The 144,179-nt window shown below is 35.2% G+C and overlaps 3 protein-coding genes and 1 non-coding gene across 4 annotated transcripts in view; 2 read left to right on the forward strand and 2 right to left on the reverse strand.

Annotated features, from left to right (window-relative positions):
* The first annotated feature begins 14,041 nt into the window (after nt 1-14,041).
* LOC138704286 (uncharacterized) lies at nt 14,042-26,456 on the forward strand. Its single transcript, XM_069832151.1, has 2 exons — nt 14,042-14,197; nt 24,404-26,456. Exon 2 carries the CDS (start codon nt 24,631-24,633, stop codon nt 25,459-25,461), a length of 831 nt encoding a protein of 276 aa, XP_069688252.1. The 5' UTR covers nt 14,042-14,197; nt 24,404-24,630; the 3' UTR covers nt 25,462-26,456.
* A 5,923-nt stretch (nt 26,457-32,379) lies between these two features.
* Nucleotides 32,380-114,058, reverse strand: LOC138704606 (aminopeptidase N-like). Its single transcript, XM_069832681.1, has 15 exons — nt 113,958-114,058; nt 101,813-102,269; nt 97,518-97,679; nt 94,775-95,077; nt 88,634-88,817; nt 86,567-86,723; nt 81,404-81,485; nt 79,089-79,260; nt 76,710-76,923; nt 71,645-71,919; nt 67,163-67,353; nt 62,889-63,056; nt 57,473-57,616; nt 50,084-50,162; nt 32,380-35,548 (listed from the first exon to the last, which is right to left on the reverse strand). The coding sequence occupies exons 2-15, from the start codon at nt 102,265-102,267 to the stop codon at nt 34,949-34,951; spliced, it is 3,186 nt and encodes a 1,061-aa protein (XP_069688782.1). The 5' UTR covers nt 102,268-102,269; nt 113,958-114,058; the 3' UTR covers nt 32,380-34,948.
* A 27,640-nt stretch (nt 114,059-141,698) lies between these two features.
* Dhpr (dihydropteridine reductase) overlaps nt 141,699-144,179 on the reverse strand; it is a 34,689-nt gene continuing 32,208 nt past the window's right edge. The window contains exon 6 of the mRNA XM_069832686.1: nt 141,699-142,630. Within this exon, the coding sequence (XP_069688787.1) occupies nt 142,531-142,630 (100 nt within the window). The 3' untranslated portion in view covers nt 141,699-142,530. The remainder of the gene's footprint in view (nt 142,631-144,179) is intronic.
* On the forward strand, nt 143,411-143,482 carry TRNAN-AUU (transfer RNA asparagine (anticodon AUU)). Its single transcript has one exon. It is a non-coding gene; the product is annotated as a tRNA-Asn (tRNA).

Here is a 144,179-nt window from a genome sequence, read left to right on the forward strand (position 1 = left end):
GAGTTCGAGTACAGTGAACTGTCTCTGAAGGTCTGTGGTTCGAGATACTGTGAACTCGAGTGACTGAGCTAGAAGAACTGTGAACTGAGAACTGATAGTTCTGATTTGTAAATAGTGCTTTGTAAATATTAGTTAAGATTAACAGTTCATTGTTGTTCGTAATAGTCCAAGTAAATTGTCATTGTCGTCGGTGGAGTGCTATAACGAATACTGTGTTAAGTGAAAATCCAATTGTTGACGAGAGCGTTTAAGGCGAATTGTAGAAAGGAATTATTGTAGTGACGAATAAATTACATTTTTGTTACTAATAAAATTCACAATATTTTAAAAAAGGCAGTAAAGGGCAACATAAAACTATGACGTTTAATCACAAAGGTATAATTTGTACAGATTTACTTTCAACATGAAGATAGATTTAACATATCTAAAAAGATATTCTGCCAAAGTTCCGGTCTCTGATTATTATTATTATTTTCCCTTTATATCTTGATTGATTATATGCGATATACCGTATCTATACAAATATTTGTAATGGAATTACTGTGTTTAATATCAATTGGTTTGTTGGAGAGCCTATAGTATGGGACCACATATCTTCGCAGAGGTGGCCGATTATCCACTAGAACGGAGGCATCGTGAGGTTAGCCGTTATAGCCGGTTTCTGCAACCGGATTTCGCTACCTATCGTAGCTCCAAAAATTCATCACGATGCTGGGTCGGCACCGGTCACATACACCGGCCGAAATTTCATGAAAAAATTCCTTCTCCATGAGGACTCGAGCCAGCGCGCATTATGTAACCCGAGCACTAAAATACCAGGGGACAAATTCTATAGGAACTCCCAAGCACACAATTTTCGGAATTAAAGAGACATCTGTCAAAACTGTAGCAAAATGAAAACGGTAACATAAGGTGAACCATGAATGAAAAACTTGAACCCTCAAAATATTATTATTTTTTTTTGTAAGTTGTTTCTATTTATTTTTCCAATTCTACGTTTATATACATACATTATGTACATAATATGTAATACATACCTTCTTGTCAGAAGTAACTTTTTTGACTTAATGTGCTTTGATTGTAAGCCGAAGGGTACTTACAAATCTATATGAATATATTATAGTGCATGAGTTGCTAGAATTGGAAATGAGATTATGTTATTGTATCACATAGAGACTCTATTAAAGCTGCAGTTTGCCATTTGATTTATTATTATTATTATTATATCTAAGGATTCTTTTACTGTGGTAAGATTTAGGCGAGTTTCCCTAAATTTCAATTTTAACATGTGGATGTGAACACGTGCCAATGCTATTAATAACTGGATAAGATTATTTATATGAATTTAATATATGTATAAAATATTGCGTCATCATACATTTTTAGGAAAAAAAAAAGATGTCATAGAGCAAATCGTATATTACGTGTATTGTACTACAATAGACGTATTGAAGAAAGAGGAATGATATGATATGATATGATATGATAGTTCTCTTTTAAGACGGACTAAATACACTGACCCTGATTACCCTTCACAAGAAACCCGCTTTTTTTTTATAAATAAAAAAAAAACAGACAGAGAACACTTCTCCATCCGCTAATACCTTGTTAGATATTTCTACATATATAGGTAAAGGAACGAAGATCACTACAGGGCCCCAGAGAATAAATAATTATAGAAATAGTCTAGACATAGGAATTTAAGAAAGAAGATAGATTTCAAAAATGGGAGGATAATATTGTTAGATAAAACGCCAATGTATATCGGCATTTAAAGTAAGAGGAATTAAGTAATTTATTTTAAAATGTATGTAAAATGTATATAGGACGATTGCTGCTATCTACCGTTCTGAAAGGGAATCTAGAAAACGGAAGGAATACGCAATCAGTGGAGAAGTATTTGGAGACACTAATTGGTATTCTTGACCTAAAAGTTTGTTCTACATGCCTAGAATTGGTATCGATTATAAGGAACCTAGACTGAGAAAAGATGTATTTGAAGATAGTTCGTGAGCTTTCGATTACAAAGTATGTAGAATCTAAGTTAGTGTCTCCTATCGGAAATACACAATAACTGAGGTTGTATTTGTAGGCAACTGGTGTACTCGACCTAACCGTGTGTTCTACAAGCCTAGAAATGCTATCGATTGCAATCTATGTAGAATTTAATTTTTGGTTCCGTTAAGAGACTAAATTCTAATAGCTCCCGTCTCATTATACTATACTCCTAATACCAGGAGACAAATTCTATAGGAACTCCCAAGCACATAATTTTCAGAATTACAGAGACGTATGTCTGAGCAATAGCAAAATGAAAACGGTAATATAAGGTGAACCAGGAATGAAAACCTTGAAGCCTCAAAATATATTATTAATATATAGTGTTAATATTATATTATATAATTCCATTGCCGCTGTAATTATATTTTAGTTCCTATTTTATTTTACTTATTTATTTATATTATTATTTTTTATTTTAATATTATATCTGAACTGCGACCGAGCACGAGCGCTGCTCATTCGGTCTCAAATTTTGTTAATACTACTGTATCTTCTTTTTATATTGCTTGTATTATTTTATTTGTATTTCTCTTTGTTTGTTTTGTAATTATATTTCTTTATTCTGTATATTTGAAATAAATAAAATTGAAAATTGAAAATTGAAAATATACATTTTTTTTTGTAAGTTGTTTCTATATATTTTTCCAATTCTACGTTTATACACGTACATTATTTACATAATAAAACACGTCCTCTTCTCAGAAGTAACATTTTTTACTTAATGTGCTTTGATTGTAAGCCGAAGTGTACTTACAAATCTATATGTATGTATGTATGTATATATATATATATATATATATATATATATATATAAAATGCATGAGTTACTAGAAATGCAAATGAGATTGTTATTTTATCACATGCGGACTCTATTAAAGCTGCAGTTTGCCATTTGATTTATTCGTTAACATTTTATCTAAGGACTGATTTACTATGGTAAGATTTAAGCGAGTTGCCCTAAATTTCAATTTTAACATGTGGATGTGAACACGTGTCAATGCTATTAACTTCTAAAATAGTGGGAATAACTGCGTAAGGTCATTTATATGAATTTAATATATGTATAAAGTATTGCGTCATCATACATTATTAGGAAAAAAATGATGTCATACGGCGAATCGTATATTACGTGTATGTATGTATGTATGTATTTATTTACACTGCAAGTGGGCAAGCACCCGGTGGCAGTGGTATATACAATATTAACAATACACAGTTAAAATGATAAGCAATACACAATAAAATTTACAATACATAATAAAATTTACAACACATATACAATTTTATACACAATACAATAAGAATACACAATACAATTTAACACAATAATAATAAAACATAAAATAAAACACCTAATTTTACAACACAACCTACATGATTATGTATAGGTCCTACATAATTTTCAATAGTCTTTCACTTTACTCTCATCTCATTCCCTGTAGTGGCACTATGACGCATTTCACTGACACTTTAGCACACATTTCACTGACACTCTGTAACACATTTCGCTGACACTATAGAACACATTTCATTGACGCTATAAATTATCACTGATCGGAACTGTTCACTGCACTGTAAAACCATAACTTCACTGACTCACCTCGCTTCACTGATACAACAGTTCAAATAAGTCAAATAATTGCATTCTTATGCATACTGTACTTATAAACAGAACTACATTTAAACTAAACATTTCTAGTCTAAGGCCCTCTTACACGCTATTTTTAAATAATTTACAATTCAAACCAAGGAAGTAAACTCGTCAGGCTAGATAAATACATGCCACCTTAAAAAATTAAATGTTGAATGTACCTTAATTTTAATTTTCACTTTATATACAACTCTTTAAATTATTCTTGAATCTCCTTAAGGAAGGACAGCCCTCAAAGACCGCTGCAGGTAGGTCATTCCAATCATTTATAGTTCTATTTAAAAATGAGAATTTACCTACATCCGTTTTCTGTTTCCTACATTTGATTTTAAAATCATGATCGTTCCTACCATAGTACGTTGGCTTTTCTAACCGAGCCGTTATGTCTACCCATGCTTTCTGACCTAGATGTGCTCTATATAATGATGTTATTCTAGTTTTCCTACGTCTGTTTTCCAAAGTTTCCCATTTAAGTTCTTTTATCGTATCGTTCCCATCTTCTCTTTTACCTTTAACAAATTTAGCTGCCCTATACTGGATTCTTTCTAAGGAATTTATCTGATATATTCTATAGGGATCCCAACATGTAGTTCCGTATTCCATTAACGGTCGCACTAATGTTAGATATGCTATTTCCCTCGATTTGGGGCTAGCCTTTCTCAAGATTCTCATAATAAAGTGAAGTGCCCTCCATGCTTTGCCTGTAACATTATCAACATGCTCTCCCCAAGAAAGTTTGGAGTTTAAATACACTCCTAGGTATTTACAACATTGTTCTTGCGGAATTACAACACCACTGAATTCGTAATTAAGAGTAGTTTCCTCTCGGGTTTTACAAAATGTTATAGATTTACTTTTAGAACCATTTATTTTCATCCTATGCTTTAACGCCCAGTTGTAAATTTTATTCAAGTCTGTTTGAATAGCATCTACATCTGAATTATTTCTAATCTTTCTATAGATAATGCAGTCGTCTGCAAATAGCCTCACATTTGATGTAATATCCTGGCATAGGTCATTTACGTATATTATAAAGAGTAATGGACCCAGAACGCTGCCCTGTGGCACCCCTGAACTTATATTTCCAATTTCCGATATTTCATGACCTACTCTAACTCTCTGGGTTCTACCTTTTAAGAATTCTTGGATCCATAGCACCACTCTTTTATCTATTCCTAGCCTACTTAACTTATCTATTAATATGTCATGTGGCACCAAATCAAATGCTTTCGAAAAGTCAATCACAACTGCATCGATTCTTCCGCCTCTATCTACCTCTTCAGCTAGATCCTGAACCAGCGACGTAATTTGACTATCACATGAGAAGCCTTCCCTAAAACCATGCTGGCGGTTGTAAAACCAGTCTTTCGCATTTAGAACATGACGAATATAATCCGATATCAAATGCTCCATGACTTTACATACGACAGATGTAAGGCTAATCGGTCTGTAGTTTCCGACATCTAATTTATTTCCACCTTTATGTATGGGTACCACTATAGCTGATTTCCAGTCACATGGAATAGCTGCATTGTTTATGGAAACATGAAATATACGCATTAAGTATGGAATTATGGCCTCGGAACCTAATTTAAGAATCTCTGTAGCAATACTATCTGGTCCTCGAGACTTCCGATTTTTTAATTTCGTTATTCTCTCTCTAACCCCTTTGGAAGTTATTTTGAAAGTCGAATTTGATTCACATTCACGGTCTGTGACGCAACCACTCCTATCAGCGGGATTATTATTATTATTATTATTATTATTATTATTATTATTATTATTATTATTATTATTATTATTATTATTATTATTGAAAACCGAAATGAAATAGGAATTTAATAAGTCGGCCTTTTCTTTGTCATCAGTTATACTTTCTCCGTTCTGATTTCGTAAAAGCACTACTCCTTCATTTTTCCCTTTTCTCCTGCGTACATAATTATAAAACTGTCTCCAATTGTTACTTTCATCTTCTTTTAAAATAGTTTTTAGAAAATTTTCCTGAGCTAACCTTTTTTCACACTCAAGTTTCTTAATTAATTCAACATATTTTTCCCAATGCTCATGGCTCCGTTTACGTTTGCTAAATGCGCGCCTTGTCTTTTTCTTTAAGTAGCGAATATAATTAGTGTAATATTCTGGGTCCGGATTTTTCTTAATTATTTTAGAAGGTACACATTTTACTAATGCCTCGAAAATTATACACTTAAATTTATGCCATACGTTTTCCATATTTCCTTCAGTCCTTAGAAAGTCATCATGCTTTTGTCGTAGAAACGTTTGTAATTCATGGACATCGGTTTTGTTAAAATTCCAGACAGACACTGGACTTGACCTCGGATTTACTGTGTTTTCCCATAAGATTTCTAATAAGACGCTATTGTGATCACTTATTTTATGAAGACTTTCAGAGTTGACAAAGAGAGAGACAGGTCTTAGTAGGTAAACATCTAAGAGGGCATTGTCACGCGTCGGACCATTTACTACCTGCGTGAAATCTTTACGCCAGATCAATTCATTAACAAGGGTCTGTGCATCTGAATTTGTACCTGAAATCCCGTTCCAGTTAATTTTCGGGAGGTTTAGATCCCCAGCAATTACTACGTTTCGGTCTTCTGATACTGTATTAAGATATTCATTTAGTTTGTGCAAAGTTAAATTGTTTAATTCACTGGGTGGTCTGTAACATGCTATTACATCTAAGGTTTCCAGCCCATTTCTTATCTGAACATTCAATATTTCAACTTCCTCATGTATCCACAGAAGATTGCTACTTATTTCTATCTTAGTACAAACGAAAACTCCCCCTCCCTTTTCACTTCTATCCTTTCTGAAGACTCTATAATCCGATCTAAAAATTTCCGAGTCATTTATGTCTTCCCTAAGCCATGATTCCGTCCCAATTATTACATCTGGATTATAAACATCGACCAAGTTCCAAAACGGAATAAGTTTATTTCTAATACTTCGGCAATTAACCTGCAGTAGTCTTAGTAGGCCTGTCCTTACTTGAACATTCTGAATCCCCGTGGCACCTCGCCGTCACTGCAGGTCTACGCCGCCCGCGGATAGGTCTTCGACCGCACCCCCGCTGACCGCCGGTAGTCCCACGCCCCCGCCGTCGGCTGATGGTCCTTCGGTGCCGCTGCCAGCTGATGGATCCTCGATCCCGCCGCGCCATGTTGTAGTAACTACCCGCGCGAAGAGGGATCCCATGTCTGCAGCCCCCCTCCGATTTAGGTGGATTCCGTCTCTTCCGAAGCATCTGTCGTCTATCCAGGAATTTGGATCGACGAAACGCGCACCAAGACACTCCGCTACCCACTCGAAAGCTTTATTCACACGACCCACTTTTCTCCAGTTCACATCCCTCCGTCTGACGATTCCACTGATGACAATCCCAGCTGCCGGATATTTCTTCTTCGTTTCCATCACCAAGTCATATACATCTGCCATGATATAATCAACACCTCTTCGCAAATCGTTTGTTCCTACGTGAAGGACGATGTTTTTCGGGTCCCCTCGTTCCTGATTCTCGATCACGCTTTTCATTTCATTCACTCTAATCCCAATCTAATACGTATAGTAGACGTATTGCGAATAGAAGAATGATTCATTTTCTTTTAAGACAGACTAAATACATTGCCTCCTGGTTACTATTCACAACCGCAAGACAGGAGGCCTTCACAATAAACCAATTCTTTTCACTAATTAATATAAAAGAAACCCCCTCTTCACCAGCCACCAATAGTTTTTTAGCTATTTCTACATATACAGGTAAAGGAACGAAGATCACTAGAGGGCCCTAGAGAATAAATAATTATAGGAATAGTCTAAACATATGAATTTAAGAATGAAGATAGGTTTCAAAAATGGAAGGATAATATTGTTAGATAATACGTCAATGTATATCAGCATTTAAAGTAAGAGGAATTGAGTAATTTATTTTAAAATGTGTGTAATAGGTATATAGGACGATTGCTGCTATCTACCATTCTGACAGGGAATGTAGAAAACGGAAGAATACGCAATCAGTGAAGAGGTATTTGGAGACATTAATTGGTATTCTTGACCTAAACTTTTGTTCTACATGCCTAGAAATGGTATCGATTGCAAGGAACCTAGACTGAGAAAAGATGTATTTGAAGATAGTTCGTGAGCTTTCGATTACAAAATATGTAGAATCTAAGTTAGTGTCTCCTATCGGGAATATACGATAACTGAGCCTAGAAATGTTATCGATTGCAAAATATGTAGAATTTAACGATCTTCGCACAAAATAATGTACGATACACGAGCGGTATGTTTTCTTTCAATTCTCGGAAATTAAAAAAGCTCAACTACGTTTCGCTTTTTCAAACTTTTCGTCGAACATGAAAACTTCAACATACCGCTCTTGTAACGCATATTACTATTAAGGAACAGTGGAATGGCAGCTTATTACAAAAACTCCAAAGATTTTCTTCTTTCAGTTGAATATTTTTATTCTTTGAGCGTCCGACTGCCAGTCTCAAGATATTCGCTGTTTTTCCTAATGCTTGTTCTCGTGGAGGGAACCATATTTTGTATCACCTAGTGGAAAGACGTAGTATGCTATAAATTTCAGACTTTATCCGTATGCTATCATAGCCGGAGACACATTCCAACAGGTGAAGAGGGTATCCTAAATATTACATCCCTCTCTGGGTTTTATGCGACCATTTTCAGAATGACCTACTTGTGGGAAACCAGCTACGAAAATCTACATCACATACTCATCACAACTTTCATATAAGATTATATATGTTGGTAGTAAATATTTTTGAATGTGTAAGTACATACATCTCTTTCCTCATAATTCATGAATTTGAACTTATTTAGTTCGTTATTCGCATACTTGTTTATTTTTATTGAGATTTATTTATGGTTTTCGGTGCTATTGCATCGTTACTAAATTTACATTTTATGCATTTATATTTACATTCATAACAATATAAATGTATTTATTTACTTATATATATATATATTTTTTTATTTATTTACCTACTATTTACTTAACGTACTCATTTATTTATTTATTTATTTTTATGTATTTATTACGAACTTACGTATTTATTTATTTATTTATTTATTTATTTATTTATTTATTTATTTATTTATTTATTTATTTATTTATTTATTTATTTATTTATTTATTTATTTATTTATTTATTCATTCATTTATTCATTTATGTATTTGTCTGTGTTTTGTTAGCATGTTTTAAATTATACAGAGTGTCCTAAATTGATGTATACACATTTTGAAACACTATTTCTAGCAACGAGATAAGACAGAAATACGATTTTTGCGGTTTTGTATTCCTTAAGCCCGTACATGTTCAAAATGGCTCCCTTCCGCCACAGTACACTCCCAACAACGACGTACAACAGAGCGACATACCAACTGAATTTTTGCTAATGGAATATCATTACAGGCATATTCAATCTGAACTCTCAGTTCCTCCTATGTTTGTGGTTTTGTGGCGTACACTGTGTCCTTTAGAGCTCCCCTAGCTAGAAGTCTGGAGGGGTTAAATCCGGAGATCGAGGCGGGAACTCCTCAGCACTTCCTCTTCGTCCTATCCATCTCTGGGTCGTCCTCATTTAGTGCGTGGACAAGTCTCGGAATGTAAAGTTTCCATTTCTGAGCTCGCAAAATTCGATGAACACTGGATTTGCTGATACCAATCTCACCAGTTCATTACCTCATTGACTTCTTCGGAGATTGTGTAAAACCCTGCATGACTGCATCAACACTCTCGTTATCGGTGGAACTTCTCTTTCTTCCGCACCGCCCTTTCAACACATCTTGCACAGTTCCGTCGACTTCAAACTTGTCTCGGATTCTTGTGATAGTTAACCTTGTTGATGGTTGTGATCCAGATTCAACCCTACAACGTCGTTGAACCTCAATAACATTCTCAACTTTCCAATAACATTTCAGTATCCACTTACGTTCAACAAACTATAATCAAACACCTTTACCAGATAGCTAGCAATTTTACGTGCGAACGACGCTGGTGCTGCTACCTAGGCGGCCGGTATGGTGATACTCGTGAAACAAGCTGTAATCAACTGCAATATATATTGTTGGTGGGCTAGTTAATAGTTTTATTAATTAGTGCTGTGTTAAAATGTCAGGATGTATATGTGCTGTTTATAATTGCTACAAAATTACAGCATTACAAATTGCTCCAAATCGTACTTTCGATTTCCGAGGGGTCATAAAGCGTGAGTCAACAACATTCTTTAGTAGGCCTTTGTGTCTTTGTGTTGATAGAAAAATACAAATTGGCTTTTTTTATCTAGATTGAATGGAGTTAAAATGTATCGAAAATTTTAAGGTTTTATCAAATTAAGTTTTTTTGTTGTCCACATGCCTATACTAATTATCACAAGCATCAGATTACTATCAATTTTATCTTTGCAGTTGTCAGCAATGCGTACATAAAGCATTATTGTAAATTCATTCCTAATATCAGAATTGATTTTGTCTCACTAAACCGAAGAAAAAATATATAACAATTAATTACGGAAAGTAATATGAAGTATGCAATATTTCTCATAATATGCAGCTTTGATAATATAAGATAATAATATTACATTAAATATTAATCAACATTTCTTAAGTGTTTCATATATTATTCCACATTAGTAACTCACGTTTTAAACAATAGTCAGAATCCCACTATGTTAATATTTGTATATGTAGACGTAATTCCAACCCGCTCCGCTAGATGTCAGATCCGCGATATTTCGCACTCACGCCAATGCTGCTAGCATACGCTGTCCGGTATTATTATAGTAAGGTATTATTGCTATAATTGCACGTCATGTTTGTTTATAAACAGATGAACGTGTTTCCATGCTTTCCACTGCCTTCTGAATCATAAACCGAAAGAATCGTATTTCTATCTAATTTCTTTGCTGTGAAATAGTATTTCAAAGACTGTATATATCAATTTGGGTCACTCTCTTCAATAAGTTTCGCATTTATATAGCCTAGGCTAATATTTATATTGATTTATATAATATTTATTATTCCTGCATGCACCTATTTATCTGTTTATCTACACACTTATTCAGGAATTCATGTACTTATTAAATTAATCCTCCCAAAAATATTTTCCTAAACGATGTACTCATTCGTCTCTGAGTTGCTAAGTAACGGAGGATTTACGATGAAAGAGTAATGGAACGGGGAAAAATTCTCTCCGGCACCGGAATTTAAACCCGGGTTTTCAGCTCTACGTGCTGATGCTTTATCCACTAAGCCACACCGGATACCCATCCCGGTGTCGGACAGAATCGTCTCAGTTAAGTTCCTACTCTTGGGTTCCCTCTAGTGGCCGCCCTCTGTACTACGTCATAGATGTCTATGAACGTAGGACTTTTTTATGTTTAATATTGGTCGACCAGCAAACTTGCTATACAGACCACTGTTAAATGATGGAATATCATATGCAGAATATCATGCTGAGGTTGGCTCTAAAGGCTCCTCTAATTAATTTAAATGAATTAATTAAACATTTTTGTGAATTATGTGAACAAAAATATGATGATTTTCTGTGTTAAATTATGAAGAGTCGTCAGTATCACTAAGAAGGATGTCTTGAGGGAGTTTCCTTTTAAGTCGAGATGGCTGACAAGATCTTGCTCCAATGTTATATGTCACAGCTCCAGGAACACCAGGAAGTTTGTTGAAGAAAGATTTTGACATTGAATGGATGTACTGTTCTAGTGGAAGAATTCCCAATTCTTGATGCAGTTGTTGATTTCTTACAAACCAGGGGGCATTTGTTGCAGTACGCAGGAACTTGTTCTGGAGAACTTGTAGGCGATGCATGTGTGTCTTATTTGCAGTCCCCCACACTGGCGCTGCATAAGTTAAAAGAGGTCGTACAAGCGAGGTGTAGAGTAGCATTGAACAGTCCAATCCAATTTGTGAACGTCTATTAACCAAAGGGTATAATTTTCGAATTCTAGAAGAGGTTAGTGTAACAATGCGAGTTATATGGGCATTCCATGCAAGTTTCGTGTCTAATAATATTCCCAAATATTTGACAGCTTCTTGACTGGAGAGCCATGTAACTTGTTCATTTAGAAGAACCAAAGGAGGTGGATTATGAATAGGCCTTAAAGAGAGGATTTTAGCTTCTGTCTTGGTAATGTTGAGTAGTAATCTCCAGTCAGAGAACCTTTGGACAGCTCCTGTAAGGATGTCTGAAGAGTGCTGATTGCAGTATTTAGGTCACTATGAGAATAAAAGAGAACTGTATCGTCAGCATACATAGCTATGTGTGACGGTTGTAAACATGGAATGTCATATGTGAAGATATTGAAGAGAAGTGGTGACAGTATGGATCCTTGTGGTACTCCGGCTAAAACTGGACGAAGCGTTGATTTAATGCCATCTATACGTACTGAGAACTGACGCTCAGATAAAAAACTTTTCACGATGCGTGTGAGATAGTCAGGAAAACCAATTCTATATAATTTTAGCATTAGACCATCATGCCAAACAGTATCAAATGCTTGGGCAATATCCAGAAACACAGTGGCAGTATACTGTTTTTCTTCAAAGCCTTTTATAATGGATTCAGTGACTCTTTGCAGTTGGTGTGTTGTAGAATGTTTTGGACGAAAGCCAAACTGAAAGTCTGGTATTATCTTGTTTTGGAACGTAAATTTACAAATGCGATGATGAATAACCTTCTCAAACAATTTCGATAGCGTGCGCAGTAAGCTAATAGGTCGGTAACTTGATGGCAAGTGCTTAGGTTTGTTAGGCTTATGAAAAACAATGATTTCAGCAAGCTTACAGGCTCGAGGAAAGTACCCAATTAAAAGGGCAGCATTGAAAACTATCGTCAAGTAAGTAAGAGCTTTGTTGGTGAGCTTCTTTAGTACAATGTTGGGTATAAGATCATGGCCTGGAGATTTTTTATTTGGAAGCCTTTGAATGAAGTGAGACAATTCTTGTGGAGTAGTATAGGACATTTTCTCTGGGACAGTCGGTTCATTAATATTTTCTATAAGTTCTTTTTCTAATTCAGAGGTAGTCTGTTCATTTTTATTCTCGTTTGGGGTGAATACATGTTGATAATGAGATGCAAGCAAGTTACATTTCGACTCTGTGTCTGTGGCTATTTGAGAGTCTAACTGAAGTGTCGGGATGACTGTTGGCTCGCGTAGAATACGCTTTGTAGCGTACCAAAGAGTATTATCAGCTTCAGATAGAGATGATTAGTAAGACTGATATGACTGCAGGCGATGTTGTTCAAGATTTGTCTTGACTAATCGTATGAGATAATTCAGCTTCTTCCGCTGCCATGGTTGCCTCCCTCGTTGCCATTGTCTCCGAATACGATGTTTTTCCTTAATTGGAGTATGGAAGATGGTAAGTTGAACGTAGGACTGAAGTCCAAACATGTGCTGAGGTGCACTCGTTATGAGTGACTAGTTAGCCGGGATCCGACGGAATAAGCGCCGTCTTAAATCACGAAGTGATTTCGCATATCATATATATTATTGTAATGTACCGAAGTACATATGATATTTCCATGCAGATATTCTGCGTCATCATACGATGAAATAGTAATGGAACGGAGAAAAATTCTCTCCGGCACCGGGATTTGAACCCGGGTTTTCAGCTCTACGTGCTGATGCTTTATCCACTAAGCCACACCGGATACCCATCCCGGTGTCGGACAGAATCGTCTCAGTTTAAGTTGGAACTTAGTAGTGCAGAGGGCGGCCACTAGAGGGAACCCAAGAGTTGGAACTTAAACTGAGACGATTCTGTCCGACACCGGGATGGGTATCCGGTGTGGCTTAGTGGATAAAGTATCAGCACGTAGAGCTGAAAACCCGGGTTCAAATCCCGGTGCCACAGAGAATTTTTCTCCGTTCCATTACTCTTTCATCGTATGATGACGCAGAATATCTGCATGGAAATATCGTATGTACTTCGGTACATTACAATAATATATGCAATAATATAATAACAGAGGATTTGTTTATGTCTGTTGTTGGTATTTTGAAACACATTTCAATAAGCATTTAACTGCATATCTGTTTATAGTATACAGAGTGTGCCGTAAGTAATGTCCTTAATTTCAGGGACTTACTCTTTGAGATGTTTCGAACAAAAAAGTTCGTTTGTAAGAAAGAGGAGCGTTGAAAAAATATCACCCCTGACTGGAATGAACAGAGCTTTTATATTGGGGGATTCCCCCTCACCCACATTCAAATCGCACTCCGCATATCTGACACTCAGATCGACGCCTGTTATTGGCATTCCAGTGGTTATTTGCTCCGAACGTTCGCTTGGGACTGGTAACCTGGGATGAAGCGAGATGGGCTCCTGTTGAAGTAGGCATCGCTGGCAGGAATTATTCTGAACAGTGGAGAACGAATGCCTGCGAGAAAACATACCCAACATCGTCTTCATCCACCACAAATTAAGTAAGGAATTCAGGAGGTGATCCGAAGTGGAAATTTCTTCCCAGAACTAAAGATATGCGCTACTGACTTCTGGAGAAACATTTCAATTTATATATATATATATGACTTCGTTTACATGAGAGGAGAAATCTGCACTCACTTTCTCTCTTATATCGAATTATGCACACTTCATCCCTCTCTTATGTAATAATAATAATAATAATAATAATAATAATAATAATAATAATAATAATAATAATAATAATTTATTTAACCTGGCAGAGTTAAGGCCATACGGCCTTCTCTAACACTCAACCAGAAGTAAAACTGCATTACAAAAAACACTACAAATTTAAAAAGTACACTACAATTTTACACACAAAACTGAATAAGATAATAATAATAAAATGTAAACAACAAGTAAGTAGAAATCAGACATAATATGTAACATACAGAAAGAAAGAAAAAAGCATAATAAAATGTGAAGAGCAGGTCAAAATAAATGAGACATACAAAGTAAAAAGTATAAAAAAATAAGACAATTAATAATAATAATAATAATAATAATAATAATAATAATAATAATAATAATAATAATAATAAAAATAAGAATAGTAATAATAATAATAATAATAATAATAATAATAATAAAATAGTGCAGTACAAAGCATACAATGAATACAATATTTTTAATTACACACAGCAAGGAAAATTATGATTATATATAGCTCAATTTATCACATTATAGATATATACCATTATCGGAAAATATGAAAACAAAAATATAAAGTAAGTTAAATATCACTAGAACATAAAAAAATGTGAATACGTGGAAAGATGCAATACAACACTTGTCATAAGATAATTTTCTAACTTGGATTTGAAAGATTTCAATGTTCGGCAGCCCTTGACTTCAGGCGGCAGAGAGTTCCAGTGACGAGAGGTAGCAACAGTGAAAGATGAGGAATACAGAGATGATTTATTCGCTCGTTTTCATACTCTCTCTCGCTATCACAATATTAATACTCGATCACAACGCGATCACACGCTAGAAATTCCACTTCACACATCGTCTCTGTATTCCTCATCTTTCACTGTTGCTACCTCTCGTCACTGGAACTCTCTGCCGCCTGAAGTCAAGGGCTGCCGAACTTTGAAATCTTTCAAATCCAAGTTAGAAAATTATCTTATGACAAGTGTTGTATTGCATCTTTCCACGTATTCACATTTTTTTATGTTCTAGTGATATTTAACTTATTTTATCTTTTTGTTTTCATATTTCCCGATAATGGTATATCTATAATGTGATAACTCGAGCTATATATAATTTTCCTTACTGTGTGTACCTAAAAATATTGTATTCATTGTATGCTTTGTACTGCACTATTTTATTACTATTATTATTATTATTATTATTATTATTATTATTATTATTATTATTATCAATTATTGTCTTATTTTTTATACTTTGTCTCATTTATTTTGACCTGCTGTTCATATTTTATTATGCTCTTTCCTTTCTTTCTGTATGTCATATATAACGTCTGATTTTTACTTACTTCTTGTTTACATTATATTATTATTATCTTATTCAGTTTTGTGTGAAAAATTGTATTGTACTTTGTAAATTTGTAGTATCTTTGTAACGCAGTTTTACTCCTGGTTGAGTGTTAAAGAATGCCGTATGGCCTTAACTCTGCCAGGTTAAATAAATTATTATTATTATTATTATTATTATTATTATATTATATTATATTATATTATATTATATTATATCATATTATATTATATTATATTTTCAATTTTCCCACCAAAAAAAATGTCACATCTTGATTACACAACTTTTAACACTATATCACTTCGGAAAAGGTATTATGTGTCTTTTACGTGTTAAATTTTATTAACTTGTTAACATGTTTCGGTTTGCTATTGGTCATCTTCGGAACTGATTGTTGCTTGTGTTGGCGCCTTTTGTTTTATTTCCTGTGGGGGAGTGTTTGTGTAGTGTAATGTGGAGTCAAAGAGTGTGTGTGTTCTGAAATTGAGTTGTGTGTTGAGAATTTCATTTTGATGTGTTTTTATGTGTCTGTATATTTCGTATTGTTCTAGTGTGTTTAGTTTCTGGCTTTTTAGTTGGATGTGTAGAATTTACATGTCTGTGTTGATGTCTCTGTAGGTGTGGTTAGCATTTGTGATGTGTTCTGCATATCTGCATACGTTACAAAGAACACATCACAGCCATAACAAAATTACAAAACACTTCCACATATGCAGAACACTTCACAAATGCTAACCACAGCTACAGAGACATCAACACAGACATGGAAATTCTACACATCCAACCAAAAAGCCAGAAACTAAACACACTAGAACAATACGAAATATACAGACACATAAAAACACATCCAAATGAAATTCTCAACACACAACTCAATTTCAGAACACACACACACTTTGACTCCACATTACACTACACAAACACACCCCCACAGGAAACAAAACAAAAGGCGCCAAGACCAGCAACAACCAGTTCTGAAGATGGGCAGTAGCAGGCCGTAACATGTAAAGAAGGTAATAAAATTTAACACGTGAAAGACACATAATACTTTTTCCGAAAAAAATCATGTGTAAAATTTCATTTAATTATTCGAATGGTAGGTGACCTAATACATACATAGTGTTTGGGAAATTGCAGGTCTTTGACTGCAAACTCAGTATTCTCCAATCTTTCCTATTTTCTGCCGTTCTCTTAGTCTCCGCATATGATCCATATATCTCAATGTCGTCTATCATATGATATCTTCTTCCTCCTCGAACACTTCTCCTGATCACCATTCCTTCAAGTGCATCTTTCAGTAGGCAGTTTTTTTCCCAATCATTGACCCAACCAATTCATTTTTCTCTTCCTTATCATTTTCACCATAATTCATTCTTTACCCAATCTTTCCAGCATAACTTAATTTCTTATTCTGTCTGTCCACTTCACACGCTCCATTCGTCGTAATGTCCATGTTTCTGGCCCATACAATGCCACACTCCACATAAAGCACTTCACTAGTCTCTTCCATAGTTCTTTTTCCAGAGGTCAGCAGGAGATCCTACTTTTTCTATTAAAATCTTCCTTTGCCATTGCTATCCTACTTTTGATTTACTGGCAACAGCTCATGTTACTGCTTACAGTATAGTACAACCAAAGTATTTTAAACTGTCTACATGCTCTTCTGCCTCATTTAGAATTCGCACGTTTACCTTCATTATTTTCCTTCCAATAACCATGGTCTTCGTCTTGCTGGCATTTATCTTTATGCCATACTGCTCACAGCTGTCATTTAGCTCCAGTAGCATATCCCTTAATATCGTCTCCTGTTCTGCTAACAACGCCATATCATCAGCAAATCTGATACACTTTATTCTTCTTCCTCCTACTATTTGAAAACAGTCCTTCACTAAATCTTCCAAATAAATGTTGAACAGGGTAGGTGATAAAGGCAACCTTGTCATACTCCTCTCCCTATTTCGCTTCCTTCTGACATTTCTTCTCCGATCTGACTTTGACTCGTTGTTTCGTATAAAGATTAGTGAACACATAGAATATACGAACAATTTTTCGGTATTCGGAATACTAAAATTGTGTTTCTTGTCGAATATCAAAACCATATTTTGCAACATTACAATAATTTCTTAATATTTACTTACTTACTGGCTTTTAAGGAACCCGAGGTTCATTGCCGCCCTCACATAAGCCCGCCATTGGTCCCTATCCTGAGCAAGATTAATCCAGTCTCTACCATCACATCCCACCTCCCTCAAATCCATTTTAATGTTATCTACCCACCTACGTCTCGGCCTCCCTAAAGGTCTTTTTCCCTCCGGCCCCCCAACTAACACTCTATATGCATTTCTGGATTCGCCCATACGTGCTACATGTCCTGCCCATCTCAAACGTCTGGATTTTTTGTTCATAATTATGTCAGGTGAAGAATATAATGCGTGCAGCTCTGCGTTGTGTAACTTTCTCCATTCTCCTGTAACTTCATCCCTCTTAGCCCCAAATATTTTCCTAAGAACCATATTCTCAAACACCCTTCATCTCTGTTCCTCTCTCAAAGTGAGAATCCAAGTTTCACAACCATGCAGAACAACCGGTAATATAACTGTGGTCGTGCCGGAGAATCGGTCCCATTCCGAGGCTTACTGTTAGGTTTCGTAACAAGCTGTTTTTTACGGTGATGGGTTGTTAGCCCTTCGCCCAACCCCCAAGCTGGAGGACCTTTCTTAATATTTATTATAGTGAAATTGCTATGGGATTATTAATACAAAATTTTATGAATTTAATGTAAATACAGTACAATAAATAGAATTGAAGGGTTCAGAACCATAGCGGGCCAAGCGCCATTTACTAAAACCGTAGAAAACATGGTTAAAATGAAGTTAATGTCATAATTCAATGGAAACATATAGCAAGTAATATAAAGTATACACATTAAAACTATGGTATTCACTTAACTTTAACCATTGCTTTCTCCGTTTTTAATAAATGGCGCTTGGCCCACAATGGATCTGAACCCTTCAATTAACATTTACTCTCCGAACTATTATCTTAAAAATAAACTGGCAGTTATTGTAACGTTCCCCAACACTCTAAACTGAAATGTTGCCTTTATCTGTCAGGAAACCTACATCATTCGAAAATCTTCTCTTCCGATTCAATGAAGTTGCATTAGATCTGCAGGCCATGGCTGCCTTGATTCCAGCCAACTGTGAATTCTAAATTCTCCAATATCCAACGTTGACAGGGACATTTTTATCTCCCAAACTTGAGATCCCTCGCAGTGCCTAGTCTTCTTAATGTTCTACATTTCTCTCGTAACTGTGAATGGACAAAAGACTAATATCAGTGGCGGCTCGTGAACTTGTGGATTGGGAGAGCTGCAGTAGATTTTGGTACATACAAATTTCACTTCTTGATACCATTACTAATAAGTATAGAACAAAAATAAATGCACTACATATCGAAAAACCAATACTTTCTCACTTAGTTGGGAGATGTCTGTGGCATCATTTTCTAATCACTAAAAAAAAACTAATACCATCGATTTCAGTCTGAATTTCAGATCGGCAGACACTCATCATGCAATCTACCAGTTCATTCTGAATTGTCTTAGAATAACCTTAAACAGTGGCATGTTCCAAATGATTTTTGAGAGGCTCGTTTAGATTACTCACGGACTGTAGCAACCCACGAAATACAGTACACCAGAGTCCTTCGAATCGTTTTTTCATCATGTCCCCTAAGGGGAAGTTCATATTGGCCGCAAAATTTGATACAATCAATATTTTTTAAAATAATTTTACGAATTTTTCTCACTTCTTGATTATGTTTGAGAATGTTTGTTCTATTCGTTTCACTTAATTGCGCAGCAATAATAGTTTTGCCTAACATAGCAAATGAAACAACATTTTTCAGGTGAGATTGCGAAGATTCGTGCTTTTTAATATCTAGAGGAAAATGTCCTAAATCTGTCACACCACTCCTAGTCTACGCAGTATCACCACCGAAGAGGAGGCAACCAGAAATGCTCAGCGTAAATGTCATTATTATACTTCCTTACATATATGCACTATTTCGGCTGGAAGAAGCTCGAGTAAGATTTAAGTTGGGTAACGAACGACCCTTTAATTTCACTTCATTACATTAATTTTCTCCGCAAGGGAAAGTTGAGAAAAATAAAATTAATATTCTGTAATTCACACACACTCATGCTTGCACACTTGCACTGGTTAAGTTACGGTACTAAGACGTCACACCAAAGCAACACTCAGATAATAATATGCTGATGGTCAACAATTTTCTAAAACTGGAAAAGAAGTCTCTTTCGTATTTTATGTGCTATATCAAAAGGATTATACTCATGCAATCATTTTGAGTTAAAGCAAATATTAGGTTCTGCTGGAAGCTGGTTAGATGCGTAATAATAAGATAAAAGTTATATTAACTCGATAAGATTACACAACAATAAGTATGTGAAGAGAAAATAAAAATTTTGTCATTAAGTTTCAAGGGAATAGAGAATCCATTTGACGTAGCATTACAATAGCGGTGTGGGAGGGGAGGAAAGATCTTCCCTTGTCGCCTGGCTCTGCAAGCCACTGCAGTGAAATATGGGTTTTAAACAGCGGCAGTTTCCCTCTGCTTCCCTTCACCCCTCTACCCCCTTCCAAGCAAGACACACTCTTCATGATCTGTCCCACCCTGCAGATCCCAGGACGACTTTGAATGCAGTGTCAATTCCAGTACAGTCGACACGCAAAAAGATAATGCATAAGATAATAGTACATATTCCCGGCCAGATGAAATATAAAGCAATTTACCAATAAAAGCTGTAACAATTCTTCTTCAAATTAAAATAAATATTATTTTTATTTTCCTGTCAAAGCAGGGAGTGCTGCAGCTCTGCAGCTCTTATGGACGAGCCGCCCCTGACTAATAATACTCAAGTTCACCACAATAAAAGTCAGCCCACTCAATAAGTAACAAGTTTTCTTATTATGCGAAAGGAAATCTCGCATCGAGTTCTTCTTTTGTTATACGGTAATTTAGTACGTGAAATAATAACAAAGCGGCATCCGCAGAGAACATGTACAGCAGTATTGTTTCCCGACTTATTTTCTTCTTCAGTTAATTAGGAGCTGTATTCTAAAAATTACAATCTTGAAATTTCATCATTTAATTCCAGTGAGAGATTATATTTTGAAATTATTAATAAAGAAACTTCATCCAGCGTTATTCAGTGCCATTCATTTCTGGTATTATTGAAAGAAAACTTCGCATCGAGTTCTTCTTTTGTTATAATATAGTACTGCAAAAGCAACTAGATGGCAGCTGTAGAGAACATTTATAGCATTACTGTTTCCAGACTTTTCTTCTTTTTTCCAAGAGTTCTTATGCTTTTCCTGAAACTTAAGAGCCTAACAATACGTATTTAATCATTCAATTGAAGACATTAATTTATTTCCACTGTTGTTATTCAGTACGATTAATTTCTTCGCGGCATCTACCTTTGATGTAAATGAAATTTTATTTATTTATTTATTTGTTAATTAATTAATTAATTTATTTATTTATTTATTCAATCACTCACTCACTCACTCATTCAATCATTCACTCATTAATTAATTAATTAATTAATTAGTTCGTTCGTTCGTTCGTTGGTCTATCTATCTATCTATCTATCTATCTATCTATCTATCTATCTATCTATCTATCTATCTATCTATCTATCTATCTATCTATCTATCTATCTATCTATCTATCTATCTATCTATCTATCTATCTATCTATCTATCTATCTATCTATCTATCTATCTATCTATCTATCTATCTATCTATCTATCTATCTATCTATCTATCTATCTATCTATCTATCTATCTATCTATCTATCTATCTATCTATCTATCTATCTATCTATCTATCTATCTATCTATCTATCTATCTATCTATCTATCTATCTATCTATCTATCTATCTATCTATCTATCTATCTATCTATCTATCTATCTATCTATCTATCTATCTATCTATCTATCTATCTATCTATCTATCTATCTATCTATCTATCTATCTATCTATCTATCTATCTATCTATCTATCTATCTATCTATCTATCTATCTATCTATCTATCTATCTATCTATCTATCTATCTATCTATCTATCTATCTATCTATCTATCTATCTATCTATCTATCTATCTATCTATCTATCTATCTATCTATCTATCTATCTATCTATCTATCTATCTATCTATCTATCTATCTATCTATCTATCTATCTATCTATCTATCTATCTATCTATCTATCTATTTATTTATTTTTTCACATCTCGATGTAGGCGTAAGCAAAAACATATCCAATGTAATTGTAAACGGAAATGTATATACAGTTGAAAATAAGGATAAACTTAATTTTCTTTTCGTAAGGCTGGACTGAGCAAAGGAATTAAAACATAAAAGAAACTGAAATCAAATAACAGTTCCGGTACTACAATATGATGAAACAAGATGAGTCAAAGGTAACTCCATGCAAGTTATTTTATTGCTTTGGAAATCGCAAAATCATTGAAGTGCTATAATGAAGGACAGTTCATTAAAACATGTCTGAATAAAGTTGCTAACATTATTTGTCCCGGATAATCTGATGTTTTAACAGTATAAAATTATCCACATACAATTAAATCCAATTTCATAACAGAATGTCAAATAATAATCCAATAATAAATATAAACGTAATCGAACAATACAAAGGGGTATAAGGGATATTGAAACACCAGCTGAACGAGAAATAAAATCAAAGATGAATAAACAGTGGTCTAATCTCTCTCTTTAGATGGAAACACAGATATTGATAGAGAAGAATTGAGACAGGGAGATCAAAAACCCACTAACCCTAATTTTTGACAAAATTGAGTTATGGACTGGATGGTGCTTTTTAGTTCGTCCCGCATGCGTGGAAGGTAAGAATACACTAATATCGACATTCATCTGCATTCTGGGGGCTGTTTTAAAACTCGTGGAAGTCAGAACTCCACTTACTCCATGGAATAAGAGAGTTTTTGCATTCCAAGCTTAATTTCCCGGTAGGTGGCAACGCTATCGCTCAACCAGCTGAGTAAAGTGATATGATACGGTATTCAGAATGTCACAAAAATATATGAAATGCATGTAAGTATTAAAGGCACAATATCGAGTCGATTAACTTCCAGAAACCCAATACAGATGCATCATTCCCCAGCCAACTAATAGTACATTATGCAACGAGCCTATAATGATAGTAATTAAGAAGCGAGTTTGGATGTTTATGAAACTTCATACGAGCTACGAGCTTCTTAATTACCATTATAGGCGAGTTTCATACGACTTTTTATGCTCGACCATATTTCTAACTTGAAATTATTCAGATGTATACATTTTATTTGTATCTGACAAGATCGGAAGTGACCTTGTTCTAGGTCGTGAATTGTGAGATGTGCGCAGATGCGAGAGTATTGATTTTTTCCGAGGAACAATAATGTCATTGACCTTGATGTAATCCCGTTAAACTTGATATAACCTTGATTATTGAATTCGACATTGAAAAACGAGATGACAAATTGAATTTATTTGAATATTATTTACAATTAACGCTAATTATTATAGTAACAGAACATAACCTTCTGCGACAGTATTGGATTTCCAGCCCCCGTGACTTTTCACTAATTCTCTTTCGATTGCATATCCGAGAATAATCGATACTTGCGGTTTTATAACGGTACAAAGCTGACTTGCCATTGGCTGAACACCTGTAAGCTGAGTTGTCATTGACTGAACACCTGTACTTTAATGAGTAGGTGTACTTTAATGACATGCATTAAAGGACTGCTACCAGGTGTATAATTACTACATTTGGGCATGGTCGAGCATAAAGTACAATTCAGCATTGCCTTTGAAAGAAGAGAGCAAAAGGACTTGCAAAATTTAATGCAGTTTATTTCTGAGGAAAGTAGGATGAATTACCAAACTCTATTTGCGGACAGTAATAATCTAGAATCTAGATGCACAGGAAGAACATGAGAGTGAGAGAAAAAAACAGAATCTGTAACATGAATAAGACTGTGTTAACATTTTAATATTGTTTGTGGTTTTATTTGTGTATTTTGATGTGGTTTATGGTAATTTGTGTTTTTCTGTCTGATATACTTGAAATTTTAAAAAATGTAGCAATGTTAAACTTAATAATAAACTTCCATTTTCTCGTATATTCCAATGTTTCATAAGGAAATTATGATATATACTTATCTTTTATTTTCACATGGCTCATATTTATTCACTTTTCTTAATTCATACACTGTGGAAGTCAGAAAACAACTAACTCCAGCAGTGTTTATTTCAAATTGTAGCGTAAGATGATTTAAAAATTTAGGTTTTGAAGTATTTAATTGATAAAGAATATAATTTTACACAATATTCATATATAAATGTATAATATTTGAAGTTAATAAGGGAAATAATAATTTTTTTCTCTCTCCTGTAAAATTTGGTTTATTGGAGTTGGAGAGTTTTTGATTTCCCTGTCTCATTGGTAATGTTCACTCGCGGAGTTACGAAGGATCTCTCTGTATAAGAATACAGTGTGTCTATAAAGTCCCAGTACATTTTAAAGAACTCGCTTACATATCATATTTCTGTTATAGGCATTGGAAAGATACACACCGTGTACACCAGTGAAGAGCGGATAGAGATTGTTGCTGCTCGTTTAAGAGGCCAGTCTTACGAAGAAGTTCGAAACCGTTTCGAAAGAAAGTTCAGGAAATCGGCTCCAACACGAGGTAACATCCAGATTCTGGTGAATAAGTTCATGCGAACCGGATCTGTCAGGGATGAGCCACGTACAGGACGACCATAAATATCCGTCGAAAGCATGGAGGCTATCCAGAACGCGATTGAGCGTAGTCCACAGGCGCCCACTCGCCGTGTGAGTCGAGAGCTGGGGATACCACGATCATCAGTCTGGAAGGTGCTTCGTTTTACTCTGAAAAAACGAGCATATCATCTCCAAGTGGTGCAGAAACTGGAAGCCGAAGATTATGCAGCACGACGAGCAATGTGTTGTGACCTCTGTGAAGCTGCAGACCGGGGAAACTTAATGGGTCACATCTTATTCACCGACGAAGCCACGTTTCATGTTTGTGGACGTGTTCATCGACACAATTGTCGCATCTTGGCGGACGAGATGCCACATGATACCATGGAATGGGAAAGGCATTCACCGAAAGTGAATGTTTGGCTTGGCTTGACTAAACGAAAAGTTTACGGTCCATACATGTTCGCCGAGCAAACAATCACGGGAGACATGTATCTTGATATGTTGCAACTTTTCTTACACCCACAGTTACTGCAAGATGGTGTCATTGATACAGTGGTGTTGCAGCAAGATGGAGCACCACCACACTTTGCTCTGACAGTACGTGCGTATCTCAATAACATGTTTCCCAACAGGTGGATTGGAAGAGCATCTCCTCGTATGTGGGCACCGCGTTCACCAGACCTCACACCTCTGGACTTTTTCGCTTGGGGGTTCATCAAGCAACGGGTGTACCGAACCAAGGTTCCTAATCTGCAAGTGCTGAAAGAACGAATACGCCAGGCCAGTGCAATGATTACAGAGGATATGTTGGTGAATGTTTTCCAGGCAACGGTGCTTCGTTGGGAAACGTGTTTTGAGATTGATGGAGGTCACGTGGAACACTGACTTTGTAGTAGATACTACATATAAAATTTCGTTGTAATTGGACTACGTTATCCCCAAAATGTACTGGGACTTTATGAGCACACTGTACTTGCTCGAAGTCATTGTATTTAAAGGAAATACGACAGGATAGAAGTTATTCAAGCATGAAGAAAATATATACAGTACAAGAAATGAATGTGAACATAAAGCAACTTATATCTGTAGTAACATATGGGACTCGAACTACGACTTTAAAAGGTCTACTAGGTGGAGTAACGTGTTATTAAGAGAGCTGGAAATAAGTGAGGACATAAAACTTGTCATTGTATAACTCACCAACTGGCTTAGATTTAATCCTTTTTTATTTTATTGGGTTATTTTACGACGCTGTATCAACATGTAGGTTATTATGCGTCTGAATGAAATGAAGGTGATAATGCCGGTGAAATGAGTCCGGAGTCCAGCACCGATAGTTACCCAGCATTTGCTCGTATTGAGTTGAGGGAAAACCCCGGAAAAAACCTCAACCAGGTAACTTGCCCCGACCAGGATTCGAAACCGGGCCACCTGGCTTAGATTTACTTAAAATGCTCTCCTGTCACAGGTCACCTGCCGCTACCCTCCATAGCTGCTATGTTTGGCTCTATATTCAATATGTTTCGGAACACTTGTTTTCTGAACGAAAACTTGTAATAACCTAACATAGATCGTCACTAACAGACGAAAGTTTACGAGTTGTATTAAAGTGGCAATTTGTGACGTATTTTCCTAGGTTGTTGTAGCACAGTAGAAATAAAGGCGAAACAACATATAATCTGTATATCTATAAATCAATATTGTGTAGTCTACGTCACATGCTTATGTTGAGAGTCCGCCACTGGAATCCGAACGGAGTGCTCTATACTCCTCGATTGATAGCCTATTACATCTTATGTATTGCTGGTTGCGTCCAGTGATGTCATAGTGAGTACAAATTTGCCGACGACTGGTATATAGACCCTTCGCTTAATTACTTACTTACTTACTTACTTACTTACTTACTTACTTACTTACTTACTTACTTACTTACTGGCTTTTAAGGAACCCGGCAGTTCATTGCCGCCCTTATATAAGCCCCCATTGGTCCCTATCCTGTGCAAGATTAATCCAGTCTCTATCAACATATCCCACCTCCCTCAAATTCATTTTAATATTATCTTCCCATCTACGTCTCGGCCTCCCCAAAGGTATTTTCCCCTCCGGCCTCCCAACTAACACTCTATATGCATTTCTGGATTCGCTCATACGTGCTACATGCCATGCCCATCTCAAACGTCTGGATTTAATGTTCCTAATTATGTCAGGTGAAGAATACAATGCGTGCAGTTCTGCGTTGTGTAACTTTCTCCATTCTCCTGTAAGTTCATCCTTCTTAGCCCCAAATATTTTCCTAAGCACCTTATTCTCAAACACCATTAACCTATGTTCCTCTCTCAAAGTGAGAGTCCAAGTTTTACAAGCTTACAGAACAACCGGTAATATAACTGTTTTATAAATTCTAACTTTAAGATTTTTTGACAAAAGAATGGATGATAAAAGCGTCTCTACAGAATAATAACAGGCATTTCCCATATTTATTCTGTATTTAATTTCCTCCCGAGTATCATTTATATTTCTTACTGTTGCTCCTAGGTATTTGAATTTTTCCACCTCTTCAAAACATAAATTTCCAATTTTTATATTTCTATTTCGTACAATAGTTTGGTCACGAGACATAATCATATACTTTGTCTTTTCGAGATTTACTTCCAAACCTATTTCTTTACTTGCTTCAAATAAATTCCCGTATTTTCCCTAATCGTTTGTGGATTTTATTCTAACATATTCAGTCATCCGCATAGACAAGCAGCTGATGTAACCCGTTCAATTCCAAACCCTCTCTGTTATTATTCCTTTGTTGTGGTCGTGCCAGAGAATCAATCCCATTTCGAGGCTCATTTGAAGGTTTCGTAACAAGCTGTTTTTTTTACGGTGATGGGTTGTTAGCCCTTCTCCCAACCCCCAAGCTGGAGGACCACCCCTCATCGGCTGTCCGCGACTGCTTATTCAATATATTCACAGCTATCCTTCGCTACCTAAAAAATATCTCATGAACGGTTAATTTGCGGACCAATAGCCTATTTATTGGAGATTTTTTGCTTCTTTCAGTTTGTACTTTTCATCTGTAAATTATTGATCATCACTTTTGAAACACCCTGTATAATCACGCCTATATCTCACTGTAACGAAGGAGGGACATCATTAATAACTACAATAATGCTGGAGCAAAGCATGTGGCGAAGATCCTCAATTCTATATCTAGGCGTTCTAAATCGTATAATCTTTTTTTAAATTCTTGCAAAATATACTGGGTGTTCAGTTCAAAATGTGTCTTGGCTCGCTGTATGCCGTCATGTGGCTAGTTGATGAGCCTAGAGAATTAAATCTTCCTACACTTCTGCAGCTCAGGTGTATAACCTAAGAGGCAGAGAAGATGGCTAGCAAGTACGGCGTTCATTCTGAAGAGTGCGTACCGATACGTACGGTAACGCCGGTAGTGGCAGGAATGTGAACTGTTTGGAAATACGTACTGTCGGGATATGGGGAGAGGGTTAAGACGATTACTTACGTATTTGTTGACATTAACTTCGACGGTCAATATGTACACGGAGCATTTGATTTGTGTTGTGGAATGTTACCGTACGCAACCGATGATAACAAATACCCTGCGTACGACTTGCCGGCGCAAAACACAGTTCGAAAGAGGTTATGGTAGCACACAGACCGTACAGACCGCCATCTGTTGCTACGACGTTCAAGTTATACCGTACACGTTCTCAAGTTCAGATTGAAGAACGCCTTAAATAATAGGCAACTTCTCTAACATATAAGCTGAAACTCGCTTCAAATCGGTGACCCAACAACAGTGACGTCATGACACACTTTGAAATGAACACCCAGTATATCAGACGCAAAGATAATGACAGCGGAAGAAGAAAGTCAAGAGCGCCTAGAGGTTAGGCAATCTTCAGAACTGAAGGCATACGGTTCAAATGAACACGAGCGCCCAGTTCTGATTTAAACCTAAGCCTCGTGACCTGGACATCACGTTGCTGTTGTAGGAAATAAGACCAATCTAACGTCAATATCTGTATTATCAAGTCACCCACACACCATGCCTCCTGTTATTTAAATAGCGCAAGTTCATCTATTCGGAAAGGCATTCACCGAATCCAAAATCTATGTCAGCTTGGTTGACGGCAAACATGTGAAGAATTTCATTAATTAATATCATGCTGAATTTAATATCATAATCATCATATTTATCTGAAGTCTGATTAGTGTAATGTGTGACTATTACCTATGCATTTCGAACTGACGGATCTAGGTAACGTACAAACTTTTTTCTTTATCCGTGGCGCTACAGCCCGTGAAGGGCCTACACCGACCAGCTGGCTGCTATTTAAACATAAGACCTTTTTCATGTCAAAATAAATGAGAAATGTAAATTATTAGGAATGCAAAATGGGTCTTAAACAATTAGGACTGTTTACCCTGGTACTTAAAGTTTTAAAAGGAAAGGACATCAGTATGTGATAAAATGGCTAAAATACAATTTAGACATTTTTATCTAGGGAAGCATGGGAAGTAAACATGTGATGGTTTGTAAGGAATAAAGTAAAATATTCTTAAGTCCTTTATTCTGTGTGTGCTCGATTCAAAAAGTACTTAGGACATTTGGTAACGCTCCATAAATCCAGTCAGGAATCTTATTTGACTTTAGCCGTTTTACCAGATTGTAGAGAATTGTTTTCGCTTTCAGAATATATAAAAATCACATTTTCACAAAAAATTGACTTAAGATCTTTTTCCTCCCGACCACAGAATTGTATGTTCACCCGATATTTCCAAACTTTTTAATTTAGGCCTATATCGATTCCTATTTTCAATTTTATGTCATATTAGGTAGCCTAACATAATTTTATTACAGTTCAATAATAAAAAAGATGAAAAGCAACGTTTCTTCGGCATCATGAAGGAAATCTTTTTTTTTTTTAATTGGTGGCATTTTATATGCCTGTTTCAATAAGTTCCAGGTCTCTTATGGACCCTTGCCTTTCACAGTCGTGTAGAGAAATATGATTATGTTACATTGACTATGAAGGAAAACTTTCCGGTTCAGTTAGTTCGTAAGGTTCTTCAAAGATGGCACAATTTCAAAGAGTTCGCGTAATGGCCACAGATGGCAGGCGATGCAAGAGCAAGACACTGCTCTGGAGCAAGAATGGAGCAAGACAGAGTCCGTGGATAGAGCCTGCTTCTGCCCATTAGCCACGTGCATGTTTCATACCAAGTAGATCTATAAGGTATATATTATTTAATACACTTATCCGAATATATTGTTGCATTGGAATCACAATCCAACAATCAGAAATTATGCATTATTAATATTGAAACCGGATTACTAATAATTAATAATTATTTATTTACAAGGATAAATATTTCATTGAAATAATCAATGAAAGACGGGAAGCAAGTCGTACACTTAGGAATAAAAAGAGAGGTTACTTGAAGGAAAAACTTAATGAGGTAGAAACAAATAGTAAGTATAAAAACATTCGAAATTTATATAAGGGTATAAAGGAATTTAAGAACGAATATCAGCCAAGGGTAAACGTGATGAAGGATGAGAATGGTGACTTGCTTGCAGACTCTCCATCAATCCTAAACAGATGGAAAAACTATTTTGAGCAACTACTAAATGTACATAGGCCAAATAGAAATGATCGGTACAAAATTGAAATACAAACTGCTGAGCCATTTATACCCGAACCCACGCTTTCGGAACTCGAAATTGCGATAAGAAAATCTGAAAAAGTGCAAGTCTCCAGGTATCGATCAAATTCCAGCAGAATTAATACAAGAGGGTGGAAGTGCATTATATAGCGAAATTTATAAACTTGTATTTGCTATTTGGGAAAGGGAAATTGTACCAGAACAATGGAAGGAGTCCATAATTGTACCTATTTTTAAGAAGGGGGACAAAACCAACTGTGGTAACTTTCGAGGAATATCACTTTTGTTGACGTCGTACAAAATTTTGTCCAATATTCTTTTGAGAAGATTAACTCCGTACGTAGATGAAATTATTGGGGATCATCAGTGCGGTTTTCGGCGTAATAGATCGACTATTGATCAGATCGACAGATAATGGAGAAAAAATGGGAGTATAAGGGTAGAGCACATCAGTTATTCACAGATTTCAAAAAGGCATATGACTCGGTTGAGAGGGAAGTATTATATGATATTCTTATTGAATTTGGTATTCCCAAGAAACTAGTTCGATTAATTAAAATGTGTCTCAGTGAAACATACAGCAGAGTCCGTATAGGTCAGTTACTATCTGATGCTATTCCAATTCACTGCGGGCTAAAGTAGGGAGATGCTCTATCACCTTTACTTTTTAACTTCGCTTTAGAATATGCCATTAGGAAAGTTCGGGATAACAGGCAGGGTTTGGAATTGAACGGGTTACATTAGCTTCTTGTCTATGCGGATGACGTGAATATGTTAGGAGAAAATACACAAACGATTAGGGAAAACACGGAAATTTTACTTGAAGCAAGTAAAGCGATCGGTTTGGAAGTAAATCCCGAAAAGACAAAGTATATCATTATGTCTCGTGACCAGAATATTGTACGAAATGGAAATAAAAAAATTGGAGATTTATCCTTCGAAGGGGTGGAAAAATTCAAATATCTTGGAGCAACAGTAACGAATATAAATGACACTCGGGAGGAAATTAAACGCAGAATAAATATGGGAAATGGTGTTATTATTCGGTTGAGAAGCTTTTATCATCTAGTCTGCTGTCAAAAAATCTTAAAGTTAGAATTTATAAAACAGTTATATTACCGGTTGTTTTGTATGGTTGTGAAACTTGGACTCTCACTTTGAGAGAGGAACATAGGTTAAGGTGTTTGAGAATAAGGTGCTTAGGAAAATATTTGGGGCTAAGAGGTATGAAGTTACAGGAGAATGGAGAAAGTTACACAACGCAGAACTGCACGCATTGTATTCTTCACCTGACATAATTAGGAACATTAAATCCAGACGTTTGCGATGGGCAGGGCATGTAGCACGTATGGGCGAATCCAGAAATGCATATAGAGTGTTAGTTGGGAGACCGGAGGGAAAAAGACCTTTGGGGAGGCCGAGACTTAGATGGAAGGATAATATTAAAATGGATTTGAGGGAGGTGGGATATGATGATAGAGACTGGATTAATCTTGCACAGGATAGGGACCGATGGCGGGCTTATGTGAGGGCGGTAATGAACCTTCGGGCTCCTTAAAAGCTATTTGTAAGTAAGATACTTTCATTTCATCAGTTTCCTTCTACTTCACACCGAAATTATTGCTGCCAACATAATAGTTAGAAAATAACTGACATGTTTACTATTTGTAAGTACCCGAAATTCGAAACGAAGTTGGTGAAAGAAAATTCAACATGACAACTCTAGAAAATCACTATAATCCACTAGGATCTGTAGCAATAGGAGGAAAATGGTTAGGTTTCACCCTTAGGGTATTAAGTAAGCTGATCCAGACTATACAAGAAGAAGTTTGGAATGGACAGGACAAGTGTAAGAATGAAGCAACAACAGCACGAAACGTTTTGGAAGGGGAACCTGAGAAAAGGAGAAAGGTTGGAAGACTAAAGCTGATGTAGTTCGACAAGGTCGAAGACGGTCTAAGATAAATGGATACTAAAAGATGACGACAGAAGACTTTGGATAGAACAGAATGGGCGTTGCAATAAAGGAGGTCAAAGTTCTTATAGGACTCTAGAGTCAGTGAGAAAGGAAGGAAGGGTATTTTTGAAAAGAAAATCACCCCATTTACAATGATATTGTAAGACTTAAATTATAATAATTATTTATTAAAACATATTGTTAAAATAAAGCCATAAATTAACAAATTTTTACATTTCATTTCCAGTTGGGAAGGGAATAAAAATACATAAATCATCTGTAATCAGTTCATTTTCTTTGTTATAAACAACATAAAAATTAAAGAATTTTCTTCATTTAGCTACCTGTGTATCTCTTTGCTCTCTCCACCATTTCGAAACTCATAAAAGAAAGTTATATGCATTTTTAATAAGAATAAATTTCTATGACACTTGAGCACCGGTATCTATTACTTACAACACATTAAAATGTTTCTTGCAGTTTTTCAAGTGAGTTTCAAACAAAATAGTATGAATTTAATCCCTTCAGGTCTGATGTACATTATAGTGTACATTTTTTCTTTCTTTTTCTTTCTTTTTTGGAATGTCTTCGATACTTTTAAATATTTTGAATAATTCAATGTGATAGAAACGGAGAATATTATTTTTGAAACATTTCTATACCTGAATTAAAAATAAAATTTAAAATTTTGGGGCCCCAGGGATCAAAATTGTCTCTTTCTTTTATTTTCTGTGAAGACTTGATTTGGGAATTTTGGATCCCCAGAATGATTATGTCACCAGTTTTTTTTTATTTTGTTTAATATAAATTCAGGTCTGAAGGGGTGAAATAACTAAATTACGCGTTATCTTGTGTATCTGTGATCTGGATCTTCGATCATTAAAAGTGTCTTGTATCTGAAACACTGAATATCCCAACGGCCCAATGTTCTTTGGTTGACTATACATTGTAGGTAGTTTTCAAATTAAAAATAATCATCAGTGAGGCTAAGATAAGTGAAGAATAGTCGATGACTTAGTTGTTGAGTGGAAACAAAGCGACCGATACACGGAGACATTATTATGACGTGGGGCGAGAAAACGGCGGATTACTAGCAGCCCGCTCCCTGCGCGGTCTGCGATGCGCAGGCTGTTAGAAGTGCGGTGTAGTAGATCCTCAGTCGCCGTATGGCATTCCCTGTAGTCACAAGTCGTGTTACAGAAGTCTTGATTCTTCAAGTGTACAAAGTTAGTGTATAAAGTTTATTTACGAACTTACGTATGCGGAACAATTGCCAGTCTATTTCCAACAAGATTGGGTCATTGCTCATACAGCTGCCGTATCAGTGAGGGAATTACGGTGTATTTTGTGTACGAGACTAATAAGGAGGCCAAATAATTTTTGGGCTCCACGAAGCCCAGATCTAACACCCTGTGATTTTTATTTATGGGGTAGACTAAAAGGTAAGATTTACAGGAAAAAATCCTCATACTATAGACTATATATGAGAAGAAATCGAGGCTATCAATGATGCGAAATTTCAGAGTGTTGTTCGTTCGTTTATCAGAAGATGTCAGTTGCATGTGGCGGAAAATATGGGCCATTTTCAGCAACGACTGTGAGCATGGTAAGTCCAAATTATTGAATATTTATTCTTAGTACTGTTATGTATTGTAGAAGTGCCGGAGAAATGGTTACGGGCTCGCCGGAAACCACGCTAGTAGTGGGCCACAAGTCACTCGCCGTTTTCTCGTCTTACGTCACAGTAATGTTTCTGTACATGCAGCATAAAGTAGCCTAACTGAGAATAGGTAGAGATCATCAGGTAAACTCAAAAAATTACAATTTCATTAAAGCTGATCGTAAAATTGGTAATTAATACAATATTTTATATTTATTCAAATTATATTTTCACGTGCCAAAATAATTACAGTACAGTTATGGATAAATATATAATAGGATGCAAAACTACGGTCAGCACCATCTTACGGCGGAGGGACAAAATAACACGACACTGGCTCGACGTCGTACGTGGTGAACATTAGAACTGCGTGTTGGGTAGATTACCTAGAGTTCTCTATTTATCTGTTCGAGACGTTGCTCGAGAAGACAAGATGGCAGCTAGAAACTTGATAATAAGTGGACATAAAGTGATACGTGTGTGTATAAGCAGTGTATGTTAAACAGCGATGTTCATGGGCGTTGTAAAAATAGTGTTGTTGAATGTATTGTAAAGTAATAGTAATATAATAAATTTAACTATCGAAGTAGTTTTTACAGACTCTTCCATTGACCTGTACGCTAAATTCCAAAGAATAAAACCCCAATTATCTAACCTTTTGTTTTCTGTCTCTGTTTGGTTTTATTTTAATTGGGTAGTGTAAAATAGATCGTCTCTTTTATCTTCCTGTTGGCTCCAGTAAGAATTTGCAGTGGAAGACGGTGTGGGGAACAAAAATGTAGGCTAAATGTTTTAATTTAAATTGGGTTGGTTTCAGGATGGAGGGACGGGAGGGAGGGAATACTTTCTGCATAATTCAAATTTTTCGGCACAAGGTGCGCTGCTAAATTCAAGGAGTAATTAATTTTTTTCTTTTCGTCACTTGGTGTGCTGCTGGATGTAATAACTTCACCCCCGGATAAGAGATGGCAGCAAGATCAATTTCTACATTAGCGCCTCTAGCGTGTGCGAAGGGATACTCAGTAAGTTACGCATCCTATTATATACTTATCCATGGTACAGTGATGTCTTAATGATTAGACTAATTTCATTAATAATGTCACAACAAAGGCACAAATTATCACTGTTGTATTTATGGTAAGAGTGCTACTTCTTCCAGGTGTAGTTGAGGGTTCGGGTGTAGTGGTAGGAGTAGTAATAGTGGTGGGATTAATAGTAGTGCTAGGAATGGTAGTAGGGCCAGCATCAGAAGTAGGGCTAGCACCAGAAGTAGGGCTAGCACCAGAAGTAGGGCTAGCACCAGAAGTAGTGCTAGAAATAGTAGTAGTGGTAGGATCAGTAGTAGTGGTAGTGGTAGAATCAGTAGTAGTGGTAGGATCTGTAGTAGTGGTAGTGGTAGAATCAGTAGTAGTGGTAGGATCTGTAGTAGTGGTAGTGGTAGAATCAGTAGTAGTGGTAGGATCAGTAGTAGTGGTAGTGGTAGAATCAGTAGTAGTGGTAGGATCAGTGGTGGTGGTGGTAGTAGTAGGAGCAGCTTTGTCTCTGAACCAATTTGTAATTACTTCTTTGTGAGTATCGGTCCAAAATGAATCTGCCTTAGCAGCCTCCACTGCATTTCTTCCAGATTCTGCTGCAGACCCGAGCTTATCAGAATTCTCGTTGATGAACTTCTCAAGCTGAAATAATAATAAACATAAAATAAGTCTCCCTAAGTTCGCCACCTTAAGCAAATTTAGTTTTAAATTGATGAAGCAGTTATATTTCGAAAATATAAAAAATTGAGATAATGCATAGAAGAGGCTATCCAGAACACTTGACAAGAGCAATCCATAGTCTATACTTACTTACTGGCTTTTAAGGAACCCGGAGGTTCATTGCCGCCCTCACATAAGCCCGCCATTGGTCCCTATCCTGAGCAAAATGAATCCATTCTCTATCATCATATCCCACCTCCCTCAAATCCATTTTAATATTATTTTCCCATCTACGTCTCGGCCTCCCTAAAGGTCTTTTTCCCTCCGGCCTCCCAACTAACACTCTATATGCATTTCTGGATTCGCCCATACGCGCTACATGCCCTGCCCATCTCAAACGTCTGGATTTAATGTTCATAATTATGTCAGGTGAAGAATACAATGCGTGCAGTTCTGTGTTGTGTAACTTTCTCCATTCTCCTGTAACTTCATCCCTCTTAGCCCCAAATATTTTCCTAAGCACCTTATTCTCAAACACCCGTAGTCTCTGTTCCTCTCTCAAAGTGAGAGTCCAAGTTTCACAACAATACAGAACAACCGGTAATATAACTGTTTTATAAATTCTAACTTTCAGATTTTTGGACAGCAGACTGGATGATAAACGTTTCTCAACCGAATAATAACAGGCATTTCCCATATTTATTCTGTGTTTAATTTCCTCCCGAGTATCATTTATATTTGTTACTGTTGCTCCCAGATATTTGAACTTCTCCACCTCTTCGAAAGATAAATTTCCAATTTTTATATTTCCATTTCGTACAATATTCTGGTCACGAGACATAATCATATACTTTGTCTTTTCGGGATTTACTTCCAAACCCATCTCTTTACTTGCTTCCTGTAAAATTTCCGTGTTTTCCCTAATTGTTTGTGGATTTTCTCCTAACATATTCACGTCATCCGCATAGACAAGCAGCTGATGTAACCCGTTCAATTCCAAACCCTCTCTGTTATCCTGGATTTTCCTAATGTCATACTCTAGAGCAAAGTTAAAAAGTAAAGGTGATAGTGCATCTCCTTGCTTTAGCCCACAGTGAATTGGAAACGCATCTGACAGAAACTGACCTATACGAACTCTGCTGTATGTTTCACTGAGACACATTTTAAATAATCGAACTAGTTTCTTGGGAATACCAAATTCAATAAGAATATCATATAAAACTTCTCTCTTAATCGAGTCATATGCCTTTTTGAAATCCATGAATAACTGATGCACTGTACCCTTATACTCCCAGTTTTTCTCCATTATCTGTCGAATACAAAATATCTGGTCAATAGTTAATCTATTACGCCTAAAACCACATTGATGATCCCCAATAATTTCATCTACATATGGAGTTAATCTTCTCAAAAGACCATAGTCTATACTACGCTACAAATGTATCAATCAATGATAGTAATAAATTATTAAAACAAATCAAGGTGTCAAACAAGGCTGCCCAATGTCCCCAGCATTGTTTAGTATATATATTGACGATGTCGTTAAACAATGGCAGAAACAATTAAGTAATAATTTTAAAATAAATGACAAAGCCTTAAACACTATACTGTTTGCGGACGACCAAGTAATATTAAGCAACACAGAAGATGATTTACAAATTGATATATTTAAATTAACTCAAATAGCTAACGAGTATGATATGAGAATTTCGGAACAAAAAACAAAAGTTATGGCTTTTGAAGGGACAAACCACTTGAGATGCAAAATAGTGAATAACGGAAAAATAATAGAACAAGTAAATAACTTTATGCTCGACCATGCCGAAATGTAGTAATTATACACTAGGGGCCTGTTTCACAATGTTTACAATCTTTGTAAATTGTAAACTTTGCTTGTAAATTGTAAACTTCTGTTTCACAATCTTTGTTTGTAATGTTGAACTTTACAAAGGAAATCAAATCTTTACAAATTAAATTTTGCTCACTTTACAAGTATTCTGTTTCACAATGAAGAGTAATTTTACAAACGTGTAAATTTTACTTGTAAAATCAGCACATTTTCTACAATACTTCTGAGATGTGTAAAGTTTGATATTGCAACAAATTATGAATACATACAATAAATAAATACATATTAAATTAATTTTTGAGTAACTGGATAATATTAAGAATTAAACTAAAGCAGTTTTGATGTTATTAAGGAGTTCTAATGACTCAGACGAAGATATGAATTTAGGCCTAATCAAACGAACACGTATACGTAAAATTATCCGGCCAAGAATTAATAGCACGTTCGTATCATTGTATAAATTTAATGAAAGATTTCGAATGAGTCCCGCGCTATACTTCAGAATACCGCGTAAGTATTTATATAGGCCTACGAAGACTGTATTTAATAAATACTCTCACTTAATAAAGATGTTCCCTACACCAAAAATAAATAATTCAATAATGCAATAGCGACACTACTTACGCGGTATTCTGAAGTCGTTTCGTGTCCCGTTTCGCTGGAATCTCTCCTACAAGACATGGGACATCATATCCAACATCCAAAAGGGAAAAGTGATGTCCTAACCTCAAAGCGAGAACCGTATTGTTTTGCATTGGATGCATACTAGCTGTCAGTTCCGTGCGTTAGCAGATAAGCACGGAATTTCCAAAATATCAGTGTGCAAAAGTACCTACAGGGTAAAAGGTAAAGGTATCCCCGTAGCATGCCATGAAGGCACTTGGGGGGCATGGAGGTAGAGCCCCATGCTTTCCATGACCTCGGCACTAGAATGAGGTGGTGTGGTCGGCACCACGCTCTGACCGCCTTTTACCCCCGGGAAGGACCCGGTACTCAATTTTATAGGAGGCTGAGTGAACCTCGGGGCCGTTCTGAAAGTTTGGCAACGAGAAAAAATCCTGTCACCACCTGGGATCGAACCCCGGACCTTCCAGTCCGTAACCAGCTGGAAGGTCCGGGGTTCGATCCCAGGTGGTGACAGGATAGTGGATGTTAAAAGAGTTAAATTCGGGGCAAGTTTTTGATCACCAAAATGTTATTTACTATAGCACAGAATTTTTATGCTGCTGATGGGATCACTAATGTTTGTGAGGTTATGGATGCAACATTAATAAATACTGATGGATCAACACTAAAAATTAACCTGATTTTGTGGTTAGGCATCGTAATTATTTTATCAATTGCATATTTGTACGTGGAGCAAATCTGTTATTTACTTATTTGACTGAATTTGGGGTTAACTTTAGTCATTTAAGTAAAAGACGTATTGGTATACTCGACCAATCACATCACATGAAACTCCATTGTCGCCAATATATGAAAATCTAAATATTTTTAATTTTTTTAACAATACTTTGTATTTTCTGTTGGTGAAATATGAATCAGCAAGCTTAGAATAATCTATTTTAGTATAAAATATAAATATATGTATCCATAATAGTAAAAATATAGCGAATTTAGCTCTGCTCCTTAGCGATTTTTGTAAACTGTCGTTGGCGATATTATGTAACCAATAATGCGTATTTGTAAATTTCTTTAGCTGATTTTGTAAAGTTCGTCAAACTTTACAAACTAATAAAATAGCATTGTGAAACATAATTTACAAGCATTTGTAATCTTTTACTTGTTATTTGTAAATTTTTAATTTGTAATTTGTAAGGATTGTGAAACGGGCCCCTGGTAGCAGTCCTTTAATGCATGTCATTAAAGTACACCTATTCATTAAAGTTCAGGTTTTCGATTATTCTCGGATATGCAATCAAAAGACAACGAGGGAAACGTCACGGAGGCTGGAAATCCAATACTGTCGCAGAAGGTTATGTTCTGTTACTATAATAATTAGCGTTAATTGTAAATAATATTCAAATAAATTCAATTTGTCATCTCGTATTTCAATTCTAAATCAATTTCCAGATTATATCAAAATTAGTTCATGTTATTCTCTAAATTATATCAAGGTCAATGACATTATTGTTCCTCGGAAAAACCAATACTTTCGCGTCTGCGCACATCTCACAATTTATGAGCTATGCACAAGGTCACTTCCGATCTCAGTCAGATGCGAATAAAATAAATACTTATGATAATTTCAAGTTAGAAATATGGTCGAGCATAAAAAGTCGTATGAAACTTGCCTATAATGGTAATTAAGACGCTCGTATGAAAATTATGAAACTCGCTTGCGCTCGTTTCATAAACATACTCGCGTCTTAATTACTACCATTATAGGCTCGTTGCATAATGTACTATTAACTATTTGGGATGTAATGTATCCTACTGCCAAAAAATGATATCAATATAAAAATAAATAGATTCTATAATATGTGTGGAACAATAAGAAGAACATTAAAAAATAAAACATTAAGAACCACTCAACTAAAATTTTACAAAACAATGGCAATACCTATGTTAGCGTACGCCTGTGAGAACTGGACACTTAATAGATCAGACAGAAGAAAAATAGAGACAGCTGAAATGAAGTTCTTGCGTTCCGTAGCGGGTTATACACGTTTAGACAAAAAACATAATGAAGACATAAGAACACAATTAAATATATTCAACGTAAATGACAGAATAAACCAAATAAGAACATATTGAAAGGATGCCACATAATAGATTTCCACAGCAGACACTTCAATATCAACCTAAAGGCAAAAGGAAAGTAGGACGTCCAATTACAAGATGGAAAGTTACAATCTCTTGATGTGGAAACAGGTCAAAGGCCTAATTCCATGAGGAAGAAGAAGATGAAGAAAAAATTGATTTGCGATATTGGTACTAATATTTAAATAATAAACTGAAAAGCGCACAAATGTGCATTGTTTCAACCTTAGTTAGTTTGCATTTGCGTAGTCGCGTATTGATCTTAGACTTTTTGTACATAGTTTTATGTGGTAGCGTTCACAGACTTTACTACACAATTCACACATGCATGCTTGGGTTGGGTCGTGATACGTCTTGTTGGTACAGATTGGGTGATGGAAACCATGGATTGCCAGTCTAGTCACGACGGGCAGCAGTTCGAAATTTGGGCTCGTCCAAGTTCGGTCTGTCATGGCTCCGGTGCCGTAGAACTCAGGCCATACTTCTTCTCTTTTCCCCTCCATGATCTTCATTTGGTTTCCAAAAGCCTTGGTGTATTGCAACAAATACCGAAGTTTGAGGTCTTCTATTAGGAAAGGTTCTCTTGCTAGGATATATACCAATCGTGATCTAGTTGTTTTTGATAGTCCAAGTGCTCTTTTAGATAGGTTGATTTTACCTTTTCTAATGCATTTAGGTTACTTTCTGTCAGATGATTCCATGTAACCTCAATTCCGTAGCATAGTATCGGCATAATTTTGGCCTTGAATATGTATAGGGCTGTTTCTAGGCTGAGTAGTCGTATAAAAAAAGTACGTCCGCTCAAATGAGAGCCACTTTGAACGTGCGATTGGACACACTTACCGCAGGGAGCAAGTAAGCACGCGACTCCGAGCAGGTTCCATGTAAACAACGCTGTGTTGCCATTTCTCCTTTCTGAAGACTGGAGTGAACCTTCGTGTGCGTCTTGTAAATACAGAAATAAAACACGGAGGCCTCCTATTCAGAGTCTGTTGAGTCACTATTTAAATCAATTACACAGGATTCCAAGCTAGCTTCTAAGGAGCGATAATCACTTTCTTTTGTCTTTACATGTTCGAATACTTAACTCAATGCTTTTATTATTAATGTCGTCCATCACATTTACTGTTAAATCGCGTACTTCTTGAACAGTTTTATTTCCCAATGCATTTTCTGACCGGACATTCCTCTTCAGTTCCGACTAAACGAATTCTATGGCAATGGTAGGGGGGCAGTCGTAGTACAACATGGCCGTATTTTGACGATAGTTCGTCGATTACATACATATTTTTTCTGTAATGGCTACGTTTTATCTCTTGTAGCAGATGTAACTTTGTTGTTGGGACTGGCGTGGGCAAAGGGATGTTATTTTCACGTTTATTGACATCTATTGTTGATCTAGTGGTAAGTACAGGATTCACAATACGAAAATGGTATGGGGCATTCCATAATGATGACAGACCGTTCTTCCAGTCGTTTTAGGAAACATTCCTCAAACCATTCTTCAAAGATTTTAGAATTCATAGTCCCACGGTAATCAGCTGGGACATCACACATACTTTGGTGGGTAACGAATAATGTTCCTGGATTGAAACCATTTCTTCCCCTCGCATGTAAAATTATTATTCGTTGACTTTTACTTGAAGAAAAATTATTATCACAATAACTTGACCCATCTCACCAACGACACTTTATTCCGTCATGGGTATCATACCATGTTTCGTCTAAGTAGGTATACTTCTTCATAGCCCAGTTGTCGATAATACTATATATTCCGTAAATACAAGAACGCCACATCCGTATTCGTAATGATTCCATTGCTCCTGGTTGAGATCCATGAATTTTATATTTAAACCCCATTGAATGTAATAGTTCCATTAAAGTATTTCTTTTATACGGAAACTCATGTTGGGTAGCTTGTGTTTTATTGAGCATTGGATTATGAAGTTTTGACGTTGGAGCTATTTTATTTTCGATTTATATTATATGGAATACAAAAGCCACAATATACATTGACTGTCCTCTGCCTCGTTCTGATCTAACTGTATTATACTTCCGGGCTCGTCTGAAACCAAATACTAAGTTATATGAACTTGTTCTCGGAGCACCGACTTAGACCTGCCAACAGCGCTGACGTACCAACAACCAGCCGCGTGCTTCAAGACTGAAACACCTGACGCCTCCCGATCAAGGTAGGTGCAAGTGGCTCTCATTTGAGCGGACGTACTATATAGGTATTCTTTATGTCGTGAAATGCCATTACTGCTTGGGCTGTCCTCTCTGTCACGTGTTTTGTGAAACATTTGGCAGTTGGCTGCATTGTCATTCCGAGATATTTAAAGTCTGGTGAGATTTTGATTTTTTGCCCTCTGATGCTAATTTCAGCTGCTGCGGGTGTTTTGCTCTCATTTCTAAATATCATCATTTCCGTCTTTGGTATGTTTATGTGCAACTCGTGTTTAGTGCACCATTCGTCTATTTTCCCTATTGTTTCTTGGAGTTTCTGTATGTCAGTTGATCCGACGACTATATCATCTGCATATGCATAAATGTGTACGTCTTCTTCTTTCTCTGGGATACGTAGGACTTCTTCAGTGGCGAGGATATACAGCATAGGACTCATTGGGTCTCCCTGGAGAACTCCGTTCGATTGCGTTATAGGGTTTGAGACGGACAGATTGTCTGATATTGTTATTACTTTGTATTTGAGGATTGGTACTAAAGAGCATCTTAAATAAAAATTTCATAAAGAACAAGTTAATCCTTCCCGTACAAAAACAAAAGATACAGGGGGATGCAACTGGTGAAGTTAGAACGCATGTGTTCCCTGTTGTAAATTCAAATAATATTTTAATATCATCAGAGTACAGATTTAACATATATATATATATATATATATATATATATATATGTATATATATATATATATATTTAATACAGAAAAAATTGGAATTAAATAAAGTTTTATCATTAATAAATTATCACAGGATTAATAATTTTAAAATTCTTTCGCCTATAAAATATCTAAAATATCACTCATTTAAGGGGTTAGGTACGGCTTACAGCAGTAAAATTTTGGAAATATTGAACATTTTTTCCTCCATTACTGTATCTTGTACAGTAATGAAAATTAGTATATGTAAAACACTGTCCTTCTGATATATGAAAGCAATACTTTTACGTTCTAAAAAATTATTTACATTTTTTTCTCAAAATTCAGTTCACTGTGCAGTGATGAAGCGTTTCTCACATAACTCAAAAACTATCCAAAATTCTGTGATGATATTTGTTGTGTGTATTTATGTAAGCCATATCTACAATATGATGCAAGATTACTTCTCTACCTTTGATAGATTGTCTAATAAAAAATTAATTCTTTAAAAAATATCAGTATTTTCTTCTAACACAAAATAAAAAAAAACATAATTTATTAAGGAATGTAGTTGAAAGAGCATGATAAAATAAAAGAGAGACAACATGAAAAAGTTAACAGGTTTATGAGTTATGAGGGAAACGCTTCATCACTGCACAGTGAACTGCCAACATTTTGAATTTTGAAAAAAATATATACAAATGTATTTTTTTTATATCATAAAAATATTTTTTTAATATAGCAGAAGGACAGTGTTTTACACATACCAATTTTCATTATTGTATAAGGTACAGTAATGGAGGAAAAACATGTTGAGTATTTCCAAAAATTTTACTGTTGTAAACTGTACTGTTGTAAAATACTAAGATTAAAATGTAATCAATTGTAGTTGTTGTTGTTATCTAATGCCGGGCTTTGGCAACGAAGCCATTAGCGTTCTTGCTCTCCAATATTTCTCTGTGGTGGATCCATCAGATAGTACTTCACAGGTTTGTAGATGATCTTCAGTCATTTCTTCTTCTTTGTTGCATAGAGGGCAATTTGGATTTGTGTAAATTCCTATTTTATTCAAGTGTTTGGCCAAATAATCGTGTTCTGTAAGCAGTCCGAATTTTGCTACTGCAGATTTACGTGGTATTTCTGGAATAATTTCTGTTTTTTTTTATTAAAATGCTCCATTTTTATCTTTGGCTTTGGTACATAGTGCTTGGTTTTGCTTGATTTTATATTTATTTTTAATTAGTCTTTTGATGGATGTAAAAGGTAAGCTTGTATTTGTATTCTGAATTAAATTGGATCCTTTTTTGGCAAGAAAGTCAGCAGTTTCATTTCCAGCAATTCCGCAATGTGCAGGTATCCATTGCAATTGAATTCTTTTCTGTAGTTTTTGAAGTTGTTGGATCATTTTGTTTAAACCGCCAACTGTTTAAAACGATCTCAGAGAAGCAGCAACGAATTATTCTAAGTTGGCCATGGAAGAAGTTGCAATGGCGAACTTAAGAACAGTTCCAACATTTATTAATAATGTCATAAAGTAGAACATCACTATAGTAGACTAAGTGTAATTCTCAAAATACAACCAGAAAGTACACAAAACAGGCTTTAAAATGATATATTACACTCTGTAAATGCATTACTTGTTCCGTTGGATGAAACGAATATTTACGGAGCAAATCTTATACCGGCAATCACAGTTAACACAATATAGCGACTACCTCATAGCAAGAGATACTGGTAATGCATCTTGCGTATTCAACGAAGTTCTACTGCGTCATACATCAAGTTACTGCTGCCAACCTTTGTCCAAAAATTGTATCTTAACGAAAATGACGAGTAGCGAACTTTGGGACCTGGCGAACTTAGAGATAAGCTTACCTACCTTATTTAAATTTTTAACAGAAAATGGAACCTTAAAGTGTTTTTTATTAAACTGATGGTCCTTATACTCTTAAGAGAGTGATCCCTAAACGCGTTAAGTCCATTTTTTATGAAAGGACTCGGCTACTTTTGTTATTGGTCTACGCCAGGGATGCGATGCTTACTAATAGTTCTGAGCTCGAGCTTTTTTAAGCTCTCTCCATAAGCTCGGAGCTTTTCTGACTGAAGCACAAGGGTGTACAGCACATACAACGTTGCAGACCATGACAGATCGCAAGTGAGATTACAATAATGATTTTAATGATAAGTAGAAGGTTCAGATTTTATATAATGAACATGGCGGTGAAGTACAGTGTTTAATAAGTGAAAAATATATACTATATTATTTGTAAAACAAAAATGTTAAACGTCAGTACGAAACACAACACAGCACAGATATAGACATTATTCTGGAGAAGAAAGAAATTGATTTTAGACAAAAAAATAATGCTGAAAAATTAAGAAACCCCACGATTTTTTTGTTTTTATAATCGTAATTATATTTGAGACTGATTTAACCATATAATCATATAACCATATAATCATATAAACCATACATGCGGTGCGTGAGTTGAGAGGATTTTTTTTTTGTTTTTTGTTTTTTTTTATTCTGTTTTCTCGACTTTAAAATTTTAAGCTGTTTACTGAATGTAAAGCTCTTGCACAACAGTTATTGTCATATTGGTCTGAAACTTCTCACAAAGACCAATTAAATGTTGATAAATAAAATTTAACTAGCATTTGTATGAAATATTAGTATTACGTTTCTTCGGGGAATATTCGTATCGCACTTAGATTAAATATGCTGTAATGATAAATTCATAATGTTTAAAAATTTATTGTGTCTCTCTATTTAGAATGATCTCCAAAGCTAATTAATTTTTATTTCCATAACTATTTTCAAGATCTGGAGCAAATATGAACTAAATATTTTGAAAACTTTTTAATGCAAGGAGCCTTTTTAGTGATTTCAATATAAAATACAGTATATTTAAAAATATACGTGGTACAGTCATTAAGTTCTGACACTGACGCCTGAAGGGTAGGCACCCACAAGAATCTGGATGTCTCAGAAGATGCCGCGTGATACGGCGTACACGTAAACAGATCGACATCCTCCCTCAATATAGTCGCCGTTGGCCGCTATGCACGTCTGCCAACGTTGGTGTAGCTGCTGGAAGCACCGCTGAAAGATGTTGGCAGGAAGATGCCGTACGGCTTCTCTTGTGGCAGTCATGACCTTTTCGGCCCCATAAAAATTACGCCCTCGTAGGATTGATTTCATGAGGGGAAAGAGAAAAAAAATCGCATAGTGCGAGATCAGGTGAGTACGGAGGGTGTGGCAAAACAGCGACCTGTTGCCTTGCAAGTTCCTCTTGGACAAGGATGGAGCGATGTGCAGGGGCGTTGTCGTGTAGCAACAGCCAATTCTTCCTATGCCAAAGCTCAGAACTCTTACGACGAATTGAATTGCTTAAACGGCCAAGAATCTCTTTGTAGAGGATCTTGTCTACAGTTGCACCTTGTGGGATGAATTCTATGTGAACAATTCCATTTGAATAAAAAAAACTGTTAAAGCATCACCTTGCCTTTTGACCTGTCTTGTTGCGGATTTTTCTGTCGTGGAAATAATGGCGTTTTCCAGGTGGCGGATTGTCGCTTCAGTTGCGGATCGTAAAGGAAACACCATGTTTCGTCTCCAGTTATGATCGGTTATAGCAGTTTCGCCTAATTTCTGACAGAACGTGACGTTTGCCCGTTGCTCAAACTGCAACATACTCGAGTTCCGACGCGCGCATTCAAATCACCGTCACAACAAAGACCGTAGTTCTGCTTACAGTGCATGCACTCAACTGTCTCTTGTTGGGTCGAGAGACTAACTGACAAGGTATCATACCATGGCGCCATCTATGCGCTATAGTGCACCACAACGCCACTATGCGCTCAATATTAGAACTTAATGACTGTACCACGTATATAATTTCAAAACTGTTAGACTTAATGACACCAAATTGTGTACAGATTATATAGTATTGTAGATCTGTTTATATAGTTTAAATTTCATAAATTTTGGCCGAAAATTGTGGAAGTTTTAAAAATCTTACGTATCTCCTTAAATGATTGACCCCAAAAATTACGATGGCTCTTCAATAGCATCATTTAATGAATTTGTTTTTTCGTGTTACGTGCATCTTACAAATCACTCCATGAAAACTCATTACATAATCATGACTGGAGAGCAAGGACTACATTTTTACATTCATTCAATCATTGTACTCTATTTCAATCAATATTGTCGTTATTATGTTTTCAACAAATGCTCAAAAGTACTCAAAGATCACACACGTCGAGCAGGTAGACCCTATTATTTTCTTCTAACCAATGAAGTGAAGTATTTACATAATAAATAATTGCTCTTAACAAGAAAATGGTTTACATACAATTAACTTTTTCTATTTCTCTTTTTGTTCTTAAACCCCTTTCTTTTGCGATTTGTTTATATATGTACATGTATGTTAAATTGAATAATTAGCCAGAAAATTAGTAACGCAAGTTATTCTAATAATTGCTGCCTTTATTCGATGTATATGCATGTACACCCTGATATCTACGTTAAGACGCTATGTAGTAGATGGGCTATGCGCTCGTGATCAAGTCGAGCTCTTCTACCGTGATTGGGAGCTAATATCGTCTCATCCCTGATCTACGCACTGACTGACATGCACAATAACACAAATTATAGACAATGATTGGCGTTGTTTAGGAAGAAAATAAGCTTCAAATATAATATTATACAAGTCTCAAACATAATCATATAGGTTACATGTACAAATCAGTCCATACAAAATGGACTGACCGAGTTTTGGCATCACACTCTTCAATTTATCTTCTTTTTTGGAATTCAATTTTCTATTAACCTTGATAAAAATATAGAAGACAAGACTGCAGTTACATCCTCACCTTCAGTTTTGATTTTGGCATAATGAAAAATCGGTAAAATTTCATTAGCAAAATTCATCCACAGCAATATGCAAGGATGATTGATAGTACATTATGCAACGAGCCTATAATGGTAGTAATTAAGACGCGAGTATGTTTATGAAACTCGCTTGCGCTCGTTTCATAATTTTCATACGAGCGTCTTAATTACCATTATAGGCAAGTTTCATACGACTTTTTATGCTCGACCATATTTCTAACTTGAAATTATTCATAAGTATTCATGTTATTCTTATCTGACTGGGGAGCGGAACTGACCTTGTGCAATATCTTGTAAATTTTTAGATGTACCCAGACGCGAAAGTATTGATTTTTTCCGAGAAACAAATGTCATTGACCTTGATATAATCTAGAGAGTAAAATAAACATTAATCTTGATTAACCTTGAAATTGATTTAGACATTGAAAAACGAGATGACAAATTGAATTTATTTGAATCCAATTAACGCTAATTATTATAGTAATAGAACATAACCTTCTGCGACAGTATTGGATTTCCAGCCTCCGTGACGTTTCGCTAGTTGTCTTTCGATTGCATATCCGAGAATAATGGATACTTGCGCTTTCATCTTGCTACAATAGTGTTTTCTGATTGGTGGAACACCTGAACTTTAATGAATAGGTGTACATTAATGAGGTCCATTAAATGGCTGCTACCAGGTGTATAATTACTACATTTCGGCATGGTCGAGCATAAACCATTATTAATAATTAATATCCCCTGGTTTTCCCCAACTATAAGGCAAATGTCAAGTAATCTCTGGCGAATCCTCGGCCTCATCTCGCCAGAAATCATCTCGCTATCACCAATTCCATCGACACTAAATAACCTCTTAGTTGATACAGCGTCGTTAAAGAACCAAGTAAGAAATAATAATTGATACTAAAATCCGGGAATGTCTAAACACTAATTATGTTGTTGTTGTTTTCTAATGCCAGGCGTTTGACAATAAAGTCATTTGACCTCTTGCACTCCAATATTTTTCAAAGATATTATCATGGACAGCCACTGAAGCACAGATTTTGAGATGTTCCGAATCCATTTCTTGGTTTGAGTTGCGCAATGGGCAGTTAGGGGACTGATATATTCCAATTCTATGCAGGTGTTTGGCCAAACAATCATGGCCTGTTGCCAATCTAAATGCAGCTACAGACGATTTTCGTGGTAAATCGGGAATTAACTGTGGATTTTGATGCAGAGAGTTCCATTTTTTCCCTTGGAATTGTTATCAAATTTTGTTTGTTGAAGTCTAAGTATGTACATAGATTTAATAAATCTTTTCACAGAGTAATACGTAGATTTAGTAACAGGTCTGTAAGTAGCAGTGTTGCCCTTCTTTGCTAAAGAATCCGCATTCTCGTTTCCCAGGATTCCACAATGGGATGGTATCCATTGGAATACAATTCTTTTATTGAGTGATATTAATTGAGGGAGCATTTTAGTTATTTCTGCTGTTTGAGATGAAAACGCGTGTGTAGAGACTATTGATAGAATAGCTGCTTTGGAGTCTGACAATATAACTGCATTTTTAAATTTATTGATGTGGCATAGAAGATTCCTGAGACTTTCACTTATTGCAATGATTTCTCCATCAAAACTTGTTGTTCCATACGCAAGAGATCTATAAAGTGAGAAGAGACAGCACGTAACACCTGCACCGGCACCTTGTTCTCTGGAGATCAAGGATCCGTCAGTGTATAAATGAAGCCAGTTTTGTGGAGGGTACCTAATATTAATTGTCTTTAAAGACAATTGTTTTAGTATTTCAGTGTTTACTTCTGATTTTAGTATTTCTTCTGTTAAATTTAGATTATATTCTATATTTAATAGAGTTAAAGGGTTTGGTTTAATTTGTAGGTTTTCTTTTAAATTCGGGATATTGATTTTCTGTTTCAATTCTTGAACCATGGATATGAAACTTTTTTGAGTTTTCAATGTACAGAGAGGACTGTATGAATGCCAATTAAACACTAATTATTAAGTCCGAGGACGTTCAGGGGACGAATTTCATCCGGAGACGAATTTTTTCCGGGGACAAAAAGCAACATTCGGAGACTGTCCCCGGAAAACGGGGACGTCTGGTAATCTTACTGTATATGGAATTCAATTACATACCTCTTCAACTTGTGCTCCTGTGGTCAGTCTGCCCGCAATACCTGTTATGCTGTTAGCGACTGCATTCAGTCCGCCATAACTGAAACAAAAGAATGCCAACGTATAATTGCAAGGCCTAGGATAGTAAATGTAATAACAAGTTTTTTTCTGTTTCCTTGAAACATATGCAGATCGTAATATTCAGTACTAATCAAGAAATTCATCATTTTAATACAAGACGTAAATCAGATCTTCATCTATCCTCTGTTAGTCTAAGCTGTTTTAAAAAAGGAGTTAGCTATTCATGTATAACAGTCTTCAATCCACTGCCTAATTATTTTAAAGATTTAAAGAACCATGAGAAAAGGTTTAGTAAAGAATTAACCAAATTTCTACATACTCATACCTTCTACACAACTGATGAATTGTTTATGCTTGTGAATTGAATTATTCTAGTTAAAATGACATGTACAATTTTATATAGCTCAACTAAAATTTATGTCTTTATATTGACTTAATCTGTTGTTTAGCATAACTGATGAATTGTATGTGCTGTAAATTGAATAGTATACTGTATAGGTCGACTGATGAATTTTTTAAGCTTATAAATTGAATTAATCTACTTCATATTAATTGTACTGTTTTGCATAGCTTTACGAAAATAAGTTTGTAAAATGAACTAATTTGATTGTATATGTTTGTATAGTTTGGCTGATGAATTGTATATGCTTTTAAAATGAATACTAATCTGTATAGCTCTACTGATGAATTGAATATGCTGTAAATTGAATGGTAGTCTGTATAGCTCAATTGATGAATTGTATATGCTGTAAATTGTATAGTAGTCTGTATAGCTGAACTGATGAATTGTTTATGATTATAAATTGAATTAATCTACTTGATATTAATTGTACAAATTTGTATAGCTTAATGAAAGTATGTTTGTAAATTGAATTAATCAGCTTACTTTGTATTGTATATGTTTGTATAGTTTTGCCCGATGAATTCTATATCCTTTAAATTGAATAGTAATCTATATAGCTCTACTGATAAATTGTTTGTGTTTGTAATTTGAAGTAGTTTGCATGATATGTATTATCAATTTCTGTATATCACAACTGATTGAATTGTTTATGCCTTAAATTTAATTAACTTATTTGTTTTGTATTATACATATAGCTCAACTGATGAATGATCGTTTGCGTTTGTAAATTTAATAATCTGATTGGCTATGTATTGTATATTTTTAGTAGAGCCATCGATGTAGCTCAGTCCGCAGACTCGCTGGGCTGCTGATCCGCAGCTGTGTTCGGGCTTGGGTTGGATCCCCCTTTGATCTCAATGAATGGTTTCTTCCAAGGTTTTCCCCAGCCGTGGTACTGAAGCCGGATGGTCTATGGCGAGTCCTCGGCATCACTTCATTTCCCTCTTTGATTTGATTACTTGATTGGGTTTTTCCGAGGTTTTCCCCAACCAAAATGCAAATGCCGGGAATCCTCGGACCTCACCTTATCATTGTAGAAAATTACTACATTGTAAAACTGTAAAACTTGTAAAATATTGTGACAGCCACATCGAGACTCGATCACGCGTCCCGCAAGAGGGCAGGTCGCGCGGGAGTCGACACGGGCTCCACGGAGCACTGGGGGGCTGCGCGCGGCGTGGAGAGGAGAGGAGAGGAGAGGAGAGGAGAGGAGAGGAGAGGAGAGGAGAGGAGAGGAGAGGAGAGGAGAGGAGAGGAGACGCTGTTCCGCGGCAGAGTGGGGGAAGTAATGCGCCTGCAACTGAGGGAAGAAATCTAGAGAAATCGAGAGGCGCCATCTTCTCGGCATCTTTAGATTGATCGCGAAATCGTACTCTCCAGAAACTATGGTTTAGTTATAAATACGACACGCGAGTGAACTTGAGCAGATAGTTGCAGTCGTTGCTAGTTTTGTACAGCAAGGCAGTCTTGTGTAGCAGTGAAGCCAGCTTCGAGACCGGAGTTCGACTTGAGTTGTGTCCGTAACTGTGGGAGCCGGAAGTCCTGAGTTTGAGTGCAGTGGACTGCAGTTGGGGGACCTGAGTTGGAAGTTCAGTGGACTGTCTCTGAAGGTCTGGGGTTCGAGATGCTGTGAACTTGAGTGACTGAGCTAGAAGAACTAGCCAAGGCAAACGAACTGTGAACTGAGAACTGACAGTTCTGTTTTGTAAATAGTGCTTTGTGAACATTAGTTAAGATTAACAATTCATTGTTGTTCTCAATAATCCAAGTAAATTGTCATTGTCGTCTGTGGAGTGCACTAACGAATACTGTGTTACTGTGTGGAGTGGAAATCCCATTGTTGACGGGAGTATTTAAATTAATTTATAGAAAGTAATTATTGTCGTAACAATAAAAGTTACATTCTTGTTTTGTATTAAAAGTTACAATATTGTAAAAATTTGTAAAAATTGTAATTGGAATATTGTAAAATTTTGACTTGTTCCACATCTTAAAGTTTCATTGCTCATGTAAGATCTATGGAAGATAATGAATGAATGAATGAATGAATGAATGAATGAATAAATGAATGAATGAAATATATTATACACTCAACAATATTTCCCCGTTCAGTAAAATTTACATTTTATAAAATATATGCATTATAGTGGACACTGGCTGTAAAATTCCCCTAAGAAATCTCTTCAGTGTCATTTTCAGCAAACTAGAATTTTCTGAATCGACCCTAGGAACATGGTGCAGTTAGAAGGATTAGGTCAAGTGAAAAAAAAATTCATGACTCCATCGGGAATCAAATCCATGATATTAGGATTTGTGATTAGTAGACTTCGTTGAATTCCCACACGCAGCATGCAATCAGGTTGCCGATGTACGGTAGTATAGAAGAGGTGGGCGACCTCCTGGCCTCGTAGTATAAGCAGTTCATGTTAAGAGTTGTGACCGGTCCAAATAGATAGAGCAGCTACAGCTAATGTATACCTATGTAAGCACTTGTTTTTGCATTACTGTGGTTGGAATAGTCAAAGCTTAACATTTATTCATTGCAGACAAGAATTCAATCATACTACAATGAGAGTGTTGCTGTTCCAAACAATTGCCCCTGGAATACCCTTACCCCCGCAGCCAGTCTTGACCCGTTGGAAAACGTGGTTGGATGCTGTTAATTGTGAGTTGAGAAACATTATTGCTAAAAATTCTGCCTATTCACAAATTCGTATTATAAATTATGTACTATCAGGTCACGACAAGACGTCTGAAGGTGGTGTACTAAAAAGTAGTGACTTTCCGTTCTTCAAATATGCACCTATTACATCGTTTGATGTTGAACGTACATTTTCCTAATATAAAAACTGTTTGAGTGACCATCAGAGGAGATTCACTTTGCAGTCGCTCAAAATGTACGTAACTCTTCACTGCAATGCACATATTCAAGGATGATGTGAGTATATTACATTAAATTTTAAGAGTTAATATATCTTACTACAAAATAATTGTGTATTTACATGTTTAGACATTTCCTACTTCAATGATCATTCATTATATTTCTTGAATGCAGGATACAGGTTTTATTGTAACCGCAGTATACTGCTCAGTGTTTACATCACAGGCATACTCCATCCGTTGCACGCCCACTTCTCATAAAGTCTATACCGCGTGCGTAGTAAACCTTACGATTCTCGTGGCAATTCCACGAAGTCTAGTGATTAGTAGTAATGTACGAGACATTTTTAATGGTCAGCATCAGGGTTGTTCGAAAGGCGATGCCATGTATTTTTTTAGTACCTACATAAGCAAAATAATTGTTCATCAAAATTTCGCCAACAAAATACTGAGTGCGTTCGTCTATCTTGTTGGTAAATAAATTTATGACTCGCAGGCTACATGTGATATGACACCAGAGGTGTAAATCGTAGTTCAAAAGATGTTTTGCAAACTAAGCCGTAATTGAAGACCTCCTCGGAAGAAGGATGTAACATCAGATTCTTAAAATATGTGAAGTAGATGAGAAAAGTAATTTTAAAATATCTATATACAGGGTGGGCAAAATAAAACTGGCCCGCAGAAAATATATATAAAATATATGAATTTATATGTATAATTCAGTGATGATGATTCAGTTCCAAACGCAATTATAAGAACAATTTACGAATTATATAACCACAATATTATCAAAATTACTATTGGATCAGAACATACCGAATGGAGACCGATAAACTGTGGAGTTCGTCACCACTTTTATTCAATATATACATCAACTCAATCATTAGACATTGGCGACTAACAATTCATGGAAACATCCCGCTCTTCCAAAATTTCAATATGAAAATTTCCGCAAACAAAACAAAAATTATGGCGTTCCAAGGTAAACAACCAGTTAGGAGTAAAATTTGCATTGGAACCCATACGTTAGAACAGGTAAACTCATTTAAATATTTAGGTTATAATTTGACATATTTAGGCCTACCTGTTACTGATATATCTGAAAATATTCAACATTTTAATGGAGCCTTAAGAACCATCAACCAGGTTTTCACAACCACGAAAACCCGAAAACATACCAGGTTAAAAGCGTATAAAGTTCTAGCAAGACCTGTCCTCATGTATGGTAGTGAGGCCTGGACTGTCCGAAACTCAGATGTTCAACGCCTAACAACTGCGGAAATGAGATTTCTAAGGACTGCCGGCTACAGCTTGCTTGACCACAAAAGGAATGAACTAATTACAAAATAATTGAAAATTACACCTATTTATGAACATCTCAACCACTATAGACAAAAATGGCTTAACCATGTCAATAGAATGGACCGTTCCAGACTCCCAAGACAAATTCTCCGCTATATACCACATGGAAGACGATCTTTGGGACGCCCCCTGAAAAGATGGACGGAGACCGTAACAGGCCACTAGGCCTAATACCTGCAAGGACGATGATGATGATGATGATGATGATGATGATGATGATGATATATGTATAAGATTGACGCGGAAATTACCCTGACAATGCAGGAAACCGTGATTTCGATGCAGCAATAGGTTATTGGATATTAATTAATATTCTTCAAAGAATACTCATTGCTACAGACCCATAACAATTAATGTAAATATTACAGATTTTCCGGGCCAGTTTTATTTTGCCCATCTTGTACAACATTAAGTTACCGCGTACAATGGCTGAATAAACTTGTATCCTTGTTTAATCAAATAGTTGTGATAGTAAATATAGGTCTAATGAAATATGCCCCTGGAATTATTTTCCTTTTTACTGAAACATTAGGTTCCCTACTTTTTCTAGTGTTCATAAATGATCTTGCCCCCATAATAAAAGATGTAGGTCATCCCATATTATTTACACATGACACAAGTATAGTAATTACAGCCAATAACTCCAACACATTCCAATTTTCAACAGAGGAAATTCTCAAAATATTGACTGGTTCTCAGTCAATAAATTAGTACCAATTGTAAAAAAACTAACATAATTCAATTTAAATTCTGTTCAAATTCAACGTCGCAAATTTCAAGCGCAATAATTAACAACAGGTCCCTATTAGAAACAACAACAACCAAATTTCTTGGCCTGAAAATCGATAATGTGCGATTTGAAAAATCATATTAAAGAAAATACCCCAAAACTAAATTCAGTATGTTTTTGCTGTTAGATCTATGCAAAAGATCCTAAATATCAGTATCTTAAAAACAATACTTTGCATACTTCCACTCGGTAATGAGTTTTGGAATAATATTCTTGGGTAATTCCACAGATAGTAACAGTATATTCCTATTACAAAAAAGAATAATTAGAATAATAGTAGGTGACAAATCTAGGGAATCGTGTAGGAATATTTTCAATCATCATAATCTCCTTCAAGGTTTAGGCCCTTCGACCTGTTTCGCCTCCATCAAAATTGGTCTCGCCACTATTTTCAAAAAAACTACCAATAATGCCCATGGCTTGTCTCTATATTTTCCATTAATAATCTTCCTTGTACGTAATCGTGAAAACTTTGCAACTAATTCAACAATTCATAACATAAATACTCGTCAAAAAAATTACTTTCATTCTCCATCGGCAAGTCTATCGTGCTATCAAAAAGGAGTGCGTTATATGGCAGTAAAAATTTTTAATAGCCTATGGATATAAAAATGAAACTCAAAACATAAGATTATTTAGGGCCAAATTAAAGAAGTATCTAATTTTTCACGCCTTCTATTCTGTAGGTCATGACATTCTACAATGCTTCATGAAATTGATACTAAAATGTTGTGTTGTACTAGTACATAGTAGACTATATAGTAAAACTCTTCTGTAGCCTATATATTTCATCTAGAGTGTGACTATAACTTAAGACTTAACGGACGTGGCAAAATTTTCCTTTGTTAACCGCACAATAGTAGACTGGAACAGCTTACCTGCGGCAATCTTTCTGGGTGGTCCTCTCAAAATCAATACATTTAAGGAAAGGTTGAGAAGATTAGACTGAAAATGTAATTGTAGGTGCAGTGTAATTATCTAAATTGTGTCATGTAATTAATTAAATTGATATGTAATTAATTAAGTTGATATGTAATTAATTAAGATGATATGTAATTTAGTTGATAAGTAAATAAATTAAGGTGATATGTAATTAATTAAGATGATATGTAATTAAGTTGATTTGTAATTAATTAAGGTGATATGTAATTACTTAAATTGGTAATAGTTGGGTGAAATAGAATTACTTATAAGTTAGGTTTACTTTTGCTCACTGTTAGGCGTTATTGTAGAATAGTTTTTATTTATAGTCCTAGGTTTATTGCATCTATTTATTTATTTATAGTTAGAAATAAATTTAGGTTTATTTTATTCTATTTTTTTCTTTTATTGCTGTAATTATTGTATAATTGTAATGGTATTATTGTATATTATATATGACTGCCACCGGGTGTATACACAATTGTAGTGTTAATACATACATACATACATACATACATACATACATACATACTCGTACATACATACATACATACATACATACATACATACATACATACATACATACATACATACATACATACATACTTTATAATAGCATTAAGTTTTTTGACTTGTTCCATATTCTAGCTGTGAAGCAATGTATGAATACCATGGAATGTTAATAAATACAATACAACACAATGCAATACAACATGAATTACAGTTTTGTTGGCTACATCCTTATTCCGAGAAGGTATTAAATTTCGCACTCTGACTTTCTTCAGATTATTGCCTTATTTAATTTATTATTTTTAAATTATTGTGACATAACTCATCACAATGCCTTGATATGGTGAGACTCAACGCAAATATAGTCGGAAAAGATATTCCCCTGTATATTTTTCAATCCAAGAGACAAACAGAACTACGATATCGTAATTCAGACGTTATAGAGTACTACCTAAGTACTTACTATTCATTTATGTCTTCATAGTTGTTCTTAAGGAATTCGAAAGCTGTTCCAACTCCATCAGGATTGCTGTACACAGCTGAGAACACACTGGCTGCATCTTGCTTCCGGATTCCAGAGGTAGCATCGATTGACATTTTCAAGTAGCTGTTATACAAACAAGATGTTAGAACAACTGTACAATCTTCATACCTAACTAGAATAAAATGACTCCAACTATTTAACATTACAAAGTATCATTTTTACGGTACTTTTATATGAATCGCGAGAGTGACTAACAATTATTTTCAATACTATATTATTTGCAAATGCATATAAAACTCCTTAATTGAAGAGTGTCATCCCAAAACGCGTTCAGTTTATTTTTATCCAATAACATAAACTTTTAGACAAGGATTGGAGTTGTTCTGGAAGAAAAGAAGCTTAAAATATAAAGATAGAGGTCTCAAACATAATCATATATATATATATATACAGAGTGGCCAAAAAGTCACTACCCATTATTGAACTTAGAGTGTATTTTCTCCCCATGAATTTCAAATTACCCGCCTTTCATTTTGATCTGAAAATTAGTTACTGTTGCTATTGTAAACACTAAGAGTGCATTTATATACAATCAATCCATTAATTAGCTACAAATAAAGTACCATTTTACCATAGCATCTGTGTGTGTGTTTTTTTTTTTTTTTTTCATTTTAATAGGTAGTAACTTTTGGGCCACTCTGTATATATAAATCATAAAATGACCAAATGGACTGAACGAGTTTTGGGATCTCTTCAGTTTTTATTGTAGGATTATTTTCTGTCGCCTAATTCTCTTGCACACTCTCTTTAACAAATTAAAATTTCTTAGTAGAGCTTTGATTATCCTCGTCTTCAAATATCGTCATTTCTAATAACAGTTGTTTAGTTATTTAAAAATACCATTAAATTTAACTTGTATTAATCGTCGTTTTTGTTGGTTCATAAACCAGTACATTTCTCTTCAATGGCTAACTTCCGCACAATTTAGTACATCCGATCACCACAAAAATATTTCATTTAATAACTCACTATCCTTGCAATGTAGGTACAATGTCGTTCAAAGATATGTGACCCCTATTAATCGATTGTGATCGATAATAATTTGTTGGTGTAAGTGTGGCTTCTTTAGTTATTACTTTTATGAATAGATGGCTAGGATACTATTCAGTGTCGCCAATCGTACATAAAATATACCTGCATTACAGAATTCAATATTTCATACTCCTCTGCTGATTGAAAATCAACACTTGTTTTGGCGGGAAACCGCTGATATTGTCAATTGTGAGAATAATTTACGCTTAATCTACATCATCATTTTCCCCAACACTTTTTTAATCTTCCCAATAATGGTGTCACGTACTGAGATCTAGCAGAACTATTTCAAAGTTTGTCAATTTGTTATATCTTTGGTTCTGACTTAGTCCGTGGTTAGAAAGTTCGCTTACACGATCATAAAATAGTAGGTCAGATATGTTTGAACGTTAGTGTCCCTAAGGGAATATCAGCTATTATATTCAATGTCAAAATCGGTAAACTAACATGGCGTCTCATTGGAACATGCGATTTGGTGTTTATTCTATTTTACAGCTTTGATTAAGCTTTCCTGTTAATGTGTTATAAGAAATATAACAGACATTCATTTCTGATTAAGTTAAATCAATGTGACAGTGCCAAAGGATGACATTTCTTAAAATTTATAATCTAAAAGAAATAAGTTTATATGTGGGTAGGTTTTATTTTCGTATTGCTATACATCATTGACTGTTAGAAAGAAAGAAGTAATGAAATATGAGGAAACGCTTCATTTTACAACCAAATTACATATAAAATATAACAATGTACAGGATTAGCTGTTAAGTCGGATTGCTTCGGAGGTGGGTTCCTATTCGAATGTTGCTTTATTCTGGTCTCTATACAGAGCGGAAGGTAACCTCTGCACCAAAATGAAATTGGTAATAGAGCATGAGGAGCAGTTTGAAAAATCTAAATAAGTTATTTTCTAACATTCACCGTTTTAGAAGAAATCGTTATGTTTCTATGAAGCATTTGTCAACATCATGGCTACTGCAATAACTCTAGCAAGCCCAGCCATCCATCCTTTACCTTCCCCTCCTCCTCTGCTGTAGTCAGGCACACGCACACGATACTGCGCTATGTTACAAGATTTATTTCAACGACTTCCGCAATTATTAAATTTAAATTCAAGTCCAAACGGTTTAATTTGCAAAAAAATACTCAAGACACTAAACTTTCAGATTATTTTTACCTATCTGCATGTATAGCAAACATTGGACAAAGACTATTCTTTTCCTGCTTAACGGTGCTTCATCGAAGAAAAAGTGTAATAAACGTTTTGTTATATTTAACATGTAGAATCACCTCTTAAATTTTGGTGCATCGGTCCCCATCCACCCTGTATACTTACTTACTTACTTACTTACTTACTTACTTACTTACTTACTTACTTACTTACTTACTTACTTACTTGATTTTAAGAAACCCGGAGGTTCATTGCCGCCCTCACATAAGCCCGCCATTGGTCCCTATCCTGAGCAAGATTAATCCATTCTCTATCATCATATCCCACCTCCCTCAAATTCATTTTAATATTATCTTCCCACCTACGTCTCGGCCTCCCTAAAGGTCGTTTTCCCTCCGGCCTCCCAACTAACACCCTATATGCATGTCTGGATTCACCCATACGTGCTACATGCTCTGCCCATCTCAAACGTCTGGATTTAATGTTCCTAATTATGTCAGGTGAAGAATACAATGCGTGCAGTTCTGTGTTGTGTAACTTTCTTCATTCTCCTGTAACTTCATCCCTCTTAGCCCCAAATATTTTCCTAAGCACATTATTCTCAAACACCCTTAACCTATGTTCCTCTCTCAAAGTTAGAGTCCAAGTTTCACAACCATAAAGAACAATCGGTAATAGGGTAAATTAGGGTCTGTTGGACAGTCGGGCATGTTGGACACTATGTACTTTAACGTGTTACCTCGCCACTTGTGGGCACCACATTCTGCTAGAAGTCAATGACGGAAATAGCCACGAGTGGGGCTACTTCCGTCATTGACTTCTAGCAGAATGTAGTGCCCACAAGTGGCGAGGTAACACGTTAAAGTACAAAGTGTCCAACATGCCCGACTGTCCAACAGACCCTAATTTACCCTATAACTGTTTTATAAATTCTAACTTTCACATTTTTTGACAGCAGACTGGATGATAAAAGCTTCTCAACCGAATAATAACAGGCATTTCCCATATTTATTCTGTGTTTAATTTCCTCCCGAGTATCATTTATATTTGTTGCTGTTGCTCCAAGATATTTGAAATCTCCACCTCTTCAAAAGATAAATTTTATATTTTTATATTTCCATTTCGTACAATATTCTCGTCATGAGACATAATCATATACTTTGTCTTTTCGGGATTTACGTACTTCCAAACCTATCTCTTTACTTGCTTCAATTAAAATTCCCTTGTTTTCCCTAATCGTTTGTGGATTTTTTCCTAACATATTCACGTCATCCGTATAGACAAGTAGCTGATGTAACCCGTTCAATTCCAAACCCTCTCTGTTATCCTGGACTTTCCTAATGACATACTCTAGAGCAAAGTTAAAAAGTAAAGGTGATAGTGCATCTCCTTGCTTTAGCCTGCAGTGAATTGGAAACGCATCTGACAGAAACTGTCCTATACGAACTCTGCTATACGTTTCACTGAGACACATTTTAATTAATCGAACTTGTTTCTTGGGAATATCAAATTCAATAAGAATATCATATAAAACTTCTCTCTTAACCGAGTCAGATGCCTTTTTGAAATCTATGAATAACTGATACACTGTACCCTTATACTCCCATTTTTTCTGCATTATTTGTCGAATACAAAATATCTGATCAATAGTTGATCTATTACGCCTAAAACCACACTGATGATCCCCAATAATTTCATCTACATATGGAGTTAATCTTCCACTCTGTATATGTTACTTAAATTTATCGGTAACCTTTTGAAAGACCTGGTATATTATTCCTATCTAAGGTAGGTGACCCTGATATGGCCATACTAAGGTTTGATAATTTTTCTAGCCGCCATTTTGAAAAAAAAATGTAAACCACTTTCTTCTTACTCGTTCTCAGTCTAATGGACTTTCTTAAAACAATTTCCTTTTCCCCAATAAAAATAACTTTAATTGTCCAAAAAGTCCCAAATTCCAAAAGTCTACCTAGTGGCCACATCAGGAACATGTGCACATGATATGGCCACCCTTGTTCCATGTTCTACAAATCGTGATTATTTTCAGTTTGATAGCGCAGTTGTGCTAAAATTAAATAATTTTGGTGTAAAATGAATAAAAATGACACTTAATGATCTTTTTTATAATTCAAAAGTGTAGTCAAAACAGGTTTTATCATAAACAGTTAAGTTGTTGTTCTTAAAATACAAAATTTTTGCGTAATCCCAGCTATTAGGCATGTAAATTTGTCAGGTGAAAAAATAAAAGTGAAATGAACTTGATATGGTCATGGTGCATTTGATATGGCCATGGTGCATTTGATATGGCCATATCAGTAGCAGGTAAGCTTTCACGAAAATCCTTTGATTATGAACAACTCGTAAAAGATACGCCATCAACTACAACACCAACCAACAGAACATTAAAAACTGAATGGAGTACGATGGTTTTCATGAAACAAGTCTTTGAAAAACATGCATAAAACAAAGGAGACTTACCAGAGAAAAATAAGAAGAGGTCACATGAAAACCGCAAAACAGGAAACTGACGCCATATTGCTCAACCTGACTGGATGGAAAACGATCAAGTGACATACCAGGATGCCCTTTCACTGGATGTTGCTGCAATTTAGCGGATTTTTTGGTGAACTAACTCACAATAGGGGGGGGGGGTGGCCATATCAGGAACATGGCCATAACAGGAGCACCCACCTTATTACTTAATTTATCTCCTAATTTCTTCTTCTTTTTCTTGTAAGCCTACTCTTTCTCCTTTCTCATTAATTTAACATCGAATAGGCTATCTTTAATAAGACAGGGGCGTATTTGTAAATGTCTTTCTCTTAAGAAGATCATTATTATTTGACGTTCATTCTCTAGTAATACTTCTTACTTACTTACTTACTGGCTTTTAAGGAACCCGGAGGTTCATTGCCGCCCTCAAATGAGCCCGCCATTGGTCCCTATCCGAGCAAGATTAATCAAGTCTCTATCATCATATCCCACCTCTCTCAAATCCATTTTAATATTATCTTCCCATCTACGTCTCGACCTCCCCAATTAAAATTGCAATTATAATTGTATCCCTTTCACTAATATGACTGTAAAACTACTTATTAGCTAGTTTTAAACTACCGGTATACAGAAACTAACTTTTCTAAGAGAGTTTTATCCTTAGTGCAACCGAGAGCAGAAAGAATGGTGACCTTCTCTGTGGCTATTCTCGAATTCTGGTATTTTTCCCAAAGGAAGTTCCATTCTTCTTCTCCTCCATGTGCTAGAGCTGTACAAAACACTGGACTCTTCAGATCTGCGAGAATTCTGAATGAAACAAAGATAACATGTTATTAGAGATTGGATTTTGATATTTTAACCAAAAATGCCACGATTATACACAAATAAAATAAATTATTAATATAAAAATTACTCGCCAATAAAGGAATATATAACAAACCTAAAAAATCTACGAGGAATATACTGTTTCTTATTATTTTTGTTGAATTTAATTTTTAAGTTAAAAAGCTTAAATTATTTCCATATACTAAAACTAAAAAGGACAGCAAATACTCAGAGTGAACCGTAAGTAATGCCATTAATTTCAGGGGGTTATTCTTTGAGATATTCAATCTAATGTACTTGAATTTTCAACGTAGAATAGACTGCTGAGGCTACACCTGCCAGCCCCAATGTTGCCAAATTAGTGGCTTTTCTGCTAGTTCCAGTTTCACAGGATTTTAGATTATGTGTTATCTAACAGAGAAAAATAGTATACATGAGGGCTTTAGCGGTTATTTAACTTCTCATAGTGCAAAGAAACATTTCTTTACATTGATAGTTTAAGAATTCAGGGAATTTTCATTTTTAATGGAGGTATTCTCTGAACTTGAATTGGCAACATTGTTAATTGTCGCCATCATTGTTTAATTTGGTCCACATCTATGGAGTAACGGCTAGCACATCTGGCTGCGAAACCTAGTGGCCCGGGTTCGATTCCCGGTCGGGGCAAGTTACCTGGTTGGGGTTTTCCGGGGTTTTCCCTCAACTCAATATAAGCAAATGCTGGGTAACTTTCGGTGCTGGATCCCGGACTCATTTCACCGGCATCTTCATCTCATTCAGACGCTAAATAACCTAAGACTTATTTATTTATTTATTTATTTATTTATTTATTTATTTATTTATTTATTTATTTATTTATTTATTTATTTATTTATTTATTTATTTATTTATTTATTTATTTATTTATTTATTTATTTATTTATTTATTTATTTATCTATTTATTTATTTATTTAATCTGGTAGAGATAAGGCCATCAGGCCTTCTCTGCCCCTCTAACAGGGGATTACAACTATAATATGAAGAATAAAATTACAATTAATATTACATTTACAATTACAATTACAATAAAAATTAAAGTACGACAAGATTATCTGATTAATGAAAGCTAGACAATTTATCATAGAAGTTAAGAACAGAGAATATTTTTGTATTTACTGAATTACAAATTAAACCTAGAATAACAAAATTCTATAGTGATAAAATTACCATATATTGAGATATTTTATGATAGATTAAGAGAACTATTTACAAGAAACCATGTCTGAACGAGTCTCAATTACTGACCAAGTGCGTAGTAAGTTTGCGTTTGAATTCAATTTTATTTCGACCGTCCCTGATGCTAGCAGGTAACGAATTCCAGGGTTATTGTGAAAGAGGATGATGTTGATAAAGCGTCGTAAAATAACCTACTAAAATAAATAAAATTGTTAATTTACCCCATAGGCCTACACTACATATCTAAAATCCGGTAGAACTAACGTAAAAGCCACTAATTTGTCAGCATTGGGACTGGTGGGTGTGTAGTACTAGTGTACAGTCTCAATGGCGTCTTCTACATTGAAAATTTAAGTATATTAGATTGAAGACTACATATTTCCAACAACTTTCCACTCTTTCCAATTTTCGCTATCTGCACTAATATCGGATTTTGTCTATGTCGCCGGACTTTTAAACCATCCTGTATACATCAGTACAAGACTACATTAATTCAGTATCCGTGACCACTTAATAATCATGATGGAATGTCATATATTTTCCCCATTTTTAGAGTTCTATAGGAGGCATATCTGCACTTATTCTCAACTTTACAAGAGTAACAGAAATCCATAGCCATGTCTTGTATTCAGCTTTTGGGATGTGCCTTAACTATTGCGTGCATCACATTTTAAAGAAAGTAGTAATTAATATCTGTTGTGCAGTATAATTCCGAAATTATAAAGACAGCTTCCGTACAAATAAATAATCATAACGATCCTTTTCTTTAGTGGGTTATTTTACGACGTTGGATCAACATCTCAGCTTATTTAGTGTCTGAAAGAAATAAAGGTGATAATTAAGGAGCGGATTCCTATGTAATTAATTATAATTTTTGCGTGTGATAAAACACAATTAACAAAGTTAAAAATTCCGAACATGAAGTTTCAAGTTTAAAACCCGAATTTTATTTCACATAAAAACACATATTTTCACAAATAAATTATGTAAATACATATTTTCAGGGAATCTATATTATTTTCAGGAAATCTATTATAAATCTTGGAGTTTTTTTTTTACTTCGTTAACTTTTCTACAAGAACTTTTAAATATTTCAAAACTAAATCAATTATGTCAATCAGAAGTACGTTATCTTTTTTAAGAATTCTTGGTTGCTTCGTGTTTCTATACGCTGTGTGGTATATCCGTGATCCATTTTTGTAATAGTATCGCCTCAAGTTCTGAGAACTGCTAGGCAGCATATCAGTGTTATTATTAGAGAATAAATTAACATGGACAAGGAGGAGAGATCTTGCAACACATAATTAGGAATGTTTGTTGTTACTGAAGATGATTTCATTCCACGCTTTGTTTGTGAAACACAACAGATAAGAGCTCGGGTATGAACATTAATTAATTTAAACAAATCTCTCGCCTCTCGTTCATGTCCATCAAGTAAGGCAATACGTCTTGTTGTGATTCCCTGTTATCGGGCTTCGTCAATCGATATCCTTCAAGATATACTGAAAGATGGTTGTTTAAAAAACGATTTGGCTTTCCTATTAGCAAATCTAAGCTTTTTGTGTGACACCATAAAAAATACTCGAAACATTCAAAAACCTGTTGTCTGAAACAAGGAGGTGCGTGCCGTGGAAATTAAACTAGACTCGTTACCAGGTTCAGAAGTACAAGTACTAAGGGACAAATTCCAGAATGTGTTTGGGAAAAACGGTGGATATAAAAAAATGTGTAAAGTTGCTCAAGTATTGGAGGGTGTGCTGTAGGTGAAATTGACGGTGTTAAATATGCACGTCTGACGTCCTGTGATGTGGAAAGATCGTTTTCACAGTATAAGTCGTTGTTCAGAGATAATCGGCATGCATTTGTGATGCAGAATTCGGAGATGACCTTTGTTGTTCACTGCAATTCTCGGCCAACTACTAGCACTCAAGTGTGGTTGGTGAGTACCTAGTAACATTTTTTTTCCAAGCTAAGTAAGGTATTTTTGTCATATTTAAAAGAAATATTTTTTTTTATTTTTAGCAAATATTTTCATACTTTTAGCACATAAAAACCCGCTCCCTAGTGATAATGCCGGTGAAATGAGTCCGGGATTCAGCACCGATAGTTACCCAGTATTTGCTCGTATTAGGTTGAGGGAAAACCCCGGAAAAAACCTCAACCAGGCAACTTACCCCGGCCGGGATTCGAACCCGGGCCACCTGGTTTCGCGGTCAGACGCGCTAACCTTTACTCCAAAGGTGTGGACAATGAGAACGATAAGATACTTCTTTGTATCAGATCAATTTCAAAATTTCTGTCGCAAACATTCCTAAGAGCAGCCGCCACGGTGGTCTAGTGGCTAGAGCGCTGGACTTATAATCCTGTAGACCTGGGATCGATCCCCAGGGTACCCTGATTTATAACTTGTATTGGACAATCCAGTGGTCCAGTGGTTTTACGCGGAAGCTCCGGTTCCTTTGTGGCATCCCAACAAATCTCCATCAAAATAATAATAATAATAATAATAATAATAATAATAATCATCATCATCATCATCATCATCATCACCATCATCATCGCCATCATCTCGTCGCGGGTGTAGCGTAGACCAGCCTCCTATGACTCACCCTGGGCAACGACTCTGTCGGTAAATTAGTCTACACAACTGACTTTATATGGGTGAAAGACAGATAGTCTAGTATCGGTACCCACCATTAATTAAAAAAAATGCAATTCTTGGAAAAAGTAACAATAGGATCCCTAGAGTTGGCACTAACATCATCAGATCCTTTAATTATGACAAAATGGGAAAGTAACCCTAATTTAACGTCATTAGCAACATTGCTAGTCCTTAAATCTATTACACGTCGAAAGGTTTTCTCGAACTTACGGGTTCTTTTGTGTATCTTCTTGATATTTGCTAAACAATTCCGTAGATTTAGTAATACAGTCTTCCAATCCAAGTCGACAAGCCCATGTTATTACATTGGTTCTGAACAATTTAGTTATTTGGTTGTCATCAGTCTTTTCTTCAAACCCTAGAGTTTGGTATGGCTTTTCAAGTTTATTTAAGACATATGCCTGTAAAAAAATTAAACATACGCAATTACACATACTTACAAAGTTACTACCAGTATACATGGTTAGTTAAAAGTCACGCACCACCTAAATTACTTTTGAAGAATACGGTTCAGTCACATGAAGCTTGGTATGTGAGGATAACCATATACTAAGAACTCAATAATGGTATTACCGAGTTTTTCTACTTCCGGTTTTACCGGAAATAACCCCAACTCTCTTATTTTAAATGGAACACTCAATATATATTTTTTATTTTTTTAATAGTACTCATTAAGAGCTTTTCAAAAATTACCCACACTTGATACTTCTGTAAAAATTCAGTGTTGCTAAGTCAAGGAAACAGAAAAGTGCATCGAATATTAAAATAATAAAATACTCCTTCCTTAATAAAAACAAAACAAAGCTAGCTCATCTTCTAAAATTATGTGTTCAAATTGGTAGCCCTCAGCTGCTTTACAATGTGTCACTCGATCATAGAAACCATTTAAGGAATGATTTAACCAGGCTTTAGGAATATTTTGCACCACTTCCATTTTTATTTAGCAACACTGAATTTGTACAGAATCACCAGCTCTTCGTATAAGAAAATGATGGAGGAGAAGAACGCAAAGAACAGAAAATAAATTGAAAATTTCTTAACACCACAGAGAAAATCAATAAACCCAAAACTGCAAAGACGAAACTACAATTAAATGAAACTTTTATTTCATTGTCTGAACAAGCTAATGTTTATATTGCTATGAAAACTATGCAGAAACAAACATGCAGGAGTGGATAATGTGTGTGAAATGTAGTCAACGCATGCATGAAGAGTTATTGACATAAAATTGGAAATGATGGATTTATTTGTGACATTTGTCGTTAAAATTAAAGTCCTGAAATGAACAGAGATAAACATTTTCAATGTTATATTTCTTTTGCTTAGTTTTCTTATTTTTATTGTTTACTACTTCATTATTTTTCTTTTCTGTTCTTTGACAACAACTTTTATCAATTTCACAATGCTGCCATCTAGCGACAGTAGAAGAAGTCACTTCATAACTCTCATTTGAATTGCATGGAGCAACTGAACTTCCATCTACCGGTCGTTCCCAATCGACGGTGGCGATCCTGATCAGTGGCGTAGCCAGGTGGGCCCAAAAAAATTCCGAATTTTTGCGTTTCTTTTTAGGGAAAACACTCAATATTAAAAATAAACCATGTATCCAGGGTAATAGTTACAATCGATAGAATTAAGATAAGAAGTCAAAAATGCGTTCATTTCTTCAAGAGTCAATTTAACTGTATTAGATTGGGCCTAAAAAATTGTCTGGCAGCGATAAAAAGAAAGAAGCTGTGGAGGCTACTGGATTGTTACATCAGCTAGAAAAATTTGACACCTTATTTTATTTGGTATGTTTAGACAGCATTTTTGCTCTTGCAAAGTCATTATCGGAAGCACTTCAGTCTCCAAAAATGGATATTAGTAAATGTTCGTCCCTCATTAAGGCAAATATAGATATGTTTTCAAAGCTCCGAAACGAAGAAAAATTCTAAGAATTTCATTCTAGTGCTGCATCCGCAGAAAGGACTTTTTTCTGCTTTACGACGAATAAAAACTTACACCAGGACAACCATGTCAAACACAAGGCTTTGTAATCTAGCAATTTTATCCATCAAGAGGGAGAAAAGTTGAATTTGTTGAAGGACCCATCATCAGTGATTAACAGATTCGTTGCTAGGAAATCTCGACGGCTCCAGTTTACCTTAAGGTACGGTCACACGTCGCTACTTTTGCAGCGCTGCAGTACAAAAAACTGCGCAACTCTTGTACTGCGACGTGTGAACAACGGTGCAACCCGAAAAGTAGCGGCTGCCGAACCTGCTGCCCTCTACTTTTCCATGCTGCGCGCAGCTTAAAAGTAGGGACGTGTGAACAGGGTTCTCAGGGTTGCAGCCGCAGCATTTTTGATATCGGTTTTGTTGAAACTTTTGCTGCGGTTGCAACCAGTGTTACCACCCAAATGTGCCAATGATACTTTTATTGTTTGGATATATTTTAATGTTAAATGTGATGAAAATAAATTATTTGTAACGGTTATTAATTACACAATACAGTCTGAGCATAATTGGTGACGATATAATTCATTTTTTTAATTTTCCGTAGCGTAGTTCCAAACAGGAGGGTTGCCAACATTGATTACGTGAATATACTGTTGGTTATCATTTAAGTATATAGGCGTTTTTAAAAGCATTATAGTAAAAATAATGTCAATTTCTGAATACTAGATACGACAGAAAAGCAAATAATAGATAAGTAAGCTTTCGCATGAGTTTATTAATAATGCGAACATAACCACAAAATGTATATTGAGAAGTCAACACGGAGATGGGAACCTGCAGCATGACTGCGGCTGCAAAAGTAGCGCCTTGTGTGTGAACAGACTCGCAACCTCCAGTTGCAACTTTTGCAGCACTCGGGTTGCGCAGCACGAAAAGTAGCGTGCAGCGCGCTACTTTTAGCTTACGTGTGAACACGACACGCAACTTTTGCAGCTGCAGTATAAAAGTAGCGCTGCAAAAGTAGCGACGTGTGACCATACCTTTATGAAGCATTTGTATAGGTATGCCTTGCATGATTGTTTATCATAATTTTGCATGTTATTAAATAAGACTTCCGAGAATGAGTTTCAAGAGAGCTGACGGCAGCGGCGTTTTCAGGAGATGGGTCAGGTGCTTTCTTAACACTGCATATCTGGCCCACCCAAAATAATTAGTCTGGCTACGCCACTGATCCTGGTGGTTGTTCTCTTCCGCATCTTACCGTTTTTAATATGTGGATAGTCAATCTGTTATATATGTGTGATCAGGGTAGTGACATTTCAAAATAACGTACAAGAAGTCTAAAAAATCATATCATTCTCAAATTTAAAACTTTTAATTCGGTTTCACATTTCGATTTTCCATAACTGAGCTCGTCTATGATTAATCTCTAAGCTCAGCCACTGAGATAATAACTAAATGAGATTTAATTACTTATATCGCATCGTATGCAGTAAAAATATTCATGACTTAATGAAATCAATGAATCTCAATGACTCTCAATAATGTTTAAGCTTAAAACGACAATAGCATAAAGATAGGGAATCTTGTAGGACAATTTAAAAAAAAACTACAAATAATGCCCATGGCTTGTCAGTATATGTTTTCATTAATAGTCTTCCTCGTAAGTAATCGTGAAAACTTTGTAACTAATTCAACAGTTCATAGCATAAATACACGCCAAAAAAATGACTTTCATACTCCATCGGCAAGTCTATCGTGCTATCAAAAAGGAGTGCGTTATATGGCAGTAAAAATTTTTAATAGCCTCCCTATCGATATAAATAATGAAACTCAAAACACAAAATTATTTAGGGCCAAATTAAAGAAGTACCTAATTTCTCACGCCTTCTATTCTTTAGGTGAATTCATGACATTCAATAACACTTCATGAAATTGATACTAAAACTTTGTGTTGTACTAGTAGACTATATTGTAAATCTCGTCTGTATATATTTCATCTAGACTGTGACTATAAATTAAGACTTTATAATAGTATTAAGTTTTTTGACTTGTTCCATATTCTAGATGTAAAGCAATGTATGAATACCATGGAATGTTAATAAATACAATACAATACAATAAAACTATGCGAATTATCATTATACCACAGTCTATAGTCCCGTCGCTCTAATTTCCGGCAGCCAATCGCGTTGCAGGTCGGCTACATTTAAACGTGTGCGTCTTGTGATTCGCTGTTGAAGACGTTATTAATTTCTTAAGGCTCGATAAATACTTAATATAATCGCCCGCCATTTTGGCTCTTTCGTTGGCGTTCGCAGAAAGCACACGAAGACGTTATTTGCCGCTCAATTATTTGCTGAATTACAGTGAATTTGATTTATTATCATAGGAGCTACGACATGATAATGTTTAACGGTGTGGCAAATAGATTCGTCGTATGGTAGCTCGGCAACGAAAGAACAAAAATGGCGAACGATACTACCTACCTAGACTTTATAGAGCCTTCACTTCCTAAGACGTAAGCAAAGAGGAGGAGTCACGCCGGGAATAACAGCGTCGCGACTATAGTATATACAGTCATGAAGCTTGAGTTGTTGAGGGTACTAGGAACAATAGACTGTCCTGGTACTATTTCGCATTGTCTGTAATGGGGCGATAGTAGCGATCCTAGTGGTTAGCAACTATCTATGGATGCATATTTACTACTATTGACTTCGTGGCTGTATATACTAGACTGTGATCATACCTTGAAATGTTCATGACCTTCTTCGCTCGTTAGCCTTCTGTCAATGAACGAAAATGCGTTCAGGGCAGACATCCAAGGAATGTATTCATCTTCATTTGTTAGATAATTAGTCACACTAAGGGCCAATTCGTAATTGAGTCTGGCAGATCGCGCGAGGTTGAGGGCATCATCCAACAGCTGTGCTCGGTTCAGCAAGTGAATGTCCGCATGCTTCGTTTCTAGAGCATTGATGATAAGCTGCCAGTCTTCATCGTCATAATTTACCCGATAGTAACCTGGGAACAGAAATATGCAACAGAATAAAAGATTAACGGAAGTATAATGTCGGTTTCTGGCTTCGTTACAGGTTTGCACATCACTTTTATCACAGCCTTTATTATTACTGTTTTAACTTAATTGAATACATTGTTAATTCTTCCAATAGGATTTCACAAATAGCCTAAAAGATCAGATAGCTTAAAAGATCAGATAACATATGCTTGGCAGAACCTAAATTTACCAAGATTGTAGCTGGGTCATTCCATACAAAATTTTAAGAATATGCCAGTGATGTCATGAATTTGTTGGGCTTTTAATATAATAACGTTATTATGAAAATAAATTAAACTACCAAGTATGACCACCATATCATTAATATTTTAGTCATACGGATGACTGAAAAATGGGTGGCAGTTACATGTTATCAATAATTTGAAATATTCTAGATACCCTATATGAAGTGTCATCGAAACTAAAGAGACGCCATTGTAAACCTGAACAACCATGTTTTAACACCTTAAAGACTAATTCGAATAATATTGAGGGATGCTCATAAAAATACCTCATTGAAAAAAAAGAAATAGTTTTATATTCAAATGCACTAATTAAAATTCATGGGAATTTCATTCGTATTGAAGAAAATCTTATTCTTAATCCATCTCTCAAGTTTTATGACGTTATCCAAAAAAACCTATGAATGATTAAATTAATAAAATTATTAATTTTTGTTCCGACGGTCGAAAATCGCTTGCTATCTGTGGCGGTCGCGAGACTTCGTAACGATGAGTAATCTCGAACGTCCGTCTCCCTGACCTTGATCGCGCAACATCGACGGGAGAGCCTACCTGCTGAGCTCCTTTGTTCCGGTAAGTTATTTTTATTAAAAACTGACATGATATTTAAGTCAATATTCTGACATTTTCACAGTGGACTCAATATACCCTAAAGAATTAAACACATGTTTTTTCGTCTGTAAAAATGAATTGCATTTTGTGTTCTATATTATTTTAAATTATTTTACGGTGGGTAACTACTTAAAAAATTATACATTTTTTTTTTCATTTTGAGGGAATTTATAAACAAGGCTCTCCTCTTTCAAATTTCATTGAAGTCACTTTTCCATCTTTTTTTGCATAGTAAAAAAACTTCAATGGGTGAAATCGTGTTCTTTGCTAAACCAATATTTTAAATGCTGATTGCTGCCAATCTATGAAGGATATAAATATAATATTGCGTGAAATTCATATTTAGAACATACAAAATATTCTACTACAAAATTTTTAACTTATGAGACATCATGATTGAAAAGCATACATTTTTGCATGGGATGACCCAGCTTATAATCACAGTAGCAACTTCGGTCCAAGGTTTTATAACAAGATAACAGCTAAATTACCTAACATGCAATTTGTTAATGCTCTATATTTAAAAAAAAAGAATTAAAAATTATTTTAGAGAGAAAATATAAAGTTCCAATTGTTGTGATATCTGTGTTTGTTTTTTTTTTTCTTTTTCTTTTTTATTCTGCCGATTAATAAAATACTAGTGGCTTGTGCAGCAAATGCTGCAAACTAAGTTCATTAGACATTCAAATAAAAAAATTCCAGATTTATTTTCAATGAAGAATACCAGATATTTTTAAAGTTATTTGCTTCCATAATAATGAAACATACTCCTTCTGAATAATAATGTTTATGCCAAATACTTTTTCTTGAACCCATCCACCTTAGGTTCTGAGTTTCAAGGCGAAAAAGCAAGTAACTATGTCAGGAGGATCAGTGGGTTTTTCATGTGGGAGTAAAGCAATTGCTATTTCAGGTTATTGTAGATTGTAGGTTTGTAGGCCTCTTATTCTATCAGTAAGTAATACCTTTTGATCTTTCCTTAGGAACTGTAATTTTTGCGCTCTCTCGAGGCTATACTGAAGAGAATGACGCATATAAATATCATTAAGTATATGAAAAACACCCAACCCCACTTGATTAATAACTATACAAATTTGATTTTTATTAACAATATTATCTTACGTAAGTTTTGTAGCCGCCACTCAGTAAATATAGAAAATATCAAGATCTAATTTAAGTTATTCTCTACATCTACTTATATAACCCCAAAACGTTTCACTTTCATATCATCAATATAGGTTTAATATGTATAATTAATGAAAAATAGTCACATCATGGCATTAACTATAATAATATTTCATTTCTAGTGGTAATAATGTCATCAAACCACCTCACATTTTGTAGATTTTAATATCCAATACATACCTCTACTCAGAAAATTACACACCGAAAAATCGGACCTCTAAATTATTTTTAGTAAGTCTTGAAATTTCTAATAACCAATTGAATTTGAATTCTAAATATGTCAGCAATCCAGCAGGTCATGGCCTTCGTGTAATAGCCTATAGTTTATTCTAGTGTTTGTTTTGTTTTATTGTGATAGTTCTCAAAATTTACAAAAGATGGATTTTGGAAAATAGGAAAATTATGTAGGAAAACTAACGCTTCACTGAAAGTTACTATTTTTCTGAAAATCCTTGGATGCCAAGCTTCAAAATGACGGGTCATTCATTAAAACCCGTTCAGCAGTTTTCCGTAATTTCCATTACCAGTTCAAATTATATATATATATATATATATATATATATATATATATAGATTTATGTTAAAAATTTTGTGGAATGCCCAGAGCACGAGTGTGTACTCTTTCTGAGAGTGCTGGAGAGATTTTTTTATATAAAAATATGTATCTTAATTCTAGCAATAAATTTATTATTATTATTATTATTATTATTATTATTATTATTATTATTATTATTATTTATTAATTACTCCTGAACAGTGATTCGTTTAAGAGTGACACAACATTTGTTTCCATTCAGTCTAGCGATTTTTGGAAATTGCTCTGCCATCCAAAATTTAGGAGAGGGCCTACAGTATTCGCTTTACCTTATATTGTGTTCCAATATGCCTGGGTTAAATCCCAAATTCCTCCGCAATGTGTATGAAAAGAAGGTATATGTCAATGTTGATAGCGATTCGTCCGTCGGAAGCATGGCGACCCTCTTGATGCTATTCGACAGGAGTAGGCTATGTGCCGACACCGGGTTTTCCCTTCTCCCTTTCTCATCTTCATCATCATCACTAGATTCATACACTACACTTACACGAACACTTACACATACACTCACCCTAGTACACGACATAACTCTCCACAGATACACATCATGTACAGTGTGGCACGCTGTGTATTTTGAATGATTTTGAATGATGGTGGCAGTCTACATGGAACCAAAGAATAGCTGACTCTGGACATAGTTATGTTTGATCCCTAATTTTATTGTAAAGTGGAAACTCTTCCTCATATTTCACTATTTATTTACTTCTGTCGGAGTTAAATCTATGTTCCATTTTCAGAATGTAAAATCTATGGGCATAATTAAATGTGGCCACTTACACAAGGACATTATTTTATTTTTACTTCAATTTTTATTGTACCTGAGTTTTTAAAGTACTTTACTCTCAACCCCTCTACTAGTAAACTTCCAACCGTTCTCCACACAGAACCAAGGCCGCGTATGCAGTCAAAGTCGCCTTGCGGTCATAGTAAACATTTAGTGAGTATAGTACGTTCCAGAAATATGTTCGCGTTTTCCAGTGACGAATAGAGCTTTCAATACTGAATCATATTTTCGCACAGGTACTGTCGTCCATTTGTCTACGTCGCACCCCGGTTTCCTCCACCTGCTTTTGCTCGCCCTTCTATAAAGGCTAATGGCTGGGCTGTCTTAGCTCTTTTCTGAAAACATTAATTTCTGTTAGGAATTGGACGTCTACGTAATATTATACAACTGTTTAAAATAACTCAAATAAAAGGGCCTAGTTAAGTAATTAACTGTCACGTGATTTCCCTTTTCCTACGACCCTGCGACAAAACGACTTGGACGGACAGTAGTTAGTATGTCTGAGTAATTTTATCTTTTCGGATCGGGCAGAAGTGAAGATTGAATTTACAGTACGTAAGGTACTCTTTTATAGAGTAGATACAGAATTATTTCAACATGAGTTACTAGTACGAAGAATGAAACTGGTAGGCCTAATTGGAATTAGGTACAATAGTCTATAGTGCGATAATATGCACAAAAGAACTGAAGCCTGTATCGAAATGAACGACCACCACTTTCAAAAATGTGTTTTAATATCCATATTATGATTATTTTTCAATTTAACTTCATTCTCTATATTGTACGCTAATGTGCTGTAGACAATATAATATACACTGCATAATGAATACGTCCGAATGGATAGCTCAGTTCGTGAGTAAAAACACTTATTGTTAATACTGTACTGTATTTTGATTAAACAAAAGCCTAATGAAAATTATGAAACTCAAAATCGCGATATTTCCTAGTTTACGTAAATGGATGAACTACTTTTCTTCTTTCCTATCCCTAGTGAAGTGATTTGTATGTATTTTACGTAGTATCATCGAACTCGTTCTAGAATTCCACGCCAAATTTTAAATTACCATCCTGTGGGCAAGAGATCCTTGGGCAGACCGTTCAAGCGTTGACAAGAGACAGTAACGGGCCACTAGACCCAATACATCGAACTCCAGTCGTGGAAGAGGGTGGCAAACAGTGTTTCCGGTTCTCAAGCGTTAATCCAGAGGTATAGCTAGGTTAATATTGGAAATGTTAGTAAAAATAAAATTATGTCCCTGTACAACGAACCGCCACTGTTAACTACATATTTAAAACTCATGTAAGTTTCATAATCCTTACACAGGCATTCACACTGACCTGTTTCTTGGTTGTTGAATATAATCCATTCTCCTGGATCTACTATTATTTCTAAATCCCTGGACGCAGCAAGGGCAACGGTGGGAGTGAGCCATTTCTTGGGTTGTGTAGATATAAACCCAACAGGAGCTTCTGACTGAGTTGTCCAGGTAAGTGGGATGTACCACCGAAGTATCTCACTTTCCTCTTCGGTACCCTTCAGGAGAAATCTTTCCTACATACAAGAAAGAAAAAAATACTGTTCAAATCCTTCGTAATTTTTTAATCTAGTCATCCATATTTTTCAATAACAATCCTGTTTACGAATACAAAAGTTTTAATACCACGGCATTCGAAAAGTAATGGCAACATAGTTACTGTTTCACACTACATTTATTTAGGTTATTTTTGACATTACACACGTCAAATATAATTCCTTGTCATATCAATAATATGTTGCCAAAACCTTGGAAGACGGCGGACTCCATCTGCAGCATTATTTCTGGATATCTATTTCACTGATCGATCTAAAGCTATTTGGATGTCAACTCGTCTCCATCCATCTTACATTAGTACGGTATGGTTGGATTACTCTCCCACAAGCTTCTTGTAACGCCATAAAGCACTGAGTTGCATTTTTTCCTCTTACAACTTTATGTTTGAAGCATCTTTGTTCATAACATTTTTAGAGCGGTATTACTCAATACAACTCAGAAACAGTCCCTGTATTCACAAAATTTGGTTTTTCAAAGACTTTTAATATTCCACATTCATGCAATAATCGCTCCTCTATTACGTACTGAAAGATTCCGATGCACACCGCTAGGAACGCTGATTTACAAGTATTGTCACAGTCTAATATATACTGTAGTCACGAAGCTCAATATGTAGGGAATATGCATCCATAGATAGTTGCTAACCACTAGGATCGCTACTATCGTCTCATCACAGACAATGCGAAATAGTACCGGCACAGTCTATTGTTCCTAGTACCCTCAACAACTCAAGCTTCGTGACTGTATACTAGACTGTGGCATTGCTGTCGTTACTTATTGAAGGCCCTAGTACATTGGTTTCCCCACCACTAGATAAGGATCAAAGCTCTGAAATTGTATTAAAAGAAACAGACCTCGAGAATATTGCAGAATAGATTAATGTGAAATTTCGTTTTTAATATTGAAATATTTGCTGATTATCGCAAGGCTAATTTCTGGATTAATAATAGAAAAAGTCTCTCCATTTCTGAGTGGACTAACGCATTTAAAATGTTAATATTTGAGGAGAAAAATTCGCTCCGGCGCCGGGGATCGAACCCGGGTCCTTGGTTCTACGTACCAAGCGCTCTGACCACTGTGCTTAAATGCGACAGGCTCATGTCAGTAGATTTACTGGCATGTAAAAGAACTCCTGCGAGACAAAATTCCGGCACATCCGGCAACGCTGATATAACCTCTGCAGTTGCGAGCGTCGTTAAATAAAACATAACATTTAACGTTTCAAATATTAATTGTCAATATCACAGATATTATTCAGTAGGACAAATTAAAGTAAATCTATAACAGCATTTAAAATGACTGATAGCATTACGACGATTCGAGCTATCCCAGCTAGAATTTTTTGGAAATTGTTTTATTTTTTGCATCTTGCCATTCGTATCAACAGTTGGGTTCACATTTGTGGAATAACGGTCAGCGCGTCTGGCCGCGAAACCAGGTGGCCCGGGTTCGAATCCCGGTCTGGGCAAGTTACCTGGTTGAGGTTTTTCCGGGGTTTTCCCTCAACCCAATACGAGCAAATGCTGGGTAACTTACGGTGTTGGACCCCGGACTCATTTCACCGGCATTATCACCTTCATATCATTCAGACGCTAAATAACCTAGATGTTGGTACAGCGTCGTAAAATAACCCAATAAAATAAAATAAAAAATCAACAGTTGGTATTTAAATAAGCTCTAAAGAAGTTACTGCCTACCCTATGACTTTCTAAAGAGGGTTTCGATATAATTATTTTGGGAATTTCTCTTGCCAGTTCTTGCAAACTGGAGTTGAGGAAAACATAACAGAGCAGTTAATTTGGAACAATTCCGCAAATGGAACAGTTCTTCAAAGTAACAACCGATCTGAATATTCTCTTCCACAGTAAAAGTTATTTCGAACAGGCATAAATGTGATTTTTAACCAGATTTCACCTCGAAGACAGTTTTATGCTTTCTTAATGAACGATAAATTTGTTTACTTCGTCTTTGGTGCTGGTTGGAGCAGAGAACGACATTTAATACTTTTTATGTGATTTTACTCAGTTTCATTTAGAAGATATGCGCGAAAAAACAGTCTACCCTTCAAAATGGACGAAGATGATTCTAATTTATTACAATTATGTTTCGCTGACAATTTTCTTACCTGAGTCACAGTAACAGAGTTTCCTTGTCTCTTCACATTTATAACAGGATATCCTGGTTGGGTGACCCATCCAATCAAGAATTCAGGCACTGGAATTGAATCAACTTTGTCCATCAGCCTTTGTGCTTCCAACTCTTTATAGAGATCTTCTGGTACTGTATTCCCTCCTGCCCTGTTTTAGGAAAGAAATTCAGTATTTCGTATATTATTATTATTATTATTATTATTATTATTATTATTATTATTATTATTATTATTATTGTTATTATTATTATTCTATATACACTTAAGTTATATATATATATATATATATATATATATATATCACTGATTAACTTTTCACTCTTTACTGTTTTAATTTTTAGGTAATTACCTAGCACTCAACTCAATTTCAAAACACAGACCCTTGTCGACACGATCATGAACACATCCCATCACAACAGGAAACCAGAAGCTAGCGTGGGACATTCTAGGCTTTGCAGTGGCGGCTCCCGCATATTTCTTAAGAGGAGGAAAGAAGTTAACTGCACAAAATGACACCTTCTTGAATGAAACATGCTACAAATTAGTCTACATGCATACATTTAAGACCAGATAGTGTTCGGGTTGGCTTCCCTTTCGTATAGCAATAATCTGTTCTTGTAAACTGAGTTTCCTAAATAATTGTCCAAAATATAATATGTTTTCACTTCCATTCATTGTTGAATAATTGCACAAATTAACCCTTACAAGGAAATTCACAACCTCGCAGCATTTTCGCGAACACTACAGCATCACACGTGTTGGAAGAGAGCAGCTACTAACACGTAACCAGAACCGTTTTACGGAAGTGGGAATGGAAAATAATCTGTTAGGGAAGCGAGAACACTGCACCCACCCACGTGGTCTGTGTTGCCACATGTACATTTTACATGTTCAGTATCACATGCTTTTGAAGAATGTCAGTTCTTGTAAAGTCATACTACCATTATTTTTAAAGCTGCCTTTGGCCGATTAATTTTTTTATGTTAAAAATAATGTAGTTCGGAGTACTTTCAATTTCAAATATATTTGTACAAAACTGACAACTTGGATGCTGTCCTGTCTACTAGACAATGAATGGAAGTGAATTTCAGTGGCCAAAATAATCTACCATATTAATGTAGAACTACTTCCTCTTTGTTTTATACAAACCCGACTTTAACTTTCAAATATCCTCGAAAGTTTCAAATCATGAATAGTACCCCATACATATAAAGTGCAATGAATAATATATTTTCAATTTATAATTTTAAAAAAGTTTATATGGTGTCTTATAACTTTGCGTTAAAACTGTTTTTATTGTCCCTTCTCCAAGATGTGTTAGTTGGTTGAATGCAACACCGTTGGATAGCAGCAGTAGCGAGCTTGCTGCACGACCAGTCGGTTTCTATTTCCCGCCCAAGCGCTGATTCAGAGGAGGATCTTCTCCCTCTCCGTTCATTTACTTGCTTTAAAGCTCTGCTTCTTTTTCTGGCCGCTAGCGCGCTGTTGTCTATGTGTGTTAACTGCAGTAAAGGAGGAAAGGATTGGCTTTCCTCCACATAAACAATCTCGCATCTTTCTCACAGTTTTCTACAGTACATGAGCGCACGTCTTTTAAAACTCGATCAACTAAGGTTTACTTATAGCTGTGAACTTAAAAATTATCGAATCTTCCTCGAATTTTAAGGCACATGTTTTATTTGGTATTTACTTTCAGAAGAAGAAAAATGTGGGGAGAACGTTCCTCCCTTCCCTCTTCCGAGGAACCGCCACTGAGGCTTTGGACACTGAAGAATAACACTTCGAAACTAGTGAGCCAGGTTATTTCCTAAAAATTAACACAGTAAAGAAGATATAAATTTAATCAGTATTATTATTAATTGTAATTATTGTGTATTGTAATTATATATAGTGTATTAATTGTTTATTGTGTATTAATTGTTTTATTGTGTATTAATTGTAATTATTGTGTGTAATTAAGTTACACCTGCCACCGGGTATTTGCCCAATTGCAGTGTGAATAAATACATACATACATAAACAAAAATTTGTGACGATATTGAGGTAGTGGTACTGATGACTTACAAATTATGATATAATATTGTTTCCTTTGATGATAACTACTTGAACATATAAATGAAAAACCTATTGATAGAATTTTTGAGAGATTAAATAACACATTGTTAATTTCAGCAATGTAAATTCAACGAACTTCAATAGCGCTCAAGATAATGTTTATGTCTATGTAAATTACGTTACGGTATGCATATAATTCGTTTGTCTTCTTTTTTAACTAATTGTCATGAACTTACTTGTGACTTAGATATTTTCCTAGCCCTCTCCTGAACGTCTCTTCCGTCAAAATATGGCTCACCATCCTGAGAATAGATCCGCCTGAAGAACAGGAAGATAAATAATTAAAAAAAGTCTTCATAATTATATAAAATATCTAGAATCAAAAGAGCTTCAGTACCGGGTTTAAATTTGATTTTATTAAAAATAGTTATGAAGTTTGCGAACAAAACCGGTCATTTCCACCGAAAACAAAAAATGAGTTTTTTACGATTTCGGTATGTTTAGAGAGGCATATTTCTGAATATGTTACTGTTTTTATTCTACCTCGGTCTTTCCATGAGAAACAATATGGTAAAATCAGTATTTTCAATCTGTAATATTCTTCATTACAAGAAAAATATGTGCAGTATTCAACCTTTCTTTAATCGTGATCATTCTCAAACAAAACTAACAATGTCAACAATAAACAAAAGAATGTTCACACCGAGAAAGGAAACATCCTTACATAACACTTCTTCCACTTAAAAAATAGAATATAATCAGCTATTATATTTCACGTGTAATATAATTATACAAATAAATATTACATTTCTTCAGTGAGCCTTTTTGGAGGCTTAATCTCCCGACGGGCTCTAATACCATCAAGCACTCTACTATTACTGTCACACTCAATGTTAACATTATGTTCTATTGGCAACTCAATATTATTGTCACCTGAACAATCTATTTTATCTGCCTCTTCAATCTGTAATAATTCCTTGTTTTCATCCTCACTTCCCCTTCGATCAAAAATTGAATTTCCCCATGCAACAGGAACATTGGACCTTTTACTAAGTTGATTCACATGTCGAATCCATCTGCTCTGCAAAGAAGGTATAGCCACCCTGAATCGACGAGGGCCTAAAATTTGTTCTATTATTCCTGCAATCCATGAACCTTCCTTTCTGCCACGTTGTTTGTTTTCCACGTATATCTGAATCTTCTAGTAATTAAGTATATTATATATTATTATTATTATTATTATTATTATTATTATTATTAATCTTCTAATATGTAGTTTTCCTCGTCGCCAATGTAATATTCTTCATTACAAGAAAAATATGTTCAGTATTCAACCTTTCTTTATTCATGATCATTCTCAAACAAAAATAATAATTTAATGTAATTTAATTTTAATTTAAATTCAAATATACAGAATAAAGAAATATAATTACAAAAACAAACAAAGAGAAATACAAATAAAATAATACAAGCAATATAAAAAGAAGATACAGTAGTATTAACAAAATTTGAGACCGAATGAGCAGCGCTCGTGCTCGGTCGCAGTGCAGATATAATATTAAAATAAAAAAAAATAAAAATAAAAATAAAATAAAATAATAATAATACTAATAATATAAATAAATAAGTAAAATAAAATAGGAACTAAAATATAATTACAGCGGCAATGGAATTAAGTATATAATATAATATTAACACTAGAGAAGAATAATATCGCACGTGAAAAGTAGGACTAATATATATTTCAAAATTATAGAATACAAATATAATATAGGTTGATTAATTCATACACATAGGCTATAAATTTATTTAATCAAATTGAAGATATTAACACGTTTCTAATTTTCTTGTTATATGTTAGTGGGTTACATGTTAGAAGTTCTGGGTGTAATTTAGTTAAAGCATTGTACAATGTTAACAATAAACAAAAGAATGTTCATACCGAGAAAGGAAACATCCTTACATAACACAATCAAAACCGGATAATTCCATATCATACTAATGCCAATATTTTAATTGTGTATTTTGTATCAAAAACGGACATTTCAAACATTCTGTAGCCTATATGTTGCAATTACCACTCCATTTAAAATCGGTCATTTCCACTTGTATGTGCAAGAGTTATAATATCTTATTGCTAATTGATTATTATTGTAAAAGTGTTATAATAGCCTACATATATATATATATATATATATATATATATATATATATATTCATTTTTTCTTGATAGAGTAGAATCAAAGTGAAGGATATCCGCAATGTGCATTCACATAGTTGAGCTAAATGTATTTTAACTGAAATTATTGTAAAAGTGTTACGGTACGGATGATTATGTAGTAAGCACCGGCCAAGGCCACCATCTTTCTCACAATAGAGATCCTGGGCACATATTATTCCGTTAAAGTGTAAAGGGACTCTTGCATTACCAATTTGTCATATTTTTATATTTCCTGAACACAGAAACAAGCGACTTGTAACAAGGGACATGCAAATTAACAGTGGATTTTACTAGTCTGATCTGTGTTCTGTTTCTATAAGAAATTTACTTGTCATATTTCATTATACATTTTTTATTTGGGACAATGAATAAAAAATAGTAGCCAATAAATGTGGTCAAATGATTCAGAAGAGGAAATAGTAATACAAAAACCCTACAAGGAATAGAAAATACGTGAAAAGAGTTTATTCAGGTGTGAAAAATACATATGAATTCAATGAAAGATTCAAGTTCACCTCAACAAAAATGAAGCAGCTTTCGGCTTTTAACTGTAATTGAGGGTGAATTTAAACGAAACAATAATCGAATCTTCATCAACCAACAGAGCAATTTATTTACACTTTCTTAGTCTTTCATTTTTTTTGTTATTTTTTGCGAAAAGGCGCCAAAAATAATCTCTTTCTTTATCTGACTTCTTGCACTATTACTGCTACTGCTAATACTTCCTCTGCCAGCATTACTGTCACTACTAATTCTACTATTGTCATTACTACTACTACTACTAATACTTCCACTACTAGTACTTATCTACCAGCGCTATTGCCACTGCTAATTCTACTATTGCCATTACTACTACTACTACTAATAATTCCACTGCAAGTACTTGTCTGCCAGCGCTACTGTCACTACTAATTCTACTATTGCCATTACTACTACTACTACTAATAATTCCACTGCAAGTACTTGTCTGCCAGCGCTACTGTCACTACTAATTCTACTATTGCCATTACTACTACTACTACTAATAATTCCACTGCAAGTACTTGTCTGCCAGCGCTACTGTCACTACTAATTCTACTATTGCCATTACTACTACTACTACTAATAATTCCACTGCAAGTACTTGTCTGCCAGCGCTACTGTCACTACTAATTCTACTATTGCCATTACTACTACTACTACTAATAATTCCACTGCAAGTACTTGTCTGCCAGCGCTACTGTCACTACTAATTCTACTATTGCCATTACTACTACTACTACTAATAATTCCACTGCAAGTACTTGTCTGCCAGCGCTACTGTCACTACTAATTCTACTATTGCCATTACTACTACTACTACTAATAATTCCACTGCAAGTACTTGTCTGCCAGCGCTACTGTCACTACTAATTCTACTATTGCCATTACTACTACTACTACTAATAATTCCACTGCAAGTACTTGTCTGCCAGCGCTACTGTCACTACTAATTCTACTATTGCCATTACTACTACTACTACTAATAATTCCACTGCAAGTACTTGTCTGCCAGCGCTACTGTCACTACTAATTCTACTATTGCCATTACTACTACTACTAATACTTCCACTACTAGTACTTGTCTACCGGCGTTATTATCACTGCTAATTCTACTATTGCCATTACTACTACTACTACTAATACTACTAATACTACTAGTACTTATCTGCCAGCGCTACTGTCACTACTAATTCTACTATTGCCATTACTACTACTACTACTACTACTACTACTAATACTTCCACTACTAGTACTTATCTGCCAGCGCTACTGTCACTACTAATTCTACTACTACTACTACTACTAATACTTCCACTACTAGTACTTATCTGCCAGCGCTACTGTCACTACTAATTCTACTACTACTACTACTACTAATACTTCCACTACTAGTACTTATCTGCCAGCGCTACTGTCACTACTAATTCTACTACTACTACTACTACTAATACTTCCACTACTAGTACTTATCTGCCAGCGCTACTGTCACTACTAATTCTACTACTACTACTACTACTACTAATACTTCCACTACTAGTACTTATCTGCCAGCGCTACTGTCACTACTAATTCTACTACTACTACTACTACTACTAATACTTCCACTACTAGTACTTATCTGCCAGCGCTACTGTCACTACTAATTCTACTATTGCTATTACTACTACTACTACTACTAATACTTCTACTACTAGTACTTGTCTACCGGCGTTATTATCACTGCCAATTCTACTATTACCATCATTAGTACTAATATTTCCACTACTAGTACTTGTCTACCAGCGCTATTATCACTGCTAATTCTATCATTGCCATTACTACTGCTACTACTAACACTTCCACCACTAGTACTTTTATACCAGTACTATTGTCACTGCTAGTTTTAAAAATGACACTGCTACTAATACAACTACTCCTCTTAAGATGTTAGACAATCTTTGTGGAGCCTTGACTCTCCTAACAATTATGCAAATCTGGCTTTCAGGTAGTAGCTCCCTGTAAAGCAGGTTTCAATAATTTAAAGGAAAAATTGTTCCCGGGCCGGGTATCGATCCTGGAACAATTTTTCCTTGAAATTATTCTCCTAACAATTGTTTAATGTTCTAACCTGCCCCTTGTCATCTTCCTCCACTCTCTTTCTTACAACTTCCAACACACTCGATAAGTCATCTTTCAATGCATCTTTCGATATACCTTTTAGTACCAGGCTTTTCTTCCATAAAACCATATTATTTTGTAGTTGTAAGATATCCTCTCTACATGAACCACGCATCGATATCTTGCTCGTTTCATTTCTTGTCTGACAGTTGGTACTTACTCGTATAGTATATGTATATTATGTCGATTTGAATGGATCGTCCATACGCCTGCCTTTAGAACGTGCGTATAAAAACAATCAATTTCCCTAAATAGATGGCGTCAAGTAAAGTAATCGACGGTACTGAAATATAATATATGTAACTTCAACAAAACTTGCATAATACGAGTATATAGTGCAACTGGACTGTAGTGTTGAGTATTCAAAGACACTCATGAAGTCAACAGATTTAATAAATTATAATTATAAAGACGGCATGGATTACTAACTTAAAATCCAATAACCAACAGTTTGAAATTTGGTTCTAAATTTACAGATAAATATGTAAGGTGTACAAACCTTTATTGTAAGAAATGCTACCGAACTTGCTCATGATTTCGTCTGGAGAATTAACCTCACTAGACAGAGATTGAGTACCCAGAAGAGCGTCGGTTGCAAATACACTTTGGTGTTGGTCCAAGAGAAATTGATCCATGAACTGCCAATTATCTTCCACCTGTACAAAGTATTAATATTTTTAGTCAAATAAATACTAGTTACTTACTCGTACATCCGGAGATTCATTATCGCCCTCACATAAGCCTTCCATCGCCCTTCTCTTCCTGAGCAAAATAAATCCAGTTCCTAGCATCATATCCCACCTCCATCAAATTCATTTTAATATTATCCTCCCATCTACGTCTCGGCCTCCCCAAAGGTCTTTCTTCCTCAGGTCTTCCAACTAGCATTATATGCATTTCTGGCGGTATTAAATTGTACTCTACATCCTACTTTCGTAATTCAAGCATAACAAAAAATATTTATCTACTCCCAAGCAATGCATATTCTGAATAAGAACTATGAAGGGCTAATAAGTTCTGTAAGGACACTGGGGCGAAAGGTCGGAAAAAAGACTGTCCATTTGAAAATGAGACGTCTGGTCATACTGTCATCCTCTGAGGAGTTTAGGGCTGAGAGGAATGCGGGTCCGACTAGTCTAGCGCGGTACTGGAGTGGGAGGGAACAGTGACATCGCCAGTCTGGAAGGAAGTACAATCATACTGAAAACATTCGCCCAATTTACAAGAGCAGTATGCCTATTAGCTTTCTAACGTATTTTTGGCGAGATAGAGATACAACCATTCGTACTTACGTGTTCAGAGAAGGAAAGTATTGTAGAACATTTTATTTCTTTATTTAGTCTATTATTTATTTATTCTGGTGAGGTTAAGGCCATCACACCATCAGAAATACAAATACAATAAAATAAATAAACATAAAAATCATAATAAAACTATAATAATATAAATGAAAAGAAGAATCAAACTATAAAATTTAGTGATTAGTAGAATTGAATTAAATTTGTAAAGTAATCAATTTAAAAAAAATAATAAAATAATAATAATAATAATAATAATAATATTAAACTGCCCCCCCATTGAGGGTAGCCCTTACGGACTCAGTATATCCTCAAAAAAAAATTATACATATGTAAGCATAGATATTAAGTTTTAAAAAAGGGGAACAAAGAAAAGGGCGTGAAAAATTACAATTGCTATTAATGTGACACCATGTGTTTAATTAGGATTTGGCAGGATTTTTTTAACACAATTATCACAATGTCATCCCTCAGAGATGATGGCAGAGCAAACTGCCGTCGAAATTCTTCGAAAAAAGCTGGTGTAGTCCCTCGAGCACCTATGAGCAAGCCGAATACCTCAACGTGAATTAAGGCATATTTCAGCTTGAAATAGTTGACTGTAGGCTCATAGATCGACTTCTTCTCAAGGTGGACCTCGGCTGACTGATGACATTCTACTTCAAAACGTATCGTGGGGTCCACAATGATGCCCTGTTTAGTGTCAGTATTGTACGCTAAAATATCTACTCGTCTCGTTGACCCATTTTCCACAGCATGTTACCTTAAAAATGACTTGTAACGGTGAAATATTTAATATGAGTAATTCATATAATATTAACATAGCTAACATCAGGGAGATGTTTGAGCAAAAATTGCAACAATATATTTAATATATTTATAACAAAATCACATAGGCCTAGCTAAACAATATGTATATGAAATATTCACACACTACTACAAACTGAAGACTGCATATTTTTGGACGATTAATACTTCCCACTCCGCTCGGCTCGGTTTGGCTGAAGCAACAAAAGAATCTACCTACAACCCCCCCGCACCGATGGGAAGAATACCTCAGGTCCCAGCACTAAACTCGTCGGAGGAAGACAGTACTGTATTATCTTTTTCATTTCCAAAAAAAAAAAAAAAATGCCTTTATTTACAAAGTGCAATTTTATCACATTCCTTTCTAAAACTATAAGTAACAATCGATTTCAAGACAGCCATTCTTTTTCAAGAAGTTGCTCAAATTAACATTTAATTTGGTGCATAAATGTTATACTTACGTCATCGGTTGCAAGGTACTGGAAGTAGGTAGCAAACCCTTCGTTCAGCCATGTGTGTTCCCACCAATCTAGCGTAACCAAGTTCCCAAACCACATGTGGGCAAGTTCATGAGCGACTACGCGTGCTATTCCCTTTTTGTTCGACTCTGTAGATATTCCATCATAATACAAGAGTCCAGTTTCCCTGTAAAAAGAGAAAAACTGTCTAATGGATTTATATCCCCTTCAGTGTTACACAAATACAATATTTCATAGGATACTAGAGAACTCAATAAGACAATAATTTCTTATTTCTGTTTATTTTTCAGAAAATTTTAAATATACAGAGTGTTTCAAAAATACGGGGCATAATTTCAGGTATGTATTTCCCACATGTAGACAATCAAAATAGTTCATTACAACATGTGTCCGGAAATGCTTCATTTCCGAGTTATGGTCTTCACAACATTGAAATTCACCGGAACGTTTTCCTTTCCGCAGGTCGTTGTCATTACAGAAGATGTTCAAAATATCCACCTCCTGCTTGAATACAGACCTCACATCGATGTCTCATTGACCTGCGAACACGATCCCCAACTCCAGGAGTATTGCGTATGTCCTCAGAATATGCCACAATTCGATTCCGAAGGGATTCCAAATCAGGCACCGGAGACGAATAAACCAATGATTTTAAATGGCCCCACAAGTAGAAATCGAGAGGGTTCAGATCAGGTGAGCGTGGAGGCCAAGCAATTGGCCCACCTCTACCTATCCATCGATCAGGAAACCTTCGATCCAAGTACCGGCGAGCCGTACGACTGAAGTGTGCAGGAGCGCCATCATGCAAGAAGTGAATGTGTTGACGATTGATCGGTGGAGTGTCTTCTAAAACATGAGGTATGGTGTTTTCCAGGAAGTTTGTGTACGCCTGCCCCGTAAGTCTGTTTACAAGTACATGGGGTCCAACTAATCGATCACCAATGATACCGGCCCACATGTTGAGGAAGAACCGCACCTGGTGATGAGATGGAACAGTTGCACGTGGGTTTTCATACGCCCATACATGCTGATTGTGGAAATTTGTTATGCCATCTCGTGTGAACTTTGCTCCATCTGTAAATAACACTAAGGCAGGAAAGTTCGGATTTACACCACACTGCTGCAAGAACCACTGACAGAACCTAACTCGTGCAGGGTAATCTGCTGGTGACAGGGTCTGTACACGTTGCAAATGATAAGGATACAATTGATACTCTTTCAACAGTCTCCAGACAGTCGTATGAGGAACATTGACTTGCAACGCTACCCTTCGTGTGCTGATAGAAGGAGTCATGTTCACATCCTCCAAAATCTCCTCCTGTACTTCTGGAGTTGTAGATCTTGGTCGTCCCCTTCCCAAACCAGGAGAGTTAAATTTTCCATACTCGCACAGACGGTAATGAAGACGTACAAATGTCTTCCGATCTGGACATTGTAGCTGTGGGTACCTCTCTTGATACAAGCGACGAGCCAGAGCAGCATTGCCGTCCGCCTTACCGTACATGAAGTGTATCTCTGCCAGCTCTTGATTTGAATACATGTCGCACAGCCTAACGCCTACACAACACTGAATGTAACCTTCGCCTCGGAATGAACTGTCAGAGTGCCCTCTTAATGTCTCCTTTGACGGCAACGACCTGCGGAAAGAAAAACGTTCCGGTGAATTTCAATGTTGTGAAGGCCATAACTCGGAAATAAAGTATTTCCGGACACATGTTGTAATGAACTATTTTGATTGTCTACATGTGGGAAATACATACCTGAAATTATGCCCCGTATTTTTGAAACACCCTGTATAAATGAAACTAAAAGTATTTCTTACATTTCGTGTACAACGGGATAGGACTGGATATTATTATTATTAAGGACATATCTTGAATTATTTTATATCCTCATTTTTTTTACTTATGTATTATTACATTATTCTGTTTGTATTCTTATTTACCTGTTATTTGCATTTATGTATATTTTTGTACACTTACTTACTTACTTATGGCTTTTAAGGAAACCGGAGCTTCATTGCCGCCCTCACATAAGCCTTCCAGCTTTCTCTATCCTAAGCAAGATTAATATAATCCCTAATATCATATCCCACCTTTCTCAAATTAATTTTAATATTATCCTCTCATCTACGTCTCAGCCTCCCCAAAGGTCTTCTTCCCTCAGGTCTCCCAACTAATACACTATACGCATTTCTGGATTCATCCGTATGTGCTACATTCCCTGCCCATCTTAAACGTCTGGATTTAATGTTCCGATTATGTCAGGTGAAGAATACAATGCGTGCAGTTCTCCGTTGTAGTAAGTTTCTCCATTCTCCTGTAAGTTCATCCCTTTTAGCCAAAAATATTTTCCTAAGTACCTTATTCTCGGACACCCTTAAGCTCTGTTCCTCTCTCAAAGTGAGAGTCCAAGTTTCACAGCCATACAGAACAACCTGTAATATAACTGTTTTATAAATTATAGCTTTCAGCTTTTTTGAAAGCAGACTGGATGACAAAAGCTTCTCAACCGAACAATAACAGGCATTTCTCATATTTATGCTACGTTTAATTTTCTCTCGAGTGTCATTTATATTTGTTATTGTTGCTCCAATATATGAGCTGTTCAGAGCAGAAGTGGTGTAAGTAAAAAGTGCGTAATGAGGGTTAAAGTAAACATTCTGTAAAATACAGCGCAAATTAGTAATTCATACTCAATTTATTTAAACTATTAGTAGTCAGTAGATAGAAAGAAGGACATATTAATTGCTACTTTGCGCTGTATTTTACGGAATTTTTACTTTAAACGTCATACCCAATTTTTACTTACACCAATTTTGCTCTGAACGACTCATATTTTAAAATTTCCACCTCTCTCAAATTAATTTTAGTATTATCTTCACATCTACGTCTCGGCCTCCCCAAAGGTCTTTTTCCCTCAGGTCTCCCAACTAACACACTATACGCATTTCCTTACGTGCTACATTCCCTGCCCATCTCAATCGTTTGGATTTAATGTTCCTAATTATGTTAGGTGAAGAATTCATTTCGTGCAGTTCTGCGTTGTGTAAGTTTCTGCATTCTCTTGTAAGTTCATCTCTTTTAGCCCAAAATATTTCCATAAGTATCTTATTCTCCTTTGTTCCTCTCACAAAGTGAGAGTTCAAATTTCGCAACGACACAGAACAACTGGTAATAATATAACTGTTTTATAAATTCTAACTTCCAGTTTTTTTTTTAAACAGACTGGATGACAAAAGCTTCTCAACCGAATAATAACAGGCATTTCTCATATTTATACTACGTTTAATTTTCTCTTGAATATCATTTATATTTGTTACTGTTGCTCCAACATATTTAAATTTTTCCATCTCTTCAAAGGATAAACTTCCAATTTTTATACTTCTATTTCGTACTACTGTTCACGAGACATAGTCATATATTTTGTCTTTTCGGAATTTACTTTCAAACTAGTCTCATTATTTGCTTCAAGTAAAACTTCCATGTTTCCTCTAATAGTGTCATACTGCTCACGAAACAATCAATCTTTCGAGGAGAAGTTCAGAGATTTCATCATTTCACGTGGTGGTGATGTTAACTGCCCTCCGATATCATGTGATCTAACGCCGCTGGATTACTTATTATGGGGTTATGTTAAAACACGGGTTTATGCCGACAAGCCGGAACAGTTAATGGCCTAAGGAACAATATCATGTGCGTTATTCGTGAATTTGAGCCTGGTTTACGTTTGTATGTTATTGAAAATTGGAAGATCCGTATACGCGCAACCCAATGAAGCCGCGGCGGCCATTTAATTGACGTTCTCTTCCATACGTAATGGCATTAAATGTGCTTCAAAAAAGTAATAAAATAGCAATAAAATAAATAAACTTCTTTCGTTTATACAATTTGTTTCATTTTAAAAGTATGACACTCTTATTGGAAGACTCTTTACTTACCTTTCTTATATTCATTCATTTAGTGTTCTGCTCAAGGGCAGGTCTTTCACTGCAAACCCAGCATTCTCCTATTTTCTGCCTTCCTCTTTCTCTCCGCATATGATCCATATAGCTTAATGTCGTCTATCATCTGATATCTTCTTCTGCACCTAACTCTTCTCCCGTTCACCATTCCTTCCAGTGCATCCTTCAGTAGACAGTTTCTTCTCAGCCAGTGACCCAACCAATTCCTTTTTCTCTTCCTGATCAGTTTCAGCATCATTCTTTCTTCACCCACTCTTTCTAAGACAGCTTCATTCTTCTACATATCCACATTTCAAATGCTTCTAATCGCTTCTCTTTACTTCGTCGTAATGTCCACGTTTCTGCCCCATACAATGCCACATTCCATATTTTCACCAAAATAGTGACTTTCATACTTATGATACTCGTAACAAAAATAGTTTAACTATTCCAGTACACCATCTTACAAGTATTAGCAGAACCTATATTTTGCAATTCATTTTTTATTTTCAGAGAAGTCTATATTGTATCTTAAAAGTATTTATTTCAGTCACTGACTTCACAGCATATGTTTAAGGTTAGCACCTTAAACATATGCTGTGAAGTCAGTGACTGAAATAAATACTTTTAAGAACCTATATGGTTTTTGGTCTCAAAATTTACAATAGTTTGCCTGAGGACATCAAATTTACAAAAAATACTCACAAATTCAGGAATTATATAAAAGTTTATCTTCTTTATTTTTCTTCCTGTGACCATGGTCTTCGTCTTGTTTGCATTTATCTTCATCTAATACTGCTCACAAAAAGCAAAACTTACATTATATAAAACAGTCGTAAGACCAATTGTGCTTTATGGCAGTGAAACTTGGACTCTGTCGAAGAAAATGGAACAACAACTGATGACATGGGAAAGGAAAATTCTAAGGAAAATCTATGGTCCTAAATATGAGAATGGGCACTGGAGAATTAGATATAATACAGAACTGAAAACTCAATATAAATCTCCAGATATTGTTGCTGAAATCAAAGCCCGTAGGTTGGAATGGTTAGGACATGTAATCAGGATGAATGATCAGAGAATACCAAAAAAGATTCTAAACACAAAACCAGAAGGCAGACGCAATATTGGCAGACAGAAACTAAGATGGTTGGATGGAGTGGAGGACGATTTATGGACTCTAGGCGTGAGAAGATGGAGGCAGAAGGCTCTGGTTGGACAGGAATGGACCAAGATCCTAAGGGAGGCCAAGGCTAGACTACAAGGGCCGTAGTGCCAAAGAAGAAGAAGAAGAATACTGCTCACAGCTGTCATTTACCTCCAGTAGCATATCCCTTAGTATCATTTCCTCCTCTTCTAACAAAGCACTTCACTAATCTCTTCCTTAGTTCCTTCTCCAGAGGTCCGCAGAAGATGCTCCTTTTTCTATTAAAAACTTCCTTTGCCATTGCTATCCTTCTTTTGACTTCCTGGCAGCAGCTCATGTTACTGCTTATGGTACACTCCAAGTATTTGAAGCTGTCCACTTGCTCTGTAGCTGTATTTAGATTGGCAACAGGCCATGATTGTTTGGCCAAACACCTGTATAGAATTGGAATATATCAGTCCCCTAACTGCCCATTGTGCAACTCAAACCAAGAAATGGATTCGGAACACCTCAAAATCTGTGCTTCAGTGCCTGACGATGAAAATATCTTTGAAAAATATTGGAGTGCAAGAGGTCAAATGACTTTACTGTCAAACGCCTGGCATTAGAAAACAACAACAACAACAACTTGCTCTACTGCCTCATTCAGAATTCGTAAATTTACTTTCTTTATTTTCTTCCTATGACCATGCTCTTCGTCTTGTTTGCATTTATCTTCATCCCATACTGCTCACAGCTGTCATTTAGCTCCAGTAGCAATCTCTTAGTATCATTTCCTCTTCTGCTAACAACGCCATATCATCAAATCTTATGCACTTTATTCTTCTTCCTCCTACTGCTTGTAAGTAATTTTAATGGCTCGTACTTTCCTAAACCAATTAACTGCTACAGTTGTGTCAGAAAAATGTACCGATAATGTATTAAACAGTTTTATCTTAAATAGGCTATGACACTTAAAACAAATGCATTTTCACTTACTCGAACATAAGGAGTGTTCATGTTGTATTATTTCTTATTCAAAGATCATAAATACCTGTATGTAATTAATCCCCAGTTTTCCATTGCTCCGGCTGCAAAATCAGGCAAGGCCACCTGGTCGATCTTGGGAAACTTGTAATCAATATCAGTATATTTTTCGAAGAATTGCACCAGTCGAGGTCCTACTTCTTGGCTATACTCAGCATTAGCAATGGCTTCCTCGCGAGCCCATGCTGAGAAAGTGAATGCACCTTCAGTGTATTCCTTACTTTGGAAATCTGATACAACAAACGCGACGAGGTACGTCGACATAGGGCTAGGTGTCTCTTTAAAGACATAATTTACTCTGCCATCAGAACTGCAACAATTCACAAGTACACATGAATAGGCTAGAAATGTATTATGTTTCACTACTTTAATCTTCTTCCTCTCCTAGGACACTTTAATATTGTCCTCCCTCACTTTTATTGTATCCGATTAATTTTTTTTTAATGATTTTAATATAATAATTTGTAATATTTAAAGCGATTTATAGTTTCTAAAATCCGTTTCAACTACGTTAGATAAATTTTTAAATTATTTTAATTTATCTTAAATATACTGAATGTTAACAATACATTTTAAACATTTTCCAAAGATATTGAAGTAATTTTCACACCTCAGAATCGTTAAAAATTAAATTTAAAAACTACTACAGTACCGATACCTAAAGTAATTTTTATTATAATAAAATACATTTGAAAATAATTTCAAAACTTAGCATCTTTATTAAGGTATAGACAAATACGTCCATTCCAGTGTTCACAGCAAAACTTTAAATAGTCTTCCTATTAATGCAAAATTATGTTTAAATATTTCTAAATTATTTTAACTACTCTAAAGTGCCGTATTTTAATAATCTTATAACAGTGTTGTACATGAGTTTTGTACATTGTTCTAAATTTTTTTTTAAAGTTACAGTCTTTCGAAATAATTTAGCTAATTTTTATTTTTATTGTAAAATCTTTAAAAACTGCTATAGGGCTGCTAGGGCTTTAACTTAAGTTGTATCATTTTCATCAGTGTTTGTATTTCTTTTTTGTATTTATATGTGCTATCTGGTAGGATGGAAGAGAAGGCCTTATGGCCTTAATCCTGTCAGATTAAATAAATTATTATTATTATATAATTTATTATTAATTGTCTCATATTCTTCTACAGTACAGATATTTAAAGACCATCTTAAAACATTCTTACAATAAGTTTAAGTACCTTAAAAGGTTGTAAAATTTCTTTTAAATCGATTAGAAAGTTATGTTAAAAATATTACAAAATTTTAGTTACTTTTAAAATCATCTAAAGATCACTTTAAAAATTGTCTTCATATAATTTTATTACAATATATATTTCAAATATCATAAAATTCATTTTAAAAATTTACATAATAATTCAAAATAACATCTTAAGGAGAAAGGACGGTATTTTGGGGTAAAAAATGAGTACATTACAAAGAATAATCTTTAAAACACTCTGTTATAAGTGTGGAATACACTGCATAACATTCTGTGGATATTTGTGCCCTTATCGGATGTTGAGACACTAATTTTAAAGTTCCTGAGCTCTGGGTTTTTTAATCACACGCCCTCTTTGGTTGATGTTTCAGGTAACTTCATTTTTTTGCTACATTGCCAGACAAAAATGAACATAATTTCTTAACTATTAAAGATACTCGTACATGCTTGAAATGTATTACACACATTCTTCAAACTATTAGGAAACTTTTTTTGTAACAAAATTTTGCTAATTGATTTTATTTTAAAAATATATATGCCTATTTGCAAAAAGGGAAATTAAAAAAATGTTATTACATTTTAATTGTTTATTTTACAAATGTAGACGGCCTCCAGATATGGAGGGTAGCTGTGAAAAATATATTGAATAAGCAGTCGTGGACAGCCGATATGGAGTAGTCCTCCAGCTTGGGGCTTGGGCGAAGGGCTAACAACCAATCACCGTAAAAACAGCTTGTTACGAAACTATACAATAAGTCTCGGAATGTGACTGGCACAGGATAGGGACGGATGGCGGCCTTATGTGAGGGCGGCAATGAACCTGCGGGTTTCTTAAAAGCCATTTGTGAGTAAGTAAGGGACTAATATCAAAATTCTGTTACAGACAGTTTGTAGAGCGTGCTTTTACAAGTAAAATATAAAAACTATTTGAATTTATCTTCAAAAATGGCTTAGATATATCGATTTCAGTAAAATACTGCATTGGGTATATACTTCTTTTTTCAAATCTGGGCCCCAAATAATTCTTTATATATATATATATATATATATATATATATATATACATTTGGTTAAGTTGCTTTAAGCATGAGCTCTCTACATACAAAAAATAAAAATTTACACCAAATAGGAAAAATTAAAATAAAATATCACCCTTTACCCTTAATATCATTCTTGCATTATTCTCAAATTTATTTTAAAATTATCTAAAATTTATTTCGAATACCATATTAAAATAATGTTTGTAAGCTATGTTATATTATTTCAAATTATCTGAAAGACATAAAAAATTATTATCTAAAGATTACTTTAAAATTAGTCAAAATGTTTGAAAAACAAATGAAATTCAACTTAATTATCATATTTAAGTAACGTCAAAAAGCGTTTTTATTTTCTAAACCTTATTTTTAAAAACAAAATCTTTTATTAACAATTAACGTGAAAATTTAATACATCGGTTCACATTGCATAATCACTAATCACTTATCACACAAATCAGTAAGAAAGCATAATCATTCGGATACTCACTCAATGATTGGCTCTGTTTTTTCTACAGGCATATTGCTCAATGAATGATATCCAGATGGTGTATCTATACTGATCTTGAAAGTCGCCTTGAATTCCGGTTCATCAAAGCAAGGGAAAACTCTTCTTGCATGTGTTGCTTGAAACTGAGTTGCTGCAATCCACCTAAAAGTATGTTTTCAAGTTCATGAAGAATTTACTGTATGCCTAATAATGTCATAATGCTGGCTATCTTTCAGCAAGGTTAAATGTTGGTGTTATGTCACTTTTACTCTAGTTTACAAACGTCTAGATTTACGTTCATTTGTTGCATTTAATCATGTACAGTAAGCTCTTTTCCTGACCACAATTACCGCGTATGCGCAAAATCTATCGGTAATCAAATAGACTTTAGATCATTCTGTTGTCTGCAGATACTTTTCATTTGAAGTACAACCACAGTCTAGTATATACAGTCACGAAGCTTAATACGTGGTAAATATGCATCCGTAGATAGTTGCTAACCACTAGGATCGTTACTATCGCCTCATTACAAACAATGGGAAATAGTACCTGCACAGTCTATTGTTCCTAGTACCCTCATAAACTCAAGCTTCGTGACTGTATATACTAGACTGTGGTATAACCGTGTAGATACAAATTAATTCACTGACTGGGAAAGGAAAGAAATAAAATAATAAGATACGGCTTCATCAATGATATTTATTTGTATGTCATTAATTTTTAACGACACATTTCAAGTGATCACCTCTGTATCTTATGATTTGTTGCAATTATGACATGTTGGTTCTGACGAGTTTGGCGGAACTGTATAATGATATGAGAGCAGCAATAATTAAACGTTGTCTAGGCAACATGAAGTTCCAAATATGCAGTTTTGTTCATCTTGGATGTCTAATGTTTTGTTTAATTTCATGGCCTACTCTACATGTTTGTACTTGATTGCAGATACGAGATGGAACAGATCAGTCATATATTAACTGTGAGGAAGACAATAGAACATTGTTTGGCTCTGAATAGTTCTCATTTTGAGCATCTGTTGTCAAGTTTGGTTAGTAATAATATTTTCTTTAGTTTCATGGCCTACTTTACATGACTGTACTTGATTGCAGATGCGAGATGGAACAGATCAGTCATATATTAAGTGAGAGGAAGACAATAGAACATTGTTTGGCTCTGAATAGTTCTCATTTTGAGCATCTGTTGTCAAGTTTGGTTAGTAATAATATTTTCTTTAGTTTCATGGCCTACTTTACATGACTGTACTTGATTGCAGATACGAGATGGAACAGATCAGTCATATATTAACTGTGAGGAAGACAATGGAACATTGTTTGGCTCTGAATAGTTCTCATTTTGAGTATCTGTTGTCAAGATTGGTTAGTAATAATATTTCCTTCAGTTTCATGGCCTACTCTACATGATTATACTTGATTGCAGATACGAGATGGAACAGATCAGTCATATATTAACTGTGAGGAAGACAATGGAACATTGTTTGGCTCTGAATAGTTCTCATTTTGAGCATCTATTGTCAAGTTTGGTTAGTAATAATATTTTGTTTAATTTTATGGCCTACTCTACATGATTATACTTGATTGCAGATACGAGATGGAACAGATCAGTCATATATTAACTGTGAGGAAGACAATGGAACATTGTTTTGCCCCGAATAGTTCTCATTTTGAGTATCTGTTGTCAAGTTTCGTTAATAATGATATTTTCTTTAGTTCATGGCCTACTCTACATGATTATACTTGATTACAGATACGAGATGGAACAGATCAGTCATATATTAACTGTGAGGAAGACAATGGAACTTTGTTTGGCTCTGAATAGTTCTCATTTTGAGTATCTGTTGTCAAGTTTGGTTAGTAATAATATTTTCTTTATTTTCATGGCCTACTCTACAGGATTATACTTGATTGCAGATACGAGATGGAACAGATCAGTCATATATTAACTGTGGGGAAGACAATGGAACATTGTTTTGCCACGAATAGTTCTCATTTTGAGTATCTGTTGTCAAGTTCGGTTAGTGATAATATTTTCTTTAGTTTCATGGCCTACTCTACATGATTATACTTGATTGTAGATACGAGATGGAGCGGATCAGTCATATATTAACTGTGAGGAAGACAATGGAACATTGTTTGGCTCTGAATAGTTCTCATTTTGAGTATCTGTTGTCAAGTTTGGTTAGTAATAATATTTTCTTTATTTTCATGGCCTACTCTACATGATTATACTTGATTACAGATACGAGATGGAACAGATCAGTCATATATTAACTGTGAGGAAGACAATGGAACATTGTTTGGCTCTGAATAGTTCTCGTTTTGAGTATCTGTTGTCAAGTTTGGTTAGTAATAATATTTTCTTTATTTTCATGGCCTGCTTTACATGATTGTACTTGATTGCAGATACGAGATGGAACAGATCAGTCATATCTTAACTGTGAGGAAGACAATGGAACATTGTTTGGCTCTGAATAGTTCTCATTTTGAGCATCTATTGTCAAGTTTGGTTATTAATAATATTTTGTTTAATTTCGTGGCCTACTTTACATGATTGTACTTGATTGCAGATACGAGATGGAACAGATCAGTCATATCTTAACTGTGAGGAAGACAATGGAACATTGTTTGGCTCTGAATAGTTCTCATTTTGAGCATCTATTGTCAAGTTTGGTTATTAATAATATTTTGTTTAATTTCGTGGCCTACTTTACATGATTGTACTTGATTGCAGATACGAGATGGAACAGATCAGTCATATCTTAACTGTGAGGAAGACAATGGAACATTGTTTGGCTCTGAATAGTTCTCATTTTGAGTATCTGTTGTCAAGTTTGGTTAGTAATAATATTTTTTTTAATTTCATGGCCTACTTTACATGATTGTACTTGACTGCAGATACGAGATGGAACAGATCAGTCATATATTAACTGTGAGGAAGACAATGGAACATTGTTTGGCTCTGAATAGTTCTCATTTTGAGCATCTATTGTCAAGTTTGGTTATTAATAATATGTTGTTTAATTTCATGGCCTAATTTACATGATTGTACTTGATTGCAGATACGAGATGGAATAGTTCAGTCATATATTAACTGTGAGGAAGACAATGGAACATTGTTTGGCTTTGAATAGTTCTCGTTTTGAGCATCTATTGTCAAGTTTGGTTAGTAATAATATTTTGTTTAATTTCATGGCCTACTTTACATGATTGTACTTGATTGCAGATACGAGATGGAACAGATCAGTCATATATTAACTGTGAGGAAGACAATGGAACATTGTTTGGCTCTGAATAGTTCTCGTTTTGAGCATCTATTGTCAAGTTTGGTTAGTAATAATATTTTGTTTAATTTCATGGCCTGCTTTACATGATTGTACTTGATTGCAGATACGAGATGGAACAGATCAGTCATATCTTAACTGTGAGGAAGACAATGGAACATTGTTTGGCTCTGAATAGTTCTCATTTTGAGCATCTATTGTCAAGTTTGGTTATTAATAATAATATGTTTAATTTCGTGGCCTACTTTACATGATTGTACTTGATTGCAGATACAAGATGGAACAGATCAGTCATATCTTAACTGTGAGGAAGACAATGGAACATTGTTTGGCTCTGAATAGTTCTCATTTTGAGCATCTATTGTCAAGTTTGGTTAGTAATAATATTTTGTTTAATTTCATGGCCTACTCTACATGATTGTACTTGATTGCAGATACGAGATGGAACAAATCAGTATATATTAACTGTGAGGAAGACAATGGAACATTGTTTGGCTCTGAATAGTTCTCATTTTGAGCATCTATTGTCAAGTTTGATTAGTAATAATATTTTGTTTAGTTTTATGCCTACTCAACATGATTCAAGAGGACTATAATAATAAGAGGACTTTATTTATAGCTCTCTTGACATGATTTTACATGTTTATTTGTCTCAAGTTTGAAGTCACGAAACAAGTTTAATAAATAGTTAAAAGACATGAATTGGGTGAATGGGTGAAATTTCTACACATTCATACCTAAAATTTAATGTAAATTCATAATATGTAAATTTTAATATAGGGTGCCTCTTAAAAAATAAAGTTTACTGTCACACTCTGTATGATTGAATAACTAACTTTTTCGAACACTGGTATTATATTGTATGGTTTATCTCCAACAGATTTTGTATAAAACTTCTGTTTTGTCAAATTAAAATTTAAGAAGTTATGAGTAATATTCCATACTTTTTTAACACTCTGTATATTCATTACAATGAAAATAAAAAAAGTATTCTTACCTTTCTTCGTCATCTTTAGTACCGGTAATATATGAGCTCTTGTAGAATCCGTACATATCATCAGATAATTTCCCTGCGAATGCTATTTGAATCGTGCTCGTTCCTTGTTCGAAAACTGAACTATCTGATTTTCTCAGTGTAAGGAAATGTTTATCATTGTCCAGATCTAAAACATATTCAACTTCGACATCGTCTACTTTAACATCAGACAAAGTTAAACCATTAGCATGAAGGACAATTTCCTCTACTGGTTCTTCTATGTTTACCGTGATGGATACGTCTCCTTCAAATGTAAAATCTCCACTCAGTTCAGGCTTCAAATTGATCTCGTAGGACTTTGGCTTCACAGTCTTTGGCAGACGGTAAACATTTTCTTGTGGTTTGACATTCGGTACATTAGCTGCAAATGTTATTGCAATGCAGAGTGCATGAATTAAGAATATTTTGTATTTCATACCTGAAACAAACAATTTAAGTATGTAGGCCTATTAGAAATAGAAGTCTTTGTTTTGTAGATTTAGAAAAGACATTTGATAGCGTGTTTTAAACAAAACTATGAGACATATTGATAAAAAAACATATACCAAATCATTCAACGAATTCCAATAACTGGGACATAAAATCACAGATAAAAATTAATAGAAATCGAACATTTTCATCCCACTTCAAAAGCAATCAGACTGGTGGAAAAAGCTGTATCTCACGCTCAAAGAGGTTCAGCTGGTTTGAAGGTTATTGAAATTAGTGCCTGCTACATCAAAGGTACCGATGCGCAGTATGCTAAGCTCTCAAATAGGAAATGAAACCATTTTATGAATCTAGAAGTTTCAAATATAATTACGAACATAAAAAGAAAAAAAGTGGATTTTCTTCATTTTTCATCATACTGTCCCCTTAATATAGTAAGTTGTTCAGCTTAATTATTAGACCATACAGCATGTAATTTACTTTTATTATTATTATTATTAAAGATATTATTAAGATATTAAAGGGTTTAAGATATCATAAAATGTTTTACAATATAAATTCTAAATCTCTCTCTCCGGTCTGCAGATGTATAAAATATGCTAATTTGCATGGATCAAGCTTGGATCTATTTCATGTGAAGTATATATTTTGAAGTTTTATATCAGTTTTCATTTATATCTTTTGTTTAAATATGTATTTTAATATTATTCTCGCTCATTATGCTATGTAGTTTAGTCATCCATTTTATCCCGTCCATTCATTGTCATTATTGTCGTTGTATTATAATCTTGTATATCTTTGTAATATTATTTTATATGATTCCATTCTTCATTCATGATTCCATTATTTCATTTGTAATTATCATTTTAATTAATTGCCATTAATTTAATTATTTATTTGTACTTTTATTGTAAATTATTGCTAATGTTTTTGTTACATTGTTCGTGCTGAACTGTAATTGGCCTCTGGCTGTTGTACAGCACATTAAATATAAGTAAATAAATAAATAAATAAAATAAATAAATTATTATTATGATTATCATCATCATCATCATTATTATTATTTTATTTTTATTTGGTTATTTAACGACGCTGTATCAACTACTAGGTCATTTAGCGTCGATTGGATTGGTGATCGCGAGATGAGGCCGAGGATTCGTCATAGATTACCTGACATTTGCCTTACGGTTGGAGAAAACCTCGGAAAAAACCCAACCAGGTAATCAGCCCAAGCGGGAATCGACCCCGCGTCCAAGTGCAACTCCGGATCGACAGGCAAACGTCTTAGCCGACTGAGCTACGCCGGTGGCTCATTGTTATTATTATTATTATTATTATTATTATTATTATTATTATTATTATCATCATCATCATCATCATTATTATTTTATTTTTGTTTGGTTATTTAACGACGCTATATCAACTACCAGGTTATTTAGCATCGATTTGATTGGTGATAGCGAAATGAGGCCGAGGATTCGTCATAGATTACCTGACATTTGCCTTACGGTTGGGGAAAACCTCGGAAAAACCAACCAAGTAATCATCCCAAGCAGGAATCGAACTCGCGTCCAAGTGCAACTCCGGATCAACAGGCAAACATCTCAGCCGACTGAGCTACGCCGGTGGCTCATTATCACTATCATTATTATTATTATTATTATTATTATTATTATTATTATTATTATTATTATGGTAATAGAGATGAAGACGAAACAATTCCTAAGCCGAGAAAGCATAAAGATGCTCTGAATGTTTATATAGGCCTAACAGTATTTTGGCCCTGCTTATCGTAGGATAAGACCACTGGCATTACTCTTATCTCATGTCTGGGATGTTAAAATTTTGTCAGTCACTCAATATAAAGATTAGGCCTAATTTAATCTCGGCTTATGGGCTCAGTTTATCAGTTGATCGATCACATCGCACAAATTTATTGATATACTATTGTTCGAACTTGTTTATGAGGATTATATTGATCTCCACATTTAATCCGTCCCTCTTAATCCACACTCTAACCGCATTACATGTAGCATATTTTGTCAATTCACGCTTTAGTTTAAGAAATATAGAGATACGCCATTTTAGTTTCCTTTGCCATAATTTTGCTACTTTTTCCTCAATTCGCTGTAGCATTTATCGTCAAGCAACAAGCAAACAATGGAGAGTTTTCGCACCCTCGTGGCCCACTATACGGTTAAACGCCATGTTGACGTATTTGATGACGTTACTACTACTACGATGGCATCACAGCCCAAAGTCGAGCCTTAGCCTCCTCAATTTTCTTCCTCCAACTGTCCCTGTCCTGTGCTAATCTCCTCCAGGCAGTTGTTCCGAGATAGTCCTGAGAATCGATCGTTACCGCATCTATCCATCTATTTTTGGGTCTTCCAATTGGTCTTTTGCCATGTATTTTCCCTTCTAAGATATTCTTTGGTATTCTGTTCCCTTCCGTCCGATAGACATGTCCGGCCCATTCAAGCCTCCTTAATTTGATGAAAGTAACAATATCGAAACTTCTATATAATTTATATAGCTCGTTATTATAACGTATTTTCCACTGCATATTTTCTTGCACTGGTCCAAAAATTCTTCTGAGTATTTTGCGTTCAAATATACCCAGTTTAGCTTCTGTGTCCTTCGATAATGTCCAAGTTTCGCTTGCATAACAGAGAATACTTCTAATAATTGTTTTGTATATTTTAAGTTTTGTTCCCTTGTGCACACAGATTTCAATATTGCGCTTAATGCAAAATAGGCCTTATTGGCTGCAGTGATTCGACTCTGTACTTCAATTAATTCGTTATTGTTACTTGTCATTACTGTTCCAAGATATTTAAACTTCTCAGTTTCTTCAAACATGTTTATCGTCAGATTAGGAGGGTTGTATGACGTATATTAACGTTCGTAAAACTTCAGAAAGTATAATAAATTGTACGATAGTTCCCGTTCCTTTAACATTTAGGAAGACATATAAAAAATTCGAAATGAATCTCATTTATTTTTTTTGAAAAGTACAAAAAAATACAATATGCGCCAAAACAAATACACTCAGGGGCAAAAAAAAAACCGGACACTTTAATATTTGCTCGTATTTTGCAAAACATTATCTTCTCATACAATATTATGGTAGCCATCTGTTGTTATGGAGACGTGTATACATTATTGATTGTTTTTTGTTTTATAAACAAGCCATTACAACCAAATATTCCAATTTTGCTTTCGGAGTCTCAGCTATAACAATTTTGTCTCAACCATTTTGTGCTTCATTATCGTTATCATTCGTTATTTCTTTATTTTTACATTTTCTGAGTTTAAGTGGGGTTGTAACATTTGTCTTAAACCAAGATGCGACCTGAAGATGTGGCTCGAGCTGTAGCCCTTTACGATGATGGACGCAGTGTACGTTACATTGCAAATGTTATGAATATGGCTAGAAGCACAACCCATGATGCCATAAAACGGTATAGAGAGACCCTAGAATATACCAGAAGACCAGGTTCGGGTCGTCCAAGAGCTACAAATCCAAATGAAGACAGGTATATGGTGTTGAGAGTTCTTAGGGAGCGCAACCTGCCAGCTACTAGTGTAGCCCAGAAATTTGTTAACATGCATGGACGCCCAATTTCGGCCAAAACAGTTAAAAGGAAGTTGAAAGCAAGTGGACTGATATCAAGTAGACCTGCAACTGGTCCCAGACTTCTCAGGATGCATCGAGTTGAACGACTGCGTTTTGCAAATGATCACAGGGATTGGAGAAATGGACAGTGGAGCTGTGTTCTGTTCACCGATGAGTCCCGTTTCAATCTGTGCTCACGTGATGGACGTGAAAGAGTTTGGAGAAAGAGGGGAGAACGATTTTCACAGTGTTGCATTTCCGAAAATGTGCCGTATGGAGGTGGTGGAGTGATGGTTTGGGCAGGAGTGTGTACGGATGCTCGTACAGAGTTGGTTTTTGTTGAAAATGGAAGACTATCAGCTGATAGGTATATAAATGAATGTTTGGCTAATCATGTTATGCCATTTGGCCAATTTGTAGGCGATAATTTTGTTTTAATGCATGATAATGCACGGCCGCATATTGCCTATGCGGTCGGAGATTATCTCCAAGAAGTGGGAATCCATGTTCTTCCATGGCCAGCAAGGAGTCCAGATATGAACCCAATTGAACACGTGTGGAGCATGCTGGGACGGCGTGTTAAGAATAGACGACCGAGACCAGAATCGTTACAAGAGTTGAGGCGAGCACTTGGCGAAGAATGGGAACTTGTTCCTCAAGAAGACATTGCTAACCAAATTGAGAGCATGCCAAGACGTATGGATGCAGTTATTCAAGCCAGAGGGGGTAATAACCGTTACTAAAAAGAGTTTTTAATGTTTAAGGCACCATAAAATGAAAAAACAGTTAGACCAAACGATGCCATAGTTATACGCCCTTTGTAATTTTTTGTAAATTTTCTCATCAGATTTTTTTTTTCAAATGTTGTCGTATAAGGCGCTAAATGAAATATTATTTTGTTTAAATGGGTTTTGTTTCATTTTGAAATAATTGGCAACAAAATACAAGCAAATATAGAAGTGTCCGGTTTTTTGTCCCTGAATTATCGCTCATCTGCTGTTCTCGTTTCCATAGCAAAGAAGATTTATTTATTACATACAATAGTTTGACATATTGTGAATTCAGTGTTGTGTTGCTTTCTGCAATTATGGTTCTCACAATAGAGGAGAAGGTGTTTATTGTCGAGCATTATTTCCGATCATACCAGTTCTGAAATTACAAACACTGTGAAAATCAAGATAAGTCAATATAACATGTAAGGCGACATAAAACTGATCCCGTACGACGGAACATCTCGACGACAGCTAACATTGTTGTGTTATTTGGTGTCGCATTGTTAAATCGCTCTTGATACTGCTCTTTAACGTGGCTCAAGCTGAGTCCATTCTGACGCCCCATTCTGTACAATCGGAAATAATGTTTGACAATAAACATCTTCGCCTCTATTGTGAGAATCATGTTAGCAAATCTTCACTATATTTACAACAATGAGTTCAGATAAACAGACTTCACCATGGATACGATACGTACATTCGCAGTATCAGTGTGAGAATTTCAGTACCGGTACTGTTTGTTGGCGCATACCGTATTAACTTCGATGTGATCTGTTCAGAATAGACATTTACACCTTCAAAAGTTGATAAGTAGTAAACGTTTTTGTTTTTCACGTTAGATGGGGGATCAAAACGAGAGAAATGTTGAAAATGAATGGAAATTGGTTTTAAAAGTGGTCACTATTCAAAATTTTTACTGGTTTCCAAGTTACGGCGAGTTAAACAAATGAGCGTTATCGTTTGGCGGAATACTGACCAATCAATCTTTTTATCTGTTGGAATCTCAACGAAAAATTCTTTCCTGCACCTTATTGTACTTCGGTCTGAATAATTTATCCATGTTGACTGTTCTAAGTAGAAGAATATCGTCCACAGTGGTAAATTTCAAAGGAGATGACATGTTTTAACACCGAATTAGACGTACGATAAACTTCATTCGCGTCCACGTTATTCGGCTAGAAATAGCGGGTCCGCTATTGAAATAACGTGAGGTGAATGGCTCTGATTGGCTTTTTCATCAATGACATCAACATATCGTTAGACGTTTAGAGGAAATCAAGGGTGAGAAAACTCTCTATTAAGGCTTCCTAATCTGCCTAACGCCAATCTACGCAATCAAACAATTTTCTCGAAATGAAGGGCCATATTAAGTAAAAGTCCTTATTTTTCACATACATTCCTTAGGATATAAATAAAATTAGTCCAATTGTCTTGGGATTAGCGGCAAGCTCCTATTGCCTGACCGAGGCTCAGTATCAGGACATATCCCCAGCTCATCTTATGCCAGAAACACCCCAACATGCTCTCTTGTGGTGAAATACAAGTCGGGCTATTACAAACAAGAACATAAACTCTTCCCCACACCAAGCCTCAAGGTTTTTTAAATATTATTTTTATTATAAATCTCACAGATACGTAAAGAAATAAAATTAAAGTTTTATAAAGTCATGGCTGTACCTACGCTGGCATATGGAAGTGAGACTTGGACATTAACCAAGAAGCAACAAAGCAAAATACAGACGACAAAATTAAATTTCTAAGAAATGTGAAGGGATGTACGAAGAGAGACTTAATAACAAATGAAAACATAAGAGAAGAGTTGGAAATTTTTAATATAAATGAAAGATTAAAAGATTTTAAACAAAATTGGAAAGAACATGTCGATAGAATGCCAGATACCAGACTTACTAAACAAATAATGCAATATCATCCTAAAGGAAGAAGATCGGTGGGCAGACCTAGGAAACGATGGCTGGAGGGCTTTGAAGACGTAACAGGCATTTGATTGCCTATACCATGAAGTGAAGAAGAAGAAGAAGAAGAAGAAGAAATCTCACAGTCAATTGGCTAGTCTCCTAAATTGAGACAACTTATCCTGCCTGTGATATTTATTTTATTTTGGAACCTTGGCCTTCGCATATTGCCTTTGGTATTCTGGCACGAATTTACTCGGACGTCGATCGTACAAGGCAAGGGCTTGGATCCCTTTTCTTGCGAGGACCGAGGCGTTCTCTTTCCCCCACTCGCTGTGCAGGCTTTTAACATCTTCGGCGATCCTGCCCTGTTACTGTTCTGCCGTGCTTCCTTACCCTTCACGTGGTAGCTAATAGGTTACGTCCATTTTCGGTCTTCCCCTTCAAAATTTTCTTACGTTCCTCCACATACACATCTTTATGGAACTCGCGATTTCTTTCACTAATTGCATCTTTTATTCGTTAGTAATTATATCATTTTCGGATGAGAGTCTGTGATAATAAATTGCTGAAGAAATCTTAAGTGTTATGTATCTTGAAGTCAAGTACTTTATTAAAGTATCAGCGCCTGTAACAAGACGATTTAGATAAGTGTTTTTTTTTTCTGACGTAGAATACTGTCTGCATAACATGTCTGAAAGATTAACCAACCAACTAAGTGAATGAGTAATCGATGAGCCATAGCAACTAGAGATGACAAAATGGGCGGTTACTAGAGATACAAAATGGCTGATGTTATTAACACAAAGAAAATTAATCGCACATGACATGAAACCAAAATACTTTTCCTAAACCGTAAGCCAAATGCGAGGAAATTTGGGCCACAACATCCCTGAATATCACCGGCCTCATTCATCACCGAAATTATATTCATAAACAAATCAGTATTACATATACAGTCGCTTTCTAGTCCACAACAATAGAACCAGTCTCAACAATAGTACACAGGCCTTCGGATTTCAACCAAAGATTAACTCGCGATATGACCAAAGATATTAAAGCGAGTATAAATAACAGCGAGAAAAAAAAATTACTCACATTACAGTAAATTAAAATTTTACTAGACGAATAGAGTAACAACAATCAGTAACGGTTCGTGGTATAATTATTTGTAGGTGGTTGTAGTTAACTTACAAGTAGACTGTAACTTTTAAATTCTGAAAACGGCTATGCAACAGATTTATTCATTTATTTATTTACTTACTCACTCACTCACTCACTCATTTATTTATTTATTTATTTATTTATTTATTTATTTATTTATTTATTTATTTATTTATTTATTTATTTATTTATTTATTTATTTATTTATTTATTTATTTATTTATTTATTTATTTATTTATTTATTTATTTATTTATTTATTCATTTATTTATTTATTTATTTATTTATTTATTTATTTATTTATTTATTTATTTATTTATTTATTCTGGTGGACTTAGGCCATCATGCCTTCTCTTCCGTACCAACAGAAATGAAATACAACTACAAGAAAAAGTATACATCATAATCAAACGTTTTAACCAGGGAATTTGTCGTCCAGTACGTTTTCAGCACAAAAAAACGCCGTTGCATGTTCGAGACATCACGGCGAACTAATCACTACAGTTCTGTAATGATAGTCAATATCAATATCAAAAATCGACGACAGTCGTGCCAGAGCCGGGGTACCAATATGAATTCTCCCAGAACCACAGAGATCATAATGTTCAATTTCAAGTTTAAACTAACTTCCAAGAAGAAATTATAACTCATTAAAATAGTGAGGGTATATTATGGATCCCACTATACAAGGACTTAGTAAATGATTGGCAAATACGAGTAGATAAAGTTATCATCAAACTTATCGACATTCCAGCAACAACAGTAATCCCAAAGTCTACAATTGAACATCTGGATAACCTCCAAACACGGCAACAATATTACTTAATATGCTGAGCTCATTGAGAGGAACAGAGGTTAAGGGTGTTCGAGAATAAGGTGCTTAGGAAAATATTTTAAGCTAAGAGGGATGAAGTTACAGGAGAATGGAGAAAGTTACACAACACAGAACTGCACGCATTGTATTCTTCACCTGACATATTTAGGAACATTAAATCCAGACGTTTGAGATGGGCAGGGATGTAGCACGTATGGGTCAATCTAGGAATACATATAGAGTGTTAGTTGGAAGATCTGAGGAGAAAATACCTTTGGGGAGGCCTAGACGTAGATGGGAGGATAATATTAAAATAAATTTGAGGGAGGTGGGGTATGATGGTAGAGACTGGATTAATCTTGCACAGGATAGGGACCGATGACGGGCTTATGTGAGGACGGCAATGAACCTGCGGGTTCCTTAAAAGCCATTTGTAAGTAATAATAATAATAATAATAATAATAATAATAATAATAATAATAATACAAAAGGATTGCATCTAATGAAATGTCCCAGCTACGGCTTCATTACCTGAATTTTATTATTATTATTACTATTATTATTATTATTATTATTATTATTATTATTATTATTATTATTATTATTATTATTATTATTATTTCTGAAGGAAGCCACAACGGAGACTCCAACAGCTTCAGAGACGGAAGAACATGAAGGTGGATGAGATTTCTCCAGGAGAGAAAACCTCAAAAACCGGGAAGAGGACTCGCGTTAGTCAAAATAAGACAACCATCTAAAGGAAGGACACCCTGACAGAAAAACCCTGCTTGACCAAAGCAGAGGTGGCAGCCCCACCATTGGTCCTACTCTACGCAGCACTCGTAATGCAGCTAGAGGACATAGTAATTACTGGTAAACCTCAAAGACATAGCCGGTCTTGTAATAAAAAATGGAGAAATAAGAGAAGAATTAGGCATTTGTCCAATAAATGATAAAATAAAACAATATAGAGATAGATGGAGAAATCATTTGCAGAGGATGGATAAAACTCGTTACCCTAAAATGACATATGATTATCAACCACATGGGAGAAGAGACGTTGGAAGACCGATGAAGAGATGGAGAGAGACATGAGGCCGGAACAGGAGAAATCTCGTAATTCATGAAGATATTATTATTGTTATTATTATTATTATTATTATTATTATTATTATTATTATTATTATTATTATTATTATTATTATTATTATTATTATTCTCAGCGGGAGTCTTGCAACAATTCAAAGATCTGCATCTTCCTTTCAATACATGACACGTTGTACAGGGTCCCAAAATTAAATGGCCGGATGGAATTTTGTCTCAGAAAAGTGTTGTTAGTACATCTCGATGTATTTTTAATCCCTTAACATTTTCGCTTATGAAATTTTTCTGTGAAACATACAAGGAAGATAGTATTTACAAAATAATTGGTTTCCCACGTTAAATCCTATGTCCAGAATGTTAATTTCCACAGTGTATGCAGTACATTATTTTACTGAATTTATTGCTAAATTTTAAGAAAGTAATAAATATTAATTATTGCTTTTGTTTTGCAAACTTTGTTTAATATACAGGGTGATTCACGAGGATTTACCGCCACTTACGGAGCTTATTTCTGAAAACATTTTGAGCAAAAAATGTCATATAAACATGGGTCATATTCTCAATATTTACAGAGTTACGTTTCGTTATTGGAACGCATTGCTGTGAACGCGTGATCTTGGTCAGCGTGCAGTCAGCAGCCAGCGCGAGCGCTACGGAAATCAAAGATAGCCGTATGCAGTTACGTAGAGCGACAAGTGCCGTTCACAAGCGTGCGGCCAAGTGTACTCAAGCGGACGGCGACAATTTTTAAAATGTGTTCTAAACTCTCCAAGACTTTAAATTAGGATGCAAAATTGAACTGCAAATAATCAAGTCGGTGGAAGTGGTGTGATTTTGTAATAATTGTTGTGATAACTGCGTAATAATAATGTAATTTTCTAGGTAAAAATAGAAAAAGATGTCTGTACGAGGCGACTAAGGAATTCACAGCACATTTTTTTGCTTCACAATACTTGCCAATTAAAGAAATGATATTTCTGAATGGTTCATTCTCTATTTGAATCAGGGATTGCACAAACAGCACATGTCACTATTTGTGGCGAAATGAGTTTATTAGAGTTTCATGGACTGTTGATATAGGGCTATCATTCCATGCAGAAACCACATGTGTCAGTATAGCCGTCTCACATTTGGAGACCTGTGAAATCCTGGAAGCGCTCAGAAACAACTCATGTCAATGACATGTGCCGACACATTGGTTCCGATTCCAGATGGCAGACATCTACGACATAAGGATACAAAAACTGATCCCACTGAATGGCAAATATCTCAATTCTGGTGGTGAATACGTTGAAAAAAAAACTCAGTTGTTCCAATAAAACTTTCCATGAAATTTTGTTCTCTTTCTGTAAACGGCTTCAGGGAAGCTTATTTTTTACGGCCCTCGTAATGCTAGAGTGGCCAAAATTTGTGTAAGCACTTCTTTTGACATTATTAAAATGATGGAAGAAAAAAGACTAATTTTTTTATCTGTCCCCATGAGAATATTTGCTTGTAAATACAAAGGAGAACACCATATTTACATTCTTTAGTGGCATACGTAGACAAAATCGTGTCATTTCAAAGAGAGAAGCTTGACGATATACGCAAACTAATGCGTTACATACCACATGAATATCAAGAATTTTGCAATAATATTCTTCAGTGGTCTATTATGGAAGAAAAAGTTCATTTATATGCTGAACTTATGTATTAAGTACACAGTAGGCCTATGCATATATTATATCCCTAATTTGACAAATAAACTTTAGTTGAACTGAAATTATTATACTACAATTTTGATTCCTTGCAGTAACAGCACATGTCAAGCTAATTTATATTCATTTATTTCATTAACAATTCATTAGATTCCAATAAATTTGGTATAAAACGACACATCTATTAGGCTTCTGTCTGAAGAAGCCAGTACTATAACCTATGATGTGGTCTGCCACCAGTAATACCGTTTTTTGTGTCTACTGAAAAATTTAGTTTTCATGACATGTGATGTTTCTGCAATCCCCGATTCATTTGTATTATTCTTTTACCTTCAAACTAAAGAAAAAAGTGTTTTACAAACAGCTTTAAATTAATGTAACTCTGAAAATATTAAGAATAGGACCCATGTTTATATGACATTTTTTGCTCAAAATGTCTTCAGAAATAAGCTCTGTAAGTGACGGTAAATCCCCGTGAATCACCGTGAATACGTTTTGTGCTCTGTACTATTACTACAGAAAATGTTCCTTATATTTCTTTAAGGCAACCTTCTTTCCACATTGGCAATTAACAATTTCTTTGCAGTACTTACTTGCTTCCTTGTCGCGTTGCAAGATACAAACACAAAATGCATGGACCTATAGATCCAACAACTCTTATATACTTCCCAGATGGTGTACCACTACGTCACTCAGTAAGCCGGTTAGAATATAAAGATTAATTAAAAATTCCGTGACAAAATCCCTCTTATCTGTCTGTTTTTGTCACTAAATCCTACTTCAACATTATTTATGGCTCACAAAGCTCTGTGCTCTTGATGAGTAAGAGGCATGTGTTGAATATTGTCTATATTTTCCTGTTTCAATATTTCGATGGCTCAGAATCAGACTGTTCCAAGTCCATTTTACTTTTTTTTTTTCAGGAGAGCTATTTTAAGCTCCTGACATTCAAAACTTCATGAAACAATATTTGGAATAACTTCATAGCAACATTATGGAGAGGAATATTTACAATTTTGTTCGATTCATATATGCAGACAAGAACTGGAACGCAATGAAACACAAATTTCTTTCTTACTAAAAGTTGGAATTAGAACAGTCTGGTTCTCAGCCACCGATTGATTAAGGATCGAATTCATAGTCGTCACTTATAAAATGAGGAAACACTTCATAGTCGAGACTTTGGACCAAAGTTGACTTTGGAAAGTACAAAGACAACATTTTCCTATTCACAGTCGACACTTTGAGGAAAGCAAACTTCAATCGTGACTTTACTTCGAAGTCGCCGAAAATCTAGACTTTGACTATGACTTTCGTTCGTGGACAAAATGAAAATGACTGATATTTGGGAAATTGCTGAATTTGCCGAGAATATTGAAGATACCTAGGAGATTATTAAAGCTGCTCATGTTCCTTACCTTCACAATGAAATAATTTCAGGGCTTAATGTGAAACTAACGTAACTACAATAGATGTTTTATTCACAACAAAATTCTTAACAGGCGATACTATTTCAGATAAACTATGCCATCATGTTTTGTATGAATTGTGTTATATACAAGACTGTTCGAACTGAGTTATGATTTTTTGTGGCCAGGTAGAAGAACAATTATTATCGATTGGTGTAAAGGCCTAAAAATGTGAATTTTTGTACTTACGTTAGTTTCGAATAATATTATTCTTATGTAAAGCTGCAAGGATCCAGTTGAGGAGAAGAGAGATAATTATTTCAATGAAAGACGGGAAGCAAGTCGTACACTTAGGAATAAAAAGAGAGGTTACTTGAAGGAAAAACTGAATGAGGTAGAAACAAATAGTAAGAATAAAAATATTCGAGATTTATATAAGGGTATAAAGGAATTTAAGAACGTTTATCAGCAAAGGGTAAACGTGATCAAGGATGAGAATGGTGACTTGATTGCAGACTCTCCATCAATCCTAAACAGATGGAAAAACTATTTTGCGCAACTACTAAATGTACATAGGCCAAATAGAAATGATCGGGACGAAATTGAAATACAAACTGCTGAGCCATTTATACCCGAACCCACGCTTTCAGAAGTCGAAATTGCGATAGAAAATCTGAAAAAGTACAAGTCTCCAGGTATCGATCAAATTACAGCAGAATTAATACAAGAGGGTGGAAGTGCATTATATAGCGAAATTTATAAACTTGTACTTGCTATTTGGGAAAAGGAAATTGTACCAGAACAATTGAAGGAGTCCATAATTGTACCTATTTTTAAGAAGGGGGACAAAACCAACTGTGGTAACTTTCGAGGAATATCACTTTTGTTGACGTCGTACAAAATTTTGTCCAATATCCTTTTGAGAAGATTAACTCCGTACGTAGATGAAATTATTGGGGATCATCAGTGCGGTTTTCGGCGTAATAGATCGACTATTGATCAGATTTTTTGTATTCGACAGATAATGGAGAAAAAATGGGAAAAAATGTTCTCGGAAATTAAAAAAGCTCAACTACGTTTCGCTTTTTCAGTCTTTTCCTCGACCATGAAAACGTCAACATACCGCTCTTGTAACGTATATTACTATTTCAGTTATTTTTATGGTAAACAAAGTGGAAGTGGTATAATTACGCAAATTTTAACAGCTTATTCCTTGGGTAGAATACAAACGAAAATACAAATAACACTTTGTTGGGACGTGAATACTTTTCGAAAAAATACCACTTAAAGCTACCTGAAATGATGCTGTAGCAAAAAATCTCAAAGCAACCAGTATTTTCAGCAGTGGTGAAATCGGTAAGCCTCTCATGGTTGTATTGTGATTTTCAATGAGAGAGACTAGAATATCCACAACAGTTTTCTTGTTGATACGGTATCTCCTCTTAAAATGTTGGTCACTGTACATCAATAAAAGGTTTTCCATATCTCTGATATATCTTCTGTTTTACCGGAACACATTTTCATTTTAATTACAGAACTCAATAAATTAAATTAAATCATAATCATCATCCATTTTATACCGAATCAGCTGATTACAATGCATAATGAGGAAACACTTGAGTAAGCTGACAAGCTACCTTACTTGAATAAGTGTTCACTTCAGTGGGATTTATGAATTGAAAATTATTATAAGCAACTCCTTAAAGGTTTCCTTACAATAAGTGTTGACTATGAATTCGGCCCTAAAACTTTAAACTAGTAGGCCTAATGATTAAACTGTCTCATTATTAGAGAGCACATTTGGGGTTTGTAAACCGCAAGGTACGTACCACCATGAGCAGTATGTAAGGCAGTGCAGTGTACTGTTATCATATAGTCAGAACCACAACTAAATTTGGCGATACAGTCGTTTCAGATTATGTATATTTCTAGAATCCCGTGAATGCACTCTAAAGTATTAAACCACCTATTGCTTACATTTCACATTAATTTACCACGTTTGTTTACAATATAGGCTACACAACTCAGTGTGTTACAGCCAGGGTGTGAATTAACGGGGGGATGGGGGGATTTCCCCCTCCCGTTGGAAAGTTAACACCCCTCATAAATTCATCTTTGCTAGGGATAACTTCTATCCCCCCCTCACAAAAAATAATTGTTTTAATACGAGTAGCCTATACTTTATAAATTTCTAAAATAAGCAAAGAAAATAATTGAGGGGCTTAGAACAAAAAGCAGATAAGTGACATTATTTAAAAAAATGAGGTAAGTAGGTGTTGTGATAGCCCAAAAGGATGTTTCTTTGGGATAAAATCAGGTAAGTGATCACACTGTGCAGTGCTGCTATATGGGCATATTTTCACCAAACTAGTGTATATTTCAATGTATGTAGAACTTTAACTGTAATTTCTTCAAAACTAGGTTTCCGTCACTTACCTGCTTTTTGTTCTAAGCCCCTCAATTGATGTATTATCATCACCGGCAATCTGACAACAATCAATAACTTAGGAATTACAAATCGTATCTTAAGCCTGCTCATGGATATACGGTAATTATTATTATGATCAAGAAGCAAGACAAGCAACTCAGTGCGACCAAGCATTGAGCCGTATCGAATGAGGATAATAATAATGTTACGTGTGGTATTCTCTATCTAGTAATCTATCTCCCCTCATCAGACAACTTAATTCGAACCCTGATTACAGCATTATAACACACATATATTTACAATTAATTTATACAGTTGACCACCCATAGAGAATGTATATTATCTGAGAAGTTTTATTTTCAAAACTACCCTTGTCCATTCCTATAATTTTATGGGAAATCACGAAAAACGTTTTTACGTCTAAAATTTCTTAACGGCTAGGCAAGAGACATTATGAAACCGAAGAGGTTGGATGCATTTAGAATCAAATGGGAGTATGAGAATCTTTGATTCCAAAGCTGGAACTAATATTTTAATGCAAATTCTGCTGTTAACAAGAGTCAGTTTGATTGTAATGGTCATATTTAATGCAAGATTTTAGTGGTTTAGAGGGCGTTCTGAAGGCAAATCATGACAGTTGCATGTAGAGTTATATTTGAAGAATGCCTGGACACAGGAAGATCATTTTCGTAATCAGGTGGACAAGAGATGTTTTGAAAATGAGCTCCTCATCTTACTTTGCACTACTTTCCCCACCTTCATGGTTGCACTTGTTGCAATGAAGAACAATACATTTAATCAAGGATTGAGACGTGAATCTCTTACGATTTTCAGTTAAGCAGTGTTACTGATATGATATTAGGTCTACTATAATGAATCAGGATCAGAATGAGACTGAGAGAATTGAAATTACTGCAATAAAAGCTACATTTCTACCTATTTCCTCAACACAAATCTCGCACAGCCTTTCTAAAACGAACTCGAGGCAAGTACAAGATACAATATACAGGGTGATTCACGAGGATTTGCCGTCACTTACGGAGCTTATTTCCGAAGACATTCTGAGCAAAAAATGTCATATAAACATTTGTCCTAATCTCAATATTTAATACGACAGTTACTTGAAAAGTGCAACGAGTTTGGAATCGAGACCCATCATCTTTTTGTTGACTTTCGAGCAGCCTATGATACCATAAATAGAGAAAGACTCTATGCTGCAATGGAGGAATTGAGGATCCCTAAAAAATTGATCTCTCTGGTGAAAGCTACGATGACAAATACCAAGTGCATAGTTAAAATTCAAAACATGATGTCTAACCCTGTTTCTACTAGGTGTGGCGTCCGACAAGGAGATTCACTAGCTTGTCTCCTTTGTAATATAGCATTGGAGAAAGTCATGAGGGATTCACGTATTAATACTAGGGGAACTATTTCCTATAAGTCGATTCAGGTGCCGGCTTACGCTGACGACTTAGATATCATAGGAAGAAATCAGGCAGCTATGAAAGAGGCCTTTATTAAGCTGGAAAAGGCAGCAAGAAGGATGCATTTACAAATTAATGAAGAAAAGACAAAGTATATGCCAGTCACGAGAGCTAATATAAATGGACCCCCTTACTTGGAAATAGGATCTTTTAAATTTGAAGCTGTCCAAAGTTTTATCTATCTTGGCTCTAAAATTAACAACAAAATAATGTTAGTTCTGAAATAAAAAAACGCATATTATCTGACAATAGATGCTTTTATGGTCTTAGAAGACATATGAAATCTCAAATTAGATTTAGGAGTACAAAAATTATTATGTATAAAACTCTTATAAGGTCTGTACTATCTTACGCATGTGAGACTTGGCCATTGTCGAAGTCAGATGCGACATTATTATGTACATTTGAAAGAAAGATTCTTAGGCAAATCTTTGGGCCAGTTAGAGAAAACGGAACATGGAGAAGAAGATATAATTTCGAACTGTACAAATTATATAATGAGCCGGAAATTGTTAAATTTATAAAAATAAGAAGATTGGATTGGGCCGGGCATGTCGTGAGAATGCAAGATGATAGAGTTGCGAAGAGAGTTTTTAAATTTATTCCGATGGAAAGAAGGAAGGGTGGGAGACCGAGATTGAGATGGGAAGATTGTGTGATGGATTACATCAAGACTTTGGGTGTTAGAAATTGGAGAAGTTTGGCATTGGATAGGGAGGAATGGCGAAAACTTCTGAAGAAGGCCAGGGCCCATGAAGGGCTGTCGTGCCATTGATGATGATGATGAATCTCAATATTTTCAGAGTTACATTAATTTGAAGTTGTTTGTAAAATACTGTTATTCTTTAGTTTTAAGGGTAAAAAAATATTACAAGAAAAGAATTAACTATTCAGGAGTATCATTTCTTTAATTAGCTAGTATTGTGAAGCTAAAAATTTCTTGTGAATTCCATAGTTGCTTCGTACGGATTTTTTTTTCCAATGTTTAACTATAAAATTACATTTTCTTACCCATTTATCACAATTGTTACAAATCACGCCACTCTTGTAAATTCTTCAAGACTGTGCATTAGGCTACATAATTAAACTTTAAGGAATCAAGTTTCTAAAGTCGTATGATTTGTAACAATTTTTTAAAAGAATTAAAGAAACAAAGCCTCAGAAAGGATATAAAATGAGAAGTAAAGAAATAAAAATGGTATGTTATGCTGATAATGTAATATTGGTAACAGAATGCGAAGATGATCTGCAAAGAATGTTACATCAGTTCAATACCAGCTGTAAAAAATATGGGTTTAAAATATCTACACTAAAGACAAAATCTATGGTCATAAGTAAGAACCCAATACGATGCAAATTAGAATTGGAAAAACAAATAATTGAACAAGTGATGTGCTTTCAATATCTTGGCTTCCAGTTATCAAGCTCAGGCCTTTTACAAAACGAAATTTTAAACCAAGTTACTAAAGCAAAATAGAGTATCGGGATATTTGAACGAATCATATGGAGAAATAAACATCTCCACATTGAACCTAAGGTTCGAATTTACAAGACCGTGGTGCGCCCTATTCTTACTTATGCAGTTGAAATAAGACTTGAAACAGCAAAAACGAAACAGATGTTGGATACAACAGAAATGAAAACCTTAAGGAAAATTGTAGGAATCACAAGAAGGGACCATATACGGAATGATCAGATCAGAGAACAATGCAAAATACAACCAATTAGAGAATGGACGCAAATAAGAAGACAACAATGGAATGAGCATGTATCTCGAATGGGAGAGGATAGAATTGCGAGAATTGCCAGGGATAACTACCCATCCGGAAGAAGATCCCCAGGAAGACCATTAAGTAGATGGAGAGATACTCTGGATTAACAGGCTGGAAGCCTAGAGAGAAGAGAAGAAGAAGAAGAAGAAGAAGAAGAAGAAGAAGAAGAAGAAGTGATAAGTGCGTAAGAATAATGTCATTTTTAGTTAAAAATTGAAAAACAAAATCTGTACAAAGCAAATTAACAACACATTTTCAGCTTCAGAACATTTCCAATTAAAGAAATGATACTTCTGAACAGTTCATTCTTTATTTTTAATATTCTTTTACACTTAAAATTAAAGAAAAAAGGTATTTTAATAACAAATTCAAATTAGTGTAACTCTGAAAAGACTGAGATTAGAACACATGTTTTATGACATTTCTTGCTCAGAATTTCTTCGGAAATAAGCTCCTTAAATGGCGGTAAATCCTCGTGAATCACCCTGTATAACTAAGTCGAATATTCTCTCACGGTGAGATTATCGCATGTAATAAATAAATAAGTTCGGTATTACCAAAAGAGACGAGTATATTTTTCGTAAATCTATTTAGGAAATAACGACACGTGGGATCGAGCTACACTTTTTTCTATAACAGGACAACGAAGAGGCTGAGGTTCTGGACCCCTTCAATGTAGGCTGCCCGCGTGCTTATCAGTGGCCCGGCAATAAAATCGGGTTCATCCGTTCCTCTTTAGTTTTAGGCTCAACTCACACGGATCACAACTTTGCGATTATTTTGCGGTTTTTGTGTAGTTGTGCTGTCGGGAGAACCGACCACACGCGGACTTCTTTTTTTGTGGTCGCTTGAAGTCCATATCGACCCCAGACAACCACACCGCAAGCTAGCTATTTGTCAAGAAGGCATGTCTTTTCCAAGGATACGGTGTCGGCGGCGAGTGGTCGGCGTGTCGCACTGTGTGAGTTGCGCTCGACCACCGACAGCGACAATTCTGTGGTTGTTCTGTCGGTGATACCCTAGATCAGAGGTCTCCAAAAAGCGTATCGTCTTTCGTGCTCTCGATGCTGCCCGCCGAACACAGTGTGCTGTAAGGCTAGAGAAGGGGGAGAGACTCGTACCTCAACAGATGGAAGTGATCAGTGGGGGATCGCGGCAACGGTGTGCTTATGTTTACAAATAATATCAAAATAATAAGAAATATCATACTTTTGTATATTATTTTGACATACTATGAAGCTAGAGCCCCTTCTGCTGCTATTGACACAAGCCATTGCAAAGTCAACCTCTTCTGTTCTATGGTGCCTTTCAGTGCCTGGAAAAGATCTTCTCCAGCTGCATTTTGTAATTACATCTAGAAGACATTCAGACACAGTAAAATGTTCATTAACTCCTCTGATGAAAATGGCTAAGTGAGCTTCGTCATTTCTATCTGTGCTTTCGTCCAATGCAAGTGAGTAAGCTACAAGCTGGTTAATTGTGGTTTCAACTTCAGATTCAATTACATTTCCAATCTTGAAATTCCTTCTCTGAACTGTAATTGGAAACAATTTAATTTTTTTAAACTTTGACTTTGTTCTGGACACAGTATTTTAGTAACGTCCTGTATGCACGATTTTACAGATGATGCTTCTGTAAAGGGCTTCATTGATTTTCCAATATTCCAAGCTAGAACATAGCTAGCAAGAAGGTTTTATTGTTTAAGACTGAGGACACGTATGTGATTTGTGTTTGTATTTTCTTATTTTATATTATCAAAATATTTGTAGGCCTACGCACTTCACCTAAAATTAAACGAAAAACTATATGTTTGTCATGCGGAACTGAGTGTAAACGTATTGTAATATACTGATGGTTATGTATAACCAACAGCTATACAGATAGCCCCAAAATAAATTATTTTCACATGTCCAACATGCCTGTAATTGTATGATATTCCTTGTGAAGAGTCGAGTATTGTCGTCGCATGTTGAATTTTAACAAACCCTTAAAAATTTTCGAACAAATTAAGCATTTCATATTTTCCCCACAAACACAAAATATATATATATATATATATATATATATATATATATATATATATATATGTGTATTTCTCTTCTCATTCATCCTTGAATGTACTACGTCCATGATTAGAAGACATTGTGAAACGGTGGAACACTTCGACCAACACAATGATAATGGCAGTCCGCCACTGCTCTTCGTTTGCGCATAAACATTGAGTACAGTACAGGTGGGGATGGGTGAGGCGGAGCGCGCTCATTACGTACTGGCTTCGGTTCCGTTCAGGGGTTTACTCGCGAGTACGCTTTTGGAGACGTCTGCCCTAGATCATATATACCCCAGATAGGTCGGCTTTGACGTTAACAACTTTTGTTAGGTTTACTACGCTGCCATCTAGTTGTTACATAAGGAGTCACGTCATAATTCCCATTGGAATTGCATTAGCGACTGTACTGCCATCTCGTGTTCGTTTACGGCGGTCAGGTGGCGATCCTGGCGGTTGTTCTCTTCAAAGTGCAAACTATTTTAACATAGCAATGACCTATCTGTTACATATATGATCTAGGGTGATACCGACCACTCACGACCACAGACGTCGACAGTGACTTCAGTTTGTGATCCGAGTAAGTTAGCATTATCTGTTTCCAGACTAATTCCTGATCACCCACAAGTGGACCACCGTTTGTGGTTGTGCTGTGATCCGTGTGAGTTTAGCCTTATACTGCGAAAAACTTCTCTCTATAAAGCATGATGTGGCAGGGACAAATTTAAAATATGATAGCCTATCTACCGATACAACTAACAGTGGCGTAGCGTCAATGTAAGTTAAAAAGCTTAGCTTCCCCAGTTAATAATAATTTCATAATAAACTTGCAGTTTATGGAGAAAATTATTTATTAATTTTAATAGAATTTATGTTTACGCGTTAAATATTGTGATGCGGCAGCTCAGGATGATTTGTGATGCAGCAGTAAACAAGAAGCCTGCACACACCAGCTTCCAAGCAGACTGGTTTCTTCTGTGTAATCCACCCCGCAGATTTTCCATCCCTTTCTAACTAAACTACCCTAGTCGCAAGGCTCTCAAGAAGCTAGCTTTAACATTTAAAATAAGTAGTTTCCGAGTTATCCCTTTTCGTCAGTTGTGTTCAGTTGAAGTGTTAGAGTGCATTGTGGCTGATGTAATAAATAATGAGCGAAATAACAGTTCCTGACACTAATTTACTTGAATTTTTTTAGGACAATTGTATTATCAAGACTGACTTACGAACAAAAGTGTGATTTAAAAAACAAATGACCGACTCCCTTGCTGTCAATGAAGGACACAACCAAAAGACAGACGCATACTTACGTAATGATACTAATATTGTGATTTCTCTAAGTATGACGTATACGTGTCTATTTGTTAAGAGATATGTGTAAACCGTGAAATCATATTTTACTACGTATCATTTGAGGTCATGCCTTATTAATAATAATAATAATAATAATAATAATAATAATAATAATAATAATAATAATAATAATAATAATAATAATAATAATAATAATGGCTTTAATTAACCTGGCAGAGATAAGGCCTTAAGACCTTCTCTTACACTCAACCAGGATTAAAACTTGCTTACACAGTTGAACATAAAACTTTATCAGAATTAAGTAATTACATACTAATACATAATGACATCAAAAAAGGTAGTTACATAAAATTTACCTCATAAAATAAAAATAAACATAGTGAAATACATATTAATTTGTTAGAATCAAATGCGAATCACATAAAAACAGAAGCCGATAATTCAATAAAAAAAAAGAAAAATGTACACAGAAAAAATAAAAATAAACACATTAGTATACATATTAGTATTAGATTACAATTAAGTACTATTTACATAATTAAACCAGAAATCGACAATTGAATAAAATGTACACAAAAATGGATTAATAATAAAAAAACAACAACACAGTGGGATACATATTGGCGTTAAGTGATAAATAAACACGATTTATTGGTGTTACTTACGATGTTCCAACCAATGTTCGACTGTTGACTTGAAATTGACTACTATTTATTTTAAGACTGTATTTTTGTAATACGTTTTCTCATATTGCATGAAAGACAACTTGAGTTAGCTTCCCCTGCTCAAAATTTCATGCTACGCCACTGACAACTAATGCGAAAAGCACGAAATAATCTGACGATAAGATCATTAATGCCTAAGTCATTTTTAAGACAAATACGATACAGTACGATAACCCCGATTATAACAACTCATCGCAAGCGTTCTAATAGCTCTGTGCTAGTATTCTTGCTCGCTGATTACAGAGTTCAGGATTCGGATACTATCGAAGAAAAGGTTTTTTTTATTAAATATGCAGGTTACATTTTGTTTACCATCATTCCATTTTGCTGCACGATTTATAAATATTCATCTACTATTAGGGACAGATCTTTTTTCATCGCACCTTTTCTATGGATGATCTGTGTTTACAAATGCAGTGGCGGCTGGTGCTTCAAAATTTTGATCGTTTACTTTCTTACTACAAAATATTAGGCCTACCATGCTACAGTCGTAAGAATTTGCAAAAACTGACCTTTTTATACAGGTGTCCCATTTATCTTGTGCACCTATTATAACTTTTTTGTTTGGATAGGTACTGGAATTTTTGTTTTTAAGAATTATGTTAGAACGAGGGGCTAACACGAGTGTAGAGATTTAGTGGATGTAACTACATTATGGTACAAGATACACGTGACGTCATCAATTTTTCAAATAGCACTACATACTTGAATCATGTTACATTGATTACACATATTAAGACGAGTTCAAAAATGTATCACAATGTCATCTTCCCAATCAATAACAACAAAATGCAAAATGAATGCCATCAGAATGTGCCATTTGTTGTGGTGTCCCATTCATCTTGTGCATTAACTTACACAAAACGAAAAACGATGACGTCCGTACACGTCGTGTGTTTGCTGTCTTAACATGTAAACAAACCACAACTGCGACGCCACAATCCACGTACAGTGGCCTGCACTTTCTCCGGACCTGTCGCCACTCGACTTCTTCCCGTGGGAAACTGTAAAGGACAGTGTGTACCAGAACATTCTGACAACACCAGTCGACATGCAGCAACGCATTCGACAGGCTTGTGTGTCCATTCAGCCAGCAACATGCCAGGCAGTCATACGGTCTTTCGGGGAACGCCTTTGAATGTGCATTAATGTGAATGGTCACCATTTGGAACATCTTCTGTGACTCTCAAAGCATAACATTATCACATTGGATGTATGTTTTTGTTTCGTTTTGTTGTTATTGATTAGGAAGGTGACATTGTGATACAATTATGAACTCTTCTTAATGCGTGTAATTAATGTAACATGATTAAAGTATGTAGTGCTATTTAAAAAAATGTTGACGTCACGTGTATCTTGTACCATAATGTAGTTATATGCACCAAATCTCCACACTCATATTAGCCGCTCGTTCTAACATAACACTCAAAAACAAAAATCCCAATATCTACCCAAACAAAAAAGTTATAATAAATACACAAGATAAATGGGACACCTGTATAGAAAACTGGCTGGTCTCTCCTTACTCCTCGCGAACTTCTCGATGACACGCTGATTGAAGTCAACAATGCTGATGATGAAGTGACGTTCTACTGACAGCATTGCAAGGGCCGACAATCGATTTTCAGACATTGTGTTCCTCAAAAATGTTTTCACTCTTTTGAGAGTAGAAAAACACCTTCCAGCCTCTGAAGTCGTCATAGGGATTGTTAGTAGAATTTCTAGTAGGCCTACTTTTGTACACTCGCCGAAAGTTGAACATAAATTGTTGTCTCTGAAAAATTCCATTAGAGACACACAACCTGAAATCTTTCTGAACTCATAAGTTTTTAATTTCATTTATTATATTCCATAGATCTTACATTAACAATGAAGCTTTAAGGTGTGGAACAAGTCAAAATTTTATAATATTACAATTACAATTTTTACAATATTTTACAATTTTTACAGTTTTACAGTTTTGTAATTTTCTACAATTTGTTCTACAATATTTTGGCGAGATGTAGTGAGATGATGTGAGGCCCGAGGATTCGCCAAAAGATTACCTAGCATTTGCCTTATAGTTGGGGATAACCTCGGAAAAAACCCAACCAGGTAATCAGACCAAAGGAGGGTGAAGTGAAGTGAGGCTGAGGACTCGCCATAGACCATCCGGCTTCAGTCCCACGGCTGAGGAAAACCTCGGAAGAATTGTCTGTAATGAGGCGAGAGTAGCGATCCTAGTGGTTAGCAACTATCTATGGATGCATATTTACTACGTATTGAGCTTCGTGACTGTATATACTGTACTAGACTGTGGAAGTCTTTTACCCACCACTTCATCTCAAATAGCTGTTCTCTGTGGAGGGCTGGAGAAGAAAGTACACATGCCTTGCAAGTTAACAAAAAATACTCTAACACTTCTATTAATTGAAGCAGCATGTAGCAAGATTAGATTCAATTGATGTGCATAGCAGTGGATGTACTGAGCTGATGCATACTTCTCCTTTATGATAGCTTGAACCCCACCTTTGGGACCAGTCATGACAGAGGCACCATCATATGTCTGTGCTATCATTTCTTCAGGACAGCTCTCGAAATGAAGATCAAGCTCTACAGTAATATATGTAGCTAATTATGCAGCATTTTGACCTTCAGGGTTAACAAATTTCCAGAATCTTTCAACTGGTTTTGAATTTACTAAATATCTGAATATAATAACAGCTGATATTTCGAGGACACATTACTAGTTTAGTCAGCAATGACGGCCGCGAAATTAGATTCCTGCAACTTCTTAGAAATCTCTTCTTGACAAACTTCTAGCATGCATTGCCAAAGTTCGTTCTGTATTGTCTTGGAAGTTCCTTTAAGGGGAGAGGATGGTATTTTTTGGTGAAAAATGAGTAAATTTTCAAAAAAGAAAAAAAGTTTTTAAAATGCTCAGTGATATGTGTGGAATGCATATCATAACATTTTGTGGGTATTTGTGCCCTTATAGGATGTTGAGTCGCCATTTTTAAACTTCCTGCGTTATGGATTTTTAAATCACTCACCCACTTTTATTGTTGTTTCCGGTAAATTAAATTTTCAAAAAAAAAAATTTTTTTCTATAAAATACTCTTTGATATGTGTGGAATGCATTCTGTATTGTCTTGGAAGTTCCTTTAAGGGGAGAGGATGGTATTTTTTGGTGAAAAATGAGTAAATTTTCAAAAAAGAAAAAAAGTTTTTAAAATGCTCAGTGATATGTGTGGAATGCATATCATAAAATTTCGTGGGTATTTGTGCCCTTATCGGATGTTGAGGCGTCATTTTTAAACTTCCTGCGCTATGGATTTTTAAATCACATGCCCGCTTTTATTGGTTTCCAGTAACTTCATTTTTATTTTGCTACATTGCCAGAGAAAAATGGATATAATTTCTGAACTCTTAAAGGTACATGCATGAAATTTAGAACACACATTCTTTAGATAATTAGGAAACGTTTCTCTGTAACAGAATTGTGTTAAATTGATTTCATTTTAAAAATGCGTCCCTTTGTTTGCTAGAAAGGAAATCAGAAAATTGTTATTAAATTTTAATTGTTTATTTTACAAACGTAGGGACTAATATCAAAATTCTGTTACAGACAGTTTGTAGAACATTCTTTTGCAAATACATTGCAAACTATTGTTTGAATCTATCTTTAAAAACGGTTTAGATATATCGGTTTTAGTACAATCCTGCATTGGGTATATTTTTTTCAAATGTGGGCCCCCAAATAATTTGTTTTTCAAAATATTTTTATTTGGCTGAGTTGCCACAGCTATGAGCTCTCTACATACAATAAATTAATATTTTACACCAAATAGGAAAAAAGTTAAAAAAAAAATACCATCCTCTCCCCTTAAATATTTACAGTTGCTTTATCTATACGAGCTTTCATGGCACTATCTAACTCGGCACTGAAATTTACGAGTCCTCGAAATATTCCGGGATTATCCGACATTTCGGACTTAAGGCTAGTTCAAAAGCGTCACAAAACCGTATACAGTTAATTATTATATTAATACCTTGCTCATTGTGGGATTCTATGGAATGCCTATAGACGCTATCCATTTGCTGTGCTGTACTTTCAGAAGGATTGTGAGGAGGACATTGATGGCAAATCCACTCTACAGTGTCAATGATTTTAGCAATATTACGTTTTAGATACTATTTGTTTTAACCTCATGTAATTGACATCTGTCCATCTGAAAAATTTTGTCCAATATTCTTTTGAGAAGATTAACTCCGTACGTAGATGAAATTATTGGGGATCATCAGTGCGGTTTTCGGCGTAATAGATCGACTATTGATCAGATTTTTTGTATTCGACAGATAATGGAGAAAAAATGGGAGTATAAGGGTACAGTACATCAGTTATTCATAGATTTCAAAAAGGCATATGACTCGGTTAAGAGGGAAGTATTATATGATATTCTTATTGACTTTCGTATTCCCAAGAAACTAGTTCGATTAATTAAAATGTGTCTCAGTGAAACATACAGCAGAGTCCGTATAGGTCAGTTTCTATCTGATGCTTTTCGATTTCACTGCGGGCTAAAGCAGGGAGATGCACTATCACCTTTACTTTTTAACTTTGCTCTAGAATATGCCATTAGGAAAGTTCAGGATAACAGGCAGGGTTTGGAATTAAACGGGTTACATCAGCTTCTTGTCTATGCAGATGACGTGAATATGTTAGGAGAAAATACACAAACGATTAGGGAAAACACGGAAATTTTACTTGAAGCAAGTAAAGCGATCGGTTTGGAAGTAAATCCCGAAAAGACAAAGTATATGATTATGTCTCGTGACCAGAATATTGTACGAAATAGAAATATAAAAATTGGAGATTTATCCTTCGAAGAGGTGGAAAAATTCAAATATCTTGGAGCAACAGTAACAAATATAAATGACACTCGGGAGGAAATTAAACGCAGAATAAATATGGGAAATGCGTGTTATTATTCGGTTGAGAAGCTCTTATCATCCAGTCTGCTGTCCAAAAATCTGAAAGTTAGAATTTATAAAACAGTTATATTACCGGTTGTTCTGTATGGTTGTGAAACTTGGACTCTCACTCTGAGAGAGGAACATAGGTTAAGGGTGTTTGAGAATAAGGTGCTTAGGAAAATATTTGGGGCTAAGCGGGATGAAGTTACAGGAGAATGGAGAAAGTTACACAACACAGAACTGCACGCATTGTATTCTTCACCTGACATAATTAGGAACTTAAAATCCAGACGTTTGTGATGGGCAGGGCATGTAGCACGTATGGGCGAATCCAGAAATGCATATAGAGTGTTAGTTGGGAGACCGGAGGGAAAAAGACCTTTAGGGATGCCGAGACGTAGATGGGAGGATAATATTAAAATGGATTTGAGGGAGATGGGGTATGATGATAGAGACTGGATTAATCTTGCACAGGATAGGGACCGATGGCGGGCTTATGTGAGGGCGGCAATGAACCTTCGGGTTCCTTAAAAGCCATTTGTAAGTAAATAAGTAAGTAATTGACATCTGTACATTTTAACCTGATTTTATACTATTTCTTTTAAAACTTTTAACCTGTTTTTGTGATTATCTGGTGATTGTATATCTATTTTTGATTTTATTTTTACATTTATTCATATTGTAGTAGCCATGTATTATATCTACTCTGACGTTGTCTATGGCTGTAAATCGCTGAATGACATTAAATTCATCTATCTATCTATCTATCTATCTATCTATCTATCTATCTATCTATCTATCTATCTATCTATCTATCTATCTATCTATCTATCTATCTATCTATCTATCTATCTATCTATCTATATATCTACCTATCTACCTACCTACCTACCCTGGCACTGCCGAACATGGCTAACTTCAGGGTATTTTTCTTGTGAGCCTTCGAGTTTTCGTGTTTTTTAGAGCTATCCTGGAGATGCTGGATGTCACTAACACCGTCCTTTGTCCACGCCTCCTCCTCTGAACAAACCACAAGGAAAACAGAACAAAGATTTTCTTACTTCACAGCCAAATAACCACTGAAACTTCTCGTATGTGTCAGAATTGAATTTTCTGTTAAATGCACTGTGAAATTTCAAGGTTCGAAGTCAATATACCAAGACGCTTAATCTCACACTTCTCTTCTAAGCTGCGCGATAAAAATGGATGTTCTATTAAAGATTGAATTGTATTCACCTTAACTAGGGTCTATTTAATATAGTAGAATAACACAAACAACAAAATTTATTGAAACAGCTTCTTACGCGCCACCACGTGCTCTCAACCAACTTGACTCAAGTAACTACGGTGAAACGGAAAGAAAAAACACCAATAAAATACAAGCTCTCTCTCTACCCTAAAAAAAAAAAAAAAACTTGTTTTCGCGCCCAACTGCAGTCGCAGGGCGGGCATGTTCTGACTCATTCATTGTCACTCATCAGTAATTCTGTGAGTTACTGCCATTTGTTTCTATTTTCAAAGCTCGATTACCTCCCTGTTCGCTCAGCAACAACTTAAAATCCACACTGGACAACACCCCTCTCATCCCCTCGCCCAGAAGAGATACCCAACATCAAGCCAGTCTTCATAAGTACGGTCGTTTTCTTTGGCAAGTCAATGATGAGGCTTCTACAAATGATTATAAGTTAGTTGGATGAGAAACTGTAAATGTAGTAACAGCTGATCATACCAATTGTGTACTTAGACCAAAATAATTTAACTTGTATTTTAAACCAAAATATCCTTCCCGGGATCATTACCCGGCACTGGAACAATTTTTCCTTTGAAATTATTCAAATCTGCTTTACAGGGAGCTTTACCTGAAAAACTAGATTTGCATCAGAAGGGATGGTTTGAAATTGACATATTAAGGAAAGACAAATGGAGGTGTTTAGAATACAATATTTTTGGTCTGCATGAAGAAAAGGTGACGAGGTACAATTCAGTTAATAATAAATATCCTGGAACAGGAAGAACTTAAATCCCATCCTGTGCACATGCACTGCACACGTCAGTTGTCTTGCTTAGTCGTATCCTGAAACATTAAGAGCACATCAATAAATTAGCTAACTTTATTTTGTATGATACTACGTGGTTTGTTATAATAAATATCTATCATTAACTTCATTCGTCAATGTTTTCGCCATTAACAATGTTAACAATTTTGAAATACCCACATGGGAAGATAATGCATGCACTACCAATATAGGAGTTGCAGGGTAGGAAAGACAGGCAATGTTGCAAACTTCATTTTGAGTAAGCCGTCACACGTATTTTTTACTTCTATGTTTCTGAAAAACAGTGCGCGGAGTATCTGAAAAAATATATTAGGGTCATTTGCAGAATTTGTACTGGTATAACAAACGATGTCCATCAATTCTTACCCTTCCCATTATTGCATTTATAACGATAGAGTTATAAATTCCTAACAGTGAGTAGTTTCAATACTAATGTAGTAAATGTCACATTTCCTTCATGTGAAAGATTTCACGAGAATAAAATAAAATTCTCAGAGTAACAGCTAAAATGCCTTGTCCACACTAGTTAAGTATTTAAAATATTTAAAATGGAGCATGATTATGTCCAGATAAAGATTTGTAATTGACAAAAAAAAAAAAAAAAAAAAGAAACATTTGATATTATCAAAACTTCATTTATGTCTGAGTTTATATTTCCTTAAATATGATTGCATAATTACTCTAGTCCAGTAAATCAGTCAGGTCTGTTACACCATTCTGTTCTTATGAGTATACAGTTGAAAAAGAAACCCAACAGATGTCAGCACAAGCCAGGATGTTGCACAAAAAGCAAACTTGATTGTACTGCTATGTTCACCCATTTTGATTTGGCAAGTTTGTGTGTCATACTATTCATATTCAACGAGTTTGGTCATACCCTTGCTTTGTGTTTTAGTCTAAGCGTGCATTTTTACTCTGTCAGATCTGTTTGTGTTGTCTTTTCCACAAATAACATATAAAGTCAAGATCAAGAGGACATAATAGTACACGTGTACAGTAGTTAAGTTGCTATTTTCAAGATTTTTAAGCAAAAAAAAAAAAAAAATTATGTTTTATGTTTGCTTTGTCATGTCTGTTACATCATTCAAAACAGTGCCTTAATTTTTTTTCTAATTATCTACCATTACAGAAACGAAGGCTCAAATATGTTCTTCAGGGCAATCTACTAAGATAATTGTTACTGAAAGAATGGTTTTCTGTTAGTTACTGAACAAGTTATTATCTTTAAATTAGATAACAGATCTGATATACTTACTTACAAATGGCTTTTAAGGAACCCGGTTCATTGCCACCCTCACATAAGCCCGCCATCAGTCCCTATCCTGTGCAAGATTAATCCAGTCTCTATCATCACACCCCACCTCCCTCAAATCCATTTTAATATTATCCTCCCATCTACGTCTCGGCCTCCCTAAAGGTCTTTTTCCTCCAGTCTCCCAACTAACACTCTATATGCATTTCTGGATTCGCCCATACGTGCTACATGCCCTGCCCATCTCAAACGTCTGGATTTTAAGTTCCTAATTATGTTAGGTGAAGAATACAATGCATGCAGTTCTGTGTTGTGTAACTTTCTCCATTCTCCTGTAACTTCATCCCGCTTAGCCCCAAATATTTTCCTAAGTGCCTTATTCTCAAACACCCTTAACCTATGTTCCTCTCTCAGAGTGAGAGTCCAAGTTTCACAACCATACAGAAGAACCGGTAATATAACAGTTTTATAAATTCTAACTTTCAGATTTTTGGACAGCAGACTGGATGATAAGAGCTTCTCAACCGAGTAATAACACACATTTCCCATATTTATTCCGCGTTTAATTTCCTCCTGAGTGTCATTTATATTTGTTACTGTTGCTCCCAGGTATTTGAATTTTTCCACCTCTTTGAAGGATAAATCTCCAATTTTTATATTTCCATTTCGTACAATATTCTGGTCACGAGACATAATCATATACTTTGTCTTTTCGGGAAACAGATCTGATATTAAGATATTTAATATATTTGTTCCTTTTTGATCTGAAGTTAGTTCTGTTATTATTCTAAGACCCATGCACTGTTTAAGGAATATCTGATATAAAAAAATAAAGGAATTCTATTTCTATAAAAGATCCATTGTCTTGTCATATAACACACCTGACATTTAGTCGTGCCATCAGAGATTCATTGATACTTGTAGAGAATGCTGGAAAGCAAGGTGAGTGCACAGTGACTGATTACTATGGCAGAGACATTGCACTATATTAATACATGCAGAATATGCACTAAATAGTACTTTAATTTTGACATTCTCAATCGTCCATTTGTTTTACAAATTTTGCAAATGTCCCATTAATGATTAGAATTGAAAAATGAAGACAATGGTATAACATTGAGGTTTTCAAATATATTAAGATACATAACCAATTCTTTAATTAGAATCATAGACATGCCTTTAATCAATGACAGATTACTTCAGAGACATTTAGATGGAAAGTTTCATAACAATTCTTTCACGCAAAGATTTAGCTTCAAGTATAATAATGTTCCAGTAGCAAATTTATTCATTACTTTTTAAACAAAAGAAATTTTACCACAGCAATGAAGAATCACTAATGAAAACAGAACTTACCTCTCCCTGTACCAAACCAATCATAAGATGATGAGATTGTAGAAGGGGGAAGGGAAGTTGGTTATGGTAGTTATAGGTCACCAAGAACATCCACCATATTTCGTCAATCAAAAACAGAACACCTCAGACCTGTTGCATAAAGTTAAAATTACTATTTTACTATACTAAAAGCCAGGTTATGAACCGACTAACCCGGAAGCAACGTTCTGTTGCACTCTTTCTGAGCTCTGTTGCCACATAGTGGCGCAAGATTAGAAGAGTGTTCAGCGTTTGTCTCCGAGATGTTTAAAATAACTACTGTATATAGTTCTCGATAACACTATCAACAATATTTACTTACTTACTTACTTACAAATGGCTTTTAAGAAACCCGAAGGTTCATTGCCGCCCTCACATAAGCCCGCCATCGGTCCCTATCCTGTGCAAGATTAATCCAGTCCCTATCATCATATCCCACCTCCCTCAAATCCATTTTAATATTATCTTCCCATCTACGTCTCGGCCTCCCCAAAGGTCTTTTTCCCTCCGGTCTCCTGACTAACAATCTATATGCATTCCTGGATTCGCCCATACGTGCTACATGCCCTGCCCATCGCAAACATCTGGATTTAATGTTCCTAATTATGTCAGGTGAAGAATACAATGCGTGCAGTTCTGCATTGTGTAACTTTCTCCATTCTCCTGTAACTTCATCCCTCTTAGCCGCAAATACTTTCCTAAGTGCCTTATTCCCAAACACCCTTAACCTATGTTCCTCTCTCAGAGTGAGAGTCCAAGTTTCACAACCATACAGAACAACCGGTAATATAACTGTTTTATAAATTCTAACTTTCAGATTTTTTGACAGCAGACTAGATGATAAAAGCTTCTCAATCGAATAATAACACGCATTTCCCATATTTATTCTGTGTTTAATTTCCTCCCGAGTGTCATTTATATTTGTTACTGTTGCTCCAAGATATTTGAATTTTTCCACCCCTTCAAAGGATAAATCTCCAATTTTTATATTTCCATTTCGTACAATATTCTGGTAACGAGACATAATCATATACTTCGTCTTTTCGGGATTTACTTCCAAACCGATCACTTTACTTGCTTCAAGTAAAATTTCCGTGTTTTCCCTAATCGTTTGTGTATTTTTTCCTAACATATTCACGTCATCCTCATAGACAAGAAGCTGATGTAACCCGTGCAATTCCAAACCCTGCCTGTTATCCTGAACTTTCCTAATGGCACATTCTAGAGCGAAGTTAAAAAGTAAAGGTGATAGTGCATCTCCCTGCTTTAGCCCGCAGTGAATTGGAAAAGCATCAGATAGAAACTGACCTATACGGACTCTGCTGAATGTTTCAATGTTTCACTGAGACACATTTTAATTAATCGAACTGGTTTCTTGGGAATACGAAATTCAATAAGAATATCATATAATACTTCCCTCTTAACCGAGTCATATGCCTTTTTGAAATCTATGAATAACTGATGTACTGTACCCTTATACTCCCATTTTTTCTCCATTATCTGTCGAATACAAAAAATCTGATCAATAATCGATCTATTACGCCTAAAACCACACTGATGATCCCCAATAATCAACAATATTAGTAATTAAAATAACTGTTTTTAAGAGGAGAGGATGGTATGTTTCAAAACTTTTTTCCTATTTGGTGTAAAATATTAATTTTTTGTATGTAGAGACTCATGGCTATAGCAACTCAACCAAATATAAATATTTTGAAAAAAATTATTTGGGAGCCAGATTTGACAAATAAAGGTACCCAATGGAGGATTTTACTAAACTCGATGTATCTAAGTCATTTTTAAAGATAAATTCAAACAGTTTGTTACAATTTATTTGTAAAAGCACGCTCTACAAACTGTCTGTAATAGAATTTTGATACAAGTCCCTACATTTGTAAAATAAGTAATTAAAGTTTAATTACATTTTTTTATTTTCTTTCTTGCAAACGGACAGACTTGTTTTTAAAATGAAATCAAATAGGAAAATTCTGTTACAGAGAAAAGTTTCCTAGTAGTCTAGAGCATGTGTATTCTAAATTTCATACCTATATCTTTAATAGTTCAAAAATTATATCGATTTTTGTCTGGCAATGTAGCAAAAAAATAAAGTTCCAGAAACAGCAATCAAAGGGGGTGTGATTTAATAATCCAGAGCGCAGGAACTTTAAAAATGGCGTCTCAACATGCAATAAGGGCACAGATACCCACAAAATGTTATACAATGTATTCCACACACATCACAGAGTATTTTAAAGAAAAATTTGGTTTTGAAAAAAAAAAATGAAGTTCCGGAAACAACAAACAAAGGGCGGTGTGATTTAAAAATCAGACAGCAGGAAGTTTAATAATGGCATCTCAACATCCGATAAGGGCACAAATACACACAAAATGTTATACAATGTATTCTACACATATCACAGAATATTTTAAGGAAAAAAAAAATTATTTTTTGAAAATTTACTCATTTTTAACCAAAAAATACCATCCTCTTCCCTTAAGAAAGTACAAGCTAATGACGCTGATACGAAATGCGACTCATAATGCACGTGGTACTCCAAATGAACTGGGAAGTTTGGCTACACTGTCTCCGTGATTCCGTTGCCAGATTTTCGTTAGCAGACGACATTTTCACGTGAGGTCCAATGAAAAGCTCCGTTCTCCTTCCCCCCTCTGCCCCACCATACTCAACGTGTCATCGCTGCACAGGCTACCCCTCTAACCCGCACTTTCCTCTCGCCCTGCCAACTACTTCCTGTTTAGTTGGTTCATAACCTGGCTTTTAGTATAGCGACACAAAAAAAACAGGTATTGGTAAATTTATAACAAGTGACAAGGACTAGTAATTATTGACAGTTTCATTTCTTTTACAACGAATTGTTGCATAAAATTTGTCATATGTAAAATAGTTAGAATCGCAAGCATGTTTTCTACCAATAGTTTGTTCTCGGTAAACTTTCTTAAAAGTGTAAAAATAACATTTTCAATGTAATATGACTTCATCTACAAGCTGTGTGAATAAAGAAGAATTCATATATGGGCAAAGGAAATCAGTTAGGCCAAGAATAAATACTGATTTTCAAGAGTTCCAGTTTAAAGAAAGATTTTGCATGTCAAAAATTAAATTTGAGATATTTCTTGGTATTGTAAAGTCTTATTATGCAACATAATTTTAGAAAGATTTTGCATGTCAAAAATTAAATTTGAGATATTTCTTGGTATTGTAAAGTCTTATTATGCAACATAATTTTAGAAAGATTTTGCATGTCAAAAATTAAATTTGAGATATTTCTTGGTATTGTAAAGTCTTATTATGCAACATAATGTTTGCAAAAATTATACTCAGGCCGTTGTAACCTTGCACTTAAGTTATTTGACTTGGCAAACCTTCCTATGAAAAAATTTAAGAACACTTTGTGATAGCCTCCTGAACCAATCAGAACGTAGCATTTTCTATCAGCTGCTACCATGCAGAGTGCTACTGTGTTGTCGGTTTGCTTACATTACATAGTGTTACTATCACCTACGTAATTTGTGTGTTAGTGTTATAAAGTTATAAATAATTTGTAGCACTGCTGTAATATTTCACAAAGAAAAAAGACGTCATTAAAAAAATGGTAACTCACGTAGTGAGTATCCTTGCATAAATAGTCAGGAGACAGAATGGTGCAAATGACTCGTCAGTTTTAAGAGCAGAAGGAATGTGTCCATATAGGCTGCAGATAATTTAATATAGCGGATATAAAAAAACTTTAGGCCACTTAGGATAGCGATAAAGAACTAGTTACATAATAATTACCATTTGATTTAACAGAGCAGAATAGCAAACTCCACATAAGTTAAATCAGCTGTTGTGTAGTAGCTGTTCACTGTGGCAACGTCACATCTCTCGCTAGCAATATAATGCTAAGCTGTCAGGTGCAAGGTTACAACACCCTGGTAGTATTTTGCCTACTGCTGCTCATCTTCTATACCATCCAAGCAGATGCCGGCCCTTCTTAAGCTTTTAGTTGCCATGTCACATGGGTTACTAGTAAAATGAACAATACAATGGAATACGAGAATTGGTCTTGAAGAAATCACAATAGCAATCCTACAGAAAAAACAAAAGCCATACCGTATTTAATGTTGATGTGTAAAATACATGTAGTAAAACGAAATTCAAAATAAGTTAAAAATTAGGGTGCGCAAAATATGCTGAAAAATTAATTACGTGAGGAAATATGGTATGTCAAAAATTAGAAAAAAAAAGTCATTAATCTAACATTCGCAGTTACTGTAGTCAATAAAAGTGTAATGTTAGATAGCAAAGAGAGAAAACGGCGTAGCAGGACAGAAATTTTTTAAAGTTCAATACAGAGTGTTTCAAAAGTGATGGTCAAAAATTTAGGGATGAAAAGTAAACACGAAGAAAAGCAAAAAGATTCCAGTAAACGTGGATCCGCAAATTAACTGATTCCGAGATAATGCCAATTTGTTCTGGTCGGGGCCCACTGAATACTAAATACTAATTTTAACAAAAGCAGTGACAATTTTATTAAAATTACTAGCCGTACCCGTGCGCTCCACTGCACCCGTTAGAAATATAAAGTAATTACATAATTAAAATAGGACATTTGATCCAGGGAACATTCGTGTTTGATAGAAGGATAAATCGTTTAATATGTTACTTAATTTAAATTGTATTTAAAATATTAAAATGCGATCATTTTGATCCAGAGACCACTCATTTGGTGCAATGACAATCCCTTTAACATGTTTCTTAATTGTTATTACCAATTATTTTTGGAAAAGCGAAAATTAGCAGAAAAATTTTGGCTATAGATTTATTATTTTGTTTATATTATATTATATTATATTATGAAAAAGTGTGTTGATAACGGATGTACTCGAATTAGAAAGTTTTTAATTTGTTGTGGGAGCTCTAGAATCTCAGGAGGAACAACTTTAACAACAGGACAACATAATCTGCTTGGCTCATTATCCAATTTTTTTGCGTTGCATTTATTGCATATGTATTTTATGTATTTTAACACAATTCAATTGAGCATAGTTAAAATCTGAATTATAAAATAATGGATTGCTAAGGTAACGTACTATTACTGCATACTAAATCAATACACTCTCGTTGTTCGTTAATTCTCTGAGATAAAAATGAATATGTTCATAAACATTATTATAAGAAATACAGGAAATGAATATACAGAATAACATATCAAGTTTTCTGTGCATAAGAAGCTATTTTAATCTTACCTGTCCTCGATTCACTCACAAGTTACTGTAATAACATTATAGCATTATGTCCATCCAGAGAAACTACACTTTCCAATGATGAAATAATAATTAATTATACAAATCGGTTAATTTAGCTTCCGATATTACTTGATACAAACACAGAAACATTGTCTGTAGGCTATGTTTCATAGCTTTCGATTGTTGTGTCCAAGGCCCCTTATAGACGAAGTCATTTGTTTTTTATTTCAATACACTGCCTTAGATGGCAGTTATTTTAATTTTAAAACTCATTTATCTCATTAAATATTAGTCCTATCAAATTTTTTCAGAGAAAAAAACTTATCAGAAATCATTTTTAAAGAAACTTTTGTTATGTAACATATTTCACAAAAATCAATAATAAGCGAGATATTTCGATTTATTTAATTCAGGCCCCCTCATTAATAATATATTTTGAATGCCATATAGCCTATAATCTAAGTTACAACGAACTTAATTTATATTCCAATTTTCATCGAAATCGGTTCAGCCATTATCGCGTGAAAAGGTGACAGACAGACAGACAGACAAACAAAAATTTCAAAAAAGCGATTTTCGGTTTCAGGGTGGTTAATTATATATGTTAGGACCAATTATTTTTGGAAAATCGAAAATTACCAGAAAAATTTCGGCTGCAGATTTATTATTAGTATAGATTTATCAAACAATTAAGAGAGAGTAAAATTCATAATTTTAGCTTCAACATCACACAAATGTGATTGAACATATACAAAGAAACTATTTTGTTCGAACAACAGTGGAGTGTGTGAATAAACAAAGTACAGCACAGTATGAACATGTTAAATGAAGAATTTTACAGCAGGTGTTCTAAAATGCTGACCATGCACTTGAATGCATCTGTCTAGTCTTCTCCGTAAAGACCCAAGAATGCACTAGAGCAATCCTGGGTAATTCATTTGCTGGAAGACATCTAGAACCCGATGCTGCAATTCTTCAGGTGTGGTGATGTCTGTTGTGTAAACTAGGCTTTTTGCATAACCCCATACACAAAAGCCCAAAGGATTTAAATCCGGTGACCTAGGTACAGGTACTCCTCTGCCTATCCACCGTTCACCATACCGTTTGTTTGGATATCATCTCACACTTAGAAGTAAATGGGATGGAAGAGTGTGGCATACATACGAAGCATGAATGTTGCTAGAGGAAGCGCAAAGAAAGCTTGGCCATTTGACCGATGCGCAGAGAACGATATTCAGTCCTCGTGCCGCCATGCTCGTTACAGAGCTGCTATGAATCACCTAATGCTGATTACAGGGCACATTCGAAAGCGCGGTCTTGAGCTGTTCGTATCGTGTAGTGTTGCTGTGCAGAGCGAGTAGAAGCCAGCGTTTGCGTTACATATTCTGCGTTTTATCCCTGATATCAAGAGTTTTATGTACTTCAAAGTGTGTTTGTTAAATAACAGAGTTCTGTATAACATTCTATGTACTTAACAATGCCCCCGTTTTGCTCTAAATTAGGAAGTGCTAATGAAACGTTACACAGTGAAACTAAGAAATTATTTATAATGTTTATAAATTCATGAAAAACGAAACAGGCTCCGCACGTAACATAAGGAGTATATACAGATTAAAAAAACCGACCATAGTACCCTAGTTATTGGAACATTTTAATAAAATCACATAGTATAAGTGTTTTATTATAACGTCAAATATCAATTATTACAGGATTACATATTTCTTATAACATCTTTGTCATTTCATTCAGTGATTTTATGTGTAAAAGAATTCGTGCTTCTGTATTTTCAACAATGTTATTAGTTACTCCGCAACAAGGTTTAGGTTCCGTTACATGCGCTGTGATAAATCTCACTCGAAACGTCAAGCCAGCAGACGACTGAGAACTGTCGACAGTTTGCCAATCGAATCAAAGCAAGGTCGAGTGCACCCGAACATTTCCGTAAGTTCGCGCAGCTTTCCATGGCAAGCTCTTCTTGCGTCACCTCTACTTTCCGTATTCAGGCACTCAGTTCACTGACGGCCTCAACAGACAAAAAAATTGCATTATCTCATAAACAGTTAATTTGTGGACCCATGTTTATTGGAACTTTTTTGCTTCTCTTCGTTTTTACGTCTCATCCCTCAATTTTTGACCATCACTTTTGAAACATCCTGTATATTTTATACAGAACATTATTTTCTTGTATAATGTTATAAAATTCACATCATTAGATAGAATACATGGTGGAAGTTGTGACCATATTTTATAGCAAAAATAAAACAGTGTATGATGCTCAACACCTTTACACAAAAATATATTTCACTGTTCCAGCCAACATAATAAATTACATATTTCACCATAACACTGTTCAAAATATTACTGATGCAATCAATATTATTAGATCTTTTCCTTAAACATACAACATCGTTATAACAGTAATAAACATTGCATCCATCCCTCAGGCCTTCACAACCAGACTTTGATTTGTAACTTACCATAAAACATTTCTAGACTGAGATCTCTAATGGTGTTCCAACGTCTGGTATTTTAGTTACAAAGACTAACATGGAGAGGGACAATATCATACACTACAAAAGTTTCTAATGCAGGAACTAGCACATAATATCTTTCAGTTAAAAAATGAATCAAAATATACATTCTTCTCAATTAAATGGTATAAAAATGGAAAATGTATTGAAAGACCATTCATAATGAACAAATATGAAGGCGAAATATAACTTATGATGAGGAAAAATGGAAAACCTACACAGGAAACATGCAACTTAATCTACAGTCTCACACTTGTCATGGAATGTACATAATGGACGTAAGCTTTCTACAAATGTTCTAGTATTACAGGACACCATGTTACAATGCATACTGAACAATGCTGTTTTACTTATGAGTATCTTTACAATACAGCTAAATAAAAGTATTTAAACAATAGCATAATGAAAATTTCCCCAAGCACCAATTAATAACCATTCAATGATACACAAAAGCATTTATGAACAAATTATATATACATATAATAAGTATTGAGATTCCTTCATATTCTTGGCCCCTACAAGGTTGACTCAGCACCAGAACATTTTAGAACTTGAAGCATTCTTATCCGTTTAGACCAGCAATAGTTCCGTGGTGTAGTTCTTTGTCACTAGATGAACCAGGCTTCCATTGGGAGGACGCTCTTCTCCTCTACTCCACCGAAGAAATAACCTGAAATTTTTAATGAAAAATATACCTTTTGCTAAACAGATACGTGCCAAAAGGTCTTAAGTTGTTTGCACACCATAAAATTTTCCTTTCAATTCAGTATTTTACAAGAAAATCGGCCAAAGACTGGCAACTATTGAAAAAGATTTGTCAAAAACTGTTTCATATTGTTAAAGTTTTGACAAGATTTTAAAACATCTGATTCAAGTTCATTGTAACCTACCTACATAGGCCTACCACCAAATATTAGTTATTTACTTATGGCTTTTAAGGAACCCGGAGGTTCATTGCCGCTCTCACATAAGCCCACCATTGGTCTCTATCCTGAGCAACATTAATCCAGTCCCTACCATCATATCCCACCTCGCTTAAATCCATTTTAATATTATCCTCCTACCTATGTCTCGGCTTCCCCAGAGATCTTTTTTCCTCTGGCATCCCAACTAACACTCTATATGTATTTCTGAATTCACCTATACGTGATATATACCCTGTCCATCTGAAACATCTGGATTTAATGTTCCTAATTATGTCAGCTGACGACAGCTGAAATGAGCAAATCTAGTCTTTCAGGTGAAGCTCCCTGTAAAGCAGATTTGAATAATTTCAAGGGAAAAATTGTTCGTTAACAGAAAACCACAATTCCAAGTGTTCGTTAACAGAAAACCACAATTCCAAGTCACACAGAGATTGTGTGCACTCGTTGTGGGTCTCTGGCATTTCGTCAGCCCACGCGAGTTGTGTGGATATAAAGGGAAAAGTTGAGACGGTGTCGGGTGGAGTTCCCGGGTAGCTCAGTGGTAGAGCGCTGGTACATTCAACCAGAGGCCCCGGGATCGATACCCGGCCCCGGAACAATTTTTCCCTTGAAATTATTCAGCTGAAATGAGGTTCATGCGACGAACAGCGGGATGATCTTTGCTGGAACACCGTAAAAATGTGGACATATTGCAGGAACTAAAAATGGATCCTATAGTTAATTTTGTTCAACAATATCGACTTCAGTGGAAAAAACATGTCGAAAGGATGGATCGCACTAGAGGGCCTAAACAGATTCTTACTTATGTACCAAGAGGAAAGAGGAAATTGGGAAGACCACGCAAGCGCTGGCATGAGACCGTAACAGATCCTGTAGGGTCTAATACGTGACGGATATGATGATGATGATTATGTCAGGTGAAGAATACAATGCGTGCAGTTCTGCATTGTGTAATTTTCTCCATTCTCCTGTAACTTCATCCCTCTTAGTCCCAAATATTTTCCTAAACACCTTATTCTCAAACACCCTTAACCTCTGTTCCTCTCTCAAAGTGACAGTCCAACTTTCATAACCATACAGAACAACCAGTAATATAACTGTTTTATAAATTCTAACTTTCAGCTTCTTCGAGAGCAGATTGGATGACAAATGCTTCTCAACCGAATAGTAAGAGGCATTTTCCATATTTATTCTGCGTTTAATTTCCTCCCGAGTGTCATTTATATTTGTTACTGTTGCTCCAAGATATTTGAATTTTTCCACTTCCTCAAAGGATAAATTTCCAATTTTTAT

The sequence above is a fragment of the Periplaneta americana genome, chromosome 8 (genome assembly GCF_040183065.1).
Source record: "Periplaneta americana isolate PAMFEO1 chromosome 8, P.americana_PAMFEO1_priV1, whole genome shotgun sequence".
NCBI classification, from domain to species: domain Eukaryota; kingdom Metazoa; phylum Arthropoda; class Insecta; order Blattodea; family Blattidae; genus Periplaneta; species Periplaneta americana.

Excerpts from the sequence above, each read along its gene's own strand:
- LOC138704286 (XM_069832151.1), top strand. The coding sequence starts at position 24,631 with ATGGAGGCTATCCAGAACGCGATTGAGCGTAGTCCACAGGCGCCCACT.
- LOC138704606 (XM_069832681.1), bottom strand. The coding sequence starts at position 102,267 with ATGAAATACAAAATATTCTTAATTCATGCACTCTGCATTGCAATAACA. Across the intron at positions 88,818-94,774 it reads TGGGGATTAATTACATACAG|GGAAACTGGACTCTTGTATT; the intron begins GTATTTATGATC and ends CTCTTTTTACAG. Across the intron at positions 81,486-86,566 it reads TAGCATTTCTTACAATAAAG|GCGGATCTATTCTCAGGATG; the intron begins GTTTGTACACCT and ends CCTGTTCTTCAG.